The sequence below is a fragment of the Periplaneta americana genome, chromosome 15 (assembly GCF_040183065.1).
Source record: "Periplaneta americana isolate PAMFEO1 chromosome 15, P.americana_PAMFEO1_priV1, whole genome shotgun sequence".
Lineage (NCBI taxonomy): Eukaryota > Metazoa > Arthropoda > Insecta > Blattodea > Blattidae > Periplaneta > Periplaneta americana.
Window position 1 is genome coordinate 145,393,277 of NC_091131.1, and position 144,179 is coordinate 145,537,455.

Consider the following 144,179-nt stretch of genomic DNA (forward strand, 5'->3'; position numbering starts at 1 on the left):
ATCAACTGGAACATGCCAGCGTTTCTCAGACTATGGTCCGAGGACCACCTGTGGTCCTCGAGGTCTGCCATTGTGGTCCTTCAAAAAAGACAGAAGAAAAAATAAAATTCAAACGAATTGCGTATCACACTATAGCTGAAAATCTCAGAGTTTGGAAATGAACCATGGCAATCGCCTTTCACTTTTTTCCCCAGTACTGACATTTTATGAAATTTATTACCCTACTCGTCTACCGAATTCCCACTCTACTCTCAGCAACAAAAGAGGGATGTAAAGCACTATGAACGTGGTGTTTCTCGCCATCTTTTCCCTGCACATCCCGCGTCTGTAACCCAGCCAGGGACCACCCGAATTCATAACAGAGGACCAAAGTACCGAATCTTTTCATGTATTTATGACTTTCTTAATAGTTTTGCCGACACCCAGTCTGCACACTGAAATGGTCACGTACTGTACGTCGTACACCAATAATGGGTAGAATGTGCCAAATTGCATATTTACTTGTTGCAAATCGGGCATGTTTCTGCATTAATTCATTTTATTTCTGTTTTTCCAGATGACGATATAAGAAATTTTAGATTCTGCCTATTTTAAAATGCGGGCGAATGAGATCCAAAAATTCAAATTACAATACTTTTCTAATTATATTTTTTTTTACCCAGTCACAAGTAACTTAAAAAGGTGGTCCTCTCTTCAAAAAAGTTTGAGAAACGCTGTGCTAGAGAAATTATGTAATGGACAACTAACATCTACTTTTAAAATTCCCTTAAAATGGGAGTGGAGATGATTGTAACTGTAGGGGAGATTTAGATGCTGTTGTGGAATGTGGTTGTGAAGATGTTATTTTTGTTTGTGAAGATAATGAGTTAGAAGAAAATAATATGATGGCGCTGATATAGGCCTACTACATTTCAGGTTATGTTGCCAAGTGCGTAAGTGTAGCAGTAAAGTGTGTAAGATGTTGGCATGTTTATACAGTGATCAGACATTGGAATATTCCAGTTATACAGTAGAATTGAATAATTATTTAAGAATAATTGACAGAGGAGGACTCTTGTGGCGCACACAATTCGTAACAAATGTGACTGTACTTGCATATAATGTGTTCCAGTGTTTAATTTCGGACAAATATGAGAGCGACTTCATTAACCCTCTACTGCATCAGTTATTTTCTCAAATAACGTTCAGCTGTTTTATTGGCGCCATAGACTCAGAGATACCAACTTCTTAAATTTTCTTCGATTCTGTCTTCGTCGGTGCAACAAATCAAAAGCGTCTCTTAAAACATTAATACGTGAAAAATGTGAAAGTGTTGATAAAAGTGGTGACTTACAGTGTGTGATTGCGGACATTCCACAAGTACGCTAGTTTCTAGAGCCACAACTATATTGGCTAATGGCTAACATTCTGAAATGAAACAAGATAGTATTGCCGGTGCTTCAGGAACAAGAAGAAAAGTGCAGACTTTCATAAAAAAAACAGGTACTGGTAACAGTGTGTATTTAAATGACATCTGATGAATAACTTTACTGCTTCTACTTCTTTAGAGAACTGCGCATTTCTGTCAGTTTTCTGCTTTCTTAACTGTCGTTTTTCTGTACTAACAGCAGTAAGAAACGAACTTTGAATGACTTCCGCTGAATTTGGAATAGACATCGACTGACTTGGACTGCCAACATAGAAAACGAAAAATTACTACCTGTTCAAGAGCGCCACACTCAATCGCTTTCATCTTCATCTTGACGATAATAAAAGCCTAATCTAACCTAACCTAACCTAACCTAACTTGTCACAGATTCGCCTATACAAGGCATAACAAAGGCCTAAACTATCCTAACCTAACCTGTTACAGTTTCGTATATGCAAAGCATAAAAAAGCCTAAACTAACCTAACCTAATCTGTCACTAAAATCCTAAACTAACCTAACTTTTCACATATTCGCCTATACAGGGCATAACAAAAGCCTAAACTATCCTAACCTAACTTGTCACAGTTTCATATATGCAAAGCATCATAAAAGCCTAAACTAACCTAATCTAACCTAACATGTCACTAAAATACTAACCTAACACAGATTTGCCTATACAAGGCATAACAAAACCGTAAACTACCGTGATCTAACCAGCCACAGATAAGTACGTAAGACATAATAAAAGTCTAAACTAACCTAACCTGTCATAACACTCCATTTTCTTACCCCTATACATTTCCCTGAGGTATGAAAATAGCCGAATTTCTATCCTGCTGGAACATTGCTAACTAGCGTGAAACGTGTGTAATGTCTCGTAAGTTATGTTGGTACGACTGCTGAAGGGAAAAGAAGTCACACAACGCTCGTTTAACAACCGCAGTATGTAGCAATAGTACTAGCAATAGTAATAGTAGTAGATAAAATAATAATTATGCTGATTGCTTTCTTGTTAATATAATTTAGGCTACTATTAACTAGAGTAAATAACGCCAAGCACCACTATTAAATATGCCCAAGAGAAATGGTATGCAGAGCATGCCCTGTTTGTATGACATCACGATTCCGCTATCCAGGCCCGATAAAGAACTTATAGCGAAGGCCCCAGCAGAACCCTATGAATGAATGAATGAGTGTACGCCCTCTTGTTCTCTTTTGTATCCACTGTCCTCGTAGTACTACGTCTTTCTCCTCAGGAGGTACCTATGAGTGATAACTCTGGAATTTTTTGTTTCTTGTTAGGAGGGAGGGAGGGAACATCCCACGCACTACGACCTGAGGTCTATTGTACATCCCCTATATAGGATGAGTTGCGTGCCCACCGATCAATCCTCTATGCGCACTGATCTAACAACTTGACCCCCTTAACAACTGGTCCCTACAGCCAACAGAGTCCATGTACCACTCCTGCTCCGGCAACCCCTCCAAGGCTCCCTTAATGGTCCGAGGCGGAAATCCTCCACAGAGAAGGTTTGCCCCAGGTTCCGTTGCAGAAGCTATCCATCATCACTTGAATACAATCCACGGAGGCCAGTTGAGAGAGCCAGGAGCTTCGGAGGGCCGCCTGTAGAGCGATCTGAAAACCAGAAGAAGCAACGGGATGATGAATGAAAGGATGATAGGGGAGAAAAGGAAGTGGCGAAGTTGAATGGGATTCCAATTGCCTGATAAAGTTACCTGACTGCCATTCTTAAAAAAGCAATCATAACAGCAAAAAAGGAATGTTTCAATAAATTTATTGAAAATATTAATTACAGAACCGATAGCGTTAAAACATACAAATTTCTGAAGAATATTTCCAATACACAGGAAAATACTAGCCAACCTATTATTCATAATAACAAAACACAAACAGATAGTAGAGATATAGCAAACGCATTTAATAAACACTACTCAAACTCTCACAGATTACATCCCAATACCAAAATAACTGACAAATTTATCAAAAGAGAATTACATAAAAACAATAAAAAAAAATATTACCAGTACAAAACCTGAAATATTTCATCAAAATTTTACTTCCAAAGAATTAACTCTAGCTTTACAAAATTTAAAAACCAAGAAATCTCCTGGCCCCGATAACATTCATTCCGAATTTTTTTAACATCTGGGGGAAAAAGCCAAGTCTATACTTTTATCCATTTTCAATTTATCATGGAACACCTCAGTTCCTGCAGCTTGGAAAAAAGCAATCATTGTACCAATTCACAAAAAAGGGAAACCTGCTCATGATGTTAATAGTTATCGACCAATAGCACTATTAAGCATGACAGCAAAAACCATGGAGTCCATGATCTCCAACAGATTAACTTGGTATTTAGAATCCCAAAATCTTTTATCACCAAGACAAGCCGGTTTAGACAACTACACTCTACCAATGAACAAGTCATACGCCTCGGCCAAGAAATAAAAGACAGTTTTAACAAGAAAGAAGATACCTTGGCAATATTTATTGACTTTCAGCTAGCATATGACTCTGTTTGGAGAAATAAATTATTACTAAAACTCCACAAATTAGGTATCTCCAGCAATATGTTCAGATGGATATCAGAATTCCTTAGTCAAAGATTCATTGCCACTAAATTCAATAACTCACTTTCTAGTTACAGACAAACATATCGAGGTCTACCTCAGGGTGCTGTCCTCAGCACATCTTTATTCAATATTTATATAAATGACTTACCCTCCCTATTAGAGGAATCAAACATGAAAACAGCACTATTTGCAGATGATATAGTTTTGTGGACTTCCGGATCTTGCAGACATAGAGACAAAATTCAAAATTCTGCTCTTAAAGCTCTAAATCAACTACATGAATGGAATACATCAAATTTGATGACACTCAATTTAAGCAAAAGTAACTACCAAATATTTTCACTCGGTAAAAAAGAAAGAGAATTCAATATCCAATACAATGACCAACACCTTCCTAGGACTTATGAATCCAAATATCTTGGAGTTATTTTCGATAGTAAGTTAACATGGAGCAACCATTTGAAATACATTTCTGAAAAAGCTCGTAAAAGATTCTCCCTTCTAAAAAGACTAGCAGGAAAGAAATGGGGATGCTCTAGGAATACTTTGAACACTACATACAAAATGTTTATACAGCCAGTGCTGACATACTGCGGAGAAATTTTAATTACTTCACCATTCATAAACGAAATAGAATATGTTCAAAACCAAGCTCTCAGACTCCTTACTGGTGGAATCAAAACAACTCCAATAGATTCTATGAGATTCCTCACTAACATTAACAGCATCAAAATGACAATAGAAGAAAAAGCAATGATTCAATATGAAAAACCTATTAGATTACCAGGAAACAATTTGGCATTCATACAGTCCTCTCTGTAGATTGAAAACTCAAAAAAGTTTCATATCCATTGTTCAAGAATTAAAACAGAAAATTAATATCCCGATTTTAAAAGAAAACCTACAAATTAAACCAAACCCTTTAACTCTATTAAATATGGAATATAATCTAAATTTAACACAAGTAATACTAAAATCAGAAGTAAACACTGAAATACTAAAACAATTGTCTTTAGAGACAATTAATAATAGATACCCTCCACAAAACTGGCTTCATTTATACGCTGACGGATCCTTGATCTCCAGGTGTTACGTGCTGTCTCTTCTCACTTTATAGATCTCTTGGGTATGGAACAACAAGTTTTGATGGTGAAATCATTGCAATAAGTGAAAGTCTCAGGAATCTTCTATGCCACATCAATAAATTTAAGAATGCAGTTATATTGTCAGACTCCAAAGCAGCTATTCTATCAATCGTCTCTAAACACACACCTTCCTCTCAAACAGCAGAAATAACTAAAATGCTCTCTCAATTAATATCACTCAATAAAACAATTGTATTCCAATGGATACCATCCCACTGTGGAATCCTGGGAAACGAGAATGTGGATGCTTTAGCAAAGAAGGGTAGCACTGCTACTTACATACCTGTTACTAAATCTACATATTACTCTGTGAAAAGATTTATTAAATCTACATACTTAGACTTCAACAAACAAAATTTGATAACACAATCCCATGGGAAAAAATGGAACTCTCTGCATCAAAATACACAGTTAATTCCCGATTTACCACGAAAATCGTCTGTAGCTGCATTTAGATTGGCAACAGGCCATGATTGTTTGGCCAAACACCTGCATAGAATTGGAATATATCAGTCCCCTAACTGTCCATTGTGCAACTCAAACCAAGAAATGGATTCGGAACACCTCAAAATCTGTGCTTCAGTGGCTGGTCATGATAATATCTTTGAAAAATATTGGAGTGCAAGAGGTCAAATGACTTTATTGTCAAATGCCTGGCATTAGAAAACAACAACAAAATATCTCACACTTTTTATTCTCTAGATGAATTCTTGACATTTCACTGTACTGTGTAAATATTTTAGTACTATTAAATGGTAAACATATTGCATTGTATAATATGTTATTGTCATTAAGGTACCGATATTAAATCTGTATATATTTCATATTTGAATTTTTATATGTTAAACGTAATAATTGGATATGTTAGGCTATATTCTATGCTATAAAGCAACTGTAAGGAAAAATTTAATCTGCCTGCCTGCCTGTCCGTCCGTCCATCTATCTGTCTTTACCTTGATAGCCTTGTATTTTCTTTGTTCTTGTATTCCCTATTTTCTCCTTGTATTTTGAGGAAAAAAAAGTTACATTTGTTGGTACCAAATTTTCTCTTTAAAGGAAAAAACTAAAATTTTTTCAAAGATCTATTATCATAATACACTGCTCTCTTAAACTGACTGAGCATATTGGGAATTCAATCAATAGATTTCCTAAAATAGGCTATGAAAAGTTTCATATTAAACAATGGAAGATAAAATTAATGTGCATTAAGTTGTGAATTATTTGAAAGAAACATCATATCTGTGGTCGGGAGGAAAAAGGTGTAAGTAAAAATTTTATACTTTTCAGGAGAGCAGTAGAAAGATTGAAATTGGTGTCAATTATAGAGTTCTTTTAATTGAGAGGTTTTTCCTGGATATTATTTTTGTATTTCTTCTAAAATAGGTAATGTTGCTCATTTAACATTTTTCTTGATTATTTCCAAAAATAGCCGCACTTAAGCCCTTTTAAGATTACGACCCAAACTGAGAAGAATGGACTATTTAAACATAAGACCTTGTTCATGTCAAAATAAATGGGAACTGTAAATTATTAGGAATGCAAAATAGGTCTTAAACAATATGAAGAGTTCGCGGGAAAAACGATGAATGTCACAGTTTTCTTAAGGTTGATGTCATTATCTAATTCAATGGATCACTGCGAAATTTAATGTTGTTCTTATGAAAAATGGTAAAAAGGAGAATTATCACCACGAATACAGTAATCCTTTCCTTTATTTTCTATAGAAACAGCACTACATCTTGCAGTTATAGGCTCAATTAGATCATTATCTAATCCTTAACAGAAATGTGACAGTCATCGTTTTTCCCGCTAACTCTTCATATAGGACTGTTTACCTGATTCTTAAAGTTTTAAAAGGATGTGATAATGGACTATGTGATAAAATACTAAAATACAAGTTAGACCTTTTTAATAGGGAAGCATGGAAAGTAAACATGTGATGTTTGTAAGGAATAAAGTATTAAATATTCTTAAGTCCTTTATTCTGTGTGTGCTCGATTCAAAAAGTACTTAGGACATTTGGTAACGCTCTATAAATCCAGTAAGGGGTCTTATTTGACTTTAACCGTTTTACCAGATTGTAGAGAATTGTTTCTGCTTTCAGAATATATAAAAATCTCATTTTCACAAAAAATTGACTTAAGACCTTTTTCCTCCTGGCCACAGATATATTCTGTGTGACAATGTCATAAACTGTGAAGGAACGAAACTACTTGCATATCATATGAAATATACACTGTCTACATATCGAAATAATGGTCTTTATACATTGGGAGGAAAAAACAAAACAAGAAAAATATATATTTTCGCTGCCAAACACTTCACCATTTTATTTCATCACATTCCTCTTAAGACATTCAACTTCTTATGTAGAGTTCCAAAACAATTAACAAGTATGAAAAATACGTTCGCTTGTATCGTGGCAGTAATATTAATGCAATTTTTACACACCAAAAAAATGTTGTAAAGTGAGTTTTCAATACATATCATTACAACTTTAAAGAAACTATTGAAATAATGTCTATAAACTACAAACAAATATTATATGTAGGCTACAGATGAACTAGGTTTGAAGACTATGGCTATAGAAACAATTGAGACAAGATACACACATATGGAGTGTTGACAAATTTATTCAGATGAACCTCTTATATCATATTCAAAAGGTGCAGAAACTGGGGTGAATATGCCCTGTCTTTTCATTTTACTATTCTGTAGGAGAATAAGTTATACAATACATTTTTAACTTACTGATATTTACATATTACTTACAAATGGCTTTTAGAGAATCTGGAGGTTCATTGCCACCCTCACATAAGCATGCCATCGATCTCTATCCTGAGCAAGATTAATCCAGTCCCTACTATCATATCCCACCTTCCTCAAATCCATTTTAATGTTATCCCCCATCTATGTCTCGGCCTCACCAAAGGTCTTTTTCCCTCTGGCCTATCATTAACACTCTATAGTTTGACAACTTCAAGTGAAACCCCGTAAAACACGCCAACTTCTGGAATCTCTCTCTTTCTTTCTTCTCTCTCCCTCGCTCCTCGTCATTCAGTCACCTGTCACCATGTAAATATCTGGGAGGGTGTGTGTGGGCATCGCGACTAATAGAAGAACCACTCTCCAATATTACCACAATAACGGATTCTTCATTTTTGCCTCGACTGTCGGCTAGGAAGGTTCCATTATGCTAGCATTGCAGGCAACTAGTCAACCTTTTAATGCTTTTGTTAGCAGGTTTGACAAACTGTGAGTGGACCTGCAAGTACATAGTGCATAGTGTCTCTCCCTTCCCCCCATGCTTTCTCACTTGCTCCTCCCCAAGACAGCCAGCACTCACATAGTAACTCGGTCAGGGTTTGAGTTCGATTTGTCAATCTATATATGCATTTCTGGCTATTTACATATTATGTTTGCAAAATCTCTTATACAGATTAAATAAATTCTAATTATCAGATTGAAGGGCAGCCATACAGACTATAATCTTACAACAGACCACAGAAAAGGCTGAAATACAAGATTATAAAAAAAGATGCATTATCTAACTAAACTACAGAAAAAAAAATAGTTGATTCCTTCCCACTGTTACATAAGGAAAATGAAACAGCAGACTTTTGGCTAAAAAGGGAACTGAAATTTTACAACAATCCAATAACAGACTTCCATTTTATTCTGAAAAACAACTAATCAGTTCGATCAGTTTTAATCAATACTTTTAAGTAAATTCAGATCTGCCCAAAACAATAAAATTAGGATGGAGCAAATGATACAACCTGGAAATTTTGAATGGTTAACCCCGAGATAATCCCTCAAGGGCCTCATAAATCAGGTTGATAACAAGTCATGTCATGATTATTTGACAAGTCACCTGCACAGGATAGAAATTTCCCATACATCAGCCCGTTACGGTATTGTGTGATGCAAATGAAGAAATGAACATCGAACACATCAAGGAATGCAAAACATTGCTACAACAAGATAACATTGTACAAAAATATTGGGGTACAAGACAGCGATTGACTTATTGTCAAGTGCCTAGGAACTGGAACAACAACAATATACCACCTGTACAATCTAAGTACAACATTCATATAAAAATATACAACATTCAGAAAGGTAAACATTACACTGCAACTAGACTTGCAATCGAAGTTCATGCTGTAAACATGCTGCGTTCCTATGTGGGCTGTACTTTGTAACTTGGGTGCACAACCCGAGTCTGTAGCTTCAATAAAATCGATTAAGCACGTTACCAGGGGCGTATTTAGGCCTAGGCAGGCTAGGCAGCTGCCTAGGGCGACAGATTTGAGGGGCGGCTTTTAAGCTATTACTGTTAAATTTTTTTCTTTACATTTTTTAAATTTGATTCATAACTCTTTAAAAGAGTATATGAACTTAAACGCACAATGAAAAAGATATCAATAACATTGGCAACAATCAGTTAAAATTTAATCAACACTCTGCCAAGGAAAAATGGCAGTTTTTCAATATTAGTGTCACAATGCAATCATAGCACTTTTTTCAATGTTATGCCCTCTCACTGTGAGAGTCTCACATAATAACATTAAAGAACTTATGGTATTAATTATGATACGTTAGGAAGGCAAATCTCGTTGCTCGCAATCATAAGCTTTGTGATGAACTAATGAAAACGCCGCTAACTCTGTCATAAGAGTAGCCAGTATCAACACTCAGTAATCCCCATTCAAACTTAAATTCAAACAAAATACTGCCAGTCATTATGGCCAGCCAGCCGGAGGCTTGGGAGTTCAGTTTAATTCGAAATGGTAAAGAGTGCAGTTGTTTTGTACCTAGGTGATTTATATTTTAATATTCATTATAATGAGTGACAGTCGGAAAAATCTCAGTGGTTCTCAATACCGGAAACACCTCTGATTGAAGTTCTGGCTGATATGTAAATCTATTACCAGACAGTACATCTCATTTGACGATATGTGTCAGAGGATGAACTGCATCTAAAATCTCATTAGTGTAATATGTAGCTAGTTAGCGGTGTATGCAATGGAGGGGGAAAGGAACTGGTCACCCTACCCCATTATCTCCTGGCCTAGTTGCCTTATGAGTGATGCCTTGATGGTGTCACTTGTGGGGTCCAGACTTGTCTTCGAACAGTTGACTAAACAACAATACCGGAAACTCGAGAAAGACAAGGCAATAAAAAGAGAGGAAATTGTGAGAAAAAGTGGAAAAATATGTGTTATTTAAAAAACAAACATAGCCAGCTTGGTCCAGTTCGAGTCCAGACACATCAGATTGTAATAATGTGGTGAACAGTAGATACCAAAAATAGTGGAGTATGTGGTTTATCTGAGTCAGGCGTCTCTGATATTGGAAACAGTAATAATGACGGGGAATCGATTATTTCAATTGATACAAAGACTCATATAGGGCGGAAATATTTTTCTCTGCGTAGAGGCGCCAAGTAGCTAGATTTGCCCCTGCACATTACATACCGGATGATGCAAGAAACATGATGCATGGCACATGGAGCGTGACACATAATGCCATGTTATTTGTTTTAATGAGCCATTCAGTGTGAAGTCATCAGATGATGAAGATCTTCTGCTATTGTCAATAATAAGAATGCGAAGATAAAGGCATAGATTTTGGATTAATTTGTTCAAAACGTTGAAAATCATGGTACTAGTAGTGTTTTATTGGTAGAGTTAGCACAGCATCCAGACAAATTCGCAGAATATTATAGAATGTCTAACGAATTATTTGAAGATACGACAAATTGTGAATATTCTTAATAAATGGAAAACATGTATGAGTATTACACAAGCACATGGACTTTTCACTCTGATTTCTGTTGAAGACTTGGGTAGAAAAAGTGTTAGTGCTAGGGTTGCCAACTATTTTTTAAGAAAATACGAGAGACTAAGTGGTCTACAATATTTGACTTAAAAAATTGAAAAATTATTAAATTCAGTTAGCGGCACTAAAAACAATTTTATTCTACATTTTGGCAGTTAGGCTTAAATTAAAGTATTTTGAGATATTTTACCTAGCGTAATACTTTCAAACAAATTGTAAAAATTTCCTACATGACTAATTGAAGTTGACTGTGATTTGCAGTTCTGATTTGATTAAAGTGTCGCGTTCCTTTTTCGAACATCTGAGGATTGCGAGACTTCATATGTGAGTATAGGTATATATCAATGTTAACAGTATTAAAAAAAGCTTGTTAAAATTGGCCATAAAGTCATTTAAATATGTGCTCCTGCATATATGACCTACTGGTATATGTCTAATATGCAGGTAGTAGGCCATTGATGATATAATGAGAAGAGTTCGGCTGGCACCATGGATCGTGTCCTGGCATAGCTCAGTTGGAAAGAGCACTCAGCACGCAGTGATGAGAGGTCCTGGGTTCGATTCCCGGTGCTGGAACGAATTTTTCTCAAAATTAATAGGTATTTACATGTTGACTAATAAAAAATAGTAGTCTCGATTATTCAATGAGGATGGCGAGACCTCATATATGAATGTATATATATATATATATATATATATATGTTCACTTACTTTTCATAAAAGAAAACACTCTTTGTATAAGCTTAGCTGCACATTTCAGTGCATCTCTGGAACAACATATAAATCATCTTCAACCATATAAAAATTAAATGTTTCAAATAAATTTTTATATTATGCAAAAAATAAGGGAGAAAAAGGATTGTAGAGAAGAAAAATACGGAAGTTGGGAGACTGTTAAAAATTGGGGCTAAATACGGGAGAGTTGGTAACACTAGTTGGTGCTGTGCTGCCCATTACGAACATAAGATAAACTGAACTTTCTTTTTATTTTGCTGATGAGACATTTCCCTTGTTGAAGCATATGATGCGGTCATTGCCCAAGATCATATTGACAAAGGAGCAACGAATAATTGTTAACTATATGCTATCCCGGGCTAGAAAGAATGTAGAATGTGCATTTGGGATGTTATGTTCTAAATTTAAAATCCTGGACACAGCATTTAACTGTCAATTGGAAACTGTAGGTATCATTATCAAGTGTGCACGTATTCTGCACAACTTTGTGAAAACAAGAGAGAGAAAAATGTGCCAACCTACAGTGGAAAATATTCCAGACTTTGATGCCACAGTAGTTCGAAATGATTTCCACACACCGTATGATGACCGACCTACAGATGAAAGTGTCTATACGAGGGATAGGTCAGTTTCTTATTTTTTTAAGTCTAGCATAGCTCTTCCTTAGCAATTAATTTCCAGTGACTTAATAAAACTTGTTATGAAGTGGGATATTTATATTTTAAAACAAATAAATAAATGAATGTATACATGTACGAGAACTAAATAGCTACTTTCCCGGATAATCCTATTTCAGTTTATGTTTTACTTCTGCCGCTATCTCCGCCCAAATTTTATCTGTGAGATTCTTCCTTGAATGATAACTGGATACCGCTCCATCACATTAAATTTCTGGTAGTCCATCATGATCGGAAAGTGTACACTGACAACTGAACTCTGGGCTGTAGTGGCCAGGTTGCATGAAGTACGACACAAAGAATCAGCATGTTTTATCTTGGTTATGATGCAAGGCACATGCATTATGTTGTTTGTGTCTTGCATTATCTGGCCTGACTAGTAGCACCTAAAGGCGTTCGTTTATTCTCCTTTGATGCATGCTTAATGTTCCATGCATACTACTTCATGTGTCTGTATCGACTGGTGTGTATCAGTGGCGGCTCCTGCGTATTTCTTAAGAGGAGGAAAGAAGGTAACAGGACGAATTGACACCTTCTTGAATGAAACATGCTACAAATTAGCCAACATGCACACATGGTAAGATGAGGTAGTGTTGGGGTTGGCCTTCCCTTCTGTATAGCAATAATCTGTTCTTGTAAACTGAGTTTCCTAAATTTTCCATAAAATATAATGTTTTCACTTCCATTCATTGTTGAATAATTGCACAAATTAACAATTACAAGGAAATTCACCTCGCAGCATTTTTTGAGCACACTACAGCATCACACGTGTTGGAAGAGACTATAGCTACTAACACGTAATCGGAACTGCGGAAATGGGAATGGGAAATAATCTGAGGAAAGCGAGAACACTGCACCCACCCACGTGGTCTGTGTTGCCACATGTACATTTTACAAGTTCAGTATCACATGCTTTTGAAGAATATCAGTTCTTGTAAAGTCATACTACCATTATTGTTCAAAGTTGCCTGTGGCCAATTTTTTATGTTAAAAATGATGTAGTTTGGAGTACCTATTTTCAATTTAAAATATATTTGTACAAAACTGACAACTTGGCTATTGCCCTGTCTAGTAAACAATGAATAGAAGTGAATTTCAGGGGCCAAAAAGATCTGCGATACCAACGTAGAACTACTTCCTCTTTGTTTTATATAAACACGACTTTAACTTTCAAATATCCTTGAAAGTTTCAAACCATGAATAGTAGCCTATATAAAGTGCAATGAATAATGTTTTTGATTTATGACTTTAGAAAAAAAGTTTATACGGTGTCTTTCATAGCGTTGCGTTAAAACTATTTTATTGTGCCTCCTCCTAGATGTGTTATAGTCTGATTGAATGCAAGATCGTTAGATGGCAGCGGTAGCGAGCTTGCTGCATGACCATGACTATGACTATTTCCCGCCCATGCGCTGATTCAGAGGAGGATCTCCTCCCTCTCCGTTCATTTATTTGCTTTAAAGCTCTGCTTCTTTCTCTGACCACTAATGCGCTGTTGTTTATGTGTGCTAACTGCAGTAAAGGAGGAATGGCTTGGCTTTCCTCCACACAAACAATCTCGCATCTTTCTTACAGTTTTCTAGCAGCACATGAGCGCGCATCGTTTAAAACTCGATCAACCGAGGTTTTCTTATAGCTATGAACTTAAAAATTATCGAATCTTCCTTGCATTTCAAGGCACATATTTTATTTGGTATTTACTTTCGAAAGAAGAAAAATGTGAGGAGGACATTCCTCCCTTCCCTCCCCCGAGGAACCGCCACTGGTGTGTATCCTGTCTTACTTGAACTGCTGTGTTCATAGCTTGTCGGTTTTTCACCGTGACATCAAAAGGGGTTTAGCATGCTCGAACTGCATTAATTGTGGTTGTGCATATAACCTTTATTTCAGTCTTCATCAACAGTGAACATAGAGTGCATTGAACAAAATACAACACACTTTAATGAATAATAAAAGAAATTCTGTAGAATGTAAAATATCTAAGGCATTCCAACAAAACTTTGAGGAATACCACAAGAAAATGACCGTCATTCTTCCATCTCTCTGATGGGAGAAAGCAAAACTAAAGAAAACCACAGGAATAACGAAAGCAGATATGTATAAATGCAGTGGTGATATTCTAATTTCCTAACATTTGGTTCTTTCTCCTAATAACTACAAATTTCAAAATGTTATTATAAAAATTGTAAATAAGGTAATAATAAGCAGCTATAAATAAAGGAAAATCGCAATGTATCACGCTAGTACCGGTACAAAAAATATATATATATATATATATATATATATATATATATATATATATATGCAGAGTACTTTATATCATCTACTGTTAAAGTTAGTTTAACATTAAATGTTTAGCACATCACAGCCACTTTCTAGCATGCCATATTGTATTTTTGGTCCAGGAAAAATACACTTCATTTACAATAATACTCGTAAAAAATAGGAACGTTTTCGTAAGAAAGTATTAATATTTTCTGTAAACTAGGGTGACCAGACGCCCCATTTTTAATGGGATTGTCCCTTTTTTCAGCTTCTTGTCCCCTGTCCCGAGAAAAGTATATGTTGTTGTTGTTGTTGTTCTTGTTCTTGTTGTTGTTTTCTAATGCCAGGCGTTTGACCTCTTGCACTCCAATATTTGAAAATGGCAAGTTGTAGCCGATTTAAGTGAACACCATATTTTAATGTTTTGGTGGCTACTTCATTCACATACAACCCCCAGAATGTCTGGAAGACTACACCTGCTGTTGGTCGACGGGTCCATTGGACCTAGCTAGGAGATCTTGTTGATCACCAGCTTTCTCTCCTTAAGCCACTGGAGGACGATTTTAGTGCCATAGCAGGTCAGCACTAGGAACAGAAAAGTAGAAAGAGGAGGAAGGAAAGTGAAATGAACCCCTGGGCCTCGAATGCTCTAATGCCGTCGGGGTCGAAGAAAGTAAGAGTTCAGTCAGAGGACTGGATAGGAAAGGGTAAAGAGGGAATTAGGTATTGAATAGAGGAAAATTATACCAAATTTAGTCATTAACTCATCAAGCTGACCAGTGCTAATTGATGAGTAGCCCCACCCTTTAGTTCAGCTTGTAAAATTATGCTTACTAACAGCTGCACCATGGGAAGGTAGGGATGGGACATTAGGTATTTGTCCAGGTTGGTTCCTTAAGGCCTTCAATGGGAAGGATTAATGGCTCTTCCCCCTGTATCCGACAGATAACCTTTTGCAGCCCCCGAGAAAAGCATGCTCAGTGCGCCAAATGTCTCGTTTTTTTAAATGGCACAGCATTTCACTAAATTATAATTAAGATATTTATTTTTCTTTTATTTTATTATGAAAGATAAATACATTAACTTAGTTTTACAAACATAATTCAGATGTAAGTTTTGTGTTAGGAATACCTCGTACCAATGCATTATCAGAAAGAGTGTTTTCGTTGTTGAATTCAACTTGGTCTGACGAAAGGAATCAGTTTCCAGTTAAAACCATAATCACAAAATGTAATTTCAAGAATGTGTCTTGCATGGACTTTTATAGTTTCTTGAAGGAAAGGCCCCAACACTTCTACAGCAAATTCACTCATCAAAGAAATATGATGCAGATTGTACAGTTGATCTTCATGGAGAATGTTAAAATACTTATTATTTCTCAGTAATATTTGCAATTACCATGGACATATACCGTAATGTGTTTAACATAGGTACAATGAGTGAATTGGAGTTAAATTTCTTGAATATCACCACTGGTTAAAAGGTAATATGAATCAAAAAATTTTGTTACGAAACAATTCAGAATACAGTGACATGAATATGATTGTAAGATCCAATTAACCTGAACAGATAAGTTAACCTATTTAATTCAGACTAGCTGCCACATAAAAAATTGTCAACAATGACTTAAGCCAAGTATCCATACTACTCTATTACGTACTCTTCTCACTTTATAGATCTCTTGGCTATGGAACAACAAGTTTTGATGGAGAAATCACTGCAATAAGTGAAAGTCTCAGGAATCTTCTATGCCACATCAATAAATTAAAGAATGCAGTTACATTGTCAGACTCCAAAGCAGCTATTCTATCAATAGTCTCTAAACACACACCTTCATCTCAAACAGCAGAAATAACTAAAATGCTCTCTCAATTAATATCACTCAATAAAAGAATTGTATTCCAATGGTTGTCATCTCATTGTGGAATCCTGGGAAACGAGAATGTGGATGCTTTAGCAAAGAAGGGCAGCACTGCTACTTACAGACCTGTTACTAAATCTACGTATTACTCTGTGAAGAGATTTATTAAATCTACATACTTAGACTTCAACAAACAAAATTTGATAACACAATCTCAAGGGAAAAAATGGAACTCTCTGCATCATAATCCACAGTTAATTCCCGATTTACCACGAAACTCGTCTGTAGCTGCATTTAGATTGGCAACAGGCCATGATTGTTTGGCCAAACACCTGCATAGAATTGGAATATATCAGTCCCCTAACTGCCCATTGTGCAACTCAAACCAAGAAATGGATTCGGAACACCTCAAAATCTGTGCTTCAGTGGCTGGCCATGATAATATCTTTGAAAAATATTGGAATGCAAGAGGTCAAATGACTTTATTGTCAAACGCCTGGCATTAGAAAACAACAATTATTATAGCCTAGTTATTGTAAACAGTGTAATATTTATTACTTTAAAATAAATGAAACTGGACCTTATTGCTCACTGACATTATATAAACACAAGTAGGCTAAGAGTGAATGTTTAGATAAAATGTTGATTCATGTCAACTTTAATATATGTCTCGTTTTTTTTATTTTGTAAATCTGGTCACACTACTCTAGATCAAAAATACACCATGGCATTCATAAGAAGTGGCAGTGATGTACTGAAACAACAATATTATAATAATAATACTTTACTGCTACGAGGGCTATTCATAAAGTAATTTCCGTTTTCATATAGCGTGCGTAACAACAGAGACAGTGGCGCCGCTCTTGCGGTGGAGTGTACCTTGAAGCAGTATGCGTCAAGCAGCGGTAGAGTCAAGGTCGTGTCTTTGTTCCTGTTAAAATGTGTGCTGCAATCGCAAGTCCCGCCAGGTGTGAGGTACTTTCTGTAATAAGATTTCTTGTGGCCAAAAACTATAAAGCCAATGAAATTCATCGCCAATTTTGTGAAGTTCATAGGCCAGACGTAATGAGTGAAGGTGGTGTAAGACAATGGTGCCGTATGTTCAAAAATGGGCAAACCAGTGTCCATGATGAAGAGAGAAGTGGTCGACCGAGTATTGTGAATGCAGATCTGATTCATTTGGTTGATGACAAGGTTAGAGGAAACCGCAGGTTTACCATGTCAGAGCTTAGTGAGGATTTTCAACAGATTAGTCGTACTCTTCTGTACAAGGTGATTACCGAAGATTTGGGCTACTTGACACTTTCTGCCAGATGGGTGCCTAAACTCCTTTCTGAGGAACAAAAGGCTCAACGGATGAGGGCAGCACTGTTCTTTCTTGAGCGTTACGAAAGACAAGGTGATGCTTTTCTCGATCAGATTGTGACAGGAGACGAGACTTGGGTGCGGTATGTGAATGCAGAAACAAAGCTTCAATCAATGCAGCGGGGCCATACTCACTCCCCGAAAAAATCAACAAAGTGTCGTCAAACACTTTCCACGAGGAAACTTATGACAACTGTCTTCTGGGACAGAAAAGGAATTTTGCTAGTGGAGTTCTTGGAGAGGAATGCCACAATTAACACTGAGCATTACTGTAACACACTAACAAACTTGAAAAGGGCCATTCAAAACAAATGTCGTGGCATGTTGAGCTCTGGGGTGATTTTCCTGCATGACAATGCCCAGCCGCATACAGCGCATCGTACTGCGACCAAACTGCAAGAGTTCAACTGGGAAGTATTGGATCATCCTCCCTATAGCCCAGATTTGATGCCTAGCGATTACCATCTCTTCATGCACATGAAGATGTGGCTTGGCTCGAAGTGCTTTGACGATGACGAAGAGTTGAAAACCAGCGTCGTAGGTTGGCCGAATTCTAAGATTGCGGAATTTCAAAGCTCGTCAAATGCTACGACAAGTGTCTCAATGTGACAGGAAACTGTGTGGAAAAATAAATTAGAGTGTACAATTTCAAACGTATTGTAACCCAAGTCTGTAACGTCATTCACAGGTTTGTAAAAAATAAATGGCTACTTTATGAATAGCCCTCGTAGAAAAAAGATACATATTGCTTTTTTATATAAAAACATTCTAGCATCCCCAGAAAGAGTAAGTTACATACTCGTGCTCAGAGCGCATTCCACATAATGTTAAGATATTTTATTAAATAACAGAGTAAAATGTAAAAAAAGAAAAAGAAAAAAGAAGAAAAAAACATATCACAATAATTGAACTTTAAATTTTCTCTCTAAACAGGAATTTTTAATTGATTTTTTTAAATAAAGAGCATTAGTAAATTGTATATTTGGGAATTTAGCTATTAAGTTATCATGTTATAAAGCCTTGGACCGAAGTTGCTACTGTGATTATATGCTACAGCTATGATACATTTAGGTTCTGTTAAGCATAATATATGTTTTCTGATCTTTTGGTTTTATATTTATGTGAATATAAATTAAATATATTTCGGTTTTTATGTACGAAATTCAATAATACATCTTGTTATAAATATGATGGATGTCAAATATTTTAAATCCTGAATACAGCAGTTCTGAAGGATAATCAAGAGTTTATTAAGGCATAACTTTATTATTCTTTTTTTTTGTAGCAGAGTTAGTGGCATGAGGGAGGTACTATTAGCACTATATTAACTTCGCACTTCCTTAGACATCAACCATAGTACACCAACTATTTACTTTTCTTACACATACTGCTACCACCACCACTAAAAAATTTTGATCAACACTTCAACCATTAATGTTTCATTATACTACTCTGATAGCTCTCTGCAATTCTTTTAGTTGGTTATTTAACGACCCTGTATTAACTACTAGGATATTTGGCATTGATTGTATTGGTAATAGCGTGATGATATTTGGCGAGATGAGGCCGAGGGTTCGCCATAGATTACCTGACATTCGCATTCGCCTTATGGTTGGAGAAAACCTCTGAAAAAACTGCCAGTAATGAGCACAAGCTGGAATCGAACCCATGCCCGAGTGCAACTTTGGATCAGCAGGATCCTTGTCCTTGTAAGCTTTTTATTTGTTATACACATTAATGGTAACATTTTCACAATTCACTTTTTTGCTTTAAAAAGCTATCAATTTGTGTCTACTTACTGATGTCCACGTTTTTCTTCAGTGATACCGTACACCGCAGCATAGAATAATGAATCCACAGAGAACTTGATTTCTTCTTTTCACTTTTCATTGAAAAATATTCCAGCATAAACTTTTCAGAAATATTCTCTACTTTTTTTTTACACCACTTTTCAAACTTCTTATATTCCTCTTCATACCTCTGTCGCGATTTTGTTGGAATTAATAAATCAGTACAGCTGTTAATGCAATACCATTGACACTTATATTTATAAATAGTCATGGTGACAATATCGACAATAATAACATTCTTCAAATGTTTCTTGTACATGGCCCTCTATATGAATCGATGACCTACAAAGCAAATGTATATAGCTTCAAATGTTTCTCGTACAAGGCCCTCTATATGAATCGATCACCTACAAAGCAAATGTATATAGCTGACAATACAAATTTTACATTTAGACAATATTCAATTTTACAAAAGGGCTAAAGAGCCAAATTAAAAATAAGTGCAATTCATATTTTATTGCAGAATGAAGTTATTTCATATTGTGCATTTCCCTACAAGAGTGCTAAGTGAAATTCGTAACTTAGTAAGTAGTTCCTATGAGCATCAAATGGCTTCAATGACGTCACAACCCAGTTAGCCACGCCAGTTTCCTTACAAAAGTGTCAAGTAGCAATGATTTTCGTGTGCATTGCCCTCCTTCAACATATTATAACAGCTGGTCTGCTGTATTTGGTGTTATAGCTTAGCGAGTATAACTAGGCAGCTGAACCAGTCATTAAGAAGGGAAGGTTGAAAGAGTCTGGCAGTGAACAGAATGAAAGCAAAAAGTTAAAGGCAGCAGGAAATGAATATATGTTTCTAAATAACGTTCATTCCTCTACCTGCAAAGAAACCATATTTATTAGAGGTAAATCTAAGCTGTGTGGGCTATATGTGTACGTTAACTTGAAAATGTATATGTTACCAGTACTGTTAACCCTTTGCAGCACAAATTAATTTTTTATGTTTTTCATTTCATGGATCATAACAAAGCTTCGATCAATTTTTTTCAACATTTTAACTCTGCACACAATTTCAAAACATAGATGGCACCTCTATGTATACTTAAGAGCTGGTTCCTTGGCAGAATATCTGTGCCATAAATTTTAGAAGGAAAGAAAACGGTGGTTCTTCTGAGCAACCACTATGCAGCAAATGGTTAAAACCCGAAATCCATTAAAACCAGTTTCAACTGGTAAAAACTAGCTTAAATGTGTGCGTGTATCTAATGCCTACCCACTTCACTTGCGTGATTCGGATTCCGCATATTTCGGATAGATGGCAGGACTATGATCCATTTTCAATTGTACACTACTTCGGCAGGCCATGCTGTACATGATGTGTATCATGTGAAGAGTTATGTCGTGTACTAGGATGAGCGTATGTGTAAGTTTTGTGTAAGTGTAGTGTAGGGAATGAGTGAGGATGATGATGAAGGTGAGGAGGGAGAAGAGGAAACCCGGTGCCAGCACATAGCCTACTCCTGTCGAATAGCAACAAGGAGGCCACCAGGCTTAATGTCCTCATCCAATGGTCTAATCATTATCAACAGTGACATATGCCTTCTCTTCATATGCACTGCAGAGAGATTTGGGATTTAACCCAGGCATATTGGTGCAGAATTTAGTGATTAGAAGTTCTGCACCACCACAAATTTTACATGAAAATATCTGATCCCACTGGAAATCGAACCCACCGGCTAGTCTGGAGGCAGACGTGCTGACACAGAGCTAACTTGGCAGACCTGCTTAAACAAATGTACATAGATAAAAAGCGAGTTTTCGTAAGATCTAGAATCAGTGACAGGTTCGGTTTGGTTTGTTTAGGCAGACCAGGCCTGGGCACTAATAACTCAATCGAGTCACTGCAGATTTCCCCTTAACTCCCCACTACACCTTCCCTGGCTGAGACGAGTAGACAGGAAAGTAAACATTGCTGAGTGACAGATTGTATAAGGCAGGCATCATACTTTTTACAAACTTTCAGCTCTTGCTGGTTACCTGCAATCCATCACGATGCACAGTGCCTACTGTGTGTTTGTTTATAAGGCAGTGTAAGCGAAAAAGGCATGGGTGGGGGTTTCAGAGTTCCGTTTCACTTCCCTGTTGTGCCCAGAGCTGGGCTAGACCTTACGAAAACTCGCTTTGCATATACACTTTTTGTTTATGCCTTTGTTTGCTTAAACTAGTCTTTACTAGGCCTATTTGAAACTGGTTTTGATGGATTTAGGGTTTTGAGATAACATAATGTACAGTAAATTAAAGTAACATGCGTACATTCACTGGGATAATGACAAAAGTAAGCACATGTATGCTGGTTGCAAAATTATTCATATGATAATGTAAAATATGTTGTGTTGGAAATGATGTAAAAAAGTTACAAAGTATTTTCCCAATGAGGATGAAATCAAAATATTTTACAGCACCTGAAGAGCTTTAATATATAAATGTTTGTAGCTACAAAAAGTATAGAATTTTGTCTTTCATTTTTGCATTGTAAAGGAAAATTTTAAATATATAATTCAATTATGGCATATAAATGTAATTTAACAACACTGTATTGTACTTAAAGCAAAATATACCGAATTTTTGCTACTAATATTTTATTTGAGAAATCACACATGCACTGGACATTTTGGGCCCCATTGCGCCTTTATATTACAAGGTAAGCTTCTTAAGAATGTCAAGAATATTGCAAATCATATATAGCTGACAGTTTTATACACTTTTCTCAAAACTAGCATAAAGGAACATGTGTAGTTTCTCAAATAACTGATTGAATAATTTTAAAGCACCAGAGAAAAAAATAAATCACTAAACTGGAGAATTAGGTACTGCAGCTTTCAACGTGGCATTGCAAAGATAATCAAGTACACAATGTTGCCAACATAAGGGCATGACGTCATTACCAGGAGAAATTTATTTTTTTCTCGTTTGCTCCCTCATTCTCAACATTACTGAGCGATAGCTTCACATTATAGTCCATGGAGTGCAGTTTCATAGAAAGGACTTTGCCGACAGACCTTCTACTGCCCCCTACTAATTGGTTGTCATAAATGTGTTCTTACTGTGACGAAAATCTTGTCTTTGCCTGTTAGTAACCAATCACAACCCTCGTTCAGAAGAATTGACAGGATCCTGTCAAATCCATGTGGAGGCAGAGTTGCCAAAGATTTTCTGAATTCCAAGAATCCCATCAGTTAGCATGAAAGTATAATTGAGAGTGTATTCTGTAGTATTCATTGAGCAGTCGGCTCGTGGTATCGTGATATTACGTTGTTTTTTTCAAAACACGTGGTGTCCAGATGAGGATGACGGCCACGAATCCTCTCATTTCGAGGGTCGCCAAGATTGTGGCAACTATGCAATGTTGGGACGATGGACTGGTCAGAGGTGTTTGTGTAGAAAGTCATAAATCTGTAAGTGGGTGTTCAAAGGAGCCACCAAACTGCACTCCATGATATAAAATAGACTTTAGCAACAAGGTTAGATAAGGAGATAAGTACATTAGTGTTAATTACACACTTTGCCAGTGATAAGGTTGGCTGGGGTTTGATGAGGAGATAATATATTAATGTCAATTACACACACTGTTGATTTGAACGATATTCCCTGGACCACATCATATTTCTCCTTGTCCACACCTGTGGAGTAAAGGTCAGCGCATCTGGCCTCGAAACCAGGTGGCCCGGGTTCGAATCCTGGTCGGGGCAAGTTATCTGGTTGAGGTTTTTTCCGGGATTTTCCCTCAACCCAATACGAGCAAATGTTGGGTAACATTCGGTGTTGGACCCCGGACTCATTTCACTGGTATTATCACCTTCATATCATTCAGATGCTAAATAACCTAGATGTTGATAAAGCGTTGTAAAATAACCCAATAAAAAAATTAAATTAAAAAATATTTCTCCTTAATTTCGCTGTGGTAAAGTGTTATGATATCTTCGAAAATGTGCATTTTCTTTTAGTGTATTAAAAATCGCCATTATACTCCTTAGATCTTGCATTTAACAAGTGCAGGCAATTATTGAAGAATATCATCACCAATTTTACTAGCAACATTTCGATTCTCTTCTGTTTCACATGGCTTAGTATGGCCTGGTCACTAATGACACATGCAGCTCACGACAGGAACCTGGTTGAGGTTTTTTCCGGGGTTTTTCCTCAACCCAATATGAGCAAATGCTGGGTAACTTTCGGTGTTGGACCCTGGACCCATTTCACCGGCATTATCACCTTCATCTCATTCAGATGCTAAATAACCTAAGCTGTTGATAAAGCGTCGTAAAATAACCTAATAATAATAAATAATAATACGACAGGAAGAACTTGACTGTGAAATCAAGTTACGCATGCGCGGACTTGGTTAACCAAACTGGACTAACCAAACCTAACCTTCGTATATGCAAGATGTGTAGTACAAAGGTAACTTCATTCGATTTGGAATGTACACGCGAAAATAAATCCAGATAAGGATCACGCTAGCACTACAAGAGAAGTCTGCGCATGCGCAGTTTGATCTCACAGCCAAGTTCTTCCTGTCGTGAGCCCCTCCTCTAATGGCGAGCATAGTTGGCACTGCTGTATAGTAGGCATTATCCAGTTGTTCCAAATGAATTAAAGTTTTTTTTTTTTTTTTTTAAGTTGACTCTTCAAATGCCACAGATAGAATAATACAGAGTGGACCCCTCGAACTTCCCTGATTACCATTGCTTCTAAAAAATAAATAAAAAACACGAGGATTATTTTTTATTTTATCAGAAAGAACAACAATAATAAAGACAATACGCCTTCATCTCCACCTTTCATGTCTAAAAACCGAGGAATAGGGACTCAATATGGTATATTTGAAAGTCTGACGACATCTGCAGCAAGGCAACATGAAGAGGATGAATGCCAGATCTTCGGGAACTTTATATGTAAAAGATGTAGCAATGTTCATCCGTAACACAGAGCGAAGTCCAACATGCTATTATAAACGTTTACTTGATGTGGAATTGAGGCAATGTTTCCAAACATGCCATCCAGTTCTTTCTACAGTTTACAGTATATTTTGTTCTCAACATCATACTGTAATGTTCATCCACCACAATGCCCGTTACCATATTAAGAACATTCCTTCAATTCTTCTGACCTCGTCAAGCACTGTATTGATTACACCCAATTCAAACTCAAATTTTTCCAGCATCAAGTACATCCAATTGCCAAGATGTGAATATGAATTTTCAGGCTTTCTTCATTTTAATGGTATTACTTAAACTTTTATGTATTGGTAGAAAATAAGACCTGTAGACTTCTGACACATTACCTGTGCACTCGGCCGATGCCAGTCGCTATAACTCACTACAAAAATATAAGTTCAAGGAGGCCTACTTAGCACAGCATAATACACAAATACACTATTGCGTTATCCCCACAAATTAAATAAACACGACAGAAGCAGGAAATACACCCTTTTTTAGAACCACATGACAAGCAGATGTGTTCTTTACTCAGAGAGAAAAATTAAAGTTTTCTGGAAATGTAGTAGTGTAAGTTAAGTGGTGTTCTACGCATGCGCAGAGTCTTTCTCCCTATCTTTTAACACCATTTTCTCCATTAACTAATGGTCAGAAAACACACAGGACAAGTGTCAGAAGTGTAAATGTAATATTGAATATTCCATTAAAATTATTATACTTGTGTATTTTAAGTCCTTCATTAACCCTCCTGCTACCCAGAGGAGTAATAGAATTACTCCATTGTTGATTTATCAATATTATTTTAATTTTTCTTCATATTTCTTTTTGGAATTCCATGCATTTGTCAGTTATATGCTTACTAACAATTTGAATTAAGAATAACATAAATAATTAACCCTTTCATTCACTGCGTCCTCTAAGAGGACAGCAACTCCAATGCCGCTTCATGGACAGCTATTGACAGGTCCTTCTAGTCACCTTGTCCTCTCAAATGGACAGTTCATATCTGGAAATCTAGGCATCATGCTGTAAAAATGAGACTGTGGGCAATTCACAAAATCTTAAAAGGAGTCAAGAACAAACAATTGGACTTTCATAAACTAAAATCATAATTCGTGGCTGAAAGTGTTAATCTACTTTCTGATATAATTCACACTATTCATGTGGGATGATCTTGTTACCCCCCTTGACAGTCTGTCATGAAAATTCCAGGGTATAAAATTCAATCTGTAGCTTAATTCTCTTAATTTCTAAGTTAGTCTGTTTCCAAATTATTTTATTTTGTGTTATTTATACTAATTTTTACATTATTATTTATATTATCATTATCTTTTGTTCTCGGTCTTTTACTTCTTAGTTCTGTGTGTTATGATTTTGTTTGAAATAATTATTAGTGGAACTTTTTTCGAGATGCTCATTGTAGTATACGTAGTGTTCAAATATTTGAATTTCGACAAAGAACTAAAATTTGATTTATTAGTTTCATATTTCTATTTATTTATTTTTATAACTTCAAAACATTTTTTTTTTTGGATTTTATTTTATTGTAAACAAATGTTTTTGAGATGCTCATGGTTGTATATGAATCGGTCGGAGCTAAAAGGCATTATGTCAAAAAATCCCATTTTTATTTAATTAGAGGTGTGAAAGTAAGCTGCATCAAATGGTGGAGAGAAGAATTTTGTCAGACTTCTCCTTATGCTAGGAATCACTATTCATACCAGGGCATACGGAGGACAAAAGCATTATGTCACTGACAACATGCCATTCAGCGCCGGACATTGTGAGCTGTGTGACAGCACTGAGGTAATATGACTTGCGCTTGTTATGATTTCACGTGTTAATATTGCACTCAACAATGAACATACTCTTTTTAATTTTTAATACTTATTCTGTTAGTTATATTGTGTGTTATAGTTTATTTTTGTGTGGTGATTTTGTGAGAAATGTTTCCAAAAAGGAAAAGATATTAATCTAGTCACAAAAGGAATGTTGTTAAAAATTCATGTTAAAAGCTCAGTTGATGTATATTAATGGTGGACAATAAGTAAATGAAAACAAGATAAGACTACAAATTAGTGCAAATGTAATATTACAAATTATGTCACTTAATTTCGTACTACAGAACTTATGAAGAAATATATCCAATTTTGATGTTTTGAAACATTTTAGTGAAGATGAAAAAACCTATATTCTGATAAGTTTAATACCTACAAAATAAAAACCACACCATGATAAGAATGTGCATATCTTTAACAGTCAAAGAAAGATTTAATACGGGCATTCTTATCTGTCATGTGACACAAATTTCGGCGATTTAAAAAAAAGAAACTTAACAAGTTTGACAGAGCACACAAACCCCAAGAATATGTAGAACTTGCAGCAAATAGCAAGACGTAAGTTGAAGTTCGTGTTGAGGATCAAGATGAAATATTAAATTTCGATATCTGGTGGCCTAAACTATCTAAGAAAACCGCTATCTCTAATGCAACTAAATTACTTGAAATAAACAAAAGCAAGTATTCTCTCCTGCATGTTTTAAACAGTTTATATATGGTGTTAAAAAAAAGTATCCGATATTTTAGGAGGTGCTAGTATGCATCAAAACAAGAAAATAATGTCTAATAAACATGGGTTCTACAACACATACTTTCTGAGATCTGAACATTTGTTCATAAGAGCTGTTCAGTGTGACTTCTATTCATGGCAGTGCATTCCTGTGCCCTTTGGCGTAAGGAATCACTCACTCTTTGAATTTTTTTTAATATGTTAATAATAAAGTCCTGATAACCATCCCCAGTTAATCTCTGTGGTAGCACATGTGGAACTATTAATCTGTCACCAAGAACGCCTGCCCATAAGTTGATTGAGAATCGGTGCTGATGCCTTGTTTCTTCAACTGCATGGGGATTTTCATCTCCCCACACATGCTGATTATGAAAATTCACAACACCATCTCTGATGAATCCCGCTCAAATCCGCAACCAGACTTTTGTTTTCAGTATTCCTTGCGACGTATCAGTATTCCATGCCAGGGGTTTTAATTATGGTATGATTATCTGGTAGTCTGATGTATTGTAGGACAGAGAAATGCATTGCCATAAATGGACGTCATATTGAGCACCTCCTTTGAGCAAGTGTATAGAGCTCAGAAAGTATGTGTTGTAGGACTCATGTCTATTAGACATTATTTTCTTGTTTTGATGCATATTATCACCTCCTAAAATATTGGATACTTTTTTTTAACATCCTGTATATTTCAGATTTTACAGTTTCTTCAATGAAACAGACACTCTCTCTGAAAAAGTCAGAGTTAAACATTCTTTGCACAAAAAACATATTATGATGGAAAAGTACGAACCAATTCTAAAAAGATACAGGATATTAAAAATATTAGTTAAATGTGTGAAACCTAAGGCACTGAGTTTTAGGAAAAAATTCTGAAATAGCCTGCAGGAGATACTACCACCAGGGGAGGAGATGATAACAGATCAGTAATGGATAGAGAATATAACATATAATGTATTTGAACAGCTGTTTTTTGCTATTTTTTTAAGTAACGACTTGACGACTTTTTATACAAGTAAACCTATTATTATCTAGCGGGTATTTATTATTAATTTTGAGTACCTATAGTTTAAAAATTGAATTGTTATGTTTTGTATTACTACTGGATAAACACAGCAGACTACTTCTTAACACTGTTTAATATCTTATAACCATATTTCGGTGAATAAAAATAGAGATATATAAAATTTCAAACTGATTCCATTACTGGAAATCAATTTCCGTGCTAAAAGGCATTATATCAGTTTTATATAATAATTATTTTTAAATGATTAAACAACTCCAAATATTGATCCATTATTGAAAACGTTGTGTCTGTCAGTACTCTACAATACAGAATGAGTGAAAAATGTGTACAAAAAATTCTTTTGAAGATATAACATTTTTTCCTTCTCCTGAAAACTTGTAAAAACTGACATAATGCCTTTTAGCTCTGACTGATTCATATATTATATTGTTCTAATACAATGTGATTAGTTGGGGATGCTCTGGTTTTCGTCCAGAGCCGGCCCGGCTATCAAGGTGTTGGTTACCATGGGAAACATGCAAGCATCTCCGGTACTTTTGGGCCTACAATCCTACTGTTACAATGCTTAAAAGTTACAGTACTTACCAAGCTCACATTCGTTGCTCAAAATGTCCTCCATTTACTGCAACACACGTTTGACATCTTTTTATAAAATTTGCAGTCACTCTCGCAAGTTCTTCAGCACTGATAGAATTTATTGCATCTCTTATATTCTGTTTAAGTTCGTTTATGGAGTGTGGGTTTCTTGCATTCTGTAGGGCCTTAACTTAAGTAATTTTGTCGCTACACGAGCAGAACTTCTACTTATTCCAGTTTTCTGTGCTAAACGTCTGTAGGATTTTTGAGAGCTGTATTCCAATCTTTCACCAATCTTGTCTAATTTCTCTTCTGACAGAACATGGCGTTCTCCTTTCGGTTTTTCATCGTTTACCGAACCTGTCTGCATGAACTTCTTATAAAGTCTTCTTATTGTATTGTCTAATCTGGTAGAAGCTGCAGGAAACACAGCTTGATGGGCATTAATAATACATTGTTCTAATAATAATGTATGAAATATACCAGCAGGCTAAACAAGCAGTGTGTAAAATATATAATAGGTGAAGTGAACATAGGTTAAATGTATCATAGGTTAAAATAACAGTAAGTAAAAGCTCCACGGAGTCTGCCAAATGTCATGGAACCGAACATGGTGCTACAGGATGACCTGATTACCGTATTCAGAAAAAATTACGGAATTTCTTTTTTACCATTATCATCATCATCATCATCATCATCATCATCATCATCATCATCTCCTTCAAGGCTTAGACTTTTCGACCTATTCCGCCTCCATCAAAATCGAACTAGTTTCTTGGGAACACCAAATTCAATAAGAATATCATATAAAACTTCTCTCTTAACCGAGTCATATGCCTTTTTGAAATCTATGAATAACTGATGCACTGTACCCTTATACTCCTATTTTTTCTCCATTTATTGTCGAATAAAAAATATCTGATCAATAGTTAATCTATTAAGCCTAAAACCACACTGATGATACCCAATAATTTCATCTACATATGGAGTTAATCTTCTCAAAAGAATATTGGACAAAATTTTGTACAACGTCAACAAAAGTGATATTCCTCGAAAGTTACTACAGTTAGTCTTGTCCCCCTTCTTAAAGATAGGTACGATTATGGACTCCTTCCATTGTTTGGTACAATTTCCTTTTCACAAATAGCAAGTACAAGCTTATAAATTTCGTTAGATAATGTGCTTCCACCCTCTTGTATTAATTCTGCTGGAATTTGATCGATACTTGGAGACTTGTAATTTTTCAGATCGCAATTTCGACTTCAGAAAGTGTGGGTTCAGGTACAAATGGCTCAACAGTTTGTATTTCAAGTTCGTCCAGATCATTTCTTTTTGGCCTATGTACATTTAGTAGTTGCCCAAAATAGTTTTTCCATCTGTTCAGGATTGAATGAGAGTCTGCAAGCAAGTCACCATTCTCATCCTTGATCACATTTACCCTTGCCTGATATCCATTCTTGAATTCCTTTATGCCCTTATATAAATCTCTTATGTTTTTATTTTTACTATTTGTTTCTACCTCATTCAGTTTTTCCTTCAAGTAATCTCCCTTTTTATTCCTAAGTGTACGGCTTGCTTCCTGTCTTTTGTTGAAATAATTATCTCCATTTGCCTCAACTGGATCCTGGAAGAATTTTAATTTTGCCTGTTTCCTTCGTTCTACTACCATGCAACATTCTTCATCAAACCACGGTTTCTTTTTCTTAGTTTCATAATAACCTATGCTCTGTTCAGCTGCAATTTTGATATTATCTCGGATATTTTCCCGCACGCTATTAACATCTAACTCTTGCTCAACTTCATCGGAACTTGCAGATTACTCTACACTGAACAAAATATAATCATGTCATTTAAACATTATTGTGAGAAAAACAATATGTGCAATTGACAAGTCGATTCATGATGCAACTCTGATTAAGATAAATTTTCTGGATGTTCTGCATGTCATTGCAGAGGCTTGGAAAGCAATCATAGATTCAGTAATGTCTAACTGTTCTCATAAGTATGTGGATTATCTGTCGATGGAAGTGGATCTCTTAGGATTGAAAGTGGAACAGAATTAACACTACAGAAGACGAATGTGATCAATGAGAAGCTGGTATTTCATATGAAGAATATGTAAACTGTAACACGCAAACATGTAACATGTGACATTCAAAATGGAACAATTAATGTTAGAAAGAAAGCTAGTATTTTATGCATCTGAAAAAGAAGAAAAGAACGAGGGAAATAAAGAAAACAATGAGTCCCCAACAACTTTCCTGTTAGCACTGGAAGACATCAGCAATACTACTAAATACATAATGAGATTTGATTGTAATGATAATGTAATGCCTGCCCCCAACAGTGTTGAAAATGTAGTATATAGGGTTTATAAGAAAGCAAAATCCAGCAACCTGCCTTAATGGATAGTGGAAGAAGTAAATCAGATTGTAGGTAATATTTACCATAATGATTTTATAATTATTCTTTATAACTTTAAGTAAATATACTTTTTCCTCCCTTTTACCTATCTACAGCTATTAATAAACCAGTATTCTGTGGTGTGTATAATATGCTGCTGTAATTACATATTTTCATGTTTGCACCACTACCTAAACTGATAGAATGCTGGTAGGTTTCAGGTTGCATACCCTGGTACAGCTTTAAAAAGTTTATGCTGCAAAAACATTACACAACTTTGCTCTCTTTTAACTTTGGTATACAATGTAGTTACAGAATGGAATTTGGGTCACATGTCCGTACATAACTTCACAGAAATGTCAGGAAAAAAGGTTAAAAGTATTTGAAAAACGTGATAATTCATATTAGCCATTAACAATGAAATCACCATTGTGTTTTCTAAGTGAAATAACATACCAATTCGTAATGAATACTAATGTTCTTCAAATTAAATTCAACAAGTGAACCAGTGTCATCAGAGTTTAAATTTATGATATAAGTTATGTGACATTGTGTTCTAATGCTACTTTGTTTCCATTTCCCTCGTGTTTCTTTTTCATGTATTTTTTTTTTATATACATAGATGACAGTCCTAGTGGCTTATCATCTTTGTTTTTGATTATATCAGTTGGCACCTCGAATGGGGGTAGCAATTATGCATGTTGATTGGCCAGTGTCTTGTGTGATTTTTCTACTATGGGTGTTTATTCAAATTTGTCAGGTAAAATCCCTACTCCTGTTTTTTGGACATCATCCATTGGAAGTGACTGTCGGACAGGGAGTTAGCAAGCAGCGTTTTGCAGGAGTCGTGGTGCATCATGGGAGCATGATCTGCGATGGGCAGCCTAGCTCATATCAGGATTTAATGTCTGACAACAGTGGTGGTTGTTTGTCCGCCGAGTGAAGGGTCAATCGACGAGATATGTAGCTGTACAGCAGCAAGTGATCAGTTTAGTAACTACACTATGGTTTTGCCTGAGTTGATACGTGGGTTTTCGGTCTGCTGGAGCTGATTTGCTGATTCTTCCTTGGACTTTCGGATATTAATTCAGTGGCTGGAGTGATCCGCAAATAATGCTTGACAGTGCAAGTTATAAGTATGACTGTGTTTGATTATATGTTGACTTAATTCGTATTGATTGTCTGAAATTTCTTTATCACTGTCCAGTGAGCGCACTGTCATTTGTTGACAACTGTATGTAGGCACTGCAGGGACTATGCAGAGCAAGAGGGAGAGCATGTACATAAAGAGAAATGAAACGAGCAAAATAATGATTCGATTTGTACATTGAAACAAACATTTACGTGTTAACATACAGATGATAGTGTAGAATTTGAAGAGAGGCCTTCAGAATTTCCATTACAATCTTCTGAACCTCACAAAAGGGAATTTGAAAGGATTTAAGAATATTACATGTAAATTTTGGTAAACAACCTCTCGCTCCAAATAGTAAGCCTGCAACATCCCAGTTGTAAAGCGAAATGCCATATTTTTCACTGAGTTATGGAAGACAAGGTACATACTTAGCTCGCTTGTCATCATTTATCTGCAGTGCTTGATTCGTGTCTCGTTCAAAGCAAATCGTAGGGTTTAAGACCATCGCTTTCTGGGTTCTTCTATTGATGGCAATTATATCGACTCTTCTATGAGAATCATCTTCAGACACACAATGAATCTCCTCATGTACTTCCCATCCTGTGTTTCTTAGCAGGTTGGCAATTGCTGTACAGGCACGATGGTGTCCATTGTTACACAGTAGCTCTCCCTTCTCACAGAACCCCAGTACTTATCACTAGAGCCGGATGTTTAGGAATTTATAACAGTTAAAATAGGCAGGCAAAAAAAGAAATAAAAAAAAAAGAGGCACAATAATCTTTATAAAAGGCATTATGAATTTTAAAAAGGCATAATATATTTTAGCAATAAATTTATATTATATCAACATAACTCACATATTTACTTCGTAGGTGACACATGTTGATTTCTAAAATACTTTTTTCCGCGATTAACTGTCTTTTTACAAACTTTATATAACAAAACTGTTCCTTTGGTTGAAAACACATGGGCACCAAATTCACTAACGTAAGCATGAAGTTTACTTTTCAGTGGTTTACTGAATTTAGGCATTCTAGCTAACAGATCTTATACCTTCTGTCACCCGACAATAACTGTTCCTCACTCAAATTTCTTTCTCCTACAATAATAAACACATGTAGCACAAAATTGTAACAGTAAGATTTGAAAATATGAAAGCAAACAATTGGAAATGCTACGTGACAACTTCTATGAGAACGAGTTTAATATTTAAATATTAATTAATATCACTCAATAAAAGAATTGTATTCCAATGGATACCATACCATTGTGGAATCCTGGGAAACGAGAATGCAGATGCTTTAGTAAAGAAGAGCGCACTGCTACTTACAGACCTGTTACTAAATCTACATATTACTCTGTGAAAAGATTTATTAAATCTACATACTTAGACTTCAACAAACAAAATTTGATAACACAATCTCAAGGGAAAAAAATGGAACTCTCTGCATCAAAATCCACAGTTAATTCCCGATTTACCACGAAAATCGTCTGTAGCTGCATTTAGATTTGCAACAGGCCATTATTGTTTGGCCAAACACCTGCATAGAATTGGAATATATCAGTCCCCTAACTGCCCAATGTGCAACTCAAACCAAGAAATGGATTCGGAACACCTCAAAATCTGTGCTTCAGTGGCTGGCCATGATAATATCTTTGAAAAATATTGGAGTGCAAGAGGTCAAATGACTTTATTGTCAAATGCCTGGCATTAGAAAACAACAACAACATATTTAAAATTATAAAGCTGATTGTGGGTATCGTGAAGACATGACAATATTATATTTGTAAATGTGAATTGTCGATCATTATTCATATTAGGCCAATAGTATTAAAGCATGATTATTAGCAGATTAAGCACCAAAATAAATTACTTTTATTTACTATTGTTAGTAAAGTTAGTCATTGTTTCAAATATTTAAATTTCATACCCAATTAATTAGAAAATTGCAAATATACAAGAAATATTGCTTTAAAATGACAAAAAAAAAAAAAAGGCATCTCTTAGCAAGAATCACCTTAAAAAGGCAAAATAAAAATTGACTCTATCACTTTGATTTACTCCAAATCACATTTTTATCTATGGAAATAATGATTTACTTCCACCCAGTAAAAAAGGCATTTTGCCAAACATCCGGGCTCTAGTTATAATATTTCAGTTTATTTCATTTTACAATATTATATACTGTATTCTTACTGTGAAATCATTAATGTAATGTGTTCCGATAGCTAATTGTAATTAGTTCTTATCTATTGCTATATAATCCAGCATTCAAAGTGAAATAAATCATATGTTTACAATATTCAAAATGTGTACTGTCAAGTGATTAAGCCGATTAAGGTGAATGTTGATGAATGTTGATAACAAGAAATTGCATCACAGCCTCTGTCTTCACTTATTATTGTTTCGGAGGAGGAATTGGTATTTTAGTATGAGTCGCGAATTGCAGTATTTAGTAGTAGTTGGTGTAATGTTAACAGGCAGATTATTTCTCGTTTTCGAGAATAGCAGTGCCACTAATACAATTCTAGTAAATGGTGTTATCTGTCCACTACTCTCGCTAACTATAATGATCGGTACTGAGAGGGTGCATATTCACTGTACTTGAGCAACAGCTGAACTTAATATTGCCACAACGATACATTGCATTGATGTCGTGAAAATTAGACTGCATTGTACCGTTACGCCTGAGATAAGAGATTGTCACACACTTCATTCCGAGCAGTTGTTTTGGCTGCCACAGGTAATCATTCATCAGATAAGTAATATAAGGGGCATTTTAGAATATTATTTATCTCACTATTATGTATCTTTATTTCTAGGCCACGTTAGTTATTGTGCAGTCACCCTTGTTCTTTTATTGGTTTTACCTCATCACCCAGGAAGAACTGTTTTATGTTTAGTTTTACTAGTAAGTTGTTATTATCCCCTTGGTTGGTGGGGGATGATGTACCTTGCCTAATTGTTACACAAATTAAGGACTGCTTTCTATATTCTTAAGATTGACTTTTATGTTATTAAAGTAGCCATTATTAGTACAAGTTCGTTAGCGTTTTATTTGCTATTCTTTAATCCCGAGACAGTTCAGAGCTTACTTATTATGTCATCATGTTCTGTATCCTGTCATGTCCTCGGCAGGGAGAAGGACACTATGCCACAGTTACAAAGACATATGTGTGCTTTAGAAGCATAAAAAGTCAAGTAATATGTTAAACTCTTCTGAAGTGTTATTTTTACATGGAAGCTAAGATGTCTATTCTTCTCTCATATCTTTTACCCTTCTATAAAGAAATTCATGTAAAGTTTTTGACCATGGAGCTCATTGAAAAGTATACCATAAAATATATATTTATAACTATATATTTGATAACAATACAGGTAATGAGCATCATTATATTTCGAAAACAGTAGTGGAGCACCACAAGTGATTACAAATATTCACTTCAATTCTTAATTTTTTTTCAATGTTAATGTTTGAACTAATACAAAACATATATTACAGATATTCTAACTGTTACATAGGAAATTACATGTGAATTTTATGTTAAGCTGCAAGATACAAGGTGCAGTCAACATATTTCCAAACTGTGCTTGTATTTATTATACCGTTAAACATATATGAAGGGTACACAGGAAAAACGAACAATGTCACATTTCCATTAAGGGTGAGATAATTATCTATTTCAGTATATTACTGCAAAATTTATTGGTATTTCTACTTGAAATGAAGGAAATGATGAATGTATCCGTGGTTTTAATTCTCTTTTACCACTTTTGGTAAAAATAACACTAAAGTTTGTAGTAATACAGTGAATTATATAACGACATGATCCTTAAAGGAATTGTGACATTGTTCGTTTTTCCCGTGTACCCTTCATATGTATGTGTCACTCAAGATTGCTGCTTTCATGCCTGTTGAGTCAATCTATCAAACAGTGTCAGATTGTCTTCAAGCCTTCAGTACTCATGTGGGGAACACCTGTCAACCAGCGTGTTTCTTTTCATTGTTGTATTTTCTAGAAAGGGTTTACAATGGTGAGACTTTAGGTACCTTCAAAACCAAGTTCATGTTCTTTAGTTTCAGTCTTGAAGTTCCTCGTATAACTTGCGTAGCTAAGGTTTCATTCTCCTGGGTGGCAATTGTCAACCACACGACTTTTTACATTACAGTTTCTGTAAAGTTTCGGGAAGTATTCATTATCACTTTTGTGAGTTATATACTGTATCTTTAGGGATAATTTGTTCTATTGAACTTCGAAGGATTGTGGATCTACGTTTATCAGATTTCTTCAGAGATTAGAAGACGTTCTCATGTATTACTGGGAATTCAAGAAACCGATATGCCAGTCCCAGAACAAAGGAATAGATCCAGGGGCCGTTGTTACCTGGTGATTATACTAAGAATGATGCATCACATGTTTTAAAATCTAGTGCCATGGAACTAATCTGTAACAAATATGAAAATTTTCTTCATATCTATACTGATGGGTCACGGAATCCTAATGATGGACTTTCAGGCGCAGGGTATTATATTCCAAAATATAACGAGAAATATTATATATCATGTTCATCTCCCTCTAGTCTTCAAACAGAACTACTGGCCATAGAGGCAGTTCTTTTACATCTCTCTTCCTTATCTGATATACTTATATGCAATTTTAGTGAATCGATGGGAGCTATTCTAAATATCATGAAATATACTCCAACTTCCTATGCACAAATTACAATCTCTATACAGAAAATATTAAATAAACTAAATCTTCAAAAAGAAATAGTATTCCATTGGATACCTAGTCGTTGCGGCATTACTGGAAATGAGATTGTAGATAATATTGTCAAACAGGCAACATCTTTGGGGCCCAAACCTATGCAAACAACTCCTTTAACCAGCGTATATTCTGCAGGTAATTCTCATTTAACAAACTTATGGGTCGAATTATGGCTTTCTCCTGATAAAGGCAAAGTTCTTCAAACATACAAAAGAAACCTAATGATTTACAAATGTTCCACAACATTTCCAGACACATACAAACTTTCTTAGCAAGAGCCAGGACAGGCCATATTATCACTGAGAAGTATCTTCACTGCTTTAATCTTGTTGACTCTAGTAGTTGTTGCTAGTGCAACAATAACGAAGAAGATTTGGAACATATCCTCTTAAACTGCCCTGTCACAAACATCCATAGAACTAATCTAAAATCTGCAATCCCTGTAACCTTGGACAATTCTCTCCAATATATACTGAATACACCTCACCTTTGGAATGTGGCTGCTGAAATATACAACCAGCACGTGCTTTTTACCCATCATTTGCAAGAAGAGGAAATTCATAGTGAAACATAGTGGAACACGTGTTATCAGCAAATAGCTGGATACACTACGAAGATAGATAGAGACAAAAGACTAGAAATGATGTGTGAAATGTTCAAAACAGACATGTGTCGACCATTTGGGGAATATCTGTGTAAATTGCTTGTAAATAACTAGGTACTGCAAAGACATGTCTGCAGAAAGCATTCAGAAATAACGATTTAGAAGGATAATCCAAGGAAAATAGGACAATAGGACAAAAGCTATTAAGGTATTATTGTAAAGAAAGATTTTCACAACAAAGCAAGGATTATAAATGTGTTTCCAGTGTTAATTTTGTAGATAAATGTAGAAAGCATTTGAAATTTATACATAAATAATTGAATGGGTGAGTGAAAAAAGGATAACATTCCAACTTCCCTAGTTTGTGGGAAGGGGGGGGGCACAAGTTTACAGAAAAAACTAAGGCCCGGTTGCAGAAACGCAAATCAAATCAGTCCCTGATCGCCAATCAGTTGATGTCTGATTTATTTGATTGTTCATTGGGTTGCACAAACGTAAATCTCCAATCAACTTGTCTCAATTTACTAATTGTTGATTTGAGAAAGAAAAACATTTGACAACATCGCTATTTAGCAACCACAGCCAATTTGATGCTCTTTTACAGTCGCGAAACGTATGCATCTAGTAGGCGGTGAATAGGAAAACAAGTGAATGCTTTGCTGTTTTGTTGTTTTTGTAGAAGGGAAACAGCGGATTGTATTTGTATAGACTATGAAGCAAACAAAAAACGTAAGGGGGCCCAATTTTTCTGACAATGATAGAGCCCTCTTATTGAACATCATAGAGAGCTTTATGCATATCATTGAAAATAAGAAGACAGATAGTGTTTGGGTGAAGCAGAAAGAGGAGGCCTGGAAGAAAACTGCTTCAGAATTTAATGAAGCTACATATGAGGTTGCAAGAACACCCCAGCAATTAAAGATTGCATATGAAAACTACAAAAGGAGAACCAAGAAACTTGCAGCTGACGATAAGGTAGGCCTAAGCTGTGACGTATAATTTTTACCTATTTCTAGATTTATTAATGGACAGTTACGTTTTTGTGGCATTCCATAAATATTATTACGTCTCAAAAATATAGAGGGAGATTTAAATTCATAATTATTTTCTTCTAACTAGTTTCTTGACCTACATTGAATCTTTGTTTTTTCCAGGCAGAGCTCTACAAAACTGGTGGAGGAACTTTTAAAAGTAAGCTAGATGCAGATGGCGAAAGACTAATATCCAGGCTGAATTCCCATTTTGCACCTGTGAATAATCCTTGTGACAGTGATGGCCAGTACCAAGTTTTTCAAGTAACAGAACAGGATTGCAATATACTGGAGGTAAGAATATATAACCTTAGTTTGACATAATTTGGGTAGGCCTAAAAAAAGTAAAAAATATCCATCTACATTATCCATCATCATCCCATCACTCAGAATATAAAAATATCGATTGAGGTGGTGAAATGGAAATATAATTGGAGTAGATGAACTTCATTTTGCCTTTAATTTATTTACAGTCTTATAACCCTATTTTATAAGAAACCAGCTCACAGCAAACAACAATACATTAACAAAAAAAATTAAGCAAATTTTTCGGCTAAATAGTGCCATTCAGTTCAAACACAAAACAAATAACTTTCCAGTTTGTGTATTTATATTGAATACTTCATCTTGTTTTACAGGATAGCCATGAAACTTTATTTGATGGAGCTGTGTCTATAGTGCACCCTGCTCGTTTGCATTCAACTTCTGGTCATGATGTCACTGGGGACAAATATGGAGATGAGGCCTCATCTATTCCGCCGTCCCCGTCTTCTGCAAATCAACAAGATTCATTGTCAGCAGGTCGTCATTTGTCATCAGAAATTACACCAATAAACCTACTGACAGGAAGCAGGAGTGGAATAATTAGGCCCAGATCAAGATCACAAAGAAGCAGGCTGGAAGACTATACGCCCAGTAAAACTGATTTTAATGAATTAAGGTGTCGACTTCTGATCGAAAAACATGAAATGGAAATGGAAATTTTAAAAACTAATCTACAAGTGGCCCAAGTAGAGTTAGAGATTAAAAGGGCAATTCTAGCCAAAGAAAATAAATAAATAAAGTTTGCATCAAAAATAAAAGAACTAATTAATTACGAGTATTTTGCTCACCTTTCTGCCAGTGTTGTAAAGTGTGTATTTATTAGTGTAGTTCTGACTGTGTTCCCTCCATTTCTCCTTCTTCCCATAGGTGCTTCACCCTCATCAGCTTGTGGGTAGAATCTTGCAATGAGATCTTCATCAGGAGGTGGGGGATTATTTTCTCCTCTCTCCAACAATAAATTGTGGATGGCAAAACATGCAACAATGCATTCTAGTGTTGTTGATCGTTGCCTTCCCAACTTGAAACGGAGACCCAACGATAAGCATGGAAACCTTCTTTTTACCACGCCAAATGCTCGCTCTATACAGTTTCGAGTGTATATATGTGTTGAATTATACAACTCCTCTGCTTCTGTCGTGGGGTTTGCTAGGGGAGTCAACAAGAAATTTGAACATGCATAGCCTCCATCACCCAAAAGAATTCCATTTCCTATCTCTCTGTTTACGAATTGAGCTCGTAACCTACTCATTAAAAATATTGTGCTGTCATGTGTAGAACCCTGCCAACGGGCTACAACATTCCAGAATTTCAATGATGGTGTACATATTGCCTGTACATTCACAGAAAAGAAACCTTTTCTATTGCGATAAAGTTCAGCGTCATTTCCACCAGGTGATTGGATGGGGATGTGAGTGCAATCTATACATCCAATGACTCTTGGAAATCCTGACATGGCTGAAAATTCTCTCTGGATTTCAAGTCGTTCCCTGTCTGAGGTTGGAGGCTTTATGAAATCCTGCGAAAGCAAAGCAATTTCATGTGTAACATCCCTTACTACTCGGCAAATAGTTGATTTGTGGACCCCAACAAGATCACCCAAGACCGCTTGAAAAGTTCCGACAGCATAAAATCGCAGCGTTATTAGAAGTTGGTTCATAGGAGAAAGTGGTAAGTTTCTATTTGTCTGTCTGCATATATTTGCTTCAATTTTCGAAAGTAAAAAAACACACGAATCCTTACTTAACCTAAATCTCTGTTCAAATTCTCTCTCATTATACATAAAAAACAATTCATGTCTGTCGCGGAAATGCCGTCTTCTTAATAATATTTCTTCATATTGTTCGAAAATTTCTTCATCAGAAGAATCCATTACTACGTCGAAAACAATATTATTACGCTGTAACTAATTGTTATATAAATTACAGTATGCACAATGAACAGAACAACATATACTTGATCAGTGATCAGTCACTTAACCAGCGAAAATCTGTTGATCAAATCTGACGGAAGACTGATCTCCGATCAAATACTGATTGTTCTTTCTGCAACAGAAATAGAACTGATGGCCAATCAAACCCTCCTTGATCGCCAATCATATTTTGATCAGTGTTTCTGCAACTGGGCCTAAGGGTTCTATTGGAAAAGTTACTATTAGACAATTGTAGAACTAGTCATTATGTATTCACTCAAACAATCTCAAAGTAAAATACTTATTTTTTTAATAATTAAAGCGTCAGCTGGAACAACGTTGTAAGTTACAGAATTTTCATTCGGCGTGTTTCCGTGTAATAATGTTGTATGTCATGTTACCTTGCTATACTCTTTGGCTTGCAACTGTCCTTCAATGCAGTACGTGAAATTTGTCCACTCAAAAGTTTGCTACCTTATAAGAACAACATTGTACGTGTACACATTTTTCCAGCTCCTGTAAATTTAACAAAATGTAACTTATAACGTTGTTCCAGCCAACACTTCAATTATTAATAATTAAATATGTTGGAATATTGTTCACGTAGGCTTCCACGGCTGGTGTACATGGTGTGTGGATAAGCTTCAGGGCTTCTACCGCGTTGTCTTGGTGTTATTGGCTGACGTTTCGACCACTGTGTTGTGGCCAACTGCTCTGAAGATGGCCACAACACAGCAGTCGAAACGTCAGCCAATAACACCAAGACAACGCGGTAGAAGCCCTGAAGCTTATCCACACACCATGTTGGAATATTATCCTTTTTCCACTCAATGTTTTCACAACAGATAAAATTATTAACTATAATATTTTTTTGTGACATGAAATGTTTAATAGTACAAAAGACACTTTAAAATGGTTTTACTCTATACAATGATGACCATAATATGAGTCTTTATTCATCTTTATCACTGTCTGCTGTATTTGAAGTTGAATGCTTAAGGATGTCTCCATAGAATGACTTGTACTCATCAGGTATGTAGTGAGTGACTTTTGAGATGTCCTCTAACTTTTTGATGTTGATTCCAAGTTTCCCATTATATGCTGCAGTAGTGGGGAGCTCCACATGATCTTGTTCCTTCAACCTCAATGTTCCATGGGCAAACCATCAATGTACTTTGAAGCCTCGACACAGCCTTTCATCTTCTGAGTGAATATAAGTTTCCTGTACTTACTGATGTTGAATGTGAGGTTTTTATTCTCAATATCTTTACATGTTTTCTTAAAATACTGTGCCACAGTGTTTGAAGTTGAGTACCTGGTTGTTTTGAAGTCCCTTTACTTGATATGGGGGGATTGAGTTTCCTGGCATTTCAAATAATGTCATCATACTGATTTGGAGAGTAAATCCGATCTAATCTTCGAACTTGTCGTTTAATAACTGAAAATATTCTGTCACATGGCAGAATGTTATCCTTATTTCACTTAACTAAAGCTTCAATGCTGGTTTTAATAATATGAGATTGGAATATTCCCCTTTTACACTCATTGAATAGCTTAAGCAAAACTCTTCAAAATGCTATTTCAGTTTAATTTCTCAATTTTTTGGAATGTTATTCTTTTTTCACTAACCCATTCAGTTACTTTATCTGTTAATTATAAATAAATTAATTCTGTTTCAAAATTATTTTTACATTTATTTATAAATAAATTCTGTACACTCCATAGTAGCACATTTATGTAACCACTCACAATGAAAATAATGTTCAACTTCGTTCTCTAAAGCAAGAACATAACTTTGGCGACAGCTGTCCCACACACGACTGAACACGTTATGAAAAAGTCCGTGAGTACTGAAGGGTTAAGAACTGAGCTTCTATACGTGATTTTGTGAAAACACTGAAATGCGATTTTTCCTGGAATCTCTCCATATACGCCTTATGGCTAGTCTTCTCCTCTGCCTTTCATGTGATGCATTAGTATAGATTTCCCTGTTTCTAGATAACTTTTTCGTTTCATATGTCCTATTTGTTGCCTACATTCCAGGACAGTCCGGAAATTTATTGATTGCCCCTTGTATTTAAAAGCCTAATTTTAATTAAAAATTAACAGTAAGAACTCCTGAACAGAATGTACAAACATGTGCATAGTATACAATCATAGTAATCATCCTCTGTGCAATGAAACAATACATACATTAATTCATGCTGCCAGACTCGAATGTTCTTAGACTAGTAACTAGGGCCCAGATTCTTATGTAATTACATATTGCATTCCTTTACTTGTGGACTATTGAAAATTACAAATATTGGTGATTTGTGGTTCTGATATGGTTATAGTTGAGTTTCATTCTACATATTCTTAGTAATATTACATATTTTACATATTATGCAAAGAATGTAACATTTTTGTACATATCTAAACAATTATCGAGTTTTTAATATTTTTATTAAATTCGTTTTATTTTTCAGTGTAGAGTATTGAATTTTCTTTCATATATACTTGGAAATAAATCTTAACGTCCCTGTCCCATAACACCACCTGGAGGGCCACCTTTTGTTCTCACTACTGGGTGTTCATTGTGTCATGACGTCACTGATGTGAGTCAGCGATTTGAAGTGAGTTTCAGCTTTTATGTCAGAGAAGTTGCCTATTATTCTAGGCGTTAAATCTGAACTTGAGAATGTGTACGGTATAACTTGAACATCGTAGCAACAGATGGCGGTCTGTATGGTCTGTGTGCTACCACAACCTCTTTGGAACTGTGTTTTGCACGGGCAAGTCGTACCCAGGGTATTTGTTATCATCGGTTGCATACGGCAACATTCCACAATACAGATCAAATGCTCCGTGTCCATGTTGACCGTCGAAATTAATGTCAACAAATACTGTACGTAAGTAATCGTCTTAACTCTCTCCCCATATTGCGCCAGTAAAAAAAAACTCGTCTCAGTACGTGTTTTCAAACAATTCACATTCCTGTATGTTACGGTAAGTACTCTTCTGAATGAACGCCATACTTGCCAGGCAACTTCTCTGGCACATAGGTAATATGCCTCTGTGGAAATGTAGGAAGATTGAATTCTCTAGGCTCATCGGCTAGCCACATGACGACATACAGCGAGCCATGACACACTTTGAACTGAACATGCAGTATAGTACACGATGCTAGTAGAGAGGGAGGGCCTGGAACTGATGTCGTTATATTCTCGTTCACAGTTATATAAAATATTTTACTTCAATTACTAAAGCTGACTTAAGAGAGTAATTCTTTTAATAATAAAAGTAAACATAAAACTGGGGATTCCAACCCTATGTCTGTAAAACACAGTAGTTCGCAGTTTGGGTCAGGTGTCGGGTAAGTCAAAATACCATTCTGTGTGCAACACAAAAATATTTTTCTATGAAATCTTAAGATAAAAGAAAAAGCGTTGATTGTAGCAGAGATAATTTGTATTTGCAAGCTATACTATGGGTGGAAATGGCAAATCGACTTTCCACGCTGCATACTCACACTTCAACTGACCAGTAAATTGTGACGACACTTTTGTGAATTTAATGCATTAAAATAGTGATTTTAAATTACTATATATTTTGTTATTACATATTTAATTACATATTTCCCCGATATTTACTACATTTTTATGTACATATTTCGCACTTTGATATTACATAAAAATCCGAGGCCTACTAATAACGACAATAACATTGGAGAACAATGAAAAAACACAGTATAAAATAAAATTGAATTAACATAAAAGAAAATAAAGTGAGTGTACTTGATATCCATTAAATGGAGTTACTACACAGCCCAAACTTGTATTTTTATTACCAGAAATATGTATTAGATATAGAATGTATTCTAAATCCAATAATAATTACGAATATACCGGTATGACATATCTATCAACATCAACTCCTAATATTATAAATGTATAAACAAAGAATCTGTACAACAGACTACAATACCTGATGCTTGACAATGATCTCGAAATATAAAGCAAGGCAGCAGACAGATAAGTAAGGAAAAATGTAGAATTAAAGTATAAGAACATTTTTATTAGGTTAATATAAATGTAAATATTTTCAAACGTTCAAAATAGGAAACAGACTTCTATCATACAAAATTCATAATTAGAAAGCATATATAAGACGTTTTTGTGAAATGGAAAGAGATTTAAGCAAAAAGAAGAGCTGTACAATCTTCCAGAAAACACTAATCACAATTACGTATATTCCACCTAATGTCTTCATGACTACAAATTAAATACATCATATTTGCTTGAAATAATAATCTCCATACCGAATTTTGACCGCGTAATTGTATACTCATACATTACAAATTATTTTTCATTCTTTATTTGAATTATTTGAAATGAAATCAGTTAATCCACCTACGTAATATGTTGCCTGTATATACATAACTTTTAACACTATATCACTTTGGAAAACGTATTATATGTCTTTCACGTGTTAATAAGATAACATAAAATTTAACATGTGGAAGATATATATGTTTTCCAAAGTTGCCTGTATTTTAAAGTAACCGAAATGAGAACAGGAATTCATTCCAACAAAAAAATTAAACATCAATTAAAAGCTAAATAATTATTTCAAATAATTCGTTGCAATTCATGTTAAGGCCTGAGGGAAAACCATCAATAATAATGCATCTTATGATTAAATGGAAAGTTCTATATAAATTACACAATGTGTTCAGATTTTATGCTTCTGACAGTATTTAAGGTAGAATAAAACAAATTTTAACACAAACATGCTAAGAACAACCATTAAGACAAACGACACGTGTGATAAATCCAAATAAATATCTCAATAAATAACTAAAGAAATAAGTTTTAGAAAAACTGACTTTATGTATGCCTTTTACATAGGTGCAAAATTATCTTGTGTATGAATTTTCACATTGATTTTTAAGAAAAGGAGATACAATTATTTTATACTTTTAACATACCTTAGCTCTTAAATGAAACAAGGATATACAGAGTGAACTGTTAGAAATGTTATTAATTTCAGAGGGTTATTCTTTGAGATATTTCAAACAAAAAAGTTTAACACAATTTTGCTCGTTTTTTTGCTTCATAGTGCGTTTTGGGAAAGTCATTGATTTAATTTCCAGTATGCTCAGTCAGTTTAAGAGAGCAGTGTATTGTGATGATGAAGGATTGAAGGAATTTTACATTTGTCCTTTAAATGTGCAGAACTTTTATTTGAACAAATGTAACATTTCGTTCTAAAAAGGAATTTTAAAATATTACATTTGTTCAGATAAAATTTCTGCACATTTAAAGGACCAAACTAAAATTCTTTTAATAATTTATTATCATAATTAGACAGCGGAATTTAGGTCCCTACACAACGACATGACATCACGTCCCTTCCTTACAGAGGGGGGCATAACAATGAGTTCAATTGCCTCTTTGCAACTGATGTACACCTATAGTACAGGCAGAATCAATAGGCGGGTTTTTGGTTTGGTACAGAAACATCTCATTCCACACTTTCTCTAGCGGTTTATGACCTGAACAAAGAGACCTTTCTGTCGCTCCGTTCGAATGTTAGTTATTGACAAGTGCTTATATGTGATACTACTGTGCTACAGTTTGTTCGTAAATACAATATATCTCATAATAAACAGTATTTTTAAACAACTACTAATCATCTGAGTACTGTAATCGCTATCATGTCTCAATCGGGTCCTGATATCAGAAGCCTTACTAAAGGTGTTATTTATCAACTTCACTGTTTCTTGAAAGAACTGTGAGGACATTAAAAATGTCCTGTCATCAATGCAGACAATCACTGTCAAAGGCCAGTGGCGCTTCTTTACGATCGGTCCAGAGAATTTACAGAAAATGGAGACAAATAGCAGTACACCAATGATCCTATGGAGCCTAATTTTACATATATTTATTTAAAGAATACACGGACAGATGTAGATAATATGGAATTTTACATTTAAATTAATATTTTTTTTTTTTTTAGATATTGTAACATTTTATTTTATGCTATATTAAGTTGTTTATTTAAGACATTAACAATGGAAAATTGTTTCTTATTTAGATTGTTGAAAACCATTATTAAGTTAATTTAATTTTTTTAGAAATTATTCATGGAATAAGGTAAATTTCTTAATTGATATACTAATTATATCTCTGTCAGTCAAATGGAATATTATATTGTAGTCTACTACATATTCTCGACTGCTAAATTTTTAGGAGCTCCAGTGTTAGTTATAATTAGGTAAAATACATTACGTTTGGGAATAAAATATTATTAGGATCATAAAATGAAATATTTTTTAATAACTTGTCAATAATACATTAACTTGAGTAGATATAACTGTGACTGGCGACTATTTTATCGACTTTTTCATTGAATATATGCTACTTCAACACTTCTTGTATTGAATTGTTGATGGACTTCAATAATACAGGCGCATAAACAAGACTGAATAAAACTCACTGCATAGAATCAGAATAGTGCTGAGTGCCCAATTTATAAAACGATTTTTTTGTGTCATACTTATTGTGTTATTTATTTTAATAAGCTAAGCATTCGTAAGTGTGCTTTCATTACGAAACTCGTTCATGTTATAATAATATCCATATACCACAATCAGTACACATACATTAATATTTTGTACTTTAATGTTTAATTTTATCGTGATTTATAAAGTTGGTAAGTATACTGCATAAACATTATTTAGTATTTACTATTTCAACACAACATTCTGAAAATACATAAATACAGTGTATTTGTGTAATGCTAAATATTTGATTTATATTAGATTTACATTACACTTTCATTAGTGAAATGACTTAACTTGCAAAATATTATGATGATAATATTGAGTAAAGAACATAGGCCCTATTTGTAATTACTACACATCACGTTATTATTTTATTTATTTTCTAAGTTTTCCTGCAGTGAAAAAGTATCAATGGAGTTATTTGGAACAGGACCATACACCAAGCAGATTCTGAGGGGTGTAGGAGTCGGGATAGAGACCCGCTGATTTCTTCTGCCCCTAGTACAGTGTTGAGTATCAGGACCCAAAATCCTCTGTCTAATCATAATTAAAGGTAGGAAGCTCGTACCAAAACACAGATTTCAGGTTGAGTGCAGCCACACATATAGATCACGCAGGCTCTATTGCACTAGTTGTCTTCTGTGTATAGTATAATCTGTTCACATAACCAACTCACAGTATATCCTCAAGAGTGGAATGATGACCGTCATAACTACATTACAGCAATATGCACAGTAGAGTTGTGCAGTTTAGTGAGCGGTTTTTAACATTAAATCTTCCAATCACACGAAGTTGAATGAACACTTGAAGATTCACTGGTAATCATACAAGCCTATCAACAAATGGAGAAACACATTAGCTGAAAATTATGTAATTTGTATACGTAATATAGAGAACGAATATTATTTCAGGGACACTGTACTACGAAATATTTACTAGGGCATTCGAAAAGTAATGGCAACATAGTTACTGTTTCACACTAAATTTATTCAGGTTACTTTTGACATGATATAATTCAAATAGAGTCCCCTGCCATGTCAACAATATGTTGCCAAATCCTTGGAAGATGGTTGACTCCATCTGCAGCATCATTTCTGGATATCTCTGTCACTGATCCAACTAAAGCTCTTTGGATACCAACTCTTGATTGATTGCCTTGCTTCCACCCAATCTTGGAATAGTTTGGTCACCCTAGCATTACAAAAAGCTTGTAGGAGAGAAGCTTTCGGGCAAATCGTAAAACAGTGAACGCCAAGCTCCGCCCACGACCACTTTTCCCCTACAAGCTCACCACACACTCTAGCGGGAAAGAGTGGAAATAGGGGGTTTAGGGTGGGGGTGGCATCTAGTGGAGGAAAGTGGAACAAAAAGAGTGAATCCAGCATCTACGAAGCAAAACAGGAACTTCGTCCTGTCTCCCTTTGTCTCTCCTGTCTCTCTCCAGCCTTTTCTTCTCTCTTCCTTACGTGATGTCTCTCTCTTTTTTTTTCTTATGACTTTGCAGAGGGTAGGATTCGATCCGTGAATGTTCCTAACGAAACACACGCAAGCTTTTTGGCTACCGAGGGGAATTGGTGGTAGAAGGGAAAATTAATCTACTTATGTTCGGGACAATGACTAAATAGCGTGGGTAGAAAGCAGCGGGCTTGTGAATTTAGCTTGGTAGGGGTTGACTGCTGGGGTGGCATAAGTGTTAACGCGCGCTGGTAGAGCTTCATTGTGTCCGTGTCCAGCTACGAGTACAGATGGAACGACGTGTTGTGATGAGCCATCACGTGGTGGGTCCTGATTACAGCAAACGAGGCTCTGGTGACTATTGTGTTACTTCGAGGACAGTGTAAAGTTAACAAGTGAGTGTTGTTTTATTAAAAGTATGTGTTAGTTCGAGGAAAAAATTTATATATGAAATGTAAATATGAAATACGTGCAAGGCGGTAGGCAGTGATCCACCAGTGTTGTTTTATTCAAAGTATGTGTTAGTTCGAGATCCAAACGTTGTCTAATGCACATCAAGTGCATTCCACATCAATTTGGTTGTATTGTGTTGTGTTGTAAAATATGAAATACATGTGAGGCGGTAGGCAGTGATCCACCGAAGCAGGACAGATAGTAGAGAGAGAGAGCAGGCAAGTGAGGTGCCGAGCGGCGAGGGTGGAGATAACTTCCCCTACTGGCGTTCACTGTTTCACGATTTATCCAAGCTGTCTGTAATGCCTAAAGCACTGAGTTGCATTTTTTCCTCTTGCAACTTGGATTTTATGAAGCACCTTTGTTTGTATCTACTAAACAATTTTTAGGACTGTATTACTTACTACTAATCAGAAATAGTGACAGTATTGATAAAATATGGTTACTTCGAGGCTTTCAATATTGCTAGGGTGACCAGACGTCCTCTCTTATCCAGACATGTCCTCCTTTTTAGGCCTTTGTCTGGGGTCCGGGCAGATTTTAAAAAAATCAAGAAATGTCCTCCTTTTGGTAACTTGAATGCCTGATATTTTGAAATTATCTGATTTAACGCCTTTTTCAAATAATTTGTCTGTAAGTGGCAGCAGCATCAATGGAATATACTCTTTGCCAATGATCATATCATAACTCTCTTTGCTAACTCTAAATAGATATATTCTGTCCTCTTTAATAATTATTATAGTTCCCTTGACTTTCACATGTAGCTAACTGTAAAATCATTGTTATTAAGTTTTATCATAATTATTTTGTAATAAAAGAAATATTAACATACCTTCGGAATGTGTACTATATGTCTTTCTCGTGTTAAATTCTATCGTACCTGGTTTACATGTTTTGGCCTTGTATGGGCCTTCTTCAGAACTGGTTGTTGCTGGCCTTTTGTTTTGTTTCCTGTGGGGGTGTGTTTGTGTAGTGTAATGCGAAGTCAAAGAGTGTGTGTGTTCTGAAATTGAGTTGTGTGTTGAGAATTTCATTTGGATGTGTTTTTGTGTGTTTTTATATTTCGTATTGTTCTAGTGTGTTTAATTTCTAGCTTTTTGGTTGGATGTGTAGAATTTCCACGTCTGTGTTGATGTCTTTGTAGGTGTGGTTAGCATTTGTGACGTGTTCTGCATATGTGGATGTGTTTTGTAATAATTTTGTTAGGGCTGTGATGTGTTCTTTGTAACGTGTTTGAAATGATCTGTCTGTCTGTCTGTCTGTCCTATGTAGAAGGTGTTGCAGGTGTTACATTTTAGTTTGTATAAGCCTGTGTGGTTGTGTGGTTAACCAGGTACGATAGAATTTAACACGAGACAGACATATAATACACATTCCGAAGTGACATAGTGTTAAAAGTTGTATAATCAAGATGTATATATATTAACATACTTTTAAGTATGATATAAGCCTAAATCTGTACTGTAAATATTTTGTAATAAAATAGATATTGATGTAATTTAAAGTTTAAATTATAGGCCTAAGCCTAAATCTAAGTACATATTTTCTGTCCTCTTTTTTCGAACAATGTCCTCCTTTTTTAAACTTTGTGTCCTCTTTTTTATCAACGTGAATCTGGTCACCCTAAATATTGCAGGTTTATGAAAGAATTGCTGCTCTGTTACATGCTACAAGATTCCAATGGGATTCCAATGGTCACTGCTAGGAGCACTGATTTACAGCATTGTTTCCATTACTTATCAAATGCCCTGGTAATACTTTTCTTTGCATGGGGGATACAGTGATTAAGAGAAACATTCTAATTCAAAATTTGACTCAAAATAGTCATAATTTTATGCTTTCTCGACCTATGTATAATGTTGGTATGTTTCAGTGTCCATTCAAATAATAGTCTGCAGCAGTCACTCTCCTGCAGTTCAAAAATATGGAAATGACTCATGTCGCGAGATGTGGAAGAATAATTATTGTTCAAATATACCAATCCGCAGAAGTCCCAATAGTCATTAAAGCAAAAATGAAACGAATTATGGGTTTAATGTGATATGCCATATACGAAATATACTATTAGATTCACAAAGCTGTTGTTCACTTGGTGATATAGCAAGAAATACTGTGTCATATTTCAGATTTGCTCTAGTTACGTCTTGCGATGGAGAACGAACATTTTCAGGGTACAAAAATACTATTTTTCTGAACATTTTTGATACTATATTGTATTGTATTTATTAACATTCTATGGTATTCATACATTGCTTCACAGCTAGATTATGGAATAAGTCAAAAAGCTTAATACTATTATAAAGTCTTAATTTATAGTCAGAGTCGAGATGGAATATATACAGACGAGATTTACAATATAGTCTACTAGTACAACACAAAGTTTCAGTATCATTTTCATGAAGCGTTATTGAATGTCATGAATTCACCTACAGAATAGAAGGCGTGAGAAATTAGGTACTTCTTTAATTTGGCCCTAAATAATCTTATTTTTTTTAATTTCATTTTTTATATCAATAGGGAGGTTATTAAAACTTTTTACTGCCAAATAACGCACCGAAAATGTACATTATTATTAAATGTAACAAGACTAGACACATATTATTATTACGTATTTTGTTTGTTTGTTATATGGGTAAATTATTTTATATTGAAAATTAGGAAGAATGTAAGTGCCAATTATTATTTTTTACATAGACTAATTGTTCATTCTGTTTATTCAGAGGCCATGAATCACTGGCACAAAGATAAGTTTGGTTACCCCTCGACTGTACATGTTTGTTTTGCTGGTGTGTTGACATTGAGAGCTGCATCACTACTGTTCATTCGGTAGATATAGGCTACAGTCCAAGCTCACACATAATACACTGCTCTCTTAAATTGACTGAGCATATTGGGAATTAAATCAAAGACTTTGCAAAAACATGCTATGAAATGTTTCATATAAATCAGTTTTTATCTTGAAAAGGAAGCAAAAACGAGAAAAATTGTATTAACTTTTTTGTTTGAAATATCTCAAAGAATAACCCCTTGAAATTAATGATATTGGCCATAATTTATTCCTCACCCAAAGTAACAGGTCTACTTTTATATTGTCATGAAAATTTCCCGGATTCTTAAAAAAAGAAGAAAAACTACCACTGCTTCTTTGGATTGTTTTTGTAAAATAAAGTATAAAACATTAAGGGGAGAGGATGGTATTGTTTGGTGAAAAATAAGTAAATTTAAAAAAAAAAAAAATTATTTAAAATACTCTGTGATATGTGCATAGCATAACATTTTGTGGGTATTTGTGCCCTTATCGGATGTTGAGTCGCCATTTTTAAACTTCCTGCATTATGGATTTTTAAATCAGTCGCCCACTTTTATTGTTGTTTCCGGTAAATTAAATTTTCAAAACAATTTTTTTTTTTCTTTAAAATACCCTTTGATATGTGTGCAATGCATTGCATAACATTTTGTGGATGTTGAGACGTCATTTTTAAACTTCCTGCGCTATGGACTTTTAAATCACCCGCCTTTATTGGTTTATGGTAACTTCATTTTTTTTGCTACATTGCCAGACAAAAATGGATATAATTTCTGAACTATTAAAGATACATGCATGAAATTTAGAACACACATTCTTTAGATTATTAGGAAACTTTTCTCTGTAACAAAATTTTGTTAATTGATTTCATTTAAAAAATACGTCCGTTTGTTTGCAAGAAAGGAAATCAGAAAATTGTTATTAGATTTTAATTGTTTATTTTATTTTACAAACGTAGGGACTAATATTAAAATTCTGTTACAGACAGTTTGTAGAACATGCTTTTGCAAATACATTGCAAAAAACTGTTTGAATCTATCTTTAAAAACGGTTTAGATATATTGGTTTTACTAAAATCCTGCATTGGGTATATTTTTTTTCAAATTTGGTCCCCCAAATAATTTTTTTTTTTTTTCAAAATATTTTTATTTGGTTGAGTTGCCACAGCTATGAGCTCTCCACATACAAAAAATTAATATTTTACACCAAAAAGGAAAAAAGTTTTAAAAAATACCATACTCTCCCCTTAATACATGACTGGATGGAAATGCTTAAAAAATTTCTTTAACTAAGAAATTAAAGAATTAACAATAACATTATTACTATGCTCAACTTTATCAGAGAAGAAACAATTTGTTTAAAAGGACTCAGAACAAACCAAATACATGACAAAAGAAAAATAACATACATGATCTCTCCTTTCTTGTCCCTTCTCTGTAACTCATTCACTCTCCATCTATTCTCTCTCTTTTCCAATAGGGAGATAATTAAAGCAATATTATCAGAATCAAGTACATTTTAACCCATCAGAAAATTAAAATATTTCTGTGCCTTGCAGAAATGTCTGAAAGATATATGTGAAGAAAGTAAAACGGTGTCAAGTCTCCTGAGCTGCATAAGAAGTATAGCTACTTACAAAGATGGTGAACAATGTCGTAGGATGTTCACAAATACAATTCAAAATCCATTCTTGAAGAGTTGTAGAAATTGCCATCTGTACCATATTTACGTACATATACAGGGTTTTTTAAGTAACCTTGCTCTACCCACTCCTGCATCTGAGTTGTTGTATGTGGTTCATGGATGTCTGCACTCTTCTCGTCCCATTTAAATTCCCACATTACTTCTGTTAAAAGAAATGCATACATTTTATTTTATTGCTTCCTCAAAATTTCGAGGTTGTTCGTAGACAAAGCATACCAGAGACATGCAAATAATAAATTAAGACAGTGTTTCTCAAACTATGGTCCACGGACCACCTGTGGTCCTTGAGGTCTGTCATTGTGGTCCTTCAAAAAAGATAGAAGAAAAAATAAAATTCAAACGAATTGCATACCACACTATAGCTGAAAATCTCAGAGTTTGGAAATGACACATGGCAATCGCCTTCCACTTTTTCTCCCAGTACTGACGTTTTATGAATTTTATTACCCAAATCATCTACCGAATTCCCACTCAACTCTCAGCAACAAAAGGAAGTCAATTCGAGCCGAAGCATTCACTTGTCCTCCATGCTCACTGGATCTTACTCATCTGAACTTTTTCCTGTGAAATTTTGTGAAGGACCAAGTGTATCATGCACCTCAGGATAACTTCAATGATTTGTGACACAAAATTCGTCAAGCTATCGACAGCACAAATGTTTCTGAATATTTGGTTGGAGATTGCGTACAGGTTGGACATCTGCCATGCCACTGGGGGGGTTTGCACATATGAAGAGGTGGATTCCAAAGTGTCCTAAGTTCTTTTTTTTTAAGACTTTAACTTGCTTTATTCACATTTTAATTTATCCTTTTCCAGTTTATATAGGCTATAACTGTGTAAGTTTATTTAACATTTTCCTAAGTCTTGACTTAGTGTCTGCATATGCTTTTTTCAAACGGATCTAAAGGTGTTAAATTTATTTTACCATTTTTCGTCATTTTTCTCATTACATGTCATTTGGACTTATGCCAGTTTTGAATCCATCTCTTCATATCGAAGTTCTTTGAGTGTGACATAGAATGCTTGCGTCTCTGTACCAGAATACACCAGGTCTGCATTAAATTATGGTAACTTTTAAGATTCTCTTGAGGCATCTAAATCGACATTTTCGTGCATTCCAATCATGCATAATATGACAGTGCGACGATGTGGTATTTTTCATGAATTGTCATAGATATCATATATACAACAATTCCGAGTCGGAATCTAAAATCTAATACAACCTAAAGTTATAAATGTCTGCAATGTTCAACCTAAGCTGGACTCATTATATTATAATCAATCAATGTTCTTAATGTATCCAGCTGTTTGCTGACAACATAATAGTACATTATGCAACGAGCCTATAATGATAGTAATTAAGACGCAAGTATGTTTGTTTATGAAACGATCGCTTGAGCTCGTTTCATAATTTTCATACGAGCGTCTTAATTACCATTATAGGCAAGTTTCATATGACTTTTTATGTTCGACCATACTTCTAACTTGAAATTATTCAGAAGTATACATTTTATTTGTATCTGACAGAAGATCGGAAGTGACCTTGTTCATAGCTCGAAATTGTGAGATGTGCGCAGATGCGAAAGTATTGATTTTTTCCGAGGAACAATAATGTCATTGACCTTGATGTAATGCAGAGAATGTATAACCTGGAAATTGATTTAGAATTGAAAAACGAGATGACAAATTGAATTTATTTGAATATTGTTTACAATTAACGCTAATTATTATAGTAACAGAACATAACCTTCTGCGACAGTATTGGATTTCCAGCCTCCGTAACGTTTCCCTCATTGTCTTTCGATTGCATATCCGAGAATAATCGAAAACCTGAACTTTAATGAATAGGTGTACTTTAATGACATGCATTAAAGGACTGCTACCAGGTGTATAATTACTACATTTCGGCATGGTCGAGCATAAGTCCATTATAGTCCAATGTACTCTTCAGTTTTTGTTTTTCATGAGAAATGAGGGGTATTTTGACCAATGTTCATTATAGATGCCTGTTGCTAGTAGCCTGAGTTGGGGTGTAGTCAATATACACAGGATATTATCTGACAGTTTGAAGAACATCTGAGATCTGGATGAGGCTTGCAATTTTAAATGTATTTTTAGATCCTTTTGTAATACATAGTGTCTGATTTGTTGAATACTACATTAAATTTATAATAGTGCAAATACATAATACAAGAACTGTAAACGTTTCAAATGCTCTTAGTCACTTCCCTTCACTTCGTCGTAATGTCCATGTTTCTGCCCAATGCAATGATACACTCCACACAAAGCACTTCACTAGTCTCTTCCTTAGTTCTTTCTCCAGAGGTCCGCAGAAGATGCTCCTTTTCTTATTAAAAGCTTCCTTTGCCATTGCTATTCTCCTTTTGACTTCTTGGCAGCAGCTCATGTTACTGCTTATAGTACACCCCAAGTATTTGAAGTTGTCCACTTGCTCTATTGCCTCATTTAGATTTCGCAAGTTTACCTTCTTTATTTTTCTTCCTATGACCATGGTTTTCGTCTTGTTGGCATTTATATTCATTCCATACTGCTCACAGCTGTCATTCAGCTTTAGTAGCATATCCCTTAGTATCATCTCCTCTTCTGCTAACATTGCCGTATCAGCAAATCTTATACAATTTATTCTTCTTCCCCCTACTGCTATCACTCCTCCCATGTTCTGAAAACAGATCTTCACTAAATCCTCCAAGTAGATGTTGAACAGGGTAGGTGATAAAGGGCATCGTTGACTTACCTCTTCCTATTTTGCTTCCTTCTGACATTTCTTCTCCTATCCTGACTTGACTCATTTCATATAAAGGTTACTAAACAGCCTCCGCTCTTTCCAATCCACGTCAATTTTCTTTAGGTTCCCAATAAATTTATTTCAGTCCACTCTGTCAAACGCCTTTTCTAGGTCCAAAAATACTACAACCACTTCTTTATTCTTCTCTAGGTATCTTTCGTTGATTGTTCATAGGAGTCCAATTGCATCTCTCGTACCTTTTCCCTTCCTGAAGCCAAACTGCTCTTCTTTCAACTGTTCTTCCATTTTCTGATTATATGTATAGCCCACTTACATAAAGTACAAAATGTTATGATGTAGTACAATTATCACAAGTGACCATACTTCGTCCAACGAGGCTATAAGGTTAAGTATGTTAAGTATTACTGGAGTTTTAAGTAGCCGACGCGCGTGCATCTAGCAAGCGAAGTACTTGACTAATTGCTCACATGACTATGGTCAAGTTCGGCAGAACAAAACATGGACCACTTTAACAATTACACTAATATTTACAATATAAATTATTTACATTATGTAAACTAAACTATGCTATCTATATATATATATATATATATATAATTTGAACTGGTAGTAGAAATTACGGGACAATGACTGAATGGATTTTAATAAATGACCCCTCACTTTGAAGCTTGGAACCCAAAGTCTTCAGCGAAATGTCAGTTTTCCTACATAATTTTCCTATTTTCCAAAATCCATCTTTCGTCAGTTTTGAGAACTAATTGCATTTCAAAATAAAATAAAACAAAACACACACTACAATAAACTACAAGCTATTACATGAAGGCCATGATCTGCAGGATTGCTGACATATTTAGAGTTGAAATTCAATTGGTTATTAAAAGCTTCAAGACTTATTAAAAATAATTTACAGGTCTGATTCTCCGGTGTGTAATTTTCTGAGTACAGCTGTGTATTGGATATTAAAATCTACAAAACTTGCGGTGGTTTGATGATATCATTACCATTAGAAATTAATTATTAATATAGTTAATGCCATGCTGTTAATATATAAATTACAAAACTTGCGTAAGATAATAATATTATTATTAAAAAGCAAATATTTTATAGTTATTAATAAAGTGGGTTGGGTCTTTTTCATATATTTAATTATTTATTTCTCAAACTATTTATTTATTATTTAATTATTTAATTATTTTTTCATATATTTAATTATTTATTTCTCAAACTATGGTCCAAGGACCACCTGTGGTCCTCGAGGTCTGCCCTTTTGGTTCTTCAAAAAAGACAGAAGAAAAAATAAAATTCAAACGAATTGCATATCACACTATAGCTGAAAATCTCAGAGTTTGGAAATGAACCATGGCAATCGCCTTCCACTTTTTCTCCCAGTACTGACATTTTATGAAATTTATTACCCTACTCGTCTACCGAATTCCCACTCTATTCTCAGCAACAAAAGAGGGATGTAAAGCACTATGAACGTGGTGTTTCTCGCCATCTTTTCCCCGCACATCCCGCGTCTGTAACCCAGCCAGGGACCACCCGAATTCATAACAGAGGACCAAAGTACGAATCTTTTCATGTATTTATGGCTTTCTTAATAGTTTTGCCGACACCCAGTCTGCACACTGAAATGGTCACGTATTGTACATCGTATACCAATAATAGAACGTGCCAAATTGAATATTTACTTGTTAGAAATCGGGCATGTTTCTGCATTAATTCTTTTTATTTCTGTTTTTCCAGATGACGATATAAAAAATTTTTAACTCTGCCTATTTTAAAATCCGGGCGAATCAGATCCAAAAATTCAAATTACAATACTTTTCTAATTATATTTTTTGTACCCAATCACAAGTAACTTAAAAAGGTGGTCCTCACTTCAAAAAAGTTTGAGAAACGCTGTGCTAGAGAAATTATGTAATGGACAACTAACGTCTACTTTTAAAATTCCCTTAAAATGGCAGTGGAGATGATTGTAACTACAGGGGAGATTTAGATGCTGTTATGGAATGTGGTTGTGAAGATGTTATTTTTATTTGTGAGGATGTTGAGTTAGAAGAAAATAATATGATGGCGCTGATATAGGCCTACTACATTGCAGGTTATGTTGCCAAGTGTGTTAGATGTTGACAAGTTTATACTGTGATCAGACATTGGAATATTCCAGTTATACAGTAGAATTTAATAATTATTTAAGAATAATAGAGAGAGGAGTACTCATGTGGCGCACACAATTCGTAACAAGTGTGACTGTACTCGCATATAATGTGTTCCAGTGTTTAATTTCCGACAAATATGAGAGCGACTTCATTAATGCAACAAATCAAAGGCGTCTCTTGAAAACATTAATACGTGAAAAATGTGAAAGTGTTGGTAATAGTGGTGACTTTACAGTGTGTGATTGCGAACATTCCACAAGTATGCTACTTTCTAGAGCCACAACTACATTGGCTAATATTCTAAAATGAAACAAGATAGTATTGCCGGTGCTTCAGGAACAAGAAGAAAATTGCAGAGTATCATAAAAAAACAGGTACCGATAACAGTGTGTATTTAAATGACATCTCATGAATAACTATACTGCTTCTACTTCTTCAAAGAACTGCGCATTCCTGTCAATTTTCTGCTTTCTTAACTGTCGTTTTTCTGTACTAACAATAGTAAGAAACGAGCTTTGAATGACTTCCGCCGAATTTGGAATAGACATCGACTGACTTGGACTGCCAACATAGAAAACGATAAATTACTACCTGTTCAAGAGTGCCACACTCAATCGCTTTCACCTTCATCTTGACGATAATAAAAGCCTAAACTAACCTAACCTAACCTGTCACTAAAATCCTAAACTAATCTAACGTAACCTAACTTGTCACAGATTCGCCTATACAAGGCATAACAAAGGCCTAAACTATCCTAACCTAACCTGTTACAGTTTCTTATATGCAAAGCATAATAAAAGCCTAAACTAACCTAACCTAATCTGTCACTAAAATCCTAAACTAACCTAACCTAACCGGTCACTAAAATCCTAAACTAATCTAACCTAATCTAACTTGTCACAGATTCGCCTATACAAGGCATAACAAAAGCCTGAACTGTCCTAACCTAACCTGTTACAGTTTCGTATATGCAAAGCATAATAAAAGCCTAAACTAACCTAACCTAACCTAACACTAAAATCCTAAACTAACCTAACCTAACTTTTCACAGCTTCGCCTATACAAGGCATAACAAAAGCATAAACTATCCTAACCTAACTTATCACAGATTCGTATATGCAAAGCATAATAAAAGCCTAAACTAACCTAACCTAACACTAAAATTCTAAACTAACCTAACACATATGTGCCTATAGATGGCATAACAAAACTCTAAACTACCGTAACCTAACCTGTCACAGATAAGTACGTAAGACATAATAAAAGTCTAAACTAACCTAGCCAGTCATAATACTCCATTTTCTTACCCCTACGCACTTCCCTGAGGTATGAAAATGGCCGAATTTCTAGCCCGCTGGAACATTGCAAACTAGCGTGAAAAGTTTGTAATGTCTCGTAAGTTATGTTGGTACGACATGTAAGACTGCTGAACATGCATATATCCGTAATAGGAAAAGAAGTCAATCAATGCTCGTTTAACAACCGCAGTACATAGTAGTAGTAGTAGTAGTAGTACATAAAATAATAATTATGCTGATTACTGTCTTGTTACTATAATTTACTATTCACTAGATTAAATAACGCCAAGCACCACTATTAAATATACCCAAGAGAAATGGCATGCAGAGCATGCCCCGTTTGTATGACGTCACGATTCTGCTAGCCAGTCCTGATAAAGAACTTATAGCGAAGGCCCCGGCAGCACCCTATGAATGAATGAGTGTATGCCCTCTTGTTCTCTTTTTTATCCACTGTCCATGTAGAACTACGTCTTTCTCCTCAGGAGATACTTATGAGTGATAACTCTGGAATTTTTTTTTTCTTGTTAGGAGGGAGGGAGGGAGGGAGGAAACATGCCATGCACTACGACCTGAGGTCTATTGTACACCCCCTATATGGGATGAGTTGCGTGCCCACTGATCGATCCCCTACGTGCACCGATCTAACCACTTGACCTCCTTAACGACTGGTCCCTACGGCCAACAAAGTTCATGTACCACTCCTGCTTCGGCAACCCCCCCAAGGCTCCCTTAATGGTCCGAGGCAGAAGTCCTCCACAGAGAAGGTTTGCCCCAGGTTCCGTTGCAGAAGCTATCCATCAGAGGCTGGTCAAGAGAGCCAGGAGCTTCGGAGGGCCACCTGTAGAGCGATCTGAAAACCAGAAGAAGTAACGGGATGACGAATTAAAGGATGATAGGGGAGGAAAGGAAGTGGCGAAGTAGAATGGGGTTCCATTCGCCTGGTAAAGTTACCTGATATTCATCCATAGGAGTGAGGGAAAACCCCAAAAAAACCTCACTCAGGCAACTCTTCCCGACCGGGAATCGAACCCGTGCTGGATTTAGAGTTAGACTCGCTAACCTCTCAGCCACAACGGTGGACTAACCATGGAATTAACTATCACTGTCGTGGTGGAGTGGAAGAGAAGGCCTGATGACCTTAACTTTACCAGAATAAATAAATAAGTTAGGTAATAATAATAATAATAATAATAATAATAATAATAATAATACTAATAATGATAATAATAACTATTATTATTACTATTATTATTATAATTATATTATTATTACTATTATATTATTATTATTATTATTATTATTATTATTATTATTATTATTATTATTATTATTATTATTATAAATAACCCACATTTGTTCTCCTTGTCTCCTTAGCAATTAGTTGGAGCAAAGACTAGAGAATCGTGCAGACCATTTCTTTTTAAATGAGAGATTCCGATCTTAACAAATCAGTACATACTGTATACTCTTTAATAAATTTCCTCTTATGTAATAAAGAAAATTTTCTAACTAATTCAGCCATACATAGCACTAATATCCGCAGAAAGAATGATTTTCGTACACTGTCATCAAATTTATCATGCTATCAAAGGGGAGTGCGTTACATGGCAATAAAAATTTTCAATGGTCTTCCTGAAGACATTAAGAATCATAACGAAACCCTCCATTATTTAAGGTAAAACTAAAAAAATTACTTAATATCTCACACTTGTTATTCTGTAGATGAATTCTTGACATTTCACAGTACTGTGTAAATGTTTTTAATACTATTAAATGGTAAACATATTGCATTGTATAATATGTTATTGTTATTAAGGTTCCAATATTAATTCTGTAGATATTTCATATTATTTGCATTTTTATATGTTAAACGTAAGAATTGGATATGTTAGGCTATATTCTATGCTATAAAGTAACTGTAAGAATATTATGGAAAAAATTAATCTATCTGCCTGCCTGCCTGTCCATCTATCTTCACCTTGATCGTCTTGTATTTTCTTTGTTTTTGTATTCCCTATTTTCTCCTTGTATTTGAAGGGAAAAAAAGTTACATTTGTTTGTACCAAATTTTTTCTTTGAAGGACAAAACTAAAATTCTTTCAAACATCTATTATCATAATACACTGCTCTCTTAAACTGACTGAGCATATTGGGAATTCAATCAATAGATATCCGAAAATAGGCTATGAAAAGTTTCATATAAAACAATGGAAGATAAAATTAATGTGCATTAAATTGTGAATTATTTGAAAGAAATATCATATATTCTGTGTGAAAATGTCATAAACTGTGAAGGAACGAAAGTACTTGCATAATATCATATGAAATATACACTGTCTACATATCGAAATAATGGTCTTTATACATTGGGAGGAAAAAACAAAACAAGAAAAATATATATTTTCGCTGCCAAACACTTCACCATTTTATTTCATCACATACCTCTTAAGACATTCAAACAAGTATGAAAAATACGTTCGTTTGTATCCTGTACAGTAATATTAATGCAATTTTTACACACCAAAAAATGCTGTAAAGTGAGTTTTCAATACATATTATTACAGCTCTAAAGTAACTATTGAGGTAATGTCTATAAACTAGAAACAAATATTATATGTAGGTTACAGATAAACTAGGTTTGAAGACTATGGCTATAGAAACAATTAAGACAAGATACACACGTACAGAGTGTTGACAAATTTATACAGATGGATCTCTTATATCATATTCAAGAGGTGCAGAAACTGGGATGAATATTTCCTGTCTTTTCATTTTACTATTCTGCAGGAGAATAAGTTATACAATACATTTTTAAGTTACTGCTATTTACATATTGCTTACAAATGGCTTTTATAGAACCTGGAGGTTCGTTGCCGCCCTCACATAAGCATGCCATCGATCTCTATCCTGAGCAAGATTAATCCAGTCCCTACTATCATATCCCACCTTCCTCAAATCCATTTTAATGTTATCCCCCCATCTATGTCTTGGCCTCACCAAAGGTCTTTTTCCCTTTGGCCTACCAACTAACACTCTACAGTTTGACAACTTCAAGTGAAACCCAGTAAAATACGCCAACTTCTGGAATCTCTCTCTTTCTTTCTTCTCTCTCCCTCGCTCCTCGACATTCAGTCACCAGTCACCACGTTAATATCTGAGAGGATGTGTGTGGGCATCGCGACCAATAGAAGAACCACTCTCCAGTATTACCACAATAACGGATTCTTCACTTTTGCCTCGACTGTCGGCTAGGAAGGTTCCATTATACTAGCATTGCAGGCAAATAGTGAACCTTTTAATGCTTTTGTTAGCAGGTTTTAAAAACTGTGAGTGGACCTGCAAATACACAGTGCATAGTGCTCTCTCCCTTCCCCCCGTGCTTTCTCACTTGCTCCTCCCCAAGACAGCCAGCACTCACATAGTAACTCGGTCAGGTTTGAGTTCGATTTGTCAATCTATATATGCATTTCTGGCTATTTACATATTATGTTTGCAAAATCTCTTATATAGATTAAATAAATTCTAATTATCAGATTGAAGGGCAGCCATACAGACTATAATCTTACAACAGACCACAAAAAAGGCTGAAATACAAGATTATAAAAACAGATGCATTATCTAACTAAACTACAGAAAAAAAAAAAATAGTTGATTCCTTCCCATTGTGACATAAGGAAAATGAAACAGCAGACTTTTGGCTAAAAAGGGAACTGAAATTTTACAACAGACTTCTATTTTATTCTGTAAAAGAACTAATCAGAAGTAAATTCACATCTGCCCAAAACAAAATTCAGATGAAGCAAATGATAAAACCTGAAAATTTTTAACGATTAACACCGACATAATCCCTCAAGGGCCACATAAATCAGGTTGATAACAAGTCATGTCATGATTATTTGACAAGCCACCTGAACAGGATGGAAATTTCCCATACATCAGCCCGTGTATGGTATTATGTGATGCAAATGAAGAAATGAACATCGAACACATCACGGGATGCAAAACATTGCTAAAACAAGATAACATCGTACAGCAATTGACTTATTGTCAAGTGCCTAGGGACTGGAGAACAACAATATATAACCTGTACAATCTGAGTACAACATTCGTATAAAAATATGCAACATTCAGAAAGGTAAACATTACACTGCAACCAGGCTTGTAATCGAAGTTCATGCTGTGAATATGTCACGTTCCTATGAGAGCTGTACTTTGTAACTTGGGTGCACAACCTGACCCTGTAGCTTCAATGAAATCGATTAGGCACGTTAACAGGCCTAGGCAAACTAGGCAGCTCCCTAGGGTGGCAGATTTGAGGGGGCGGCTTTTAAGCTATTACTGATAAATCTTTTTATATTTTTAAAATTTTATTCATAACTCTTTAAAAGAGTACATGAACTTAAGCGCACAATGAAAAAGATATCAATAACATTGGCAACAATCAGTTAAAATTTAATCAACACTCTGCCAAGGAAAAATGACAGTTTTTCAATATTAGTGTCACAATGCAATCATTAGTACTTTTTTCAATATTATACCCTCTCACTGTGAGAGTCTCACGAAATAACATTAAAGAACTTACTGGTATTATATAATGATATGTTAGGAAGGCAAATCTCGTTGCTTGCAATCATAAGCTTTGTGATGAAATGATGAGAGACGCCACTCTGTATAAGGGTAGCCAGTATCAACACTCAGTAATCCCCATTCAGACTTAAATTCAAAGAAAATACCGCCAGTCATTTTATCAGCCGGACGCTTGGGAGTTCAGTTTAATTTGAAACGGTAAAGAGTGCAGTTGTTTTGTACCTAGGTGATTTATATTTCAATATTCATTATAATGAGTGACAGTCGGAAAAATTTAAGTGTTTCTCAATATCGGAAACACCTCTGATTGAGGTTCCGGCTGATATGTAAATCTATATCAGACAGTAATCTTATTTGACGATATGTGTCAGAGGAAGAACTGCATCTAAAATCTCATTAGTGTAATATGTAGCTAGTTAGCGTTGTATGCAATGGAGGAGGAAAGGAACTGATCACCATACCCCATTATCTCCTGGCCTAGTTGCCTTATGAGTGATGCTTTGATGGTGTCAATTGTGGGGTCCAGACTTGTCTTCGGACAGCTGACTAAACAACAATACCGGAAACTCGAGAAAGACAAGGCAATAAAAAGGGAGGAAATTGTGAGAAAAAGTGGAAAAATATGTGTTATTTAAAAAACAAACATAGCCAGCTTGGTCCAGTTCGAGTCCAGATAATAATGTGGCAAACAGTAGTTACCGAAAATAGTGCTGCGTGTGGTTTATTTTAGTCAGGCGTTTCCGATATTAGAAACAGTAATAATGACAAGGAATCAATTATTTCAGTTGATCCAAATGATGCATATAGGGCGAAATAAGGGGCGGAAATATTTTTCTCTGCCTAGAGGCGCCAAGTAACTAGATTCGCCCCTGCACGTTACACACTGGATGATGCAAGAAACATGATGCATGGCACATGGAGCGTGACACATAATGCCATGTTATTTGTTGTAATGTTGTGTGGAGTCATCAGATGGAGATCTTCTGCTATTGTCAATAATAAGAATGTGAAGATAGAGGCGTAGGTTTCAGATTCATTGGTCCAAAACGTTGAAAATCATGGTACTTGTAGTGTTTTATTGGTAGAGTTAGCTCAGCATCCAGACAAATTCACAGAATATTACAGAATGTCCAAAGAATTATTTGAAGATATGACAAAGTGTGAATATTCCTAATAGGTGGAAGACATGTATGAGTATTACACAAGCACATGGACTTTTCACTCTGATTTCTGTTGAAGACTTGGGTAGAAATAGTGTTGGTGCTAGGGTTGCCAACTGTTTGAAGAAAGTATGGGAGACTAAGTGGTCTACAATATTTCACATAAAAAATTAAAAAATTATTCAATTCAATTAGCGGTACTAAAAACAATTTTATTCTACATTTTGGCAGTTAGGCTTAAATTAAAGTATTTTGAGATATTTTACCTAGTGTAATAATTTCAAACAAATTGTAAAAATTTCCTACATGAGTAGTTGAAATTGACTGTGATTTGCAGTTCTGATTTGATTAAAGTGTCGCGCTCCTTTTTCGAACATCTGAGGATATGTGAGTATAGGTATATATCAATGTTAACAGTATTAAAAAAAGCTTGTTAAAATTGGCCATAAAGTCATTTAAATATGTGCTCCTGCATATATGACTTACCAGTATATGTCTAAAATGCAGGTAGTAGGCCATTGATGATATAATGAGGAGAGTTTGGCTGGCACCATGGATCGTGTCCCGGCATAGCTCAGTTGGAAAGAGCGCTCAGCACGCAGAGTTGAGAGGTTCTGGGTTCGATTCCCGGTGCTGGAACGAATTTTTCTCAAAATTAATAGGTATCTACATGTTGACTACTAACAAAAAATAGTAGTCTCGATTATTTAATGAGGATGGCGAGAACTCATATATGAATGTATGTATATATATGTTCACTTACTGTTCATAAAAGAAAACACTCTTTGTATAAGCTTAGCTGCACATTTCAGTGCTTCTCTGTAACAACAGAATCCATCATATAAATCACCTTCAAGCATGTAAAAATTAAATGTTTCAATTAGTTTTTACATTATGCAAAAATAAGGTAGAAGAAGGCTCGAAGAGAAGAGAAATGCGGAATTCGGGAGATTGTTAAAAATTGGATGGTGCCGTATGTTCAAAATTGGGCGAACCAATGTCCATGATGAAGAGAGAAGTGGTCGACCGAGTATCGTGAATGCAGATCTGATTCGTTTGGTTGACGAAAAGGTTAGAGCAAACCGCAGGTTTACCATGTCGGAGCTTAGTGAGGATTTTCCACAGATTAGTCGTACTCTTCTGTACAAGGTGATTATCGAAGATTTGGGCTACTGGAAACTTTCTGCCAGATGGGTGCCTAAATTCCTTTCTGAGGAACAAAAGGCTCAGCAAATGGGAACAGCACTGTCCTTTCTTGAGCGTTACAAAAGAGAAGGTGATGCTTTTTCGATCAGATTGTGACAGGAGATGAGACTTGGATGCGGTATATGAATGCTGAAACAAAGCTTCAATCAATGCAGTGGGGCCATACTCACTCCCCGAAAAAATCCACAAAGTGTCGTCAAACACTTTCCACGAGGAAACTTATGCTTCTGGGACAGGAAAGGAATTTTGCTAGTGGAGTTCTTGGAGAGGAATGCCACAATTAATGCTGAGCGTTACTGTAACACACTAACAAACTTGAAAAGGGCCATTCAAAACAAACGTCGTGGCATGTTAAGCTCTGGGGTGATTTTCCTGCATGACAACGCCCGGCTGCATACAGTGTATCATACTGCGACCAAACTGCAAGAGTTCAACTTGGAAGTACTGGATCAACCTCCCTATAGCCCAGATTTAGTGCCTAGCGATTACCATCTCTTCATGCACATGAAGATGTGGCTTGGCTCGAAGTGCTTTGACGATGACGAAGAGTTGAAAACCAGCGTCGTAGGTTGGCCGAATTCTAAGATTGCGGACTTTCAAAGCTCGTCAAATGCTACGACAAGTGTCTCAATGTGACTGGAAACTGTGTGGAAAAATAAATTAGAGTGTACAATTTCAAATGTATTGTAGCCCAATTCTGTAACGTCATTCACAGGTTTGTAAAAAATAAACGGCTTCTTTATGAATAGCCCTCGTAGAACAAAGATACATATTGCTTTTTATATAAAAACATTCTAGCATCCCCAGAAAGAGTAAGTTACATACTCGTGCTCAGAGGGCATTCCACATAATGTTAAGATATTTTATTAAATAACAGAGTAAAAAGTATAAAAAGAAGAAGGAAAAACATATCACAATAATTGAACTTTAAATTTTCTCTCTAAAAAGCAATTTTTAATTGATTTTTTTAAATAAGGAGCATTAGTAAATTGTAAATTTGGGAATTTAGCTATTAAGTTATCATGTTATAAAGCCTTGCACCGAAGTTGCTACCGGTACTGTGATTATATGCTACAGCTATGATAGATTTAGGTTCTGTTAAGCATAATATATGTTTTCTGATCTTTTGGTTTTATATTTATATCAGTGATGTCAAAGCAAGCGCATTTTTCTGACCTTGACGTCGTGCTCGGGCATCAAGCGCTAAGTTGGAAAGAGAAAGGGTTGTGTATATGAATAAGCAGCCTGTAGGATTAAGAAAACAGTGGTGCACAAACTTGAAACAGAACATGACATTTTATGTCGTTATTTTTATATGGCTTCTTTCTGTTTAATATTATCTATATTGTCTGTAAAACAAAAGTACTAATACCAATTTCTTAATATTGCAGTTGTGTTTTAAATGTTAATAACATAATAAAGAGATAAGAAGGAATATTCACATAAATTCCATAGTAATACAACTATACTGTACTAAATGGATGAAACACATCATTCATAAAGAAAGTGATATCCCAATAAAAGAGATTGAGTATGACATGACAAGTTGTAGTTGATATTGACAGGGGTGTATTTTGCGGACTACCGGGGCTACCGGTGGTAGCCCAAGGAAATTACAAAAGAAAAAGTTTATAATATAACATAATGTAATAATTTTGTATTATTCGTTTTACCATAGTAATTAAAATTAAAGTAATTGTTAGATTTAGATGCGCTCTCTGCTCTCGAAAAGAAACAAGTAGTCAAGGCAGCATCGCTGGAGAAACCGCTTGCTACGTGAGGTAGCCTGTGACCTTACCGCGCACGCTCTCCTGTAGCACAACTGCCCGTCCCCCCCTCTCCCTTCTGTTTCCATCGTGCACTGTAGGCCGGGAGAGTTGCCGCTCTCATGATCGGTTTCTTCGCAGGCGCGAAGCAGCAATACGCCTAGTACGCTAGCAATTGAATGTGATTGTGTTCTTGCAGTGCATTATTTTAAATCTGTGATTTGTTCGAGTGTCTAAGAGTTATATTAATTGTGAATTATTAAGTTTTTAATTTCCCAATTAAGTGATATTGTGAAAAATGTGGCAGAACAAGTTTCTGGAGAGGTTTGTGTTGAAAATGACTGTGTAATAGAAGGTTTATTAAAAGTGCCTTTTAACCATCGTACATAACAACGAGAAAGTTGAAATTGTGAAAATGGAAAGACCAACTCCTGAGTTAAATTTGTCCATGGACGTGAAAAACAGCGAGAGTACACACGCCATTTCACTTCAACATCATATGGTAAGTGGAATTGGTTGTGTGGTACTTCTAAACTGCCTAAACTATTTTGCTGGCCATGTTTGTTATTTAGCCGCGAAACTAATGTGTGGTCAAAAGAGGGGTTTTCTAATATGAACTCCCTTCGAACGGCAGTCCTAGAATATGACAAATCAAAAGCTCATATTTGTAGTAACATGAACTTTGCAAACTTTGGGAAGACAAGAATTGATTTACAGCTAGATAAGCAAAAAGCTCTACACATCAACCAACACAATGCTCTTGTGAAAAAAAAATCGGGAGATTTTACTGCATCTTATTAACGCAGTCTGCTTTCTAGGAAAACAAGAATTGGCTTTTCGGGGTCATAACGAGAGTGTGGAATCAGACAATATAGGAAATTATATTGAATATTTAAGTTCCTTAAGTGAATTTGACCATTTACTGGCCAATCATCTTGAGAGTTCAACAGTATTTCGTGATACTTCTCTCGCAATTCAGAATGACTTAATATTTGCTATAAGTATGGTTATGATAAAGAACATAAAACCTTTTGTGGCCATTGTTGTTGATGAAACAAGTTACTGCTCTAATCAGAGTCAATTGTCCACTGTTTTAAGATACGTCGACAGTACTGCCAATGTTCAAGAACGGTTTATAGGATTCACAAATGTCAGTTCGGACAAAACTGCTACTGCTTTGTTTCAGCATGTGGAAGGTGTTATAGCAGAATACAATGTCGGCAATAAGTTAATTGCACAGACATACGATGGTGCTTCAGTTATGGCGGGAAATATTAATGGCTTAAAAACAAAAGTTCAAGGAAAGTATCCTCAAGCACTATTTGTCCATTGCTACAGCCATGTTCTCAATTTAGTTTTGCAACAAACTACTTCATCCATTCCAGAATGCCGCATTTTTTTCAATACACTGTCGGTTTTAGCGGCATTTTTCTCATCATCTCCTAAAAGATCAGAAAACTCAAGGAATTTATGAACAAGAAACTCCCAAAAGTAGCACCAACTAGATTGAATTTTACATCTCGGCTTGTAAATACAGTAAAGGAATACAGAGAAAAACGGACTGCTTTCTTTAAAAATATCATTTGTAATGACTCTGAAGAAAACTGGGATGATGCTGTAAATGTGCAGGCTCAAGGATATTTGAATTTTTTCACACAGTTTCAGAATATATTTCTTCTTGAAGTCTATGCTAGAGTGTTCGCACATACAGATGTGCTCTACAATATTCTTCAGACAAAAAGTCTAGACATAGCATACTGCTTGCAAGAGGTATCAAAGTTAAAAAATACTAGGCTATATCCGAGTTCAGACGTAGTGGGTTTCCGTCCATATGGAGTAATATGGAAAATGAAAATTCTTCAGCCAATACAATGGAACCACCATTAAAGCGAAGAAAAGGAGATGATGAATTGAAATACAGGCAGCTGTACTACAGCATACTAGATCGTATGCACATGGAAATTACTGACAGATTTTCTGATTATGGAAAGCTTCAGTTCACACATCTTCTAGATTCTCAAAAATTTTCTGCTTATAGAGAAAACTTTCCGAATGAGGCACTAAACAAATTATTTCAGTCCTATAACAGTCACTTTGATCAAGTACGTTTGAAAAATGAATTAAGTGTAATATATTCAGCAGAAGTCTTTGATTTTTCGAACAAACCTATCCATGAAATATTATCTGCCATATATGAAAACCAGCTGAACCAAGTTATTCCTGAAGTCCTTAAATTGGCAACATTAATTGTGACAATACCAGCTACGTCAGCATCCGTAGAAAGAACACTTTCTGCGTTGAAGAGAATAAAATCCTACTGTAGATCAACTCATACACAAGAACGTTTATCCGGCTTGGCACTAATATCCATTGAAAAGTCATTTCTACAGAAACTTTGCAAGTGGCCCAACTGTAATTTCAAGGACGTAGTCATCAACGTATTTTCGTCCCAATCAAGACGTCTGGAATTCACATAAATATGTAAGGAATTTTATTATAGGGATTTTAAAATATATTTTGTGTAATAATTGGGTCAGTGGTAGCCCAAACCCTTTAACCAGTATATGCCACTGGATATTGATGATACCTTTAGCCCTATAAAAATAATCAATCAAATAATCAAAAAAATATTACAGTACTAAGCAAAGTTACCTAGGTGCTGTATATGTTTTAAGTGTGTAACTAATATTCCATAACAAAACTCTTATCGCATTATGCTTTTAAGGTGATATTGGTGAGCAACTTCCCATCATCAGAATATTAAATTATTTTCTCGAAATGTGCTGAAGCTATAGAGCTGACATTTTTACAACACATGGGGACGTATCTTTTGCTTATGATGTAAAAGTAGTTGCTTTGTTAATTCGTTTCCATGCGAATATTTTCAAAACTTTCAATACACTATCTTCAGTAATACGCATTTACGGTATATTAAATTAACGAATACATTCTGTAAGGCTACTAAGTAAATAGGTTTATATCTGAAAATTTGACTTTTCTATAAAGAAAGTTGAGAAAATACAGTATTTCTTTTGAACAAAAAAATCAAACTTGTGAAAAATGAACATTAAAATTAAAACTTACACTCTTATAATGCACTTATACTTCCAGACAAATCTAAAAATTAACATGGATACAGTTTTAATAAGTTCTCTTCACTTTATCTATTGAATCAGTGCTGGCCATACCTGAACATAGCTCGACCATGCGGCATATACTACTTCTTTCGTCTGTCTCTTTCCTTTCCGCTGTAAAGGGCTCAGGCTCTCCTCAGCTCTAAAGCGCGTGCTTGCTCCAGTGGGCATCAATTGACATATGTGAATATAAATTAAATATATTTCGGTTTTTATGTACGAAATTCAATAATACATTGTTATGAATTTGATGGAAGTCAAATACTTTAAATCCTGAATACAGCAGTTCTGAAGGGTAATCAAGAATTTATTAAGGCATAATTTTATTATTCTTTTCTGTAGCAGAGTTAGTGGCATGAGGGAGGTACTATTAGCACTGTATTAACTTCGCACTTTCTTAAACATCAACCATAGTACACCAACTATTTACTCTTCTTACACATACTGCTACCACCACCACTAAAACGTTTTGATCAACACTTCAACCATTAATGCTATATTATACTACTCTGATTGCTGTCTGCAATTTTTTTAGTTGGTTATTTAACGACCCTGTATTAACTACTAGGATATTTGGCATTGATGTATTGGTAATAGCGTGATGGTAATTATTTGGCAAGATGAGGCCGAGGGTTCACCATAGATTACCTGACATTCGCATTCGTCTTATGGTTGGAGAAAACCTCTGAAAAAACTACCAGTAATGAGCACAAGCTGGAATCGAACCCATGCCCGAGTGCAACTTTGGATCAGCAGGATCCTTGTCCTTGTAAGCTTTTTATTTGTTATACACATTAATGGTAACATTTTCACAATTCACTTTTTTGCTTTAAAAAGCTAACAATTATTATGTCTACTTACTGATTGATGTCCACGTTTTTCTTCAGTGATACCGTACACCGCAGCATAGAATAATGAATCCACAGAGAACTTGATTTGTTCTTTTCACTTTTCATTGAAAAATATTCCAGCATAAACTTTTCAGAAATATTCTCTACTTTTTTTTTACACCACTCTTCAAACTTCTTATATTCCTCTTCATACCTCTGTCGCGATTTTGTTGGAATTAATAAATCAGTACAGCTGTTAATGCAATACCATTGACACATTTATAAATAGTCATGGTGACAATATCGACAATAATAACATTCTTCAAATGTTTCTTGTACATGGCCCTCTATATGAATCGATGACCTACAAAGCAAATGTATATAGCTTCAAATGTTTCTCGTACAAGGCCCTCTATATGAATCGATCACCTACAAAGCAAATGTATATAGCTGGCAATAAAAATTTTACATTTAGACAGTATTCAATTTTACATTATTTTTTTTTATCAAAGCGGATGAAACTTTGTACGATACACATGTCGTAACTTCATATTACAATACTAGACTGGTTATCAAACTCGGCCTGCAGCCTTGTTTGGTTTGTTTTGTGCATTTATAATCGTTAGTTGAGTGTTTAGTTTTGTGTTGTGGGTTTATATTCGTTTGCTGAGTGTTTCATTTACACAGAAACATTTACATAGACCTAAAAATAGTGAAATAAGTATAGTTGTAGTGTTCTGTTTATTTATAGTTGTTATATTTAGTTGGATAAGTTGTCAATTATGCCTAAGAAGAAAAGTATTAGATCTGTACTTAGTTCTGCTCTGAATGAAAGAAGATGGGGTCCTAAAACAGTGAAACAAATTGAGAAAAAATTCTCGTTTTTCATGAAATTGTAGCTTAATGTAGGTGTTCGAAGTGACCACCAACAGCATCCAAACACTACTGATGCCGCTGAACTGCTCCACGAACTAAGTTCCGTAATGTGTCCAGTGTCATAGCTGCACATGACGTTAAATTTTGATTTGTTCTCGTAGCACATCCAGTGTAGCTGGCGTTTCCCAATAAACAACATCCTTTAGGGTCCCCCATATGTAGAAATTGGTGTTAGGTTTGGGGACTGTGCTGGGTACTCGACAGCACCTCTTCGACCTATCCATTAAGCTACAATTTCCCCGAAAATGAGAATTTTATCTGAATTTGTTCTAAAGTTATTTATAAACGAACAGTGTATACTTTTTTAGGCTAATCTGTATTTTAAGTCATGTTATGTTACATTAAAATTAAATTTCAAATCAAAATTCTGAAGAAATTTTAAGAAAACAGCAATAATAAATCTTGGTCAGTATTACTTACTGAAAAAGAATATATAAGGTATCTGATTCTTTTCGACATGATTCAGTAGCAAAATTTCGGATGCTAACTGGTCATGACTGTTTGCAGCACCCTGTTTAAAATTGAAATTTTTTGTTCACCAAAATGCATCCTGTGTAATCTAGAAGACTCTTTGATGAATCAAGAACATTTACGAAAATGTCCAGCTTTGGCATCAGATTTTTTGGATTCGGACTCTAAATTATACTGCAAAGTTGCAAGGTGAATGGAGAACTTCCAAGTGTCTGGGCAATAGATACTGCTGCTGCTGCTATGTTACATTAAACCAAGTTTTATTTAATTTCCATTTCGACATGTACAAAACACAGTTCTGAATTCATTTATGCTTTAGATTGCATTAATGCAATTTCTCCAAAGTATCATTTGTCTCTACTTGGCAATGCATAAACAATGTCACATTACAAAAATTCTGCTAACAAGTTTGGAGTTAGACCTTCTATATAACCTTAAATTATATGTGTTTTTTAGGTTTTCACGGTGAATGTGATTTGGATATTGCACTATGTCCTGGAGCTAACATTTCTAACGTTTCGAAACTACATACAGGTTCCATGATCAGGGCAGAGAGCCTAGGCAAGACCAGACAGTTCGCCTACTCTGCTGGGCATGTAGCGCCTGCTGAGCTCAAATGACAAATTCTGAGGGGAATATCTGTCAGTGACTAAGCTCTTAAGAGGCTTTTGAGGCTCATATAGCCTACTGGTACATATATATTCTTATATGAGGTCTCGCCATCCTCATTGAATAATCAATGAATCGATTCCAGGTGCTGGAACGAATTTTTCTCAAATTAATAGATATTTACAGTATAGCTATCAGAATGCTGCATTGGAGTTAAATCGCTCGCTTGAACTCGGTCGAGTGTCGCACCCTTGAGTGAGGTAAGATCGGTCGTGATACGCTCGTAATAAATAGAAGCACAGTACAAGGTCACCTCACCAACATGTCTTATCTTGTATGGAAGGCGACAAATAAGATACACATATGTTTTGCTCACACGGTAAAAATAAGGCTTTATTTTCTGCGTTTATGACAAACGTTTAATGGAAAAGTCAGTGGAACGTACCAAAACAGGAACATGAAGTTATCAATAAAATAGTATGAAAAACTTCGATATACAGTTATTATTGCTAATTCATAATTATTCAATATTTGATTTACCACATATATAATTTGATAGGTCCATACATAGTGTTCCGCCTATATACTGCGACAATGTAGAAACGTTTTACAAAATATTATTGATATAGCAGTAGATTAATAACAATATTAGTACAGAGATAACGTCACAGAAAATATAATAAAACGAATAATCAAGCTGCACAACTGTTACAGACGCAAAGATTGATACACTAATTATTAGAGATTATTATTATTATTATTATTATTATTATTATTATTATTATTATTATTATTACTAGAAAACTTGATACAGTTCTTGCATTATCGTGATTGTGTTCTCCGTTTATAATAATTACATTTACATCCAATAACATCTATCAGATATGGCAAAAACAGAATCATTCCTGCGTGGAAAAAAAAAAAAAAAAAGAACATTTACCTACAATATTTATATTACATTTTAATGCAAGTTTTGTAATTGTACTATGGAGAGGTTAGTTAAACACTGCAAAGTTTTGAAATGATAAACATCTTTGATGTTACTACACAGTTCATCACTGTAACAAGAACGAATGTCTAACGCTCGGCTTATACCGTTCGAGGATTTATCGCTCATGACAATTTTACCCATCATGCATGTGCGCTACCTATCGATTATGCTATGAACTACTTAGCGCTCGAGCGAAAACGTCGATGCAGACCTCTGATGGCTACTTATAGCCATTGATTATTCAATGAGGATGGCGAGACCTCATATAAAAATATATATGTATATATCAATGTTAACAGTAACTCATGAACTGTTGTTGAAAATGACCATGAAGCCATTTAAATATGCGCTCCTGCATACATGGCTTGAATGTCTTAATTGCAGGTAGTAGGCTATTGATAATACAATGAGAGAAGTTCGGCCGTCACCATGGATCATGTCCCGGTGTGGGTCAGATGGAAAGAGCATTCAGCGCGCACAGCTGAGAGGTTCCGGGTTCGATTCCAGGTGCCGGAATTTTTTTTTCTCAAATTAATAGATTTTGATTCTTAGCAGACCCAAAAAAATTGAGTTATTATACCTAGTAACAATAGGTCTATACGTTTGCAATAATGATGTATCGTAAGACTTGGTTTTCACTACATCCTTCACTGTTGACAGTCATTCCAGGATGCAGAGTTTGGTGCGAGATTTGTGGCAGAAGTCTCTAAACCTCTAAAAAGGCATGGCTACGACCTTGACTCGGAAGCTTGAAGGGGACAAGAGAGGAGATATCAATTCACTACATCTCAGTATGAAACAAGGCTAGCCTTCTGCCAAAATAATATGTCGCGCTATATTGGTGTTCTGGGGGTGATGATGGTCACCTTCTCGTGGTACCCCCTGAACTATGTTTAATGAACATAGAAAAAAAACGACCATCCAACATGCTCCAATGACAAATACAATCCGAAGTAAAATATTTCGGAGGTAAAAAAAGTCCCCTCATTCGGATCTCCGGACGGGGAATATTTTAGCATCACATAAGAAGACAAAACACAATATAATTCTACCTCAGCTGAAGGTCTTACAGTGGAATGCTGGGGGCCTTAATCAAGCCAAGAAAACTAAAATACATAAAATTCTAATAGATAAAGACATTGATATGTTTGCAATAATGGAAGCCAATGTTGCAGCTGAACAATTACAGTTCTTTGTTTTCAAGAACTACAATACATTTCTGGGTCATTTGCGAAATTTGTATAACAAATGGACGATTGAGAACGTCAAAATTAAAGTATTATTTAGTGCATATTCTGCATGTATTAATATAGTGCAATGTCTCTGCCATAGTAATCAGCCACTGTACACTGACCTTGCTTTACAGCATTCTCTACAAGCATCGATGAATCTTTGATGGCACGACGAAATGTCAGGAGTGTTATGGGACAAGACAGTGGATCTTTATAGAAATAGAATTCCTTTGTTTTTATATCAGATATTCTTCAAACAGTGCATAGTTCTTAGAATAGTAACAGAACTAACTTCAGATCAAAAATGAACAATTAGTATATTAAATATCTTAATATCAAATCTTTTACCTAATATAAAATAATAACTTGTTCAGTAATTAACAGAAACCATCATCATCATCATCATCATCATCATCATCATCATCATCATCATCATCAACATCATCATCATCGTCATCATCATCGTCATTGCAGGTATTAGGCCTAGTGGCCTGTTATGGTCTCTGTCCATCTTTTCAGGGGGCGTCCCAAAGATCGTCTTCCATGTGGTATATAGTGGAGAATTTGTCTTGGGAGTCTGGAACGGAGTCCCAAAGCCGGTCCAAAGGCTATAAGGTGGCAACCCCACCACTGAACTTACTACTCCTCGGCTAGCAACCGATTAGTAGGACATTTATATGCTTTCAAATCTCCGAACCATTCTTTCAGTAACAATTATCTTAGTAGATTGCCCTTAAGGCGAAGATATTTGAGCTTTAATTTCTTTAATGATAGATAATTAGAAAAAAATTGAGGCTCTGTTTTGAATGATGTAACAGACATGACATGGAGTAACAGATCTGACAGGTAACAGACATGACAAAGCAAATAAGCATGTGCGAACCTAAAGTTTTTTTTTTTGGCTTAAAAATCTCCAAAATAGCAACTTAACTACTGCACACGTGTACTATTATGTCCTCTTGATCTTGACTTTATATCTTGTTATTTGTGGAAAACACAACACTAACAGATCTGACAGAGTAACAATTAATGCTTAGACTAAAACATAAAGCAAGAGTATGACACACAAACAAATCAAAATGGGTGAACATAGCAGTACAATCAAGATGGTTTTTTGTGCATCATCTTGGCTTGTGCTGACATTGGTGGATTTCTTTTTCAACTGTGTACCCATAGGAACAGAATGGTGTAACAGAGCTGACTGATTTACTGGACTAGAGTAATTATGCAATCATATTATAAGGAAATATAAAGTCAGACACAAATGCAGAAGTTTTGATAATATCAAATGTTTCTTTAATTTTTTTTTCAATTACATTATTAAACAGTGCTTTTTCTGTACATAATCGTGCTCCATTTTAAATACTTAACTAGTATGGACAAGGCATTTTAGCTGTTACTATGAGAATTTTATTTTATTCTCGTGAAATATTGCACATCAAGGAAATACTTCTTGTGACTTTACTACATTAGTATTGAAACTACTCACTGTTAAGAATTTATAACTCTATCGTTACCAGTATAAATGCAATAATTGGAAGGGTATGAATTGATGGAACTCATTTGTTATCAAATTCTGCAAATGACACTTCTACAACAGGGAGCTTCTACCTGAAAGCCAGATTTGCATAATATATTCGTTACTTCAGATTTGTCTTCCTCAGTCATTTGTTTAATAATGTTGAAGGTTAAAGTTACCGTATTCCTCTTTTGATGCCAACTAGTATGCCACTAGCTCTTTGCTTGCTTTGGGATCTAAAGGGAAGAAACATTAAAAAAAAGATTAATACAAAACAAAATTATTTCACACATAACAATAAATATTATACACAAACTGAAGGATTACCAATGGGTTCACCTATATCAAGTATATTATCTGAAATCTTTATTCATAATATAGAACAAACACACATACTAAACACTGACAACAACAAACACGCAGAGAGAATAATGTACTGGCATCGATATGTAGGTAACATAATAGCCCTATATAATGGAAACAAAAGACAAATAGAAAACCTACATCAACAACTCAACAAAATACATCCCAAATTAATGTATACAATAGAAACAGAACGTAACCAAGCTATAAATTTCTTAGACATCACCATAACCAAAACAAATAATAGACATGAATTCAAAATATACAGGAAGCCCACCACAACTGCAACACACATACACAATTCGTCTAACCATCCCATACAACATAAACATGCAATTTTCCGTACAAAGACACACAGATTAATTAACATACCAATGAACAATGACAACAATACTGAAGAAATAAACACAATAAAATATATAGCACAAGACAATGGGTATAACTCTAACATGATAGACACACTAATAAAAAAGTCAAAACAAAAACAGAACAAACCAACACAAACACCACGTGAGAATAAATAAATAACATTAACATATCACAACCAATACTTACAAAATTGCAATTTCATTCAGAAAACTAAAATACTAGATAGCATACAAAACAAATAACACAACACAGAAATATCTAAATAATCACATCAAACATTCAAATAAATATAATTCAACTGGGGTTTAGAAACTAAAATGCAATAGTTGCCCACATTTTTACATAGGACAGACAGGAAGAACCTTTCAAACAAGATATAAAGAACACATCAAAGATATAACCAAACCATACATCACATCAAATTACGCAGAACATATTATCAACAATAATCATGACTACAATAATATAGAAACAGATATGGAAATTCTACACATCACTCCAAAAAGTCCACAGTTAAACATCTTAGAACAATACGAAATATACAAACATACAATACCACACCCACAACATATACTTAACACACAATTACAGTTCAATACCCACACATTATTCGACATCATGATACATAGCACACAAACAAACACCCCCACCATAGGAGCAACTCACCCCCACCCCTACAACTGACGAATGCAAATGGCAGTATGCAAGATCAACAGGAACATCAGTAGTTCGTAGGATACTGAAGATGATACAGAACCGGCATCAAAACAGGCCGTCTGTCTAAGGTACATAACCTTCTTAAAAAATTTTAACACTTTTAACGTGTGTTTAAACAATTTTAAGTTTTTTAAACAAAATGTTAACGTGAACCAGAATCAATGACATCAAAAGTAGCTCGTGATTCAGCCAGAAAACAAGCAGAAGAGAACAGTAATAGAGACAATTTTATAGACTGGAAACTTGTAAAGTGGCCACATTTAAGAAAGAAGTACTCTCAGCCAGGGGCACACCCAGGAATTTCTCTTGGGGGGGGGGGGGGGTCCAATGAAAGAACGTCAAGTTACATAAATGCACGCACGCACACATATACACACAAACATACCTCTGTCAATTTCTTTTTACAAAACAAAATCCAGTCTTCTTGGCTTTATCTTTAGTGCAGTAACCACATCTTGTGGAGAAACTGTGATATCATGATGGATGTTTAGCAAAGCAAGACCATTTAGACGATCATTTCCCATGGTGTTTCTCAGGTATGACTTTAATCTCTTAAGAGTCGAAAACGACCTTTCACTTGTACTTGTGGACACTGGCAATGTTAATAAAATCTTCAACAGCTCTTTCACATGAGGATAGAAATCATATTCACATGCAATATAGGCTACATTTCCCACACTGACTTGTACTGTTTTCCTTTACAAAATGTGTTCCAGAGTTCAAATTCACATACCAATTCCTCATCTTGGACATCTTGGACACAAAAATTAGTATCTACTTGAGAATAAAACTTGGCCAGAACTATAAAATCACTAGCAACCCCATCTTCCTTGATCAGACGCAAAAATTTTGTCAAAATGTTATGTTTAGCAAATCTTGTTTTTATCTGAGACTGCATATTAGATAGGAATGGCAAAAATACAGTCCTCCTGTAATATTCCTCAGCATTATCAGCAGGAACATTGCTGCGGAATTGTGAACGTTGTCCAGATGCACATCGACGGATTCTAATTTCCTCTCCAAGTGACGACAGCTGAGTAGAAACCGTCGAGAATATAGACATCATATAACATAAACATCAAGCTTAATGGACTTCCCTTACAAAGAGCAATCAATTCACAATATCTAGGAGTCATATTTGATACTGGTAACAAATTATCTTGAAAAGATGATATTAATACTGTAATAGAAAAAGCCAAAAAGAGATTAAATCTGTTAAAAAGATTAGCTGGCTGCAAATGGGGAAGCCAGAGATGTACCGGTACACTAAATTCCACTTATATGTACATGAAACCTGTCCTCAAATATTGTAGTGAAATACTCATCACATGCACCCCACAACAATGAAATAAAATAGAAAAATTTCAAAACCAAGCAGTACATTTAATTATAGGTGCAGGGAAATCCACACCAACAGATTCAATGAGACAACTTACTCAACAAAAGCCACTGATACACGACTTTCAAGAACAAGCAGAAATCCGGTATGAGAAATTAATTAGACTGTCTAATGCAGACTATTGGAGAAAATACAAAATCTTCCCTAAGTTACTAAATTAAACACACAAGAAGGATTTATGCAGAAAGTTAAAAGATTACAAACGCATCTCATTCCCCAAACTAACATTGAAATGTCACAAATCCGACAAAATCCCTTGGAATACATAACTATTCAAACTGGAAACAACTTATTGGAACCAAACCAAACCAAATGCTCTTTCCTTAAACATATCCAAAACAACTGTTGTCCCGTTTTCACTAAGGTCCAATGGTCTTAAATCTCCTCAATCTTCTTGTAGGCTCAAAATTCGTCATTCTTATTGTTCTTCTTAAAATTGTGAATGTCCTATATTAACCGAATCCTCAGAAGTTAGGTATTTAGGCATTACAATTGACCAACATTTACGATGGAATAAACGTATTACATATTCATGCAATAGATTACGTAAAACTTTATATCTTTGTTATACTTCAGTCATATTTACCAGTCAATATTTTTTTCGTCTCATTTACTTAGCTTTATTTCAATCCATTCTCCAATGTGGAATTTTAGGATGGGGAAATGCTTGTAATTCTAATTTCACTCCACTAATACTTATTCAGAAAAGAATAATTAAAATAAACCAATTGATTACTCATCCGAGCTTTTGTTCACTGATTTTAATGTTTTGAAAATTAAACAGATTTACTATATTGCCTTATTAAACTTCATAGATAAAAATCGTAATAAATTCAAATTGTATCATCATAAATATGTAACTAAAAGATCCGATTTTATACGACTAGAGGAAACGAAGTGTTTAACAAGCCCAGCTCTTAGCTATGATACCTACTATGGTCCAAGGTTATACAATAAAATAATTGAAAAATACCCAAATTTGGAAAATTTTAGTATAAAAAATTTCAAAAGTAGCGTTAGGAATTTAATTTTTAAAGAATATACATAGGTTGGATAAAAAGTAATGGCAGCACTGCTGTCACGTGACGATGGTGCATTCGAGAGCTGCCAGCTGTGTGGACATGAACAAGGACTGTTAGATGAGTTAGTGCAGCCAGCGGCGACAATACTCCATCAATTTACTGCAGTGTGTAGAACGTTCACTTTCATAGGGATAGTGCGAGCACCCTACGACCATCCTTACAATACTAGAGCAACATTCCTGGATCAAAATTGAAATGGCACGAGGTCATAGTGCACAAGAATGTTTTCAGGGACTGCGTGAAGCATGTGGCGATGCAGCGTTGCCATATTGCACAGTTGCACGATGGGTTAAAGCGTTCCGCGAAGGCCTTGTTGCACCGGTACCAAAGGGAAGGTGACGACTTTCTTGGACGAATCGTCGCTATGGACGAAACCTGGACTCGCTCGTATGAACCAAACTTGAAATGTCAATCAAATGAATGGAAGCATCCTGGTTCTCCTTGTCCAAAGAAAGTGCGCCCTACACAAAGTGCTGTGAAGATGTTCATTGTGGCGTATGACATTGATGGGGTAATACTGCACCACGCTGTACCTCCAAGGCAGATGGAAAGCGCGGACTACTGGAACATCCACCGTACTCACCCGATATGATCCATGCAATTACGATCTTTTCACCAAAGTGAAAGAACCACTGCGAGGGACCCGATACAATATCAGAGATGAACTTATCCATACTTTAGGGTGGTCAATACAGAACATCAACAAAGATGGACACGCTGATGGTGTACGACGCCTTCCAAACATTTGGCAAAAGGTAATAAATAAGGGGGGTGACTATATAGAAGGTACGTAAATGTTGTACCCCTGTGAATAAAGCCATGTCGGAAATATCGAACTGTTGCCATTACTTTTTATCCAACCCTAGTATGTTAATTTAATATGTGTATGTATTTGTATGATTTAAATTGTTAAAATTGAAATTGTATTTTATTCCTATAATTGTTTTTTTCTTGACCCACTTTGTGTCAAATAATTATCTTTGTTTGTGTTAAGTATGTGTTTAGATAACTCCCTGAGCACGAGTTTTTTACTCCTTCAGGTAAGAATTAAGAGTGTATTTTTGCACATGTTATTTTACTAACAATAAACAATTGTTAAAAACGATACAAATCCAAACGTAGCAAAATAATTAATAGCAAATATCGTTGTGAAACCTGGCTACACATTTACAGCGATTGATCTTTACTAACCGATTTTGATGCTGCAGGAGCTGGAGGAACTTATAAATTTTTCTCTATAAAGAAGTCAGGAAGGACTCCACACAACTTCTCAGTGCTGCACCCTGATCAAGCAGCTCCAAAAACTGGCAAGAAAATAGTTGTGCAATAGGTTCCAGCGCACTGCGCATTACAGGGAATGAATTGGTGGGCAACTGGCTGCGAAAGGCTGCACCGTAACACAAAACATGTTACTCAAAAATCATTTATTTCTGTCACATTAAATAAAAAAATTCAATACAAACAAAAATTTCTGAACAGAATAAAGGAATCAGCTAAAGATAAATCATGGGAACCCCTCCTCCAAAATATAAACATCATCCCTGAAGAACCAAGAAATTCAGCAGTGACAGCCTTCTACCTTCTGACCGGGCATGATTCTTTGGCAGCTCATTTACATAGAATCAGCATCTCCCTCTTACCCAATTGTGTGTTATGTGGAAAGGACGTAATCATGGATAAGTACCACCTGGAAAATTGAGAAGCCTTGGCTGTTCACCTCAACATCACGGAAAAATACTAGACTGCAAGAGAGCTAATGGCTTCATTGCCATGATACCAGAACTTTGGCTACAAACCAACCAACCAACCATATTGGTTTTCTCTGAATGAGCTGCGTTTTGAGTATTAGTTTGATCAAAAGTGAATATGTGTTGTGCATATTAATTTTGTGTAAAATGGCACATTGAAGTCATTATTTGTAGAATTAAAAGAGAAACTGTAGGCCCTATTCAAGTTGGATGTATGAAACAAAATGTGCTTACAAAGACAGAAGATCGACACTGAATTTACATATTAAAAAAGCACATGGAGGAAAACAAAGTATAAATTTTCAATTTTCATGATATAAGAAATATGCTTCGCTAACAGAGTGTTATGAGACATATCGTCGTTGTTCCTGCAATAACTCCTATGTGACATATTTATCATTTTTAGGTTTTTGCTCTATTAAATAACTTAAATAGTGATACAGCAAATAATAAAATCTCCTATTTGCAATTATATTTCTTTCTTTCGAAAATGTAAGAATTCACAGTCTTCTATGTACGGCTGCCATAGGCTGAATAAATGTGTTTTTTCTTCCTACTGAAAACTTTTATATTTTGCACATAGGAGTTATTGCAGGAACAACAACGATATACGAGTATCTGTATTCTCTTCTGGGGTGAAAATGAGTGGACCTCACCTTCTTGAGGGGTCTGTCACAAAAAGAAATGATAGAAAAGCCGAGAATCTTCTGCTATATAAAAATATATAAAGTAAGCAAATTTTTTCAGCTTAGGCTACCCAGTATTTATACCTTAGCTTCATCACTGATATGTAGAGCCCGGATTTTATGTAATTACATATTTTGTTCCTATATACAGTGATGGACAAAAGTATTCGGGAAAGTAATAATTAGCTTTTAAATTACTTGTAGGTGGGAATGTAATGAAGAGAAATGAGAATGCTTCTGAAAATAAATAATTGTATTGTCATATGTTATAAATGTATACAGAAAATAAATAATTGTATTGTCATATGTTATAAATGTATATAGAAAAACATTGTATGATTTGGCTACAAGAAGCTTGGACAAAAGTATTCAAAAATAGACACAAAATATAAACAAAACAAACATTAGTACTTAGTTGCCCACCATCTCCTGTGAATGACTTCTTTCAATCGTACAGGCATGGAAGAAACTAATTTTTCAGTGACATTCCGCCCTATTTGATGCCATTCCTCTAGAAGTTTCTGTCTGAGATCATTCCTGTTGGATATTCGATGTTTCCGGACTCGTTTCTGCAGTTCAGACCACAAATGTTCGATTGGATTCAAGTCAGGGGATTGGGGTGGAGTGTGCAAAGTGTGAGGTGTATTGTAGACAATCCACAAACGAAAAATTTCTGCGGTATGTTTTGGGTCATTATCTTGTTGAAAATAATAATCCCCTAAAAGACCAAGTTTATCTGCACTCTTCTTAAGATTGTCCTGGAATATCTGCATGTACTTGAACTTGTCCAAGGGTAAATTGTCAGTAAATACCAGTTCTCCTACACCAGTGGCCGACATGCACCCCCACACCATGACATCTCCACCTCCATGCTTAACTGTTGATATAATATTCTTCTAGTCTAATTCTGTGTTCGGTTTTCTCCAGACCAAAAGTCGCCCATCAGAATGAAATATATTAAATTTACTTTCATCTGAAAATATAACTTTGTTCCAGAACCCTGCAGCTTTGTCGACAAATTCATTTGCGAACAGTAGTCTCTTCTATTTATTTACCTTACTTATACAGGGTTTCCTCCATGGCACCCTGGCATTGTACCCGGCCCGGTGAAGAGCTCTGGTTACCATTTTAGGATGAACATCTGTACCAAAATCGTCCTGTAAATTAGCTGCTATTTCTGATGCACTCACCTTTGGATTTTTCTTCACTGTCTTAATAATCTCCCTTTCTTCCCTGTTGGTTAGCTTTCGTGGACGACCTGTGCGCTCTCTATTTATTAATGTCTTCCGTTCTCTAACATTTTTTATAATACTACACACTGTAGAACAGCTTCTGTTGACAGCATTTGCAATTTTGGCATACGTCTTCTGTTGTTTGTGTAAATTTATAATACAGTAATTCTTCTTTCTTGAATAGTTGTCTCTTTACCTTTACGTCCCATTACACTAGCACGTGTTACAGCTTTGCGTGTCAGGAGAATATTGTGACTCGTTTGTCTATCGACTGCATCAAAACGATGGTTGAAGCACTAGTGAATGTATACAGCATTTTTACTGTATAGTTTGTCTCCACGATTGCAATATTCGAATAATCCTGTCCTAGCATATTATGGTTCAAACGATTGCTAGTCGCTTAATGTTCAGTTTGACACCGATTTCTCTGTATAGATAGAAACAATAAGGAATTATGTTATGATAAAAAGAAAAATTAGTACAATTATAACGTTAATTCGTCAGAATGTTTAATTTAATGAAGATAAAGGGTTCATACGAATATTTCTGTCCAACACTGTATGTAGCTATAAGGAAAGCTAAAATGTTGGCGAATCATATCAAAGAGATCATTATTCCAATGTTTTAAAGTTACATATTTTTACACATTTTGGTGCATAATAAATATTTTGGCATATTTCACATATTTTGAAAGAATACACATTTTTTTCACCAATTTTCCCTCTACTTAATTCTTAAGTTATATGTTTTAAAATTGTTTATAAAGCTTATTTCTTCGTCTCCAGTGCGTAAATATAATTTAATAATTGAAAATAGTAACGTATTCTGTGAAAAAATGGACATTTGTTTGCAATGCTAATAGTGTGTATATCCCTTAAGAAGTAACGGTAAAGTAGGAACAAATACCACTGCGAAGGGTGGGTCATTGTACTGCTAACGCGGTGAAGGAAAAAGTGAAAGTTACCCTATGGGTATAACCATTTCCCACAAACATCTCCAATCAATTGCTCTAAAAGAAAACAATAGTTTTTTTTTTCTGTTTTCTTATGAAGCTTATTTTGACATCAGGTGATACAAATAGCTAGTCTACTGCTGGATTTCAATTGACGATTCCTTTACTACGACGGTAAAATCGTGCTATGCAAAGTGTGTGGCGAACACATTGGTTGCTCCATGAAGTCACAGTTAGAACAGCATTTAAAAATTGAACTTCATGTGAGAAGTAAAAAACGTGCTCCGTTGAAAAGAAACAAGTTCTTGTTACACAAGTGGTGGTGCAACATTCTTCGTCTTGTACCAGTGAATTTAATAAAAATTTGTGCGTGGCAATGGTTGCTGCAAACATACCATGGTATAAACTTGGAGTTCCAAAGTTTCAAGCTTTCCTATGCAAATACCGCAACTTCAATATTTCGCATGAATCAATACTCCATAAAAATTATTTGAACTCCTGCTACATTGACACAATGGAAACGATTAGAGCTGAACTTGATGATTTCTACTTATGGGTTGCCACTGACGAGACGATCAATGACAGCAAAAAATATGGAAAAAAATATTCAATTATTAATTGCGCCACCAAACAATAATTAATTGAGGTTGAATCACATGTGCACCTGTAATTTTTCATTAGTGTGCAAAAATACATCCAATAAAGTTTAATTTTTAAGTTACATATTTTTTATTTATTACTAGGGCAAGGCATTTAATGACCTATAAATTGGTAAAAAATGCAAAATAAAAAATGCATTTATGACCTAAAAATACAAAAAATGACCTAAAAAAAAACAAAAAAATGACCAATAAAAAGTAAAGCATTGCCAATGAAAATACTTTTAATTACGTTAAGTACTCACTTGATTACTGAACTACATAAAATTTTAAAAAATCCATGTTACAGTACCTTGTATTGCAGAAAATTCATTTCTAGTGCACTTTTACAACAATTTTGAATTGCAGTTAACAATCAAAACTTGGCGGAGATTTTCAAACAAAAATGATTGTCTATTGTCTGCTAGTACCGACTTATAAACGGAAAAGCTTCTCTCTACTTCAACGGAAACAATTGGAGCAAACTAAAAGCAAGCAATATCTCCTGGATTTAATTCACAGTCAGGAAGAGAAAAATTGTCACCAGACAAAGCTCTGCCAATTGAACACAATGTTGTGTACCCCCTGTTCTTGCTTAGACAGTTTTTCATTTTCATTGACACTGCATCACCCACTTTACCACATGCACGGCTCAAATCATTCACCACTTTATCCACTATTTGTAGCTGTTCCACTAATGTCACTTGGGATTTTGCCAGTGCAGTTATGACATCAGGAAGGAATCCAAAATTAGTATTTATGTAAGAAAGTTTACCAGCAATTTCTTTATCAGCTAACAGTTCTTGCGCCTTTTTTATTGACACTGACTCACCATTATCAAAAGAATCAACCACTTTCTTCACAACATCGAAATTCTTGCAATAATAACTGCAAGCTTGGAGCCATGTTCCCCATCTAGTCAAAACAGGTGAAAATGGCAATTGGATTTCTGGAGCTTCTGTTTTGAATGCTGAAATTCGAGAGGGGACTTTCAAGAATACTTTCTTCACGCATCCAATTAATTTATCCACTTCAGGAAAATTTGCACGTACTTCTTCTGCAACCCGGTGTAATGCATGCGCTAAACACGTCACATGTACCATTTTTGGGTACAGTGCACTTAAAGAAGCAGCTGCTTTCATCATGTAGGGTGATGCATCTGTTATAAAAAGCAATACATTGGAATTTCGAATCCTATCAGGCCAAAGTATTCTCAATGCATGGTCAAATACTAAGCTGATCGTAGAGCAGTTGACTTTGTCCAGATGCTCACAATGTAGTAGAAATTGTTCTCCAGGGCTGCGTGCTTCTAAAACTCCAACAATAACATTAGCTACATAACAGCCCATAGAGTCTGTTGTCTCGTCAATGGATACGAATACATTTCTTTCTCCAATCATTTCTCTTATTTTTTTCAAAGTTTTGTCATAGCACCGAGCTATGTATGTTCTTCTCAATGTTCTAGGATCTGGAATTAATTTTCCGGTCTCCTCTTCTAAGAAAGTTCGGAGCTTAGGATGATTCAGTTTGTGAAGTGGAATATCAGCCGATAGAAAAGCTTCGCATAGTTTCTCACAAAATGGCGAAAACGTTGAACACGTATCCCCCAGAAGCATTTGCTGTAAGTTTACACTGGATTTATTTTCAAGTCTCTGCAGGCCACGTTTATGTTTCTCCCGTGACATGTGTTGTTCTATCATAAACTTTTTTTCAGCAGCCACTCTCACATCACAGATCTTGCAGAATAAAATACGACCGTCCATTGAAAAAATATTTTCTCCATATTTTGAAACAAATGCCTTTAATTTAACACTAGCAGTTTCCTTTACTTTAGGCATTTTGCTCTTGACCTGTTCACACAGACGACTAGAAACAACTGACCACCTCAATTAACAGCATAACAATGCCAGTTTACCTGGAGAAAGGAATCTCTGTGGGAGTGTGGGTAAATTCCTAGAAGTGGGCAAGTTCATTATGCCTTGAAAAATAGGGGTACAAGCTAGCATACGCTCTAAGAATTTGAATAAAATTCCTAGAAGTGGGCAAGTTCATTATGCAAATACCTTGAAAAATAGGGGTAGAAGCTAGCAAACATCTACTTAATTCCAAGAAATTGTATTGACAAGGAAAATACTGAATTATAATAAAAATCTCAAATCAAATACAAATAATGTCACAGCCTTCCTAAAAAGTGTAAAAAATGCTCAAAATGACCTAAAAATTGCTAAAAAATGACATCCGTAAAAAAATTAAGAAAATGCAAAAAAATGCCCTAACGAATTGCTTTTATTTAACCCGGTTTTTAATGTCATACATTTCCATATATGCTAGCAATGTTTAAACCTTCATAAGAAAAAGATGCAAAATCATTAATTACCTTGCCCTATTTATTACATATTTATCTACATATTTTGCCACTTTATGTACAGTACATATTTCTCATTTCCATATTACATAAAATCCGGGCTCTACTGATATGTGTGTCAATTCATTATTATGTACTAAAAGGAAGGTGGGTATAAAGCAGATAATAATAACACATACGTATTTCCTTGTGGAAGTGAAATAAAACAAAGTTCTTAATGGAAAGCTTACAGTCCCAAAGCTGATATGAATATATCTTGTCTACAAAGTAAAGAAGTATGTGTTTAAAAATTGATTTCAATAAATGTTTGTCAGATGAAGAGCCAGTGTTATAACATTTATGAAAGGTCTGTCAGCAACATACATTTTGATTTATGTAACTTATATATACTAAAGTATTACTTACTTTCAATACCAGTACTTTTCTCAGTCTTAGAATCTCCTTGTTTTCCTTAGCAAGACTGTTGTGCAGAATATCTTATAGGAGATCCTCCTTTGAATCAGATAACTGCAATGCACCACTCGGCAGCTATGAAGAAGAAAAGAAAATAGTAATAATTATGCTGGAAAGAGTATGAGGCATTGTGGATACGTTGTATTAGGAGCAAACTTGAAATCGTGATTCTTTGTTGAGTTCACCCCTGCTATACGCAGTGCCTCATATATTCCATTGCTTTTTAAATCAATTTTCTGTATTTCTCCTTATACAGATTGAACCATAAGTAATATCATTAATTTCTCGTTCTCGTTCAGCAAAAGAATTTTACAATCTAGCAGGAAACAATTGGGGATGCTCCAGGAATACTTTATAAACTACATTCAAAATGTTTATACAGTCAGTGCTGACATACTGCGGAGAAATTTTAATTACTTCACCTGTCATAAACGAAGTAGAATATGTTTAAAACCAAGCTCACAGGCCATTACTGGTGGAATCAAAACAACTCCATAGATTCTATGAGATTCCTCACTAATATTAACAGCATCAAAATGACAATAGAAGAAAAAGCACTGATTCAATATGAAAAACTTATTAGATTCCCAGGAAACAATTGGCATTCATACAGTCCTCTCTGTAGACTGAAAACTCAAAAAAGTTTCATATCCATGGTTCAAGAATTAAAACAGAAAATCAATATCCCGAATTTAAAAGAAAACTTACAAATTAAACCAAACCCTTTAACTCTATTACATATAGAATATAATCTAAATTTAACAGAAGAAATACTGAAATCAGAAGTAAACACTGAAATAATAAAACAATTGTCTTTAGAGACAATTAATATTAGGTACCCTCCACAAAACTGGCTTCATTTATACACCGATGGATCCTTGATCTCCAGAGAACAAGCCTGCTACTAAATCTACGTATTACTCTGTGAAAAGATTTATTAAATCTACATACTTAGACTTCAACAAACAAAATTTGATAACACAATCTCAAGGGGAAAAAATGGAACTCTCTGCATCATAATCCACAGTTAATTCCCGATTTACCACGAAAATCGTCTGTAGCTGCATTTAGATTGGCAACAGGCCATGATTATGTGGCCAAACACCTGCATAGAATTGGAATATATCAGTCCCCTAACTGCCCATTGTGCAACTGAAACCAAGAAATGGATTCGGAACACCTCAAAATCTGTGCTTCAGTGGCTGACCATGATAATATCTTTGAAAAATATTGGAGTGCAAGAGGTCAAATGACTTTATTGTCATATGCCTGGCATTAGAAAACAACAACAATCTTACATTTATCCGGATTAAATTTGTGCACATTTGAAGAACAAAACTAAAATTCTTTCAATCATTCATTATCATAATTTTATTCATTGCTCTCTTAAATTGACTGAGTATATTGGGATTAAATCAGTGGCTTTCCCAAAACATGCTATGAAATGTTTCATATAAAAAAATTTTTATCTCCAAAAGGAAGCAAAAACGAGCAAAATTGTATTAAACTGTTTTGTTTGAAATATCTCAAACAACTCCCTGAAATTATGGATATTACTTACTGTTCACTCTATGAATATTAAGCTCTAGTAGACTCACTGTATCATTTAATGATATTGAGTTGAATATTTGTTCTAGAGCTGAAATTGGCAACCCCTATTCCCTGTGTATTAGTTTCTTCTGGTCAGTAACAGGCTGGAAGGATATTAATAGAGCCTACTTTCAAATCTCCAATGTGTTTAAGCCAGAAAATTTATACTAAAGCCATTCTTATTTTTTTTAGCGTGTATAAGTTCTGTCCAACACTAAGTAATATCCCAGAAATTCGGTTGATACATTTTCAGGCCAGTTTTGTCATGCATATAATTCCTAAACTACGCGACACATTCCAATAAAGTAAATGGAGACCGACAGTAGGGTAAATGTATCCAACGTATCATTGAGTTGAGTGAGTCACATCATCTATCTTCACTGCGGTAGAGGGGAAGTTTAGGCACGAATTGGCAGTGTAACTCGAGAATGCGAAGTGATAGAACGCTCACAATTGTGTAAATGATTCGTAACGAACCAGGCTATAATCCCAACTGAGAAGCAATCAATAGTCGACAAGTGAAATTGAAAAAAATTCCAAAGTGTAATTGAATGAAGAGAGAAAATTCACAATGTCGAGACATATGCAGCGCAAAGGGGAGTGGGAGTGTAAGCAACGGAGAGTAAACGATACTGTACAATGGTTAAGTCCACATCTGTGGAGTAACGGTCAGCGCATCTGGCCACGAAACCAGGTGGCCCAGGTTCGATTCCCAGTCGGGGCAAGTTACCTGGTTGAGGTTCTTTCCGGGGTTTTCCGTCAACCCAATATGAGCAAATGCTGGGTAACTTTCGTTGCTGGACCCCGCACTCATTTCACCGGCATTATCATCTTCATCTCATTCAGACGCTAAATAACCTAAGATGTTGATGAAGTGTCGTAAAATAACCTACTAAAAAAATGGTTAATGTAGCAACCGACATATTTACTTTTAATGCATACAAGGTTAGGACAGAATTTCATGTAACTTCGAAAACGTTGAATTACATGACAAACAAAAATCTTTATCCCTCGCCATCTGTTGTACATGATTAGTTAAGAACTGCAGACCTGCCGTTAAAAAAAAAAACAATCCAAGCATCCCCTGCTTTGTAAATATTGATATTGTAACGGTATGTGTATGAATGATTTGTCTTTGTAATCCGGCAGGATGTAATGACATGTGTGATTGCTGTTTATTTATAATTTTAGAGCATGTGCGTTCAGAGAAAGATTTTCGATGTGGTAAATTCTGATATGTTTTCTCGTTTCTACGCGTATGCGTCGATGGCCCTTTGGCCGCCAGTTCGATGGTGCAGACTGAGTCAGTCTGTACAGTAGCTGACTAGAGCTGGAGCCATCAGCTCAGACCGGAAAGGCTTGGTGTCCATGTTTGGGAACCATAGGCCTATATCTCAACCCATGATGTGAAGGTAAACTGGCCACTGTACTTGGGTTTTTCTCTAAAACTAATTGAATTATAGCCCACCGAGTTTTTCTTTTGTGCATATTGTGGGATTTTGGTGAAATTATTGAAATTCTAAAAGAGGTTTTCCTTTTCCTGTGAAGATCGGCCGTGGCACTTAAAGATTTTGCTAGGCTGAAACGAATCCACATCGTAAGTCTGCGTGCTGTAATGATTAGTTAAGATTGTGATTTATTCTGATAGAATAACAAAGATCATGAGCTGATTGTATATAGATATGAGATGAATAATGTTGAATGACTGAATTTTAATTTTATCGTATTGTTAAAATAAATTCTCAGTGTCAGTTTAATGTTGCTCAAAAACAAACACAATTTTGTACATTTAGCTTGTCTAATTTTTCAACATTATGAAACTGGTTTAATCAAAGGTTTTGAGGCATAAAGAGAATTGTTGGTTTAAGGTTGAGTTTATTTAGTGAAAAATAAAGTTCTGATACAAACTGCATATTTCGTAGTGTAAGAATTTATTATAATCTTTGGTAGAAAAGGATAACTTCAGTACCGGTATCATGTTACCATAATATCACTCATCACCTGGCAACCCTGTGTGTAGCTACATGTCGTCGTTGTTTCTGCAATAACTCCTATGTGACATATTTATCGATTTTCAGATTTATTTTTCTATTAAATTAACTTAAATAGTGATACAACAAATAATAAAATCTCCTATATGTAATTATATTTCTTCCTTTCGAAAATGTAAGAATTCACAATACTTATGAAGATGAATAAATGTGTTTTTCCCTCCTACTGAAAATTTGTGTATTTTGCACATAGGAGTTATTGCAGAAACAACGACGATATGAGTCACTCAGCTAAGTGTGCTCCTAGTATAATGGCAGTTGACATTGGACATATACGTCAACGTATATGCCTAACTTGGAGTCAGGTCATAAAGGGAAACATTGAAGGAGGAGAATTCGATCTGGTGCTGTGGATTGAATTCGGTGTACCTCAGTGGTCAGAGCACTTTGTATGTAGAACCAAGAACCCGGGTTTGATCCCCGGTGCCGAAGCGAATTTTTCTCCTCAAATATTAATTGTCAATATTACAGAGAATATTCTGTATGACAAATTAATAAATCTATAATATTCTCATAGCTAGCAGTGCATATGTCTGCACAGATTACTGTGCACTTAACTGCTGAATCTCGGCCAAATAAGTCACTCAGCTGAGTACGCTCCTAGTATAATGGCAGTTGACATTGAACATATTAGTCAACATATATGCCTAACTTGCAGTCAGGCCACAAAGGGAAACACTGAAGGAGGAGAATTCGATCCGGTGCTGTGGATTGAATTCGGCGTAGCTCAGTGGTCAGAGTGCTTGGTACGTAGAACCAAGGACCCGGGTTCGATCCCCGGCACCAGAGCAAATTTTTCTCCTCAAATATTAATCATGAATTTACTTTGATTGATATATTTTGAATGATATATTTTGAATTTTAAGGTCATTTCAAAGGTCAGTTTAATAATATATGAGGTGTCACTGCATAAGGATCATGTGCAGAGACTAAGTGGAATGCAGAGAATAGGAGATTTGAGAATGCTGGGTTTGCAGTGAAAGGCCTGCCTTTGGGCAGAACACGTGTGTGTGTGTGTGTGCGTGCGTGCGTGCGTGCGTGCGCGCGTGTGTGCGTGTGGGTGCATGTGTCTTGAGAAGCCTCTTACAAATCCTGAGGAATTGAAATGAGAGAAATTTTAACAGTCTATATATATATTTTTGGGGAGGCTAAAAACAAACCATCATCTTTCTTATCATTCATCTCGGGGAAGGATTACAGCAAAGAGAAAAAATACTGCAATGGAAGAAAACTGGATTTGCAAGAATTTTACAATGGACAAATATTTAACATACCTTGCTGTATAATGGCAAAGAACATCATTTTCATGACATTTTTATTTCATATTTGGAATTACGTTGGTAATTTTAATATTCTTATTTCACAACTTAATACAACATTAGCCAATATTTTAAGAACTTTCATTGAGTCATATTGTAAAATGTTGGTCATACCTGACTATATTCATCAGAAGTCAATATCCGGTCACTATTATCTGGTATTTCATGAGAAGTCCCGGTACGTGAAGTATGATGTTCAAGATTAGGTTTCTGAAAATATACAGAATTTGATATTACAAATTTAATAAGAGTAATTATAATACTCATTGGCCACTCCACAAAAAGTATTTCACATCTAGGTCTACAATATTTTAATAGATATTATTGATCGTCCAGCACTGAAGCACTATATCTATGAGGAAATAAATAAGATAACAGTAAGTAAATAACAAGAAGGAGGTGAGCCAATTTTATAGGTCCATCTGTGCCAGAAAAAGAATGTTTGAAAACAGTTATTCGATAAATTTCTAAAATTATGTGTTCTTCATCAGATGAAGTGGATGAATCTGAAGGGTCTAGTACAGGGATGCGAAACTCATAAGTAGGGGTGAGATATACTTTGACTCACCGCTGGCTATGTCGTCGCCAGTGGCGTATTTGAAGGCGGTTTGTAAGTAACACATTGCAATACAGAACACTGAAATGAAATGAAATGATTAATCTAAAAATGTCCTGTTAAGGGCAAAGGCCTCCTCCTATAGAGGGAGAGCTCTATTTGTCTCACACTGTGAGCTACTCCCCATAAGAGGTGTTTACATGCTTGAAATTGTTCACTTGGTTCACATTCTGCAGTGTTTTGATATTGTTCACTTGTTTCTGTCGCACTGGTTTTAGTCACTGTTCACTTGTTTTCTTAGGTTTTTCCAGTCTTCCCTATTTCTTGCTCTGCTTGACCAATGGCTTCCTACTCGTTCACTGAAGAGGTCGGTCCATCTTCTTCTTGGTCTTCTGCTGATCTCTTGCCAATGCGGGGGTCCCATAGTGTGACTTTCTGCGTCCATCTTCCATCTCTAAGTCTTGCAACATGGTCTCCCCACTTCCATTTGGTATTGGTGGCTTGCAGTTCTGGATCTTTAATTGCTGACATATTTTGTAGCACTTCGTTTGGAACTCTGTCCCTCAGTGATAAGCCTAGTATCCTTCTCAGCATCTTCCTTTGGCATATTTGGAGACTGTTACGAAGTTTGGCAGTGAGAGACCATGTCTGACACCCATATAACAGTACAGGAGTTACGCGGGTCTCCAATATTTCTATTCTGAGTTTTTTGCTGAGTGTTCTCTCCAGTATGATAAACTTGAGAGTCCAGAATGCCTTCCGTATAATAATATAATAGAGACAGTCGCATAATATTATTATTCGTGGTGCACATGTTCTGAAGAAGAATGCTAGTACCTTTTAGCTTTCCCCAGTTTGTCAATATCGGGGTGAATAGCTGAACATAGTTTCAATTGGCATACTAAATGAAAATCAGCTAATCTACTGCATATTTATTTACTTGGTTATTTAACGACGCTGTATCAACTACGAGGTTATTTAATGTCGATGGAATTGGTGATAGTGAGAAGATACAGTATTTGGCGAGATGAGACTGAGGATTCGACATAGATTACCTGACATTTTCCTTACGATTGGGGAAAACCTCGGAAAAAACCTAACCAGAAATCAGCCCAAGCGGGAATCGAACCCGCGCCCGAGCACAACTCAGGATCGGCAGGCAAGTGCCTTAACCGATTTAATCTGCTGCGTATGTTGCTTTTAATGATATCATATTGAAAAATAACTTGATGACTCAGAACGAGACTGTTACAACTCAAAAATAGAGATTTTTCAGTAGAGCCATTTAAAGTTTTCCATTTTCATTACACAACTTTTAATACTATATCACTTCCTAATATGTATTATGATGTTTTGTGTGTTAAATATTACAGTACCTGGTTAACTAGTACCAGCCTGTTATGGGCCATCTTCAGAACTCTGAAACTAGTTAACCAGGTACTAAAATATTTAACACGCGAAAGATGTATAATACATTTTCCTAAAGTTTCCATTGTAGATGGTAAATCAGATAATCATCTCACATCAATGAAAATTGGTATATACATTAATTATTGTTATAGAAGTTTATTAAATCCTTATACTGCTTTTTTGAGGCTTGAAAGTAATGTAATTTTCCCTAAGATAGGTTACTAGCCTTATCGTTAGGTAGTCCAGTAGTGGGGCTGCTACTTTTAGCCTCTGGACAGGCTTGTAATGCAGCATTTCCTCTGCATTTGATGAAACAGTTATACCGCTGTGACTCGGTCGCCATTTCATCGTTGGTAGAAACAGGGTGGACCACGAGAAGGTGAGGATGGGTTGTGAAATATTTTATCAAAATGAAAAAGATGTGAACAAGAAAATTACCAAATTTACACAAATTCTAGGAATAATAAACAATACAGTAAAAGCTAAATTAGTACAAAAATCTACAAGAATAAAAATATATAATACACTAGTATTACCCTCCCTTTTATACGGAAGTGAGATTTGGACATTAAAGAAAAGAGACATGAACAGAATCAAAGCAAAGGAAATGAAATTTTTCAGGACAGCAGGATATACTCTTTTAGACCGAAAAAGGAACGAAGAAATTTTAGAACAATTAGAAGTAGAGTCAGTAGAAGAAAAAATTAGCAGATACAAATTCAGTTGGCTAGATCATGTAAGAAGAATGGAAAATTCAAGAATCCCAAAAATTATGATGCAGTATAAGCATAGAGGACATCGTCGACCATGAAGACCTTTAAGAAGACTGCTAGATGGGGCCGAAACAGGTCTACAGAGGCCTAATTCGTGAAGGATGATGATGATGATGATGAAGTTTATTAAAAAATTAATTTTGTCGGTATTTATTTTATGTAATTTTTATGTGACTTTTTTTTTAGTTGCAATACTTTCGCATTAAAATATCCAGACAAAACTTCTCAGATATACTGTAACTGTATTACATAATATTTTATTATTTGCAACAGGTTTTTCCTAATATGACTATGTAATAAGTTCAGATAATGCAATGGAAAAATATGTCAAATATAGATTTGGAAACAAAATGAGATTGGTTGGTATCAGGATTATTACAACAATAAAAAGAAATAAATTACACCAACCAGGATGACTACAATAATAATAATAATAAATAAATTGCATCTTGTAGTGAGAAAAAGCATGTCTTTATTTGTTAGTCAAATGTAACTCTATTTTCTTCAACACCATTGGAAACTTTCAAAGTTTTATAAAAATTGAGCATGGATGCTTGGAATGATACCACTTTTACAAACATCAAGCAAATTCCCCCATCCCCCCCCCCTCCGCAATTATCCCTGGAGGCGAAGAAAATGCTGGCTTTAGTATTGCTAAAGAAGACTTGCCTTTCCTTTTTTGTCGAATACTTGTTTTTTTTTTAAATCACCTTGTTCATAGGAGTGCTTAAAAGAGATGGCGAAAGGATCCTGTTTTCTAACCTCCACGGTCTTCATCTTAGACCAGTTTACATTATCACCATTTTCATTTCTGGAAAAATTATTTTCCATTTGTTGTGTTAAGTATTTCAAATCTAAGATGTCTGGTGTATCTAGTTCATTGACTTTGTACATAGGGTATTGCCTTTTCTCTTGACCAATTTCAGTACTGGTACCTATTGCGTCATTGGCAGTATAATAGGTCCTCCTTTAAGAACTCTTCCCACCCCCACCGTTCAATAGTAAAATGCACAGTCATTCTCATTCTGGGTATGACCTGTGATTAAAAATTTCTGTGCTATGACCAGGGAAAGGAAGTTCATGCCTTGAAAACGTGAAGAATATGTATGCATTTATGCCGTAAAAATAGATAAATATGCTACAAAATATGCATTATCAGTCTGAGAGATTATTTTAACAGAATAATAAGGTATAGGTAACTTACGTTTAGTCTATGGATTTTGAAGTGGTTGCCTCATTGCTGTATGCTCCATTTATGCTGTTACAGTTCACAACTAAGCAGTGACGTATGTTTTCTGTTGTCATTCTTCGCCTGTCGTCTCTCAGCATAGCTTTGTAGCGCGAAAAACTTCGTTCTACGTCACAAAAAGTAAGAGGGGTTTGCACAAAATCTGGGAGCTGTTCTATAGAAATTTTGTTGGTTTTTGGGGTGTTTTTCCTTCAAGTAGGCTATATCTTGAATTTCTTTAAGCTGATAATAGCCAGGGTTTTTGGAAAGAATATTTGCTGTTTTCTCGTTCACTTATCTCCTACATTTCCTGGAACTGATGTTAAACTGGACATTGTTCTATCGAAATCTGCTAAAGACTGCAATAAAGGAATACAAATTGCTAACTTGAGAGGCTTCCCATGAAGGCGTCATCGTTACGTTCAAAATTCATAAACATAAATTAGTCTTGTTTACGAGGTTACACACTTTTAAAAATGAGGGAAAGACAAATAAACATTCATAATATGGAGTTTCCCTGCATAAATGTTAAAATAAAAGGCAAAATATGCACTTTTATGCACAATAAAAGTAATATCATTGTATTCAGAAATTTGTGATTCATGTAGATAATCTTTCAGCATATTCACACAACGATAGAGAACAAATATGCAAATGCATGAACTTCCTTTCCCTAGTTATGACATTATATGACTCAGGTTAGTTACGCAGTACAAAAGTAATGAGGAAAAAAATTTGTTCTTGTTTTGTCCAGCACAAATGTCTAAAAACAAAATTACCTGGTTTGTTACTGTGTTTGGCAAACAAGTAAGAAATTTATAGAGACATGTGTCAATCTGATTTGAACTTCTTTTGGCCAAGCCCTCATGTCAAAAATAACAATGGCCCTGGCTGCTTGTGATGTCATTCATATATATATTTTCTCCTGCAATTATTTATACTCGCTTTATCATCTTTGGTCACATCGTGAGTTAATCTTCTGGGTGAAATCCGAAGGCCTGTGTACTATTGTTGAGACTAGTTCTATTGTTGTGAACTAGATGGCGACTGCATATGTATTACTGATTTGTTATGGACACTGCCTGCTGGATCACATCCTATGGCTGTTTACACTGCCTGCTCAATCAACGCTTATGTGCGAGTCTTGAAAAAAGTTATTTTGCCGCTAGGTGGCAGGTAGTGCCCACCACTATTAACATTATCAATATATGCAGAATACCCTAAAATAACTATTATTACGAAGTCTTAGGTACTAGAAGAGACAAGGGCTTATGGAAACGATGGCCCAGGGTGTCCGAATCCTTCCGCAATGCTTAATATGTAATACTATTAATACTGAAATTAAAACTTAATTTTTTTTCTAAGCGATACTACATCCAAACAAGTAGGCCTATACTTGCTTTAGGCATTTACTAAAATTATTATTAAAATCAATTAACGTAATAAAAATAATATTTGAAACTTATATAAAATATTTCAACAAGTTTAAACATATTTACGAAAAAATATATGCTTCCTTTAACCGAGCTACAAGATTATTGGAAATCACGGTTTGAATTAACGACAGTACGTGGTATCTTCCTGCAGTATCTTCCAATCCATGAAATTGTTATACGGACACTTGGTCTACTGTTTTATTAAGTTCAGTATTGCCACAAAGTAACTTCCCCATATATAAAAGGCCCATTTGAAGTGTGATAAATTTTGCGCTCATTAAAAAATTCTCCCCCGTCCCCGAAAAGAAATGCCGAGTAAAATACTGTAAACAGATAATTTATCGCTTATGTTGTGTACAGTAAAAAATTTGTACACATTTTTCATGAAACGTATTGTTGGTCCTGCTTCTGAAAAATTTACCCGAGATGTCAGACGTAGGACTATATGATTGTCCTTCATATAGTCCAAAGTGCTTGTAACTTCCAGTGAAAATGTCTGTACAGCATAAAGAACGTTCATTTCCTCAAAGGAACTGGGTTCGACATGCTTCCTCATTAGAAATCGAATGGGTTTCACAGCTAAGTCCTTTTGTATCCTGTATATTTCCTTGATGAATTTTGAACTGATCATTCCTTCTCTGTCTGCTATATCCTGGTCTAGAAACTGTGAACGGATGTTTTTGATGATGTGACAGTAATCAAAACTTAAATATAAATTATGTTGCAAGTTACATGGGTGTGCTACGCAAGGCTGTAGATCTCCGCTGCCTAAACCCTTAAACATAGCAGTATTAGTTCTATGGTTATCAGTTACAAGCCGAAGCACATGAAATCCAAGTCTTTACAGCTTTCAACACTTGCTGAACTAATAAGAGCAGATCATTTCCTTGCAAATTTCGTACCATGAAATATGCTGCCGGTATTGTGTACTTGGTAAATAATCCATGAATAACTAAACACAGAAGTTTGTTGGCTAAGACGGGATTTATTCCTATTTCTTTATTAGAAACTCCTTCAGCTTCGACTAAACCAAAAATTTTATCCTTTTCTTTATTATAAAGCAAGCTTTCTTTTATTGCCATTTCATCGCATATAAGAGAAACTACTTTCTCAATTTCATTCAATTTTGTGGCTTCTAACTTAAGTGTCTGTTTAATTAAAGGGGGAAACACCAATGCCATATTCCGTTGAGCCCATATGCCTATCTAATATGCTGCGCGACGGTGCTTGTATTAATTTCAAATTTCTTCCAAAGTCGTAGCCTTTAGGAGGCGATATTCGCCAACATAAGCAGTACCGAATAATTGGCTCGGACCATTTTGGACGATTTTTTTTTTAATTTCTAATTTGATCCAGTATATATATGCAGCCATTTTGTAGCCATCATGTGCTGATTCCTTCCTGTTATCTACTGACTTTCTCTCAGGTAGCTCAGTTGGTAGAGCAACTGGCTATGGACTAGAAGGTCCGGGGTTCGATCCCAGGTGGTGACAGGATTTTTTCTTGTTGCCAAACTTTCAGAACGGACCTGAGGTTCACTCATCCTCCTATAAAATTGATTAACAGGTCTTTCCTGTGGTGCCGACCACACCACCTCATTCTAGTGACGAGGTCATGGAAACCATGGGGCTATACCTCCATGTCCCCTAAGTGCCTTCATGGCATATTACAGGGATACCTTTACCTTTTACCTTTTACTGACTTTGTCTCAGTATAGCTATTAATTTCTTCCTTCGCCTCTTGAAGTTCCTTCTCTATTTCCACAATTTTGTTTTCGAGTCTGTACACTTTCGCTCGAAGATTTTTATTTAATTTTTTATGGTATTCCAGTTCACTTAATCTTACAGTATTTACATGAACAGCAATATGTCTGGAATATACGTTTACATCTGCCTTTGTCTTTTATAATTTCGGCTTCGATGTCTTTCTCACGATATTCGGCTTCAATGTCCTCCTGACATTGTGCAGCCAATCTTGAGACGTTGTTCTTCTCGGAGAATGATGAACTTGAGTTTCTGACTTTTCTCTTCCTCTTGTTAGAAGGTTTCTTGTATGAAGGATATCCAGGAAATATACTTGGTATCGACAAATTTTTCAGTTTCCTATATTTTGTATCTTCTTTAAAATCTTCTTGTTTGAAGTGTAAACTACACACACATGAACGATCAGAAGGAATCCACTTACTTCCTCTTTTGTCACCTTCTCTTGATATAATATTTAACCTTTAACCACTTTTCCCGCAGCTCACTATTAGATGGAAATTCATGAAATGATAATCTTCTGAATTTCAATTTTCCTCTGTGCGCTTTGCAGAAAGGGGCACAACAAGACACCATTGCAAATATATTATAATTAATATTGTTATTTCAGGAAACCAAGTTTTATATCTCACAAAATTAAATGTATTTCAAACCGAATGTTCCTTTCTTCCAATGTAGCCTATTTTAAAGAAGAAAATCATATCATTAATAAACAATAACTGACAAACACTGTAATTACTTCTAAGATGTCAAATAAGACAGTATAATTAATTCTACACATTTAGTACAGCCAATTCAACGGCAGTTACTTGCTGCGCTCTAGTGTCGAAACTGGACAATAATGTCCACACGAAACTCAATGCTAAGGAAGAGGAATGAGCAGGCAGTTACGCAGCCAAAGGATGTGATCCAGCAGGCAGTGGTTATGGATAAGATTTCGATGATGAATGAGACCGGTGATATTCAGAGACATTGTGGCCCGAATCCCCTGGCATTTGGCTTACGGTTGAGGAAAACCCTCACCACAGAGGTGGTCATATTCATATATTGTGAGTTTGTAACAGACAGTTTTCTTTTATAATATAAAGATGAACACTCACCACAAGATGAAAGAAGTAGCCTACGACCTGAAGATCAGAGTAGCACAAAACTTTGCTTGGAGCCTGTTTTGCTGATTCAATATCTTTAGTCTTTGTAGCCCTTGATGTTTCTCTTCTTTATATCTCTATTATAACTTTCTTGCAGGTTTAATTTCTCTGTTTCTGTACTATTCTTATATGCAGTATATATACAACATTGAACTTTCTTAGGGATATAAAATATGAAGGATTAAAGTGAATTAAATACTAATGTGTAAGAATATGCACGATGATTAATATTTCAATACTACATCGATGGTGAAGACAAAATTAATAACAACATTATGTTTAACACAATGCAGGCAGCATTATGCTACCATTATTGTAAGTACTGCAAGGTGTGCAAAATCTAAACTCGAAGCATGGATATTTTCAGTGCGAAAGTGTTACAAGTCAAAATGGAACATTGCTTTTAGCAACAGTTGAGAATGGAAAACTGTTACAACGTAAAATATAACACTTTCCAATTGAAAAAAAAAAAAAAAACTAAATAGCATAACTTTAAAACTGTTATATGTGCATTTATGTCCTAGTAGGAAATTTTTAGAGTTGTAACAGTTACCCTCACCTAAAGATTAAGAAGATTAAAATTGAAATAAAACCTAATAATTTTACCCTTCTAGGGAGAAGATCTAAAAATATCAATATTCATGCACGTACAGAAGAATTATAGAAACACATACTTAGTGGTCAGTAATAATAATAATAATAATAATAATAATAATAATAATAATAATAATAATAATAATAATATTAAAAATAATAATACATTATTCAGCGTGGCAATTAATGTTTCTATATACATTCTCCTAATTGAACCATTGAGCAAAGTAAACATAATAGCCTATTACATTTTGTCTGAAAGAACAAGAAAAACGTTCTTCATTCTTTACGATACCACCTCTTATTGCTTGTAGAGACACAGTTTGTAGAGCGACATGATACCGCCACTGCTTGCCTTCAGTACGTGAATGAAACACACAGCAATGTACAGTAAGCTCCTCGTACCCGTTTGAATGTCTATGATTACACGATGTAATCACGACACCCACTCTGGTCACCGCTGTACTAGAGGATGAGAGGAGAGGATGCGTAACTATTTTGTATACGAACATATCTGTACCTGCGCTGTGATGTACTTTGTATCAGACAACCTCATTCCAGTTTATAGGTAGCTGAATTACAAAGCCTAATTATTATTATGGGGTGTATACAGCAGTAGCGGCTCGTGCCTGAAAAAGTAGGTGAAGCACAAAATTGTTGCAAGGTTTTCAAAGCTCATGTAGGCTAGTTGCATTGATAATCGGAAGTCTATGTAACTAAAGTAATTCTCTCCCATAAATTCCCATGCCCTTCAATCGTGAAAGTGATTTAAGTGTATTTATTTCTGCCAGTTATCAATGCACTTACCGGTACATGTCAATTAAGATATGAAGAGTCCACTGCAAGAATGATGGATGTCATTTGGAATATATTTTTCAGGAGAAGCAATTGAAAGTTTGAAATGCTTAGCGATCAAAGCTTAACTGTGATTTTCCGATCATTACTGGACAATGACTATCAGTGTTAATGCCATATAACTCTCTATGTACAGTCTATATGTCTTAAGCTATACATTAACAGTCTTGGTTCATTTCCGACAAGAAAGTGACATCCATCATTCTTGCAGTGGACTCTTCATATGCTTATTGCTTACCTATCTTTACACTAAGTTGATCCTCCATAGTTTCAGGGCTGCGAACCTGCCAATAACGTTCTCATGGAGGGGCTGTGATTCCATCATCTTGTCCAACATATCTTTTTGGAGCGAAATATTCCCTAACGCTGACAGTCTCTACTGTGACATTGAGTTTCTTTGTTTTGTTTTTATTCGTTTTAAACACGAGAAGCTCCTCTCGACCGGTACGCTAGTAAGACGGTAGTATTAAAATGAGGGAATATAACTTATACACTTCTCCAAATACATCTTTGTGTCACGAAGAAGTCTATTTTGTCCAATATTCTTTTGAGAAGGTTAACTCCATATGTAGATGAAATTATCGGGGATCATCAGTGTGGTTTTAGGTGTAACAGATCGACTATTGACCAGATATGTTGTATTCGACAGATAATGGAGAAAAAATGGGAGTATAAGGATACAGTGCATCAGTTATTCATAGATTTCAAAAAGGCATATGACTCGGTTTTTACCGAATTTTAATGAAATTCATACTGCTGAAGGAATGTAATAAATCAACATTCTGTGCAAAATTTCAGTTCAATCGAACAAATAGTTTCTGAGTTATCAACATTTTAATTATGATATGATATGCAAATTCAAAATGCTCTACGTCAATCACATTTTCAGTATAGGCCGTAAATTTTTTTTTCCTACTTTATTATACACTTATTAATAATTCCAAGTTGTCATTTCAACTTTCAATCACTTTATGTTGAAATAAAAAAAATATTAATTGTGTGCTGCCCATTCCGCTGAAAATTTTGCATATTTTGACTTTTAACAACCATTAACAGGAATATTTTTGGCAGAGAAACAAAAAAGTGCACAATGAACTAGAAAATTGAACAAAGGTGCAGCAGAAAAGAAAGAAAAGAAAAAGGAAGGCCAAACATATGGTGCTGGGCTGTTCTAGTTATGTAAGTACATTATATGCATGTCTTATTTTAAAAAATTGCCTCTATCTTAAAACTACATTTTTATACCTTCAAAATGCTCTGTGACACATAATTTTCATCTGATTGTTTTCAAATTTGGAAGACACACACTTCGAAAGCTGCTTAAAAAACTGTAGTTTTCACTCTTTATGTAGAATTAAAAATCTGAAGTGTCATGAATGTGACAATACCGCTTTATAATTGCAAATGAGGGAGAACAATGGGTTTGCAACCAAACTAGTGGTAAAATATATTGCCTGTGGTACAAACTGTGGTGAGACCTTCAGTAGCCCACAGACAATATCTGATAGTAAGAGACCACCATTTGAAGGGCATGCTCCCACAAATAGTAAACAAACTAAAACCGCCAACCGGATATCAAGTATCAACAAAAGAACATCTGCTTCCTCCCAGCTGCAAGTAGTGCTGCCACTACACCACTAGATGGGAGAAGTATATAGTTCTTCATATACACTCGAAAAATCTGCGCCGAATTTGAAATATATCACACAGAATGTTGAGAATGCGAACAACAGAGAACCGCCCACTGCAGCGGACATTTAAAGGATGCGCACGGAGCTTTAAAAATGGCGCTACATTAAAAAATGTAGTAGAAATGAATCGGCCATGAACCAAAGATAATATTTATGGCAAAAAACAAATTTCGACTTTTTTTCAGATTTTGACCAAATTTTCACTAGAGACTTCCCTTTGCATTGATAATCGGAAGTCTATGTAACTAAAGTAATTCTCTCCCATAAATTCCCATGCCCTTCAATCGTGAAAGTGATTTAATTGTATTTATTTCTGCCAGTTATCAATGCACTTACCGGTACATGTCAATTAAGATATGAAGAGTCCACTGCAAGAATGATGGATGTCATTTGGAATATATTTTTCAGGAGAAGCAATTGAAAGTTTGAAATGCTTAGCGATCAAAGCTTAACTGTGATTTTCCGATCATTACTGGACAGTGACTATCAGTGTTAATGCCATATAACTCTCTATGTACAGTCTATATGTCTTAAGCTATACATTAACAGTCTTGGTTCATTTCCGACAAGAAAGTGACATCCATCATTCTTGCAGTGGACTCTTCATATGCTTATTGCTTACCTATCTTTACACTAAGTTGATCCTCCATAGTTTCAGGGCTGCGAACCTGCCAATAACGTTCTCATGGATGGGCTGTGATTCCATCATCTTGTCCAACATATCTTTTTGGAGCGAAATATTCCCTAACGCTGACAGTCTCTACTGTGACATTGAGTTTCTTTGTTTTGTTTTTATTCGTTTTAAACACGAGAAGCTCCTCTCGACCGGTACGCTAGTAAGACGGTAGTATTAAAATGAGGGAATATGACTTATACACTTCTCCAAATACATCTTTGTGTCACGAAGAAGTCTATTTTGTCCAATATTCTTTTGAGAAGGTTAACTCCATATGTAGATGAAATTATCGGGGATCATCAGTGTGGTTTTAGGCGTAACAGATCGACTATTGACCAGATATGTTGTATTCGACAGATAATGGAGAAAAAATGGGAGTATAAGGATAGTGCATCAGTTATTCATAGATTTCAAAAAGGCATATGACTCGGTTAAGAGAGAAGTTTTATATGATATTCTTATGGAATTTGGTATTCCCAAGAAACTAGTTCGATTAATTAAAATGTGTCTCAGTGAAACGTACAGCAGAGTTGGTATAGGTCAGTTTCTGTCAGATGCGTTTCCAATTCACTGTGGGCTGAAGCAAGAAGATGCACTATCTCCTTTACTTTTTAACTTTGCTCTAGAGTATGCCATTAGGAAAGTCCAAGATAACAGAGGGGGTTTGGAATTGAATGGGTTACATCAGCTGCTTGTCTATGCGGATGACGTGAATATGTTAGGAGAAAATACACAAACGATTAGGGAAAACACAGAAATTTTACCTGAAGCAAGTAAAGCGATAGGTTTGGAAGTAAATCCCGAAAAGACAAAGTATATGATTATGTCTCGTGACGAGAATATTGTACGAAATGGAAATATAAAAATTGGAAATTGATCTTTTGAAGAAGTGGAGAAGTTCAAATATCTGGGAGCAACAGTAACAAATATAAATGATACTCGGGAAGAAATTAAACACAGAATAAATATGGGAAATGCCTGTTATTATTCGGTTGAGAAACTTTTATCATCCAGTCTGCTGTCAAAAAATCTGAAAGTTAGAATTTATAAATCAGTTATATTACCGGTTGTTCTTTATGGTTGTGAAACTTGGACTCTCACTTTGAGAGAGGAACATAGGTTAAGGGTGTTTGAGAATAAGGTTCTTAGGAAAATATTTGGGGCTAAGAGGGAAGAAGTTACAGAATGGAGAAAGTTACACAACGCAGAACTGCACGCATTGTATTCTTCACCTGACATAATTAGGAACATTAAATCCAGACGTTTGAGATGGGCAGGGCATGTAGCACATATGGGCGAATCCAGAAATGCATATAGAGTGTTAGTTGGGAGGCCGGAGGGAAAAAGACCTTTAGGGAGACCGAGATGTAGATGGGAAGATAATATTAAAATGGATTTGAGGGAGGTGAAATATGATGATAGAGACTGGATTAATCTTGCTCAGGATAGGGACCAGTGGCGGGCTTATGTGAGGGCGGTAATGAACCTCCGGGTTCCTTAAAAGCCAGTAAGTAAGTAAATAAGTAAGTAAGTAAGGTAATTGTCAAATTTGGAAGTATCAGCAAGGCTGACGAAGAACAATATCCTGTAATTACGATCATGTTCTACATCACTTTTTCCACTGTAGCCGCAGTCTGTACTTTCTCCCTGAGAATTCACTTCTACTTTTTGCTACGTTCAAAATTCTAGCATAGTGCAGTAGACCATCTGAAATTTCCACATTAAGCGAAGAAGTGCTTTCGTCATGGCCCCGAAATGATAATTCCTGCTTGTTTAAATACAAAGCAGTATCGATGACTGACCGCATAACATGTCTGTTTAAACAAACATTTTCAATATATTGCACTAACAATAGCCTAGCTTTTTTTCAGGTTATTCCCAATAGTGTTCATATTTTTCTGTAAATTTTTGAACTGCAGCACGCGCTTTAAAAAAATGTTCCGCCGAATTTTCATGTTTTTGTAGAGCACGACTAACATTATTTTAGAAAATCAATGAATCCAGTTTCATTCCACACATGTTTTTTAACTCCAAGTAGTAGGCATGACTAACAAAATAGTATTTCAATGTAGTGGCTCCCACACAACCACTCAGTGATGCTTGCTGTACCATGAAGTTGTATAATTAAGTTCGTATGATTTACCAGCTTGTGAGTTTAACTTTTTACAGTTTATGTCTAAAATTGGTTGAGTTCTGTCTAGAAACAATAGATATCTCTTATACTGCTCACACCAGCGATTAAACGAGGTTTGAATTAATGTACACACTGTGTCATTGAACGGATTCATTTACACATATACAAAAACTATATGTTAGGTCCTAACACACTTATTAGAAATTAATTAAAAACTGAAATGCACTTAATATCTTCACCTAATAAAGTGATAAGTAAAATAAATTATATTTTAAAAATTAGGCCTATCATAACTGAATAGCTCGACATAGGCCTGCCGACACAAAACACGACGAAAACAGACTGAGGAAAGGCAAAAATTCATTCAACTTCCACTAAAAAGGCTGTGTTCGGAATATCAGACTTTCTTTCCATTGCTTTCATAGTATTAATTTTTAATAGAATTTTCCTATGAGGAACAGTAAAATTGTGGCCAGAAGAATAAAAAATTAAAGGAATGAAGATATCAGCACAAAAATTAAAAACAAACATAAAACATAATAGGACCTATATGGGAAGAAGAATTGACGAAGCAGAATTTTTAGGAAAGAATTTTCTTCAGGACGGGCCATGTTGCTGGCCAGACAAGTAGTCGTAAATCTCCGTGTCACCCATTATACAAAGCGCACCGGCTGGGCTGAAGGCCAAACACGTGTTCGTCACAGCAACACCCGTTTCTTGAAGAATGTAGAAGTGCGGGGGGAAATGTCGCAGTCGTTGTCATAGCAACCACCCTAACATAGAAGAACAAAATAATATTTTAAATCTGAGAATCATCGCCTCGTCGCTGCCGCTCGAGGAACTGAGACGTGAACAGCGGGAATATTGAAACAGCCTGGCGATGCTTACTTGACATTTATTGATTTATAGCGCTGTAGTTTTTAAATTGGATAATTTAATACATGAAATATAAATCAAGTGGCTCGCAAAATAAAAGGGAAATGTTCTTCACCTTCTTCATTCGAATGGCCGCTACTGCTATACAGTAGAACCTCGCTAGTTCGAACCAATTGGGACAGGGATCTGTTCGGATTATCGAAATTTGGGATTAAGTGAGGGACAGGAATGCAAGCAGGGAAACCACGCCTTATCCATCCCCTCCCCACCCCTCACTGATCACCCTCTGTTCAGTTTCATGGTCGGAAGAAGCTTAGGCTACAGATTATCATAAAATTATAGCAAACAAGAACTTACATTCATTCATTAGTGATAAAATAAGTTGTAGTACTGCATATACCTGTATAACCTGTTTCGTATTTACTTTTAAATATTTACGAAGACTTTCGGTATTTTTTTAGTTTTCCATTGTTCTCTTCTATTCTCTGTTCCATTCCAGCTTGGGCTGATTAGTTGGTTTTGTCCGAGATTTTCCCCAAACGTAAGACGAATGTCAGGTAATCTGTGGGGAATCCTCGAGCTCATTTCGCCAAATACCACCTCGCTATCACCAATTCCATCAGCCCTAAATAACCTAGTAGTTGATACGGCGTCGTTAAATAACCAAATAAAACAAGTGTATTATATTATTCCTTGAACTTCATACCGCCACCGGCGTAGCTCAGACAGCTGAGACGCTTACCAGCCGATTCGGAGTGCGCTCGGGAGTGGGTTCGATTACCGCTTGGGCTGATTACCTGATTGGGTTTTTACAGAGATTTTTCCCAACCGTAAAGTGAATGTCAGTTAATCTATGGCGAATCCTCTACCTCATTTCGCCGAATATTATCTCGCCATCACCAATTCCATCGACGGTAAATAACCTTGTAGTTGATACAGCGTCGTTAAATAAGCAATTAAAAAACTTTCCGTATCAGATTCTAGAATGCGCGCAAACTTGGATCCGAGAGCGGAACTGTGGACTCATCTTGCCCGCCGACAGAGCAGGCTCGTAGGGACAGGACGTGCACGGGTCCGGGGCTGTGGTGCCTCCCCTCTCTCTGAGGACCGCGTCCGGATAGATCCCCAAATCCTGATGAATGACGTCTGAGTGGATTCCAGATTTGATTTCTACCTATGTTTACCTAACGTCCGAGTTGATTCCCTTTGCTTGTAGGCCTATAGAGTCAGCGAGAGGGTGATGTTTACATAATGTCTGTGTTGATAACTTCTGCCTGTAGACTGTAGAGGATCAGCGAGAGGGTGGTGTTTGCCTGTCGTATGCTGAGGAATTTAGTGCTGCAGTAATCTGTGATCGAATATTTTACGAAATGGAACTATAAAAATTGGAGATTTATCTTTCGAAGAGGTGGAAAAATTCAAATATCTTGGAGCAACAGTAACAAATATAAATGACACTCGTGAGGAAATTAAACGCAGAATAAATATGGGAAATGCGTGTTATTATTCGGTTGAGAAGCTTTTGTCATCTAGTCTTCTGTCAAAAAATCTGAAAGTTAGAATTTATAAAACAGTTATATTACCGGATGTTCTGTATGGTTGTGAAACTTGGACTCTCACTTTGAGAGAGGAACAGAGATTAAGGGTGTTTGAGATTAAGGTTCTTAGGAAAATATTTGGGGCTAAGAGGGATGAAGTTACAGGAGAATGGAGAAAGTTACACAACGCAGAACTGCACGCATTGTATTCTTCACCTGACATAATTAGGAACATAAATCCAGACGTTTGAGATGGGCAGGACATGTAGCACATATGGGCGAATCCAGAAATGCATATAGAGTGTTAGTTGGGAGGCCGAAGGGAAAAAGACCTTTGGGGAAGTCGAGACGCAGGTGGGAAGATAATATTAAAATTGATTTGAGGGAGGTGGGATATGATGGTAGAGACTGGATTAATCTTGCTCAGGATAGGGACCGATGGCGGGCTTATGTGAGGGCGGCAATGAACCTCCGGGTTCCTTAAAAGCCAGTAAGTAAGTAAGTAGTAGTCTGTGATCATGGAAAATAGGCTAAGTAGGGGCGAATGTTGATGAAAAGTCATCCTCTTATTTTTCACACTAGGAAGATGTCTATTAATATAGAAATCCTTCCTATGTTAATATCAACGTAAAAAATAATTCCTTATATTGCATTTTTTTATGTTTTTGAACTGATAAGTCAATTTTATATATATATTTTTTTTCGCAATTTATTGGTCATTTTTAATACTTTGAAGAACTTTTAGATCATTTGGATTGCATTTTAATTTCCTCTTTAAAAATAGGTCTGTTAATTCATTTTCTAAGCAAATAGATCAGTTGTAATTACCTACTGAATAAGTGAATGACAGTGATGTTTGAGTTTTGTAGTTTGGAATAGACTCTGAAGTCCATCCCTCATTCCACCGAAGGCTTCAGTTCACACGACGGAAGTAATATAAAATGCTTGACAACAGATTAGTTTAAGTCCCTACAGTCTCGGCTGCGCGGAACGAGGAAACCGAGACAAATTGAACGCTGCGCTTGCCGCCATGATGATGAAGAGCAGACGCATAATAGCAGTACATAAATCACACAATTTAACGCTGTGATGATCTAAAATTGACAGATTATGGCCATTTTCGACGTTTAATGTAAAATTAGGACAAAATAAATATATTCAAAGTTTCATTGATGTGGGTCAGAGCATTAAAGGAAAGAAAATACGTACGCAGCAATTGATAGAAAACATGTTCATACATCCATAAATAGCCCTACACAATACACATTATACTGGGTGTTCATTTCAAAGTGTGTCATGACGTCACTGTTGATGAGTCAGCGATTTGAAGCGAGTTTCAGCTTTTGTGTCACAGAAGTTGCCTATTAATCAAGGCGTTCAATCTGTACTTGATAACGTGTACGGTATAACTTGAACGTCGTAGCAACAGATGACGGTCTGTAAGGTGTGCTACCATAACCTCTTTCGAACTGTGCTTTTCGCGGCCAAGTCGTACGCAGGGCATTTGTTATCATCGGTTGCGTACGGCAACATTCCACAACACAAATCAAATGCTCCGTGTCCATGTTGACCGTCGAAATTAATGTCAACAAATACGTAAATAGTCGTCTTAACCCTCTCCCCATATCCCGACAGTAAGAAAAAACTCACCTCAGTTCATGTTTCGAAACAGTTCACATTCCTGCCACTACCGGCGTTACCGTACGTATCGGTAAGTATTCTTCTGAATGAACGCCGTACTTGCTAGGCAACTTCTCTGGCACATATGTAATACACCTCTGCGGAAGTGTAGGAAGATTGAATTCTCTAGGCTCATCAACTAGCCACATGACGGCATACAGCGAGCCATGACACGCTTTGAACTGAACACCCAGTAGAATGTATAATTTTACGTTAATCAGCATATTGTTAGGTTTCAGAGAATCAAAAATTATATTAACATACATTACTCTTAGATCACAAGACGTAAATACATGCACCTTGATTACACAAGTTCTTATTATAATCAAAGTCTTAAGTGAAATAAATATGTGATAATCAGTATAGACCTGTTGTTAAGTTTTAGAGAATCGAAAATTATTTTACCGGTACTTTTAGACCACAGGACATAAGTAACCACGCAAAATATAATGCGCAAAGGTAGCCAAATTACATTGAATTTATAAGTCATTCTTCAATTAATAAAGGGAATGCTATCAATTATAAAAAGTAATCTACCAGTACCTAATACATTGCAAATAATAGGTAACATGAAGCCCTAAAAACTAAACATAATCATATTATGCAAAATAAAAAACATACTTTTTATGAGTGGATTTCTTTACATACTGTATTGTTATTTTAAATAAATAAATACGTATCATTGCTTGCGGACTGATAGTATCTGCATAAGCTGTGTGAGAATGTTTTGTGTTTATTTGGTTCCACTTACAGATGTGAACAGTGATTTTCTATTACGAAAATAAACAAATCTCAAACAAGAAATGACGGCTTTTAACGGCAGTTCTTCGCATAGCTTGTGCTAATACAGTTTCTCCAAACCTTGAGAAATTGAGTAATATGAATTAATGTGCAACAGACATGTTTTGTTTTGTGTTTAAGGAAGTGTTTCATTACTTTGTGTTCTTATTCAGTTTGGTAGAATAACATTTTCTTTTGAAACATACAGTACGTACGCAACTTGAATAAACCGGTTTTCGTGCACTCTATAAGCACACTTCTCTCGTAGTAGGGCCTGCACCGTGCAAGCACAGTCTAGTATATACAGTCGCGAAGCTCAATACATTACATAGTTGCTCACCACTAGGATCGCTAATATCGCCTCATTACAGGCAATGCAAAATAGTGCCGTCACAGTCTATTGTTTCTAGCACCTCAAAACTCAAGCTTCGTGACTGTATATAGTAGACTGTGGTGCAAGCACAGAGTGCATAATTCTGCCCAACCCTGCTCTATATCTCCTACATAAATACACCTTCAGTAATAGAAACTCCACACTAGATGGCATCAACAACGATGTTAATTCCGAGAATTGAAACAGAGTTTAAGCAGACGTTCCCTCAACACGACACAGTTAACCAGCGTTGAGTGAAATCAACAGTAAACAGAGAGCAGTGAACCGTCAGTGCAGTGTACCTACTTCAATGTTACGAACGATATCCGTATAGGTTAATGTTAATAGTGATTTATTACTACAAAACATCACATCGACAATTCAAAAGTACGAATGAAGACGTGAATTAGATTCAAGGTGAGCACTAAAATTACATATTACCTAGCACTAAAACTACATATTATCTGGCACTAAAATTACATATTATCTATAGGCCTATATATTTGTGTGTCAATGCTTCCACATACCTGCAAAGACGATATCCATTGCATTTACGATACAACTGGGGCAAGCCTCCGCTGCCCCCAAGATACCTTCGCCATAACCCTTCTATACAGACGTCAAAAACCAACATAATGCATAACAAACATAGATAAAATTGTCAGAGTTAACAATAATGCCGTCCACACCTGTGGAGTAACGGTCAGCGCGTCTGGCCGCGAAACCAGCTGGCCCGGGTTCGAATCCCGGTCGGGGCAAGTTACCTGGTTGAGATTTTTCCGAGGTTTTCCCTCAACCCAATACGAGCAAATGCTGGGTAACTTTCTGTGCTGAACCCCGGACTCATTTCACCGGTATTATCACCTTCATTTCATTCAGACGCTAAATAACCTGAGATGTTGATACAGCGTCGTAAAATAACCCAGTAATAAAAAAAAAACAATAATGCTTACGAGATTTGAGAGTAGTTCAAAAGTGGCACATGTGAACAGCTGGCATCTTCTACGCAATTACCAGACGCCCGCTCCGGTATTGTGCACTTAAGCCTACTTTGATCTAAAGGTACCACCAGTATTTTATTCTTCGGACTTCGTACAAAATTACTGGGAAAGTATCACACTTCAAGCAAAATGACATCATTACAATAAACTGCATCATAGTTCTGTTTAATAGTAAAGCTTAAAATTTACTACGAGATATAAACTCCTAGTCATAAGAACTCTCACGACAGTATTATGAGGAAGTATTTTAAAAAGATAATCATGAAAGCAAGTTTTGCTGCTGTTCGATATTAACCTTTCGCTGTCAAAATGTAGGCTACGTCGAGCAATGTTATACAAAAACAACAATTATGATTTAAAAACTTTCCGCGTATCTGCATTACATTCGTCATATGAAGTCTTCACGTTTAGCCAGGTTTTTTTGTAGAAGAGTTCTACTCCTTGCTTTGCGATTTTGTTAGTCTATGTCAATCGAGCCTATTTGTTATGTGTCATGTATATATACACTGCACGCGAACATTAATATGGTTTCATAATATCGCGCTACCCAATATTATCTCATAGGCTATTTCCACGTAAACAATGAAGAGAAGAATTAGAATGCTTGGTTCTAAACCTCGGACGCAATATCAATACAGAGTGTAAGGGGTATAAGTTCTGTCCTTTTCACAGTCGTTGTGGACAGTTTACAGCAGTGGTCGTCAGCACTCGCTGAATGTGCAAAGGGTAAGCGGTGCCGTCCCGTGAGCACCGTCGTGCAGCAGGAAGCGGTAGAGAGCATACCCGCTAGCAGCTACGAGTGCACCATGGTGCACTGTGTTTTCCGCGGGTAAAAGACGCTAGCCCCAGGGTGTTCTGCGCTGAGGACCGCTGGTTTACAGGATCAAAAATGTCCATACAACATAGGGTCAAAACTTGATATTTGTCCCAGAAAAAATATTTCTTTTTTATTTTATTTGCGTTATACTGCTTATATCTTTAGTAAAATTACGAAGACAAATAGGCTACAACAGTAGGTATATCTAGCAAAGAGTTAATATTAGTTTAAATAAATATTTGTTTGTTCCATTACGTTTTCGTGAAATTAAATAAAAATGCATGCTTAAATTTGTTAATATTCTGGCGTGAGAGACGTGGCAACGAGTTCAGCAGGCAGTACTCTGCACAGACGTAAGTACGAGTCAGCTGAGTTCAAGCTCTACTGCCGAGCGGATGGCAGTTCGGTACAGGGTGTTCCATAAACAATTTGCAATGTCATTCACAGTTCAGGAATATCAAGTAAGGCAAGAAGATATACCGTCAACGTTTTCCTCAAAGAAGGTTACCTAATCGGAGAACTTTTGTAGCAGATTCTCAACGATTTTTCAAAACTAGGAGTTGCTTACCCCATTTCCAAAGTCACACAACCAGGAATTTGTTTAAAAATGATACTGATTTACGGAAGCGGGAGAGATTAAAATGTTGCATAAAAAAAAATGTTTGTGTGATTTTGTCCAGAAAATCATTAGTTTATTTTTTAGACGTACAATAAAAAAAGGAGCAATATTGTTACATAAAATGTAAATTTACCATAATGTTCTATTAATGACATTGAAAGTTTGTATTTGCTGCTCGTTTTATGTAAACAACAGTATTGTCACGGTCGCTCCTGCATTAGAACAAAGCATCTGTTGGACCCCCTCCACCCCGCTTGAGCTGTACTGTGTACTTCTAAACCACCTTCCACCCGCTGTACTTCTAAACTCCCTCCTCCCCATCCAACAACGTTGCAAAACGTCTATTATTGTAAACTTATTAAATGTGAAGCATAGGAACGCCATTTCATAATTTCAATTGAGAAACACGCCAAACGAATTATCTTTGCACCAAAAAGCGGATGCTCCCTGGACCAAAAATACACAAATTCAATCTTCTAACACGATTTTTTTTAATACTTAAATTTTATAGTTTATTTCAGCGATTTTGAAAAAGGTAAGAAGTGGCGCTCCTGTAATTCACAATTACCATAGCATGAATAATAATCAGTTAAAATAGTGACACACTCTGTGTTCACCGTATGAACGCGAACATTATTAGGGCCTATGGTTAGATTTCATCACACCGCACTACCCAATATTATCTCATATTTCCACGTAAACTGTGAAGAGAATAGTGCAACCTACAACGTAAGACTGTTACGAATTGCTAACAAACTATGAAAACATTTGTAGAATATATCACATAATAAGACACGTTAAATTTCTACACATCTATCGTTAATAATGGAACATTGCAATACATTGGAATACTCATCTTATTTTCGTATAAATACAGAGATAAAAATTTAAACAAAAGTTAATAAATTATACAAAGAATTATATTATTAAAAATATACTCGTCGCTTTTCTGAAACCACTAGCAATGTATTACATGTGGAAGAAGTAGAATGCTTGGTTATAAAATTCGGACGCAGTATCTATCTATAAACGCAATACTAAAATTGCAACGTAATTATTTATGATATTCATGAACAATACTACACATCACTAGGCCTATGTCCTAATGACACAACATTTTTATGCTGTATTTTAACACTCAATATAATTTTTATCTATAAGCATAATGATCAAGGCATTGCATTATTACCTTTTAAGATCCGGAATCTTCGTTCCTTCAATTTTCAAATATTAATACACATAGAACAGTCTGTGTTATCTAGCACATAATAAATCAATATCCTTTATGGCGACACACGCATCACAGATTGCTACTGGATAATTTTACTTACAAAATTCACAGAATTCAAATCTTTACAAGCACATTTATTCTAAGAATAATGAAACACTCCGCGCACCACACCGAACACGATACAGATGTGAGGAGAATGCCAATATAATTCCTGACATACGAAACTCCCTTCCTGCCTTTTAGTTTTTATGGGAAAAGTTGACCTTGCAGCTTGCACAACTTGGATTCGTCTTATTTCGCTGTCTGTGGTGCAACTTCTAACTATTGGGATAGCGATAACTGCCAGGCATTTATTCTTCATCGCAAGACGATAACTTGTTAAGTTGCATTATATTTCTACTTTCATAAATAAAGTTCTCACTGTCATCGTACACAGAAGTACTTTGTTCGTTAATGCAGATTTAGTCAAATTAACAAATATGATTATAAAGAGGTATATCACAATAACGTAATGTATTTATTTGCATAGGTTACGGGAATTGTATTGAAGTAAAAGACACATATCGGCTGATTCATCCCTGGTAGTTACTGTTATTTTACTTCGGTTTCCTTCAAAATTTATTAACATCAATAGTGATACTTTACTTGCTATTTGGGAAAAGGAAATTGTATCAGAACAATGGAAGGGGTCCATAATTGTAGGTATCTATCTTTAAGAAGGGGGACAATATCACTTTTGTTGTCGTCATACACAATTTTGTCGAATATTCTTTTGTGGAGGTTAATTCCATATGTAGATGAAATTTATCGGGGATCATCGGTGTGGTTTTAGGCGTAATAGATCAACTATTGACCAAATATTTGTATTCGACAGATATTGTAGAAAAATGGGAGTAAGTTAACCTATAAAATTACAGTACATCAGTTAGGCCTATTTATATTTTGAAAATGGCATAAGAATCGATTAAGAGAGAAGTTTTATATAATATTCTTATTGAATTTGGTATTCTCATGAAACTAGTTCGATTAATTAAAATGTCTCAGTGAAACGTACAGCAGAGCCTTTATAGGTCAATTTCTATCAGATGTGTTTCCAATGCACTGTGGACTAAAGCAAGGAGATGCACTATCACCTTTACTTTTAACTTCGCTCTAGAGCAGCGGTCATCAGCACAGAGCACCCTGTGACTAGCGTCTGTTACCCGCGGAGAACACACTGCACTATGGTGCGTTCGTAGGCGCTAGCGGGTGTGCTCTCTACTTCTTCCTGCTGCACGACGGGGCACACGGGACGGCTCCGCTTAATATATAAATAGGCCTAAATAAATAAATAACTTAAATAAGTTAAACGCTACTGAGAAAGTCATGTCCGTACAGAATACTGACGTCGGCACATTCAGCGGAATAGAAATTTTCGTGTCTCTCCTAGCAGGTAGAAGTGTAAGTTCAAATCACAATCATTTATGCTTGATATTAGATCTAATTACATAGGCTGTACACAATAATTGGGGACTCAATACGGTAAACGATTAAAGTGTCTCAAACAAAATGTGTGGGAATCTTGCCAAACAGTATTTTTCCATAATTCTGGCACTTTCATCGTTCACCATTTCCACATATTTTATTAAGGCACTTTCACCGTTCACCATTTCTACATATTTTATTAAGAAACATATTTTATTGCACTGAAATAATAGCCTATAACTTATAGGCCTACTGTATATTGGTAGAATTAGGCTAATGAATAGGCTAATTGTTATGAAAAATAATGAGCATTAGGGATAAATGAATTAGGGCCTACATACTAAGATTTATTCTACAAAATTTTGTTATTTTACTTTTCGAAATCTTTATTTTACCTTATTAGGCCTACAAATTTGTATTTTGTATTAGACTTAAAAATTCTGTAGGCTATTAGGCTACATTAAAAAAATAACAGATATCCCTCAAAACCAAACACTACAATTTGGATAAGGATGTAAGAAAAGCTGGATTTCTTAAATATCAATCACACAATAAAATAAGAACAAGCCGGCCGCCCTTTCCACTTCACACGGCATCACGCCTAGCAGAGGCACTTCCAGCGTTCCCCAGTGTCACTCGACTGAGATAGGCCTTTTCATCATTAGGGAAATCTTACGACAAAAATTATGACTAAACCGGATGGATCTGGCACATTCCACGTTTATCAGGTTACAAAGCACGGCACATAGGTAAGCCTACTATCGTTTGATGCAAAGAAACAGAAATTGACATTGTGACACTTTCATCGTTTACCATATTCAGTCCTCAGTTACTCGACGATCAAGCCTATCTCGTTGTTATGTGGAAATACATAGGCCAGTGATGTCGAAGCAAGCGCATTTTTCTGACCTTGACGTCTTGCGCGGGCAGCAAGCGCTAAGTATGGAAAGAGGAGAATTTTTCTCCGTTCCATTACTCTTTCATCGTATGATGACGCAGAATATCTGCATGGAAATATCATATGTACTTAGGTACATTAAAATATATATATATATATATATATATATATATATATGACATGCGTAAAACACCTCGTAATTTAAGACGGCGCTTATTCCGTCGGATTCCGGCCAACTAGTCACTCATAACGAGTGCACCTCAGCACATGTGTGGACTTCAGTCCTACGTTCATAGACATCTATGACGTAGTGCAGAGGGCGGCCACTAGAGGGAACCCAAGAGTTGGAACTTAATCTGAGACGATTCTGTCCGACGCCGGGGTGGTATCCGGTGTGGCTTAGTGGATAAAGCATCAGCACGTAGAGCTGAAAACTCGGGTTCAAATCCCGGCGCCGGAGAGAATTTTTCTCCGTTCCATTACTCTTTCATCGTATGATGACGCAGAATATCTGCATGGAAATATCATATGTACTTCGGTACATTAAAATAATATATAGAATGGAGAAAGTTACACAACACAGAACTGGATGCATTGTATTCTTCACCTGACATAATAAGGAACATTAAATCCAGACGTTTGAGATGGGCAGGGCATGTAGCACGTATGGGTGAATACAGAAGTGCATAAAGAGTGTTAGTTGGGAGGTCGGAGCGAAAAAGACCTTCGGGGAGGCCGAGACGTAGATGGGAGGATAATATTAAAATGGATTTGAGGGGGGTGGGATATGATGGTAGAGACTGGATTAATCTTGCTCAGGATGGGGACCAGTGGCGGGCTTATGTGAGGGCGGCAATGAACCTCCGGGTTGCTTAAAAGCCAGTAAATAAGTATTATTATTATTATTATTATTATTATTATTATTATTATTATTATTATTATTATTTAATATTGTCTGTTTGTAATTTTCTTTATTTATAATTTTGCTCAATAATACGATATATCAAAATGATATCTGTGTTGGATTGTGGTTCTTTTCTTTGATGTGAAATAAATTTTGATCCATATAAACATGGAAAAACTTTTCTTCTCACTCAAGAGTCACTAGAATTGTCAGGAGGATCCTAAGGACAATGAAAAAAGAAAATTTGAAATGTAGTAACAAACCTATTGCAAGCGAGATACTCAAGTATTTTCATATGGACTTTAATTTCTGCTGGAAGAATTGTCTTCAGTACCTCATTCCACAAGCTGTAATAATTTAAATTAACAACTTTATGATATTCACTTATTCTTTTAAATAAATTATGGTTTATTTAACGACGCTCGCAACTGCAGAGGTTATATCAGCGTCGCTGGTGTGCTGGATTTTGAATCGCAGGAGTTCTTTTACATGCCAGTAAATCTAATGACGTGAGCCTGTCGCATTTAAACACTTAAATGCCATCGACCTCGGTCGGGATAGAACCCGCAACCTCGAGCATAGAAGGCCAGCGCTATATCAACTATGCTACCGAGGGCGACTTCACTTATTCTTGTTTCTGTTCTATCCTCACATGTCATTGCCATTTCCAGATCTGCTACGCATTTTCCTATAGTATCCATAGATTGGGTTGGCCTGGGTAGCGTAGCTGGTATAGCGCTGGGCTTCTGTGCTCGAAGTTGCGAGTTCGATCCCGGCCCAGGTCGATGGCATTTAAATGTGTTTAAGTGCGACAGGCTCATGTTAGTAGATTTACTGGCATGTAAAAACTCCTGCAGGACAAAATCCCGGCACATCGGCGACACTGATATAACCTCTGCAGTTGTGAGCGTCGTTAAATAAACCATAATTTAATTTTTCATAGGTTGGTCCTGAAAATAAAAATCATTGTGCTTAGGTACGAGGGCTCCATAGGCGTGGAGCCCAATTCAGATAAATTGGTCCAAATGGCTTAAAGTCGGCCCAGGTCATTTTATCTTCTAGTTACTTACTTTATATTAGTTACTTTATACACTGTACGTGAACAATACTGATATATCATAATATTTAAACTACAAGAATTTTCTTCACGTACCATGCATTATATTGTCCCATAATTGCATTTTGCACTGAAACAAGACTGGCGGACAGGCGGTTTTTCACCTTTCAATCTACCTGCAGTGCCTGCTGTCGTGATTTGATGTAAAGAAATCGCCTATCGCAATTCGCGGAATACCTTCCCTTAGATAAACTTATTTTTTATTCTGCTAAACCTACCCTTTTATCCGACTTACAGACCACTGCCGGTAGGTTCACAAATTCGGACCTTCCTGAAAACGGTATCGGCGTGACGCAGGGCCACCACTGCAGAGATATCGCAGAACAATCACAAGAAGGATAAACACCCAGTCCTGTGTTGGGAAGCACATGCGCTATACCTATGGTCACAACGGCAGACAGTGATAATATGCGAAAAGAAAGGTTTGTATTATTTAAGCATCGATTTGAACGAATAAATAGAATGAAACGTTCATAGTTATAGCCTTGAAAGGTAAATTAAATAGCTAATAAAGATACTATTTATTATATGATTGGTCTATAATTTGATATTTAGAAGTTGCGAACAGGTTAAATGGTGCACGCTACAGCTGATTCTCCTCTCTCCCATGCTATGATTTGACGCTCGTAACAATCGTGGCTGTGGTAGCCACATATGTTTCATTAATTGCTTCCGCATTGTATCTACGAAACAATTTTCTTTTTAAACTTATAAAACTAACGTAACAAATGAATACCCAGCTATTACATTTTAATTTAAAGTTTGTATTTACTGGGTTAATCTATTAATGATTTGCTTACGTTTCAATTCCTAAAATATTAACTGTAGGCTATTGCGTATGTTTTTACTTACAAAAAAGCAGAACGCAGAACGAGTATAAAGTTGCACCTCATTGGATGATGGAATGCAGAAGAAGTAGTACAACGATATGGCCAACTTAATATATTTGAAAACAACTCAGACCATTAGTAAATTATCAAGTTTTCTTGGATGTTTCTTAAAGGAATAGGAACATACATAAATGGAATTAACTGTGCTAATTATATTAATTTGCTTCATATGAATTTTCTTAGTGCAGCGCAGTGCCATTTTATTATTTTATTAGAAGCATGACGTTATTGGTACTTCTGAATGATGTCATACCGAAGGAGGGAGAATCGTGGATGTGCAGTTCGTGATTGTGACAGTGAAATGTTGTGCGTGTGGTTTAATTTTTGTGTTGGATAATGGAGGATATGAATAAATGTACGGCCTGAGAATGTCTTCGTGAGTTGAAAGGTTAGTTACACATTTTATTGTACTCTATATTTGATATTTTCTGAAGATGAGTGTTTCTTAAAATCTCACGAAAACTGTGATACGGTAGAATGGTGAAGTTAGTTCAGTATCATGTATTGCATTACTTTGCTGCAAAATGTAGCGTTTAAAAAATTTCGTTAGCCAGTTTTGCGTTTGTGTAAGAAATGATAATAGTATTATGAAATACCAGTTAATTGGTCAGTTTATTGTTCCAATGTGGCTTCCTCAGGTAGCTTGTGATGGAATATCCTTTGATCACGAAAATAGGGGAGCCATAATAAAATTAGGCCTGTATTTTGTACCAGTTTTCATCTTGATATATTTTTAAAAGATACACATTAATTCAAACGAGTTTATTATAATTTTTGTGGTTTTGGCCTACTACTCGTGTATATATTATGTAGTTAATATTCTATTTGTAAAATATAATGCAATTGTTATTCGAGATGCGCTCGTTTCACCTTAACATCTTAGTGAGCCACCGATGTAGCTCAGTCGGTTAAGGCGCTTGCCTGCCGGTCTGAAGTTGCGTTCGGGCGCGGGTTCGATCCCCGCTTGGGCTGATTACCTGGTTTGGTTTTTTCCGAGGTTTTCTCCAACCGTAATGTGAATGCAAGGTAATCTATGGCGAATCTTCGGCCTCGTCTCGCCAAATTATCATCTCGCTATCACGAATCTCAACGACGCTAAATAACCTAGTAGTTGATACAGCGTCGTTAAATAACCAACTAAAATAAAAAAAGTCTTAATGAAGTAAAGTGACGTCAAAAATATTTTCCTTTCATTTGTAACTACATAATATGTCCTAATTGTACCTATATGCACTGTAAAATATTACCATGGCAACTAAAACATGTTTAAGCAAAGCCTGCATGGTATAGTCATAGTCTAGTGTATACAGTCACGAAACTTGAGTTGTTAGGGTGCTAGGAACAATAGACTGTGCCGGTACTATTTCGCATTGTCTGTAATGAGACGATATTAGCGACTCTAGTGGTTAGCAACTATCTATGGATGCATATTTACTACGTATTGAGCTTCGTGATTATTCCAACAAACAAGGTAGGCCTACAATAAAAATGTAAGGAAAATGTTTTTGATACCGCTGTATTTCGTTCAACCGTACTAAGCGTCATTTCTCGAAATGCAAGATTTATTTCATATCGAATTGTTTCATTCATTTAGTGTTCTGCCCAAGGGCAGGTCTTTTACTGCAAACCCAGCTTTCTCCAATCTTTCCTATTTTCTGTCTTCCTCTTTCTGTCCTCATATGATCCATATATCTTAATGTCGTATATTATTTGATATCTCCTTCTGCCTCGAACTCTTCTGCTGTTCACCATTTCTTCCAGTGCATCCTTCAGTAGGCAGTTTCTTCTCAGCCAGTGACCAACCAATTCCTTTTCCTCTTTCTGATCAGTTTCAGCATCATTCTTTCTTCACCCACTCTTTCCAACACAGATTAAAGTCCTAGTACACCCCAAGTATTTGAAGCTGTCCATTTGCTCTACTGACTGTCTCATTTAGAATTTGCAAGTTCTTTATTTTTCTTCCTACTACCATGGTCTTCGTCGTATTTGCATTTATCTTCATCCTACACTACTCACAGCTGTCATTTAGCTATTGGACTGTTTATCTTTTATTTTATTGGGTTATTTTACTACGCTGTATCAACATCAAAGTTATTTAGAGTCTGAACTTATACTCCTTATGAAAAATATTTACTTAGATTTAGTGCTCAAGTGTTTGTTACGAGATAGTTACCGTTAATAAAGCTTTATTAAGGCCACCATATGTCCGTAGAAAAGTAGGGTTGCTTTCGAGCCTCAGTGTCCGGCGTTCATAAAACCTTTGACGGTACAGTCATGTTTTTCGACGCTGTAAACCTGAAGTTTTTCAGAATAGAAACCAGGTTTTCGTACATACAGTCTATTCTATACAGAACTAGAAAGTATTGACAGTTAAACGGCTTCAAGGTGTCACCCTGGCAACCGCTGAAACCAGCCACCCAGAGTCCATGCTTGCATGTCGCTACTTTTTCACGTTAGCACGTGGTAGCCAGCTGTTTTGTTCGGAAGAATCGAATCACCGTTACTGTTTTACAGCAAGTATTGATGTTCTGTCATGGCTATTCTTTTCGTAGTTATTTTATGTTGATGGAGGTGAATTATTTTGAGTTTAGTTTTAAATTTAATTTAGCTGTGTGAGTATTTCTAACGCGATTTATAGTGTTCGTGCATTTATAAAATGTCGCAAGGCAGTAAGCCTTTACTCCCTCAGTTAACGGCAGTTTCACAGAACAAACTTTTACTTCATTATAATAATGATCCGAGGCACCACAGCCCATTGAGAACCACGACCGACCAGCCGGCTGCTGGCCTCACGTCCACATGCCGAAGCAGAGGTGGACGATCATCCAACCAGAATAGAGTTATCGTGTAGTTAATACGATGATCCCCCGGCCGTTATAGCTGGCTTTCGTAATTACTTAATTATATTTGGGAAAATAAATATTACCTGCGTGAAATTTTAAAATCAGTCTCCTTATTTTGAATTGCTTAATTTCATTTGGCGATGTGATCGTGAAGGGATTAATTTTATTATCTACCTTGTAGCATCACTATCAACTTTCGCTATATTTACGTCATCAGGATAAACTGAAGTAGGCCTGATTCCGCGTCATTATTAGGCCTACTGATACTAGGCTAATATCTGAAAGTCATCGGCGTAGCTCGGTCGCTTAAGGCGATTGCCTGCCGATGCGGAGTTGCGCTCGGGCGCGGGTTCGATTCCCTCTTGGTCTGATTACCTGGTTGCGTTTTTTCCGAGGTTTTCCCCAAGCCTATGGCAAATGTCGTATAACATATGGCGAACCCTCGGCCTCATCTCGTCAAATATTATCTCGCTATCACCAATCTCATCGACGCTAAATAATCTTGTAGTTGATACAGCGTCGTTAAATAACGAAGTAAAAAAATTATCTGCAACTCTTAGTTCTGGTAAACCACACGCCCCACTATTTTTCTGTACTGTTTACTACACTGTGACATTCTGATTTATGTAGGCCTAACACTTCTGTAAATTACGAGACATTATTAGTTGATGTGAGGTTGTCCGTGCATCTCTCCTTTGTAACTGTAAATTTATTAGCAGCAATTCTTGATTACGGTTTATACCATAGGCAAAGTCTATATTGTTTACACACTATGTACCATATTAGGATTCACTCATATAATAATAATAATAATAATAATAATAATAATAATAATAATATTATTATTATTATTATTATTATTATTATTATTATTATTATTATTATTATTATTATTATAGTCAGATTCCGTATGATACAAATTATTACGAGATTGTGTCAGTTGATCAGTTCCGCCCAGTGAACTCTATGTGTATATTAAACAGGAGGCAATACTCAATGCTTTAAAAGCGTGACGCGAATTCTTCTAACAGAGTTTTTTCCTTGTCTCCTTTGCTATAAATGCTACCTTATACAATATCAGCTTGTTGCAATCTTCAAAATTATTTGCGGAACTCCAAACTGTTAATGTTTTCTACGTAATATCAATGGAAGTTACTAAGTCTTGGAGTAAATGAAATTACAAAAATATTAAATAGGCCTACCGGTAGACCTACGCAGAAAAATAACATGGTTTCTAATGAAATGGTGTCTACGAAACCTAGCGACGTCGAATTTGACTCCCAGCAAACTTTAAATGAACTGGATGTCATTTTCGTATTCTTTTTAGTACCGTACTATGTTGTCCTCAGGGAAAGACCTGGCATAGTGTTTATACGAGATTCTTTATGTAAAAATACTGTATATAGAAAAGACAATAGCGTACGCAGGAATTCTTTTAAAGGGCAAGGGTTTATATATTGCTCTTCCTCTGACACATATCATCAAGTGAAATGTACTGCCTGATAATAGATAGGCTGTACATATAAGTTAGAACTCATTCAGAGATACAGTATATAAATTATAGGAGGGTTAATAATGTAATTTTTTTGTTTACAGTTATTTACATTGCCATTTTTATGTCATTGATACTGATTTGAGGACAAGTAAGGTTTCAGGGTCAATTAATTTTGGCCAAACTAGCGCAGAGGTAGTTCCATTCGTACTCCGCTAATACAACTCTATTGTTTTACAGCTGCTTCTTCAGTCTTACCAGGGGCGTATTTTGCGGACTACCGGGGCTACCGGCGGTAGCCCAAGGAAATTACAAAAGAAAAAGTTTATAATATAACATAATGTAATAATTTTGTATTACCGTATTAGTTTTACCACAGTAATTAAAATTAAAGTAACTGTTAGATTTATATGCTCTCTCTGCTCTCGAAAAGAAACAAGTTGTCAAGGCGGCATCACTGGAGAAACCGCTGCTACGAAGGGTAGCCTGTGACCGTTCCGCTCACGTCGCACAACTGCCCGTCCCCCACTCCCTTCAGTTTCTATCGTGCAATGTAGGCGGGTGAGTTACCGCTCTCGTGATCGGTTTCTTGGAAGGCGCGAAGCAACAAAATCTTAGTACGCTAGCTCATTAATGTGATTCTGTTCTTGCAGTGCAGTATTTTAAATTTGTGATTTGTTCGAGTGTCTAAGAGTTATATTAATTGCGAATTATTAAGTTTTTAATTTCCCAATTAAGTGATATTGTGAAAAATATGGCAGAACAAGTTTCTGGAGAGATTTGTGTTGAAAATGACTGTGTAATAGAAGGTTTATTAAAAGTGCCTTTTAACCGTCGTACATACAACGAGAAAGTTGAAATTGTGAAAATGGAAAGACCAACTCCTGAGTTAAATTTGTCCATGGACATAAATGAAAAACAGCGTGAGTACACACGCCATTTCACTTCAACATCATATGGTAAGTGGAATTGGTTGTGTGGTAGTTCTAAACTGTCTAAACTATTTTGCTGGCCATGTTTGTTATTTAGCCGCGAAACTAATGTGTGGTCAAAAGAGGGGTTTTCTAATATGAACTCCCTTCGAACGGCAGTCCTAAAACACGACAAATCAAAAGCTCATATTTATAGTAGCATGAACTTTGCAAACTTTGGGAAGACAAGAATTGATTTACAGCTAGATAAGCAAAAAGCTCTGCACATCAACCAACACAATGCTCTTGTGAAAAAAAAAAATCGGGAGATTTTACTGCGTCTTATTAACGCAGTCTGCTTTCTAGGAAAACAAGAATTGGCTTTTCGGGGTCATAATGAGAGTGTGGAATCAGACAATAGAGGAAATTATATTGAATATTTAAGTTCCTTAAGTGAATTGACCATTTACTGGCCAATCATCTTGAGAGTTGGACAATATTCCGTGGTACTTCTCCCGCAATTCAGAATGACTTAATATTTGCTATAAGTGGGGTTATGATAAAGAACATAAAATCTGAAATAGAAGAAGCACCTTTTGTGGCCATTGTTATTGATGAAACAAGTGACTGCTCTAATCAGAGTCAATTGTCCACTGTTTTAAGATACGTCGACAGTACTGCCAATGTTCAAGAACGGTTTATAGGATTCACAAATGTCAGTTCGGACAAAACTGCTGCTGCTTTGTTTCAGCATGTGGAAGGTGTTATAGCAGAATACAATGTCGGCAATAAGTTAATTGCACAGACATACGATGGTGCTTCAGTTATGGCGGGAAATATTAATGGCTTAAAAACAAAAGTTCAAGAAAAGTATCCTCAAGCACTATTTGTCCATTGTTACAGCCATGTTCTCAATTTAGTTTTGCAACAAACTACTTTATCCATTCCAGAATGCCGCATTTTTTTCAAAACACAGTCGGGTTTAGCTGCATTTTTCTCATCATCTCCTAAAAGGTCAGAAAAACTCAAGGAATTTATGAAAAAGAAACTCCCAAAAGTAGCACCAACTAGATGGAATTTTACATCTCGGCTTGTAAATACAGTAAAGGAATACAGAGAACTACTGACTGCTTTCTTTGAAAATATCATTTGTAATGACTCTGAAGAAAACTGGGATGATGATATAATTGTGCAGGCTCAGGGATATTTGTATTTTTTTACACAGTTTCAGAATATATTTCTTCTTGAAGTCTATGCTAGTGTGTTCGCACATACAGATGTGCTCTACAATATTCTTCAGACAAAAAGTCTAGACATAGCATACTGCTTGCAAGAGGTATCAAAGTTAAAAAATACTATATCCGAGTTCAGACATAGTGGGCTTCCGTCCATATGGAGTAATATGGAAAATGAAAATTCTTCAGACAATACAATGGAACACCATTAAAGTGAAGAAAAGGAGATGATGAATTGAAATACAGGCAGCTGTACTACAGCATACTAGATCGTATGCACATGGAAATTACTGACAGATTTTCTGATTATGGAAAGCTTCAGTTCACACATCTTCTAGATTCTCAAAAATTTTCTGCTTATAGAGAAAACTTCCCGAATGAGGCACTAAACAAATTATTTCAGTCCTATAACAGTCACTTTGATCAAGTACGTTTGAAAAATGAATTAAGTGTAATATATTCAGCAGAAGTCTTTGATTTTTCGAACAAACCTATCCATGAAATATTATCTGCCATATATGAAAACCAGCTGAACCAAGTTATTCCTGAAGTCCTTAAATTGGCAACATTAATTGTGACAATACCAGCTACGTCAGCATCGGTAGAAAGAACATTTTCTTTGTTGAAGAGAATAAAATCCTACTGTAGATCAACTAATACACAAGAACGTTTATCCGGCTTGGCACCGATGTCCATTGAAAAGTCATTTCTACAGAAACAACTGTAATTTCAATGACGAAGTCATCAAAGTATTTTCTTCCCAATCAAGACGTCTGGAATTCACATATAAATAGGTAAGGAATTTTATTATAGGGTTTTTAAAATATATTTTGTGTAATAATAGGGTCAGTGGTAGCCCAGACCCTTAAACCAGTATACGCCACTGAGTCTTACCAGCATAACTAAGCGCCACATTACGAAAGTTCCACGCTAGTGTACACTGGATTTTTTAAAGTTATGTTTTGTTAGATTACTAGCTTTGAATAGATTACATTAGGTTTGGTTAGTTTAGATATTTCTGTATTATTGCGTTACAACGTTAAGGTACAAATGTAATTTACATTCTTGGCTTCTAGTCGAGTCATACGTATTATAAAAAAAAGAGAGAAAATCTTCCGACTCCAATTTCACATCGAAAGTGAGGGTCGAAATTTGCTGTGAAAGTGGTGGCTGGCGGAGAGGTGCGGGAATTTGAGACAGGTTAGGTTAGGTCAGCTTTTCATATGCTTTGAATTTACGAATCTGTGACAGGCCAGGTTAGTTTAGACCAGCGGTCGTCAGCACAGAACACCCTGGGGCTAGCGTCTCTCACCCGCGGAGAACACACTGCACCATGGTGCACTCGTAGCCGCTAGCTGGTATGCTCTCTACCTCTTCCTGCTGCACGACGGTGCACACGGGACGACTCCGCTTACCCTTTACACATTTCAGCGAGTGCTGACGACCACTTACCCGCGGAGAACACACTGCACAATGGTGCACTCGTAGCTGCTAGCGGGTATGCTCTCTACCTCTTCCTGCTGCACGATGGTGCACACGGGACGACTCCGCTTACCCTTTACACATTTCAGCGAGTGCTGACGACCACTGGTTTAGACTTTTGCTATGGCTTACATGTTGAATGACTCGTAACTCCGAAAATCAAAATTTTAAAAGAGAAGCAAAAAACTATCTATATACCCAGGTTTTTGGGTATTCTTAACGAAACACTGCAATGTTGCAATAAAATCAGTCTTCTTAATAATGAGGTATCTGATTTTATATTGCTGTTTCATTTTGAGCCTGATTGCCGTACCTCTACCAGGTTAAATAAATAAATACTAAATACACATACTCACCTTCATTATGACGCACTTCTCATTTGAAACGTAATTTACTACACTCTCGAACAATTCAGTTTTTCTCCTAATAAGTATCGCTATAAAATGCATATTTCCACAAAAAAATCCTTTACAAAATCCTCGTCTTTCACTTAAAAAATCACCAGAAGTACCTGTGCTGATTTCTCCTTAATTCTTATTGGCAATAATCTATCTGAAAATTGGCATTAGCCGTTACGTTATGTCCCCCGCCAGGCAATTAAAAAAAGTGCGTTTTTGTTACGTATACATACTGTTGATCCAAATTAGGATTGAAACATGAAGTGTAGGCCTATTATTTAAAGGTATACTGTTATAGACACAGCCGTCTCTCTCCTTTTATAATACACGTCAAATATTATGTACACATTAAAGAAAATATAGGCTATGCCTACCTACACGTCTCAAGTGAGTTATAAGTGATTTAATATCATGTTTTCAAATCAAATTTTTGTTTGAGAGAAATCTTTTCTAAAATTTAAGAGACAAAGTAAGCATGGAATAATGCTTTATATTTATTAGGATAAATTACATAGCCCTACAGCCACTGCTTCTTGTTATTGAACACAAGTGATCCTTATAATCTTTGATACAGGGTAGTTGTCTTTGTCTGGTCGTTACACTGTTATTGTAGAATAGCATCTCTATGAAACAGGAAAGGTACGACAGCCACTCTTACAGAAAGTTTTTACCCACTGTTATCAGATGTATAATAATAAGTTACAACTAAATTTTCTTAGGAATGAATTTGTCAGTGTTTCTATCTTCGACATTATTATTACTTACGGTACTTACTTACAAATGGCTTTCAAGGAACCCGAAGGTTCATTGCCGCCCTCACATAAGTCCGTTATCGGTCCCTATCCTGTGCAAGATTAATCCAATCTCTATCATCATATCACACCTCCCTCAACTCCATTTTAATATTATCCTCCCATCTATGTCTCGGCCTCCCAAAAGGTCTTTTTCCCTCAGGCCTCTCCACTAACACTCTATATGCATTTCTGGATTCGTCTATATGTGCTACATGCCCAGCCCATCTTAGATATCTGAATTTAATGTTCCTAATTATGTTACGAGAAAAATATAATGCGTGCAGTTCTGTGTTGTGTAACTTTCTCCATTCCCATATAACTTCATCCCTCTTAGCCCCAAATATTTTCCTAAGAACCATATTCTCAAACACCCTTAATCTCTGTTCCTCTCTCAAAGAGAGTCCTAGTTTCACAACCATACAGAACAACCGGTAATACAACTGTTTTATAAATTTTAACTTTCAGATTTTTCGACAGCAGACTAGATGACAAAAGCTTCTCAACCGAATAATAACAGGCATTTCCCATATTTATTCTGCGTTTAATTTCCTTCTTAGTGTCATTTATATTTTTTAATGTTGCTCCAAGATAATCGAATTTTTCCACCTCTTCAAAGAATAAATCTCCAATTAATATGTTTCCATTTCATACAATATTCTGGTCACGAGACATAATCATATAGTTTGTCTTTTCGGGATTTACTTCCAAACCTATAGCTTTACTTGCTTCAAGTAAAATTCCCGTATTTTCCCTAATCGTTTGTGGATTTCCTCCTAACATATTCACGTCGTGTCCGCATAGATAAGAAGCTGATGTAATCCGTTCAATTCCAAACCCTGTCTGTTATCCTGGACTTTCCTAATGGCATATGCTAGAGCGAAGTTAAAAAGTAAAGGTGATAGTGCATATCCTTGCTTTAGCCCGCAGTGAATTAGAAAAGCATCCGACAGAAACTGGCCTATACGAACTCTGCTGTAAGTTTCACTGAGACACATTTTAATTGATCGAACTAGATTCTTGGGAATTAATGTTCCTAATTATGTCGGGTGAAGAATACAATGCGTGCAGTCCTGCTTTGTGTAACTTTCTCCATTCTCCTGTAACTTCATCCCTCATAGTCCTCTGGGCAGAAACAGACAGCAAGAATAAAAACATTCGAGATTTATATGAGGGTATAAAGGAATTTAAGAACGGATATCAGGCAAGAGTAAACGTTGTCAAGGATGAGAATGGTACCTTGTCCAACTAGCTTGTTTAAATCCAAATTAAAATTCTCCAGAATCCGGATAATGATTTCTGAGATCGATTTTGAATCTCGATTCTTGAACGGCACACAACCTAAGAATTCCTCACAAATTATCAGTTTCTTCTTTTCTTGATCACATTCACAGCGCAAATAGCGAACACCGATACACAATTGCTCTGTACAGCTGATTTATTTTATTGGGTTATTTTACGACGCTGTATCAACATCTAGGTTATTTGGCGTCTGAATGAAATGAAGGTGATAATCCCGGTGAAATGAGTCCGGGTTCCAGCACCGAAAGTTACCCAGCATTTGCTCGTGTTGGGTTGAGGGAAAACCCCGGAAAAACTTTCAACGAGGTAAATTGTCCTGACCGGGATTCGAACCCGGGCCACCTGGTTTCGCGGCCAGACGCGCTGACCGTTACTCCACAGGTGTACAGCTGATATCAGCGGTCTTATCAGCCGATACGGAGGAAAAAGGATTAATGTTTTACGTCTTCTATTATTTTTAGTACATCAGCACAAGTTTCAATTAATTCATTTTGGATCTGATGTGATATGTGCAAACAGTTTTTGCTCCCGATTCCAAATCTTCCTTTAAAATGTTGTCCCCGAATTCCATTCTGAAATGCAACAGATCAGTAAAAACAGAGCCCTCTTTGGATATAAATAACTTTCAGTATCTTTGTAAGAATGGAGAGAAATATTTCAAGTTGACAGGAGAGATTGAATTGATATTTGCAGAATAGCACATTTTGCAGTATAATAATTAATTCTGCTTCTACTACATTAACTAGCCTACCGTATCTATTGAAGTTTATCCATTAATATATACACGTATAGCTCAAAAGATGAATAATTTTTGAGGTTTGTATGCTATGTAGGCCCAGAGCAGTGGTTTTTGTAGAGAGGACCGCATTCTCGGCGGCAGCGGCCATATCCACTCCTGGCTCGGCACAGAAGCGTACGCAGCAAAGCTAGAAGGAAGGTCATTAGAGGCGATATCATACATGTTGTTGTGGTTTATTGAATACAGGAGACGAGGATTAATAAACATTATTGTCATAGTAAAATGACTCAGAGGTAACACTTTGTTATTTATGTTCTGCCCATTTCAATAGGGATAACATCAGCAGTTCTCACGCCAACACTTCGACTGCCACATTTAGCAGATTGTTGCAGTGCATGTGCTATAACAGACAATTTTTTTAACAATAAATATATTCTAGTCCTAAAATACAGTGATAAGACGTTTTGAAAAATATTATAACATGTTGGGAACGTAAGAGTTGAAGTGTTAATGAATAAAGACTTGAAATCCTTTAATTTCAACTCATTTTCTACCAACGGTTCACATTTTTCTGCTTATAGAATTCTATCAAATACGAATTTTACAAGTGACATTACCTGATACGACTTGAGAGTCACTAATGTGCTAATAAAATTTATAGATTCATCCCTGTTATCAGTTATTAGACATGAAAAAGAGTTTTCACAAATACTATATAACTTATTTTGTTTTATTTTGAACAAATAGCAAAGAGCTTGTTGTTCACTCAAGTCACTATTTACATTTTCAGTTAAATTACAATTTAGCCTATATCAATTTCCCTTTTACTAACATTCATCTTCACTAGACCCTTCTGTTTCGGATTTACTTACATCTGTACCTAGAAACTCAACTAATAGTTCAGAATTGGAAACTGCGGAATTTCCATGCTTCGTTTTTGAGAAAACTGAGAAATCGGAAAGCAGTTTTGAATTATTTTGCATCCGGGATTGGATTTATGGAACGGACAGTAGAAAATAATTTTTCTAATAATAATAATAATAATAATAATAATAATAATAATAATAATGATTTATTTAACCTGGCAGAGTTAAGGCCATACGGCCTTCTCTAACACTCAACCAGGAGTAAAGACTGCGTTACAAAAACACTACAAATTAACAAATTACACTACAATTTTACACACAAAACTGAATAAGATAATAATAATAATAAAAAATAAACAACAAATAAGAAGAAATCAGACATAATATATAACATACAGAAAGAAAGAAAAAAGCATAATAATATGTGAACAGCAGGTCAAAATAAATGAGGCATACAAAAAAAAGACAATTATTCATAATAATAATAATAATAATAATAATAATAATAAAGAATAGTAATAATGATAATGATAATAATAATAATAATAATAATATTAATAGTAGTAATAAAATAGTGTAGTACAAAGTATACAGTGAATACAATATTTCTAAGTACACACAATAAGGAAAATTAAGATTATATATAGCTCAACTTATCACATTAGAGATATAACATTATCGGAAAATATGAAAACAAAAATATAAAATAAGTTGAATATCATTAGAACATAAAAAAAATGTGAATACGTGGAAACATGCAATACAACACTTGTCATAATAGTAAGTTAGTTTGGCAACTCGTCATAAGATAATTTTCTAACTTGGATTTGAAAGAATTCAATGTTCGGCAGCCCTTGACTTCAGGCGGCAGAGAGTTCCAGTGACGAGAGGTAGCAACAGTGAAGGATGAGGAATACAGAGACGATGCGTGAAGTGGAATTTCTAGCGTGTTATCGCGTTGTGCTCGAGTATTAATATTATCCTGCATACATCTATCTGGCATAAGATATTTGAAATTCGCTTTATTAAGAGAATTTTCTTGAAAATCAAGAACTGTTTTTATTACCAATATTATATCAGTTTGGGTTGGCTTCCAACGTCCCCTTTTGCCCATCTTGATGTTTCAATTACAAATATTTTGTCATTACTTACTTTTGGCTTTTAAGGAACCCGAAGGTTCATTGCCGCCCTCACATAAGCCCGCCATCGGTCCCTATCCAGTTTCTATCATCATATCCCACCTCCCTCAAATTTATCCTCCCATCTACGGCCTTCCCAAAGGTTTTTTTTCTCCGGCCTCCCAACTAACACTCTACATGCATTTCTGCATTCGCCCATACGTACTACAAGTCCTGCCCATCTCAAACGTCTGGATTTAATGTTCCTAATTGTGTCAGGTGAAGAATACAATGCTTGCAGTTCTGTGTCATGTAACTTTCTCCATTCTCCTGTAACTTCATCCCTCTTAGTCCCAAATATTTTCCTAATTACCTTATTCTCATACACTGTTAACCCTCGCTGGACACGTTCAAAATGTTACGTGTTTTGTCAAATGGGTCATGGGGTCTCAAAAGACCTCACATGCCTAGCGGAGAGTTAATCCTGTTCCACTCTCAAGGTGGGAGTCCAAGTTTCACAACCATACACAACAGATAATATAACTGTTTTATAAATTCTAACTTTCAGATTTTTTGGTAGCAAACTAGATGACAAAATCTACTCAACCGAATAACAAACATTTCCCATATTTATTCTGCGTTTTATTTCCTCCCGAGTGGCATTTATATTTGTTGCTGTTGCTCCAAGATATATGAATTTTTCTACTTCTTCGAAGGATAAATTTCCAATTTCATTTCCTCCCGAGTGTAATTTATATTTGTTACTGATGCTCCAAGATATATGAAATTTTCTACCTCTTCGAAGGATAAATTTCCAATTTTTATATTTCCAGTTCGTATAATATTCTGGTCAGGAGACATAATAATATACTTTGTCTTTTCGGGATTTACTTCCAACCTTTCGCTTTACTTGCTTGAAGTAAAATTCCCGTGTTTTCCCTAATATTTTGTGGATTTTCTCCTAGCATATTCATGTCATCCGCATAGACAAGAGGCTGTAACCCATTCAATTCCAAACCCTCTCTGTTATCCTGAACTTTCCTAATGGCATATTCTAGAGCAAAGTTAAGAAGTAAAGGCGATAGTGCATCTCCTTGTTTTAGTCCTCAGTGAAAATATTATGACGTTGAGAAAATTAATCATTGAAGTATATTCCTCCTATTGTTTGTGACTTAATGCTAATTTTGTATAACAACAATTGATTACACATTGATTAACTGCACAACAACACGGCATTCTTCAAGATAACGATGGAATATCACACTAGAAACCTGTGTTCCTACGCAAGTCTTGCGTTGTACGGAGTCTCCGCAGGAGTAAATATGGCCGCCGCGTCGGCATTTGCCGGATTAAAAGAATGCGGTACTCTCCAATAGGCTATACACTCCTATGTGTAGGCCTACTGTATATTTTTTTGTAGAGCCACCAACGTAGCTCAGTCGGCAGACTCGGTAGCCTGGTGGGAGCTGCGCTAGGGCTTGGGTTAGATTCCCGTTTGGGCTCATTACCTGATTGGGTTTTACCCGAGGTTTACCCAATCAAAATGCAAATACCAGGTAATCTAAGGCGAATCCTCGGCTCACTTCACCTTGCCAAAAAAAATTGCAATCTTGTGAAATCTTGACTTGTTTCACATCTTAAAGCTCAAATGCTAAAGTAAGTTATATGGAATTCAATAAGTGTAAAGAAATTGAATGAAAAATATGCAGACCCGACCGATGCTTGAAGCCTGCAGCATGGTTTCCTCTGAGAGTGAAGTAAGGCTGGGACGTCCGTGCAGAAGATTTCCGACATGTAAAAGAAATCTGTACCTGTCAGAGTACTTTGGGCATATACATTGAAATTGGACACTGAATAGCCTCTGCAATAGATAAGGTCGCTATAATGCAGTCATTACCAACTGGTCGAGTTGTGACGTCGGGGTACGCTTTTCCTCTCGGAGAAGAGGCCCGGAGAAATAGAGTCGATCTCGGAGCTGTGGCGGATCGTGGATTGTCAGAGCTACTAGCTCTGGTTGAATGTATAGGTCTAATAGTGTAATGTAGAGAATAAGTAATATACTGAAAGGAAAGTAGATATCGGTTCCTTCGATTATTATGAAGTCGTGCTGGCAGCCGTATTGAAATCAGATCTGGGTATACATACCAGTAATACAAAGAAATGCAAAAATGAAAAAGTATTAGGTACAAAATTATAGTTATTATACATAATAGAAAAGTACAGTAGTAGTGGTAGTAGGAGTAATAAGTTAATAATGACGTAATAATGATACTAAGTATATTTACATATTTTCATATTATATACGGTATGCAAGGAATATCATACTTAAACGGGCAGTGTCCTTTGTCTCATTTTTTAAAATTCCCATTCATTTATGAAGCAACTACAAATATGTAGAATCTACATTGTAGACCTACCAGTTCATGCCAAACATAGATTAGTCTACACTATTCATTGTACAGTACCTGTATTTCTTAATCCTACTACTTCACCCGATATGAAGTAAAAAATGACATTTCATCTGAAATTAAGGCAATATTTCTCTATCTCACTTAAATTACTCACTTTCAACTTTACACCAGAAAATATAAATTTGAGGCAGAAGAGTACTGCCATTTTTCTGTCATTTGTCTTAAGTACTTTGTGGACAACTGTAGTACTCCATAAATTTAAGTATAAACATTAGGACTTAAAAACCTCCTTAGGGCCACACTTTTCAGTTCCTTTGGGTATCACATTCCTTTCTTGCTACTATCCCGTAAATCCACATGAATTTTCACAATCTTTACAGTAGATAAAAACATATCACATAAATTTTTAATTTGTCGCTATTTCCACCCGCAAGCTGAGAATCACGACTGTTTTCTCCTACAGATGACAATGAGGATACTTCACTTTGTACACGCCGTTTTTAAGTCATTACAATTTCCTCCATCTTACTTTCCTAGGATTGTGAGGTGATAAATCAACTTCACTTTGAACGGAAATAGTTATTTTGGGAGACACTGCAGAAATTTCAGGGTTGGTGCAAGTACTTGCATTTTCATTTATATCTTCAACCTAGAAAAAAAGATATAAAATTATTTAAAGACATGTACTTCTGTTATCTAGGTTATATCAGGTGACTTTTTACATAAGTAAAATATGCCTATCTACTAAATAACTGCATTTAGCTTTTACTCAAAGGGTTTACTCAAAGGGTTTTTAATAAAATGCCAAGCCGCCCAGGACTATAGTTTAGTCTAAAAATAAGTCTACATGAACTTAGGTACATTAAATATATCAGAAAGATACCAAAATTATTTAAATACTAGCTGTACCCGTGCGCTCCGCTGCACTTATTAGAAATAAATATAAAGTAATTACATAATTAAAATAGAACATTGGGTCCAGAGAACATTCGTGTTTGATAGAAGAATAAATCGTTTAATGTGCTACTCAATTTAAATTCTATTTAAATAATTAAAATGCTATCATTTTGGTCCAGAGACCACTCATTTGGTGCAAATATAATTCGTTTAACATTTTTCTAAATTAGTCTTGAATGTATCCTTTAATAAATCACTCCAAAGTAATAGAGTTGATTGTGTACGAAGATCATTTTTATGTTAACTTACTGTGCGTTTTTTTTTTTGTTAAGTTTATTTTATTCACGCCTTAACATCTGTGGTCATGTCGCGTGTTTAGAATGTGTGGGTATATCAGCAAGCCGTTTTTACTCTTGTTGAGTTCCTGTTTCTATTGTGTGTTGTAGATGGCTTGTGTTCATGTAACTGATTATAGACTTTGATTAATGTTTTTGGTATTGGTAATTGAGGCGGTGATGAATAATGGCATGTATCTTTCCAATCCGGCATTTGCCTTTATGACTAAGGGAAATCATGAAAAACCCCTGTCAGATTGATCGGCCACGGGGTTTTGAACCCGGGACCCCCGAATGCGTGTCTCAAATGCTACCGTCTGAGCCAACTCGCTCGGTTGTGTATCATTGTTTATGCAAATAAAAACATGAGGTACCCTACATAAATATTATTTTAAGAAACACAGGAAACGACTGTGGGTAAATTATGAGCGCAGGAACGCCATTTCATGACATCTTTTAAAATAAATCAGCTCCAGTGATCTCCATGGTAAAATGAATGTATAAAATTATAATATTTTATGTGGATAAAATTAGAGCATTTTATGTGGACCAAATAAAGTTGCAATAATCACGTTACACAATATTTCGACAGAATATCAAGTTTTCTGTGCGTACAGATTTCTTTTCATCTTACCTCAGTCCACATTTGTAGCATTACATCCATCTAGAGAAACTACAAATTTCAAATAGTGAAGGTTAATTAGATTCTGAGGTTACTTCATGCAAACACACAAAATATGCTCTGTATATTAATATTGATATTAAATAGACGGAGTCATTTGTTTTGATTTCATTGTAGCCATCGTCGTTGTTCCTGCATTAACTCCTATGTCATATCGATTTTCAGATTTTTGCTCTATTAAATAACTTAAATAGTGATGCAGCAAATAATACCATCTACTATAGGCCTATATAACTTAATTATATTTCTTTCTTTAGAAAATGTAAGAATTCACGATCTCCTATGCACTACTGCCATAGAATGAATAAATTTTGTTTTTATTCCTACTAAAAATTTAATATTTTGCACATAGAACGATGTCACTATAATCTGAGGCGGCGGTGGAAATGTATTGAATTTTTATTTTAAAACTATATCCATAAATATCAGTCCTATCAAAATTTCTCTCGGGATAAAACTTATCGGAAATCATTTTAAAAGAAACGTTTGTTACGTAACATTTTTCACGAAAATCAATAATAAGCGAGATATTTCGGTTTATTTAATTCAGACCCCCTTATAACCCCCCTTTTAAATAAAGTATTTTGAATCCCATATAGCCTAAAATCTAAGTTACAACGAACTTAATTTTTGTTCCAATTTTCATCGAAATCCGTTCAGCCATTATCGCGTGAAAAGGTAACAAACATCCAGACAGACAAACAAAAATTTGAAAAAAGCGATTTTCGGTTTCAGGATGATTAATTATACATGTTAACACCAATTATTTTCAGAAAAGCGAAAATTACCAGAAATATTTCGCTTACAGATTTATTATTAGTATAGATAGTAGCGTGTACCTGTCTCGTTCCTAAGACATTGACATATTATTATTAGGTACTGTAAACGCTAAGTTAAACTGGTTTGCCATACACCACTGCTTCGATCAGGTCAGGACCTGCGCCCTGCCAGTCTATCTGGAGGGAGAACGCGAGAAGCTCGCTATGACGTCACAGAGCATTGAGTTGGAAGTGACTGCTGTAATAATTAAAATACTGTCTCTACCACCTACATCATTATCACTATTAAATTTGAACCATATTCTATCAGGGAGTAAAAAGGGATATTTGTAAATGACTGGTGATCTTATAGAAACGTTGAGGTTTTATATTTGGTTGAAGATCTTATACCGATACTTTTACTTTGAAACAAAATATTATGCAATATTTACATTGAGTGTTACAAATTAATGCAATCATATCAATGCATTACTTCATATTTTTCAGATTTATGCAGAGCGTCTTGAGATAGTTTCTTAATTTTTGTTTCGGGCTTTAGTTGTCTTTTATAGATGTACTTTTCTTTGTGTCTGAAGTGCAGATAGAACTGATACATCTCTGGCTTACTTTTTGTAGGCCTGTATGAATATTGATTCTATTGCAAGTGACAAATTTATGTGAGTTCGGTAACTTAAAACCAATATTAAAATTTTCGCAAAAATGTGCCGGAATTTGTCGGAATTCTCTTGTGATTTCACTTTCCTTCACACCACTTACGATAGTGCCCCGAGAAGAGGGTCTTAATGGTAACATCACAATGTAAATATAATGTATGTGAAATCTGTTGCCTACTTTAGTGGCTTTGATATTTATGGTAGTTGATCTATCAAAGTTCCTACAGATTCTGTTCAATATTTGTTGTATCTCTTGTTGCGTTGGTCACTACGCGAAGCTGTGCCGCCATCTTTAATCTGCTTCTGGATAGTCTATATTCCACTACAGCTGGTATGTAGTCTATGAACATGCGCTTGCATACGTTTGTTTCAACTCCATTTACTTTCACTTTATACATAAAGGACACACTTCGTCGTGATTTTCTTTTCTTCACGTACCTGTATTGGAAGATAAAAAAGTAATAGAATAGTCGTAGAAATTTCTAAGACCACAGTATTAGACCTAACCGTACATGTAAGTCTGAACAATGTTTACTTACGATTTCTTTATTGCTTACATTTTTATTGCCTGAAACAAGTGCGTGTTGTGGACAAGATGGCTTCCCATATCCCAAAAAAGAATTCAGCCTCTGATTTAACGTATTCCAGTACTGGTTTTGGCACTCACATGGTGGCCAAAAGCTGTATTCTTGGAATCGCATTTTCTCTATGAGCTCTCTTATATTCTCTGGGCTAGCCGTGGTGTACGCAGCAGCTAATGCTCGGTACTTCAAGCATGGAATATAATTCGCTAACTTTCAGATCCCGCCTAGGGCAAGGCTGTTTATTCCGTCCTAATGTTACGTGTTGTCTTAGACTTGGAGGAAAGAAAGACGTAGTGTTGACCCTCATCGCATGTGACCCGTGATTTATCCTTGCAACATACAGTTGAGAAAATCTGCTGAGGGCTACGGTTGAGAATACCGTAAGGTTTTTAAAATTGTCCTTGCATATTGATGTTCGAGGAGGTCTATTGAACTCGCAGTACGAGAATGCAAAATCGAAGAAAAATGATGGCTTGCTTTTCGTTGTTATTATAGCCCGAGCCACTTGCACCGTTGTTTTTTACAGGCTGAGTAGCAGATATGTTTTCAAGCCGCTTGTAGACCACACGGCTCTCTGAG

General features: G+C 35.7%; 1 protein-coding gene and 2 long non-coding RNA genes across 8 annotated transcripts; 1 reads left to right on the forward strand and 2 right to left on the reverse strand.

Moving 5' to 3' along the window:
- Positions 1 to 38,159: 38,159 nt before the first annotated feature.
- LOC138715428 (myb/SANT-like DNA-binding domain-containing protein 3) lies at positions 38,160 to 39,916 on the forward strand. The gene is made up of 3 exons (XM_069848328.1): positions 38,160 to 38,744; positions 38,924 to 39,094; positions 39,439 to 39,916. The coding sequence occupies exons 1-3, from the start codon at positions 38,481 to 38,483 to the stop codon at positions 39,856 to 39,858; spliced, it is 855 nt and encodes a 284-aa protein (XP_069704429.1). The 5' UTR covers positions 38,160 to 38,480; the 3' UTR covers positions 39,859 to 39,916.
- On the reverse strand, positions 39,247 to 40,050 carry LOC138715429 (uncharacterized). The gene is made up of 2 exons (XR_011336320.1): positions 39,913 to 40,050; positions 39,247 to 39,571 (listed from the first exon to the last, which is right to left on the reverse strand). It is a non-coding gene; the product is annotated as an uncharacterized lncRNA (long non-coding RNA).
- A 1,713-nt stretch (positions 40,051 to 41,763) lies between these two features.
- Positions 41,764 to 119,019, reverse strand: LOC138715430 (uncharacterized). 6 transcript variants are annotated; one of them, XR_011336325.1, is made up of 6 exons: positions 118,768 to 119,019; positions 95,748 to 95,843; positions 90,626 to 90,748; positions 72,136 to 78,905; positions 66,462 to 66,608; positions 41,764 to 54,140 (listed from the first exon to the last, which is right to left on the reverse strand). It is a non-coding gene; the product is annotated as an uncharacterized lncRNA (long non-coding RNA). The 6 variants fall into 6 exon arrangements; XR_011336324.1 differs by lacking the exon at positions 118,768 to 119,019 and adding an exon at positions 105,059 to 105,291; XR_011336326.1 differs by lacking the exon at positions 118,768 to 119,019 and adding an exon at positions 99,577 to 100,305.
- Between the last annotated feature and the right edge of the window lie 25,160 nt (positions 119,020 to 144,179).

Excerpts from the sequence above, each read along its gene's own strand:
- LOC138715428 (XM_069848328.1), top strand. The coding sequence starts at position 38,481 with ATGAAGCAAACAAAAAACGTAAGGGGGCCCAATTTTTCTGACAATGAT. Across the intron at positions 38,745-38,923 it reads AACTTGCAGCTGACGATAAG|GCAGAGCTCTACAAAACTGG; the intron begins GTAGGCCTAAGC and ends TGTTTTTTCCAG. Across the intron at positions 39,095-39,438 it reads AGGATTGCAATATACTGGAG|GATAGCCATGAAACTTTATT; the intron begins GTAAGAATATAT and ends CTTGTTTTACAG.